The 140,054-nt window shown below is 48.1% G+C and overlaps 4 protein-coding genes and 2 non-coding genes across 11 annotated transcripts; 5 read left to right on the forward strand and 1 right to left on the reverse strand.

Annotated features, from left to right (window-relative positions):
- Positions 1–2,102: 2,102 nt before the first annotated feature.
- PITPNA (phosphatidylinositol transfer protein alpha) lies at positions 2,103–40,424 on the forward strand. Its single transcript, XM_069482175.1, has 12 exons — positions 2,103–2,354; positions 6,606–6,636; positions 11,646–11,791; positions 15,667–15,758; positions 20,575–20,582; positions 22,293–22,367; positions 24,371–24,454; positions 26,358–26,435; positions 26,588–26,698; positions 27,501–27,623; positions 36,414–36,482; positions 37,554–40,424. The coding sequence occupies exons 1-11, from the start codon at positions 2,335–2,337 to the stop codon at positions 36,456–36,458; spliced, it is 813 nt and encodes a 270-aa protein (XP_069338276.1). The 5' UTR covers positions 2,103–2,334; the 3' UTR covers positions 36,459–36,482; positions 37,554–40,424.
- An 893-nt stretch (positions 40,425–41,317) lies between these two features.
- INPP5K (inositol polyphosphate-5-phosphatase K) lies at positions 41,318–59,987 on the forward strand. Of its 2 annotated transcripts, XM_069483498.1 has the most exons (12): positions 41,318–41,488; positions 43,381–43,488; positions 43,793–43,901; positions 47,501–47,617; positions 48,260–48,435; positions 48,963–49,074; positions 49,731–49,840; positions 56,746–56,932; positions 57,820–57,957; positions 58,219–58,302; positions 58,441–58,545; positions 58,703–59,987. In XM_069483498.1, the coding sequence occupies exons 1-12, from the start codon at positions 41,436–41,438 to the stop codon at positions 58,760–58,762; spliced, it is 1,359 nt and encodes a 452-aa protein (XP_069339599.1). In that variant the 5' UTR covers positions 41,318–41,435; the 3' UTR covers positions 58,763–59,987. The 2 variants fall into 2 exon arrangements, with proteins under 2 accessions (XP_069339599.1, XP_069339600.1); XM_069483499.1 differs by lacking the exon at positions 41,318–41,488 and having other exon boundaries at positions 43,440–43,488; positions 43,800–43,901.
- A 1,972-nt stretch (positions 59,988–61,959) lies between these two features.
- MYO1C (myosin IC) lies at positions 61,960–84,005 on the forward strand. Of its 4 annotated transcripts, none has more exons than XM_069482178.1 (32): positions 61,960–62,189; positions 69,557–69,712; positions 69,834–69,949; positions 70,496–70,694; positions 70,776–70,856; positions 72,486–72,665; positions 72,747–72,845; positions 73,398–73,511; positions 73,599–73,670; positions 74,060–74,179; positions 74,299–74,381; positions 74,607–74,712; positions 74,829–74,909; positions 75,170–75,261; positions 76,884–76,978; positions 77,062–77,108; positions 77,231–77,311; positions 79,428–79,533; positions 79,631–79,748; positions 80,520–80,633; positions 80,706–80,782; positions 81,139–81,207; positions 81,304–81,388; positions 81,494–81,653; positions 81,923–82,006; positions 82,520–82,613; positions 82,696–82,751; positions 82,880–83,015; positions 83,100–83,170; positions 83,259–83,356; positions 83,457–83,556; positions 83,916–84,005. In XM_069482178.1, the coding sequence occupies exons 1-32, from the start codon at positions 62,115–62,117 to the stop codon at positions 83,940–83,942; spliced, it is 3,192 nt and encodes a 1,063-aa protein (XP_069338279.1). In that variant the 5' UTR covers positions 61,960–62,114; the 3' UTR covers positions 83,943–84,005. The 4 variants fall into 4 exon arrangements, with proteins under 4 accessions (XP_069338279.1, XP_069338281.1, XP_069338280.1 ...); XM_069482180.1 differs by lacking the exon at positions 61,960–62,189 and adding an exon at positions 63,023–63,107; XM_069482179.1 differs by lacking the exon at positions 61,960–62,189 and adding an exon at positions 68,167–68,245.
- A 7,185-nt stretch (positions 84,006–91,190) lies between these two features.
- On the forward strand, positions 91,191–121,839 carry CRK (CRK proto-oncogene, adaptor protein). Of its 2 annotated transcripts, none has more exons than XM_069483500.1 (3): positions 91,191–91,553; positions 104,902–105,437; positions 119,272–121,839. In XM_069483500.1, exons 1-3 carry the CDS (start codon positions 91,313–91,315, stop codon positions 119,407–119,409), a joined length of 915 nt encoding a protein of 304 aa, XP_069339601.1. In that variant the 5' UTR covers positions 91,191–91,312; the 3' UTR covers positions 119,410–121,839. The 2 variants fall into 2 exon arrangements, with proteins under 2 accessions (XP_069339601.1, XP_069339602.1); XM_069483501.1 differs by having other exon boundaries at positions 104,902–105,267; positions 119,272–119,336.
- On the forward strand, positions 114,651–114,755 carry LOC138392792 (small nucleolar RNA U13). Its single transcript, XR_011235063.1, has one exon. It is a non-coding gene; the product is annotated as a small nucleolar RNA U13 (small nucleolar RNA).
- A 1,240-nt stretch (positions 121,840–123,079) lies between the features above and the next one.
- On the reverse strand, positions 123,080–123,142 carry LOC138392744 (U7 small nuclear RNA). The gene has a single exon (XR_011235022.1). It is a non-coding gene; the product is annotated as a U7 small nuclear RNA (small nuclear RNA).
- Between the last annotated feature and the right edge of the window lie 16,912 nt (positions 123,143–140,054).

Raw genomic sequence — 140,054 nt, forward strand, 5'->3', positions numbered from 1 at the left:
ACAATCCACCCACCTCGGCCTCCCAGAGTGCTAGGATTACAGGCGTGAGCCACCACTCCCGGCCCCTCAACTCTTATCAGCTAAGGAGCTAGCTTAGCAGTAATTCCTCCCTAGTCATCCTGGTCTCAGTCTAAATGCTGCCTCCTTGAAGAGTCTTCCCTGACCACCTGACTAAGGCCACCCCCCAAGGCCAAAGTCACCTATTCTTCATAACATTTATTAATACTGGAAGTGATTTCTGTATTCGTTTATATTCTACTTCCTTCCCATTCAGCAAGGGAAGGACCTCATGATTTTTTGGTCACCCCTGTATCCTAAGTGCCTAGAAAAAGCTGTAAGATGGCACCAGGTGGTCAATGAATATTTATTGAGTAAGTGAATAAATGGAGTTTTCCCAACTAGATTTCAAGCTCCCAAAGGGCAGGGTTTGCTTGCTTCCTGGGGAGAGCCAGCATGTGGCATTTGTTAAATTATTATTCATTGATATTAGGCTAGCCCCTCAGGAGACCAGGGTCTGGGCCACTTATTTAATCTTGGACTTTGGGTCATAATGTCTCCTTTCTCGGCCATCTCTCCAGGGCCTTGGGCTTGGATTTCTGGGGTGCTCTGTGGTTCCATTCTAGGATTTGATGAATGAGTACAATACTCAGGGTGGTCCTGGGGCATCAGTCACAGCTTGATAGCAATATGGCCCCCTGTCTTGGACCTCCCTTCTTGGGCAGCCTGCTCACCCTCTCACCTAGATGCCCTTTGAGCACCCTGGACTCAATGAGTCCAACACTGGAGTCATGATCTGCCCCCATACCTGCCTTTCCTGGGTTCTCAGTGAGGGCAGTACTGTCCATCCAGGCTCCCAGGCCAGAAACCTGGGTGGTTTTCTCTCCTCCTCCCTCATTCTCATCCTCTCAGACAATGAGTCCACAGGTCTTGCAGAGGTCACCTTCTGAGTTGTTCCTGAGTCCTCCCCCCACACACTTCCTTTTCTTCCCTCCAACCTCTGTCTTAGTCCACCTTCACCTGGGCTTCTGCAGCATCCCTCTCCTAAGTGGCCTCCCTGCCTCCACATCCTCTCCTCCACCCAGCCACCAGAGTGAGCCTTCACACAGGACTCCTGCTCACATCACTGCTCAGAGCCTTAAATGCCTTCCCATGGCCCTTACAATAAACTCCAAACACCTTATGATCACCCACCAGGCACCCAACTCCCCTCCCAGCTCCTCAGCCCCCAAACTTTATGCTCCAGTCACTTCTGTCAGTTCCCCAAATGCATGGCGATCTCTCTCATGCCTCCAGCCTTTGCAGGCACTCTGCCTGCTGTGCTCTTCTCCCCAGCCCTCCACTGCAGATCTCAGCTGAGGATCTCTTCCTCCAGGATGCCTTCCCTGACTACACCCCTCACAGCCCTCTGGTGTACCTCACCAAGGCCATGTTTCACCTCTCACAGCCCTATTCGTTCTAATTGTCTGGCTCTGTCTCCCCCAGCTACCCACTTACCCACCCCTATTGACCCTGAGTTCCCTAAAGGGCCAGAGAGTGTCTGCCGTGTTCACCCTCTCAACAAAAATACAGGCTTTGGGACACAGCAGACACTTAGCACATATTTACTGGACGAATGACATTACACTAAGACTGCTGGGTTAAAATCCGAGCTCCATCACATACCAGCTGTGGACTTGCACAAGTCCTTCTCCTCCTCCTCCCCTGTAAAATGGGAAGAGCAACAGTACCTTTCTGGTAGAGTTGTTGTGCGGGGTCAAGCACTGAGAGGAGCACGTGCACATAAATGTGGCTCTTATTAATATCTTTTGACACAACCTTTTTCTGGATCTCAACGCACCCCACCGGGGAGGCCCCAGCATACAGGTGCATTCCGCTTGGGCTGCAGAAGAGCGTTTACACCTAGGACCCTGCCAGGCACCTCAGTGTCTTCGCCTACTGCCCGGATCTTGCGCATGCTGCGGGCCCACCTTGGACGCCGAGGCCGGCGCCGCGGCCCATTTAAGGACGGGACGGGGCGGGCCCGGGAAGGCTCCGCCTCCGCGTGAGGTCAGCGCGCACCGCTGCGTGTGACGCTCTGGTTGCCGCAGAGACGCCCCGCCCCCGCGCGGCGCTGCGGAACCGGAGCTCCGGGCGGCGTCGGCAGCGGCGCGGGAGGCGGCGAGGCCGGGGCGGCAGGAGCCGGCGCGGCGACCGCAGCGAGAGCGGCGGGGACGGAGCAGACCACGACGAAGACGCACAGGCAGCCGGGCCGGGCCGGGCCACGGGGAGAGCGGCCGCCGGGAAGCGGGCGGGAGGCCGGGCGGGCAGCGGGCAGCCACCGAGCCGCGAAGCGACATGGTGCTGCTCAAGGAGTAGTGAGTGTCCGGCCGGCTGTGCGGAAGGGAGGAGGAAGGGAGGGTTGGGGATGACGACCAGGGAGGCTGATGGCCCGGCGGAGGGGACGGAGAGCGCCGGATGGGCGACCCGGCAGGGGCCGAGGGGACAGTGAGGGCCGGACAGGGCCTGAGGTGGAGCCATGGGGGATAGAGAGGGCCAGACAGCACCTGAGGTGGGGCCCAAGGGGCAGTGAGGGCCGAACAGGCTTGAGGGGAGGCGAGGGGACAATGAGGGCAAGACAGGGCCTGATGTGGGGTCAAGGGGACAGTGAGAGCCAGACAGGGCATGAGGAGGGGCAGAGGGGACAGAGAGCACGAGATGGGGGGTGGTCCTACAGTGGGAGCTGAGGGACGAAGGGGCCAGCCAGAACTGCAGGCCGGGCTCAGAGGACCGGCGGGAGACGGAGGAGTTGTCTTGGGGGCTGAGGACCATCCGACAAGGGCAGGCAGGGCGGGCCGGTGGTGGGGAGGGGTTCGCGGGCTGAACAGGACTAAGAAGGAGGGAAGATCGCATAAGACAGCTCCAGAACGCAGTTGAGATGATAGGGAGGAGTGCTGAGGGGAACCTGGAGCACGAGGAGTGGAAGCCTTAGGCATCAGGAGAAGGGTTGTACTAAGTGAATGCAAGAAAAGGATTTCAGAGTCAGGGTGACAGGGGGTCTGAAAACATAAAGCAGAGGAGGCTGAGATACAGGGGACTGGAGTGACAAGGTGCCCAAGCAGTAGGTACAGAAGAGGCGGCATTTGGAAAAAAGCTTGGGACTTGGGAACACTCGGGTGAGGAGTCCAGAAGATATTCGGCAGGGTCTGAAGTGATATGAGGGACTAAGAAGTTACCAGGGTAGAGGACAGTCCAGAAAGAGAGTATGTTTATGAATGAATATACCCCTTATTGGAGGTGGGGGGCACCAAGGCAGGGCCAGCTTGTCTCAGGAGATCCTCAGTCTTGGTGCAGAGAGATGGGGAAATTGCTTTGAGGAACTAAGGTGTCCATAAAGCCATTAATTGAGGAAAGACAGTGAAGAGTAGTTCTTTTTTTTTTTTTTTTTTTTTTGAGACAGAGTCTCACTCTGTTGCCCGGGCTAGAGTGCCGTGGCATCAGCCTAGCTCACAGCAACCTCAAACTCCTGGGCTCAAGCGATCCTCCTGCCTCAGCCTCCCGAGTAGCTGGGACTACAGGCACGCGCCACCATGCCCCGCAAATTTTTTTTATATACTTTTAGTTGTCCAGCTAATTTCTTTCTGTTTTTAGTTGACACGGGGTCTCGCTCTTGCTCAGGCTAGTCTCGAACTCCTGAGCTCAAACCATCCTCCTGCCTTGGCCTCCCAGAGTGCTAGGATTACAGGCGTGAGCCACCTCGCCCTGCCCGTAGGGGAGTTCTTGAGTAGTGACTAGGAAACTGGGAAACTGGTGACTTCTGGTAGGAGTTACAGGAAGATGGATTTGCTCCCGTCATCCAGGGGATTGGGTGGAGACGTTTTAATTGCTAAATCTTTCAAGTATAAGATGGCCCATTGCTGAAGCTCCTGGTTCCAAGTAAATATCACAGGACTTTTTTCCCCCCTGAGAGGAGAGACTGGGTGTGTATGCACAGAATGTGCACCCAAACTACTTCCCCGGAGGGAGGGCAAGTGGCAGCATTGAGCCAGAAGCCCTGGAAGTCCTGAAGTGGGACATGTCCAGGCAGAGAGTGACTTGTGAACTCTTTTGGTAGCCAGGCAGGTGTACAGAGGGCTCTTTCCATTTTGTCAGTGAAGACACTTTGTCCATCCCCACCAGGCTTGCTCCTTGGAGGTGTCCAGGACACTTAGGGCATAGTGTGGAGTTTGGATAACAAAGGGAGCAGAGACCCAGGTGTCATCCCAGCTTGGCACCTCATCTGAAGAGCATTATTTTGAGGCCCCACATCTCTACTTCTTGACATCCAGTCTGATGTTAATGCAGCCAGAACTCAGAGCTTTATGTGGTGAGGAGGAAGACCCTTAGGATGCCAACAGGAGAACGTGGTGCACTTTGGATTTTAATCTTGAATGTTCAGACTAACAGGCTTTTTCCATTCTTCTGATCTTTTTTCCTATTCCCAGATGAATCTTAGACTCCGTAGAAATCTGTAGTTTTGAAAAGAAGGTCAGGCAGGGAAAGGAAGGGACCTTCAGATGAGATCTGAGTGAGTTTTGAAGAGAGGAACTCCTTTCCCATGCTTTGTTCTCCTCGCCTTGAAGCCTGCCAGGGTGCTGGGAATGCAGAGCCTGCCTGGCACCTGCATTTCCTTCCTGCTCGACTAGTGCCCTGTGTGTACATCCCTGGGCAGGGATTGGGGGGGCATTTGAGCCACTTGGCTGTGGCTGCAGCGCTGCAGCTCTGGGAAGAGTGCGAGTGAAGGTCATGTTGTAGTGAGCGCTGCTCCAGTCTCAGCCCAGCAGTGCTTCTGTGGCCCTGTCCTTTGGAATTGTACCCTATTGCTGTTGAAGTGGTTTTGTTCCTAAGGAGCGAGGGAGCAACGTCTGGGTGTGCAGCTGTAATGTAAGCAGCCTCAGAGCATGCTAGCAGGAGTTGGCCAATGCCAGTCTTTTCTGGGAGGAGACTCGGGGCCCACCCAGGGTTTGAAGGTTGTCCCTGTTGATTTTTCTGATACTTCCTCTAGCAGGATTCTCCTTGATTTTGGTTTCTGCAAATTCTTGGATGTGATTTTTGCTGCTGTTCTTAAAGATAAAAGGCTTATTGTTTTCTAGGAAGTTTCTTCTGAGGGTGCAGAAATTCTGGCCTCCAAGTTGAGAGTATTTTTCTGCACCGTTGCTTTTCTCTAATGGGAGGAGAGCATTAGTGGCAGCATCAAATAAACTGGAGGATTTACATTATTTGAGTCCTTCTAGAGGAGGGGAGTTGTGAGCAGACAGTAAAGGCTTGGAGCCCATTTTGTTTTTCCTGCAACTTTTCTGCTTGGTGCCTTGCCTTTAGTGTGATGTTTTCCTTAGGCCCCTCTGTGTGCTTCTTGCTGCCTGGGGGACCTTTGTGAAACTAGAAAATAGTGAGCTATTTACCAGTTTGGAGCAAGGAGCCCGAATGACGAACCCACTGCAGAAGAAGGAGGGCATAGCAGCTTACGCTTCACTAAGCATGCAAGACACAGAAGGGCCTGGAGGACTCCAGCAAGGGTCTGGGGACTGAGACTCTAAGCTTGGGAACTGGCTTGACTTGTATGAGTACAACCAAGGGTTTTTGTCTCAGCTCTCTGAACTCACAGCTTTGAACTTGGGGTTGGCTGTTGGTCTGCATTACAAATGCATGCTACCCCAGATAAGTGCTGCTAGCCCTAGCACCTCTGGGGTTCAGACCCTTGTGGGGATTTTTCTGGCCATGGCTTCTTCCTCAGGTTACTGGTGGTACCTATAGCAATTGAGATGGAGAAGAAAATGATGAGTTGGGGTGCCTTTGGAGAGTTTCTGGAGGTCAGGACACAAGTTGGGTGTCCTCTTTTGGTGGCTTCATAGTAGTAGCTTGTATTGTAATATCCTTCCCTAGAATAGAAGTGGTTGGTTTGTACTCTTAGGGTGATGAAGCCTCCAAGGGGCTTGGCCCCTTCCTAGCCTTTCACCTAGAGGGCTGTTTTGGGGAGGCTGGGTCCACAGAGATGTAAATCCCCAAGGCCTGATTCTCTGGGTCTGAATCCTCATCATGGTAGGCCCTCCTGTGTTAACCTCTCTGTTTTACGGGACTCATTGGCAAGTCTTGTTGGAGAAGATATCGGTGAGGGAGGAGGAAATGTGACTCCAAATGTGAGTCAGAGGCTTGGGAAGTAGCCAGTGAGGGGACAGGTTTGGACTGAATCGCAAGGTTCTAAATGGGATGCCAGAAGGGTACAGAGGGTCCTAGCCTCAAAGCACTCAGAGGGCCTTCTCTGCTGGGTTTTTTTCAGTGAGTATAGTGTCATATACAACAGAACATTGAATACTGTTCTAACTGATGCTTTAAGATAGTGGTCCCAACCTTTTTGGCACCAGGGACCATTTTCATGGAAGACAATTTTTCCACAGACCAGGGAGAGGGGGGATGGTTTCAGGATGATTCAAGTACATTACATTTATTGTGTACTTTATTTCTATTATTGTTACATTGTGATATATAATGAAATAATTATACAACTCACCATAGGTTGGGGACCCCTGCTTTAAGAACCTCAGGCAGGTTGCAAAACCTGAAGTTGATACTATCTTTTCCCTTTCTTGTAGTCGAGTCATCCTGCCTGTGTCTGTAGATGAGGTAAGTCCTTTTTCTTTCTTTTCCATAGTTGTATATAAGAGCTTATGACCATTGGCTAAGTTGGGCTCTGAGTAGCCATACTCTTCATATATTATAGTTTTCATATGTGCTGTAACGTAGAGATAACCAGTGCTCACTGTGAATTTTCGTGTAACCACTTTCAGCTGAAGGAAGGCAACTGTGTGCAAACTGCCCCAAGCTGTGGGCATGCTGCACAACTTCGAATGGAGACTAGACCAGCCGGAGACTGTGCCTGTTTGGAGGCATGTTATTGATAGAATTAAGTGTGTACATTTCTGGGACCTCTGTGACTCGGCTGGGAAGTGTGCATGGCTCTCTCTGCTCGTGCAACAAATCAGCAGGGCAGGAAATCTCTGAGGCCCTCCCTAGCCACACTAGGTGACTGCTAGAAAGACCAAGACACAGAACCCTCCTTTTACGGAGGGCAGGGAATAACAAATGGGCTTGGCTTGCCCTCGGTCCTTTTATGGTTCCTGGGTCTGATGTCCCTGCGTATGGGCATCTGGCACATAGGCTGTGCTGACTCAGAGTTGGTCTCTTGGACAACAGAAAACTGTCATGGAGCCTCCCTTGTCTTACCCTTTCTATGAACTTCCTCCACTTTCTTCTCCTGTTCTTTGCTTCCTTCTGAATCCACAGCCTCTCCCCACCCAGCTCCCAGTTAAACTCAAGTTTGGGTGAAGTTTGTTAGCCAGTGTAGTATCCCCAGTCACTGGGCTTCATCTCTCTCTCCTGCAATGTCAGTATGAAGCTCTTGTGATAACTTCCACTCTGTTCCAGATATGAACTGGACCTTTGAAAAATGAAATCAGGCCAACAGAGCCTGCAGCACTCTTTAGTTGAGACAAATATCCAAGCTTGTTGGCCCTCAAGAGGGGTGGGGAGACATTGGCCCACTAGAGGATTGCCTCTGGTGGTGGGCTGCATGTCTGATAAGAGTGGAGAACTGAGAGATGGGGCCAGAGGTGGGCGTTGACCATGATCTGGAGGTTCTGGGAAGGAGAGATAAGTAAAAGAGACTGGGAACCTGGGAAAAAGAGGGGATGGCTGGATAGATGTGATCCATGGAGGCACTGGAAGTGTACCTACAGCCTGGGAACCAGGTACCTGGACTCACAGGTATTGGCTTGGAGGGGTCTGTTGACCCACCGCTTTTGGGGGCCTTGCTATCTTTATTAAAAATAGCAAGTGATTTTCCAAACCAGAAGGCCAAGCAGGAAGGCCCAGCATGTCGCTTGCCCTTAAACTTAGCTCCTGGGGGTCCATGACCTCTTCTCTGCTGTACAGGATGATTTCCCACCCTAGTCAGGAAGATGTCCCCCAGGAACTCAGATTTCCTACCACTCCTCATTATGGTGTTTAGTGCTCTTGAAATGGATTTTTTAATAGGGAGTTTCTTTTCTTTTTTTCTTTTTTTTTTTGAGACAGAGTCTCACTCTGTTCCCCGGGCTAGAGTGCCGTGGCGTCAGCCTAGCTCACAGCAACCTCAAACTCCTGGGCTCAAGCGATCCTTCTGCCTCAGCCTCCCGAGTAGCTGGGACTACAGGCATGTGCCACCATGCCCAGCTAATTTTTTCTATGTATTCTTAGTTGTCCAGCTAATTTCTTTTTTTAGTAGAGATAGGGTCTCACTCTTGTTCAAGCTGGTCTTGAACTCCTGACCTTGAGCGATCCTCCCGCCTCAGCCTCCCAGAGTGCTAGGATTACAGGCGTGAGCCACCGCGCCCGGCCTATAGGGAGTTTCTTGATGGAACAAAGGGTGGGATTGTCTCTGAGAGGTGCTGCAGGCCAAGGAGGGCCAGAACTGTCCTGGAACACCTCTGGGCGGCTCTGCAGTAAGGCTGGAGGGGCCAGAACACTGGTTGCTTATGGTGGGGCCAAGAAGGGAAGGAAAGGGGAACTCCCGCCTTGAGAGTGTCCACAATCAGTAGCTTTTAGCTTGAGATTTTTTTTGCAGCATTGAGGAAGTGGTGGGGTGGGGTAAAGCCTAAAGTCTAAGCAGAAGCCTGGGAAGTGAGCACTGGTTAGGACTCATGTGTCTGCCTGATGCTGGTCAGGTAATTCTCAGCAAGAAACTACTGGCAAAAAAGCAACACGTGGCCTAGGTAGAGTTGAAGCGGAAGCTGCTCTTTTGAAAGCTTGAAGCTTAGTTGCAGAAGATCAGAAAAATCTTGAATGGGGAGGCTAAAGAAGAAACAAGTAACCATCAACTCTCTCCGAGTCTTTGTCAGTAACCCCATCCTGACTCGTGGTTTCCATGGGAATAGCCCAGCATCGTGCTGGTGGATTCACTTCCTAAATCGAGGCCATGAGTTGAGGCCCTTGGAGTTTTCTGATTTGGGGGAAATGAGAAGAAAGATAAAAGAGAAGATCATGTCTTTGTAATCATTGTGATGGCTTGAATCAATATTTTGGGGACAGAATTAGCTTTTGGCTGGCCAGAGCCTTTGGCCTAACACTGCACAGGGTTTCTAGTCATTCTGCAGCAGAGCCAGAAAGCGCTGGCTGTTTGACATGGGTGTGTCCACCACTGGTGCCTGGCTCAGGTCGGCCCACCCGCTACTGTGGGCAGGGCTGTTTTACTTCTTGTTTCCAGAGATTCGTGGCACCATTCCCTGCAGGCCCCCCCCCCACCCCCACTGCCACCCCCACCCCACCATGGTACCTGGCCTGACAGGGCCATGTGGGTGGGACCAACAACTGTACTGTTTTGATGACATGTTTCATATCAGTGTTTCAGGCCTACCCACTGCATCTACCTGAGCTCCCACTCCCAGATTGCCAAAGTGGTGGAGTCTTTGTTTTTCTTAGCTGAATGGCTTAGTTCTTTGGGATAAGAGAACCAATCTCAAGGGCAAGGAGCATTGCCCTAGGCCCCAGTAGGCTGGAATCCCAGTCTTCTTGGGATTCTTTATCTGATTTAGTGGTCTGACCCCCCCCCCCCCAGCTCTACCCCATCTGAGCCTGACTGCTTTCCCAGGGTGCAGAGTACGCCAAAGGGGACGCCCCACCATGAAAAGTGTCCCTCACTTGTAGCTTGTGCAGGCCAGTCTTACTTACCCCTTTGGATTAACAAAACTGCCTTCAGTTGTCTCATTGGGATTAAAGGATCAGAATATCAAGAGAGATTAAAGGGGAAGATGCCAGCCAACAGGCTGATCCTCTTAGAACCTGCCCTCTGATTCCTGCAGCTGAAGAGAAAGTGAATGAAGGCGATTAGTCTCTGCCTGGGGGACCCCCACCCCACCCCCAGCTAAGCAGCACCACCTAAGCAGCTGGAAACCTGGTCCCCTCTACCAGGCCCTCTCTCCAGCCTGCCCTTCAGGATTGCTGAGTCAGTGGTTAGACATTCTTACGACTCTTCTCTGAAACAGTTACTGCTCTTTCTTAGGAATCCTTCGCTCAGCCAAACCTAACGGGCTTCGTTGGGGCTTTCATGTGTGCCTCGACTAGGTGGTAGAAACACACAGGGACAGTTTGGGGTTCCGGGGGACATTGAGGCAGCACTGATGTTGCTCAGGATTAGCAAGGTCAAGGTGACTGGCTCTCACCAGATGTTCTTGTTTTATGGGATTAACTGAGCCCTGATTATTTGCTGGGCCTTTTCTTGGCACTTTGTATGGGAGTTTTGCTGTGGAAGTTAGGGCTTTTTCAGCTTTGTGTGAATAGTGAATTGACCTGGTCCTCTGCTTCACCTTCCAGACTTTGCCCAGGAATTTCCCTGTGGTGCCTAGGAAGCTGCCTGGTAGAACAGGCTTCCAAGTTTGAGGTGAAGCCGCGCCTGAAGCTGCCTCTGCTCCTTGCGCTTGCAGGCAGTGATTTAAGTGGCAGCTGCCCAGAGAGTCAGCCTCTCTGTGTTAATCTCAAAGAGAGAAGAACGCTTTTCGTTCACCCTTGGAGTACCAGGAGTTTGGGGAAGGGGTAGAGAGAGTGAGGAAAACTTTTCTCTCCCTCCCACTCCCCCGGCGTGTTGGGTAATCAAGTCCCTTTTTTTCTTTTTCTCATATTCCCTAAAGTGTTGTGCGTGATTGGCACGGGCAGTGATAGGGAAGTTAGATCCTTTGGTGTAGTAGACATAACTTCCTGCATTAACTGTTGCTGTTCATTCTCTTTTCACCTTATTTTTCCCTCCAGACAGCTTCCCTCAGAGAGAAGGGAGCACAAGGGCCAGGCCTGGGCACTGCCTGGGACTCCAGGTCTTTGGCGCTAACACTGAGCTGTCCTGATGGGGTCAGAGGAGGCCAATGATCTTGACTGGTGACTTGATAGGGTGACATGTGACCCAAATAAAGGAAAAACAGGCTTTTGCTATCTAGTAAGTGCCAATACAGGGTGCACCCAGCTGGCACAAACTGTTGGGTAGGAATCTGTACTATCTAATATGGGAGCAGGAGCACTGGCTGCAGCCCTACCAGGGATCCGGAAAACTTCAAGAGGTGTAGTTGCCTGAAAGACTCTTTGAGCCACTTGTGGGGTGAGGAGGGGCTCAACACTGGAGAAAAAGCAAGAAGATGAGCCAGTTTTACTGCAAAGGTTGTGGAGTTCACAGAGTCGTGGGCAACTTTCTTTGACAAGAAGTCAGTGTCTTAGGATCTGTTTAAATGAATGGCATAAAGAGATTTCTAGCAACCCACCCAGATCTTGTTTTGAGATCTTATTACCAGCCCCTACCTTGGACTCTGTAATCCGTTTTCTGGATGATGGTGGGAGGTTAAGTATATTCACCTGCCTTTTTAAACCCTGACACAGGATGTGAAAATGGGAAGGAGGAAATTAAACACATCTAATGGCCAAAGGGAAGCCATGGAGCAGCATTCTCAGTTGCTTTGGGTGGATTTGAGCAAGGCCCTACGTGAAACTCTAGAATGAGCTTCCTGGATGAGGGCACCCCAGGGTGATCTAATTGGACAGTCACTGGCAGCTGGACTATATGTAACTGTTAAGAAGATTCTGTGTTGAGGATAATGCCTGTCTCTCTGTTCCTTTAGTATCAAGTAGGGCAGCTGTATTCTGTGGCTGAGGCCAGTAAAAATGAAACGGGTGGTGGTGAAGGCGTGGAGGTCCTGGTGAACGAACCCTATGAGAAGGATGGTGAGAAAGGCCAGTACACACACAAGATCTACCACTTACAGAGGTATGTGACTGCGGCAGCAAGGCCAGATGGTGACCTGCTTTGGAGGTGATGATAATGGTTAATTGAGGGTGTTTCCAGGTTATTAGCTGGTTGCTCAAGTTGCTTCTCCTGTGAGAGTGGATGTAGGTGGTCCTTTGTTCATTTAAAGATTGGTTTTTTTAAAAAAAATAAAAATAATTCTTGCTCTACAAGACTCCCAGTCCTCAGAAGTGATAGTGTTTAGTTTCTTGTGGGCCCTTCCATTGTCTATGACTATAGAAGTGTGTGCGTGTACATGTGTGTGTGTATAAAAATAGGTGTTTGTTTCCTTTATTTATTTATTTTTGAGGCAGGGTCTCACTCTGTTGCCTAGGCTAGGGTGTAGTGGCATCTTCATAGCCCACTGCAACCTCAAACTCCTGGGCTCAAGCAATCCTCCTGCCTCAGCCTCCTGAGTAGCTGGGACTACAGGCATGTGCCACCACAGCCAGCTTATTTTTCTATTTTTTGTAGAGACAGGGTCTCACTATGTTGCTCAGGCTGATCTCAAACTCCTGGCCTCAAGCTGTCGTCCTGCCTTGGCTTCCCAAAGTGCTGGGATTACAGGTGTGAGCCACCACACCTGCCTGCCTTTTATATAGCTGGGATTCTATTATACATACTGTTCTTTTTTCTTTCTTACTTATCATGTCATGGCTACCTTTCACTGTCAGCATAATCTGCCTCGGTCTTTAAAGTACACGTAGTATTCATAGTATTGTGTTATATAGATGTGCTACAAGTTGTTAACTAGTCCTCTCTTGATGTGTATTTATAGTCATCTCCAGATGTCTACTACTGCAGTAAAACTTCTGCATAAATCTTTTGATATATTTGTAAATCTGTAGTAAATGTTCCTAAAAGTAGAATTGCTGGGTCAGGTAGTATTTTAAATTCTGATACTGTGAAATCAGCTGCCAGAGAAATTTCGGTACCTCTCTTTGGATCAAAGGCATAAATATTTTCAAATGAAGTTTGAACTGATTTGTATACCAAAATCCATAGCAAACCACACAAATTTGCTGAATCCCTAACCGAAACAGTAACGTTTCAGTAAACTATGAGCAGACCCAAAGGATGTTGAAAGCCATAGTAAACATATACCAGCTTGACTAGAAGTTAAACCAAACTAGTTTTAGAAACTATCCATGACTAGAAAAAGGAAACCTGATTCTTTTTTTTAAATTGTGATAAAGTATACATAACATAAAATTCACTATTTTAGCCATTTTTAAGTATACAATTTAGTGGCATTAAGTACATCCGCAGTGCTATGCAAACTTAAACCTAAATCTTGATTTCTAATCACTAAACTGAATTGATACCGATTTAATTTTCATTTGGTAAAATCCCTGATTTACTGAAGTCTCTCTCTGGTGATATCAAAGTGCCAACCCAGAGGGGTCCAGGATTTTGCAGTGCCGGAGCCAGGAGGAGAGCAATGCTGCAAAGGGGGGCAAAGCTCACCGTGATGCCACTTCCCTGTCAGTGTACTTTTCCCTCTGTGCCTCCTCTTGCTCTTCTTCTGATATGTGTTTTTTTTTTTTATTTTTAAAAAATACTTTTTAGAGATAGTGTCTCACTCTCTCACCCACGCTGGAGTGCAGTAGCATGATCATAGCTCACAGCAGCCTTGAACTCCTGGGCTCAAAGGATCCTCCCACCTCAGCCTCCTGAGTAGCTGGGACTACAGGTGTGAGCTACCGCACCCAGCTTTGGTATTTGTATTTTTTAAAGAAAATTTTGAAAAGAGATGATGAAGTTGATATTTTAGGTAGAAGGGGCCAATTGGTTCCTCAAAACTCAGTTGGCCCAACCAAAATGGCAGAGAGGAGGTCTGCGCATATAGAGGGTGGGACCTGTCTTACCTTCTTCCTGCAGAAAAGAGTGTAAACTTTGAGCTGCTACCACTACTCTCTGTAACACCAAAATACCCAACTGCAAAAAAAAAAAAAAATATCCAACAGCGATTGCCACCACCACCTGTCTTTATGAGGACAAAAGAAGCCTTACTGTGTCAGCCATCTAGTTGCCCAAATCAGAAATGTGAGCTCACCACCACACACTTCCTTGACCCTCATGTCAAATCAAGTTCTGTTAACTCCATCTCCTTAGTATCTCTAACGTGTCCGTTTCCTGCCTGGACTACTGCGGCCGCACCTAACTGGTCTTCCTACCTTCTCGTTCTCTGCACAGCTTGGAGTGTTCTGTCTGGAAGGTCTGTTGCTCCCCAGCTTTAAAACTATAGATGGCTTCCCTTTGCCCTTGGGATAAAGTCCATATTCTCTGACATACTTTACAGGATCTTTTAGGACCCAGCTTCTGCCCGTCTTCTTGTATTCCCTGCCCCATAACTTACACCAGCTACTCTGAACTTCTCCCTTGTTCTAGCTTTTCCCACCCCACTCCCATCCTTTTTTCTAGCTTAGTCCCACTCTTTACTCCATATGTTCATTCCATCCCAACTTTCCCCAAGGTGGCTGCCTGGTGCACTGTGCATCCCCCACCATGTTCTCACAGTGCTCTGCCCTCCAGGGCCCCGTGACCACCCCATCATGGCACATATTTACAGTGTTGGACAACACTGGTTAGCTAGACTACCCACTAGATTATAAACCACTTGAGGGTAGGAGTGACATCTGTTTGGATTCTATATGTGTCCCCATGCCTGGCACATAGAAATACTTGCCTGAATGAGTGTGACTGTGAGTGAATGAATCTCAGGATTGCTCTGAGTGCTCTGAGTTAGTGCTCTACTGTAGTTAGTGCTTTTTTCTTAGGCTTGAAGCACTAAAACTGATGAGATTGCCAGAATCTGCTAAAGACTGTATAGATAATAAGTTAAAAACCAAGGAAGAGCTGAGCACAGTAGCTCACATCTATAATCCCAGCACTTTGGGAGGCTGAAGCAGGAGGATCACTTGAAGCCAGGAGTTCGAGACCAGCCTGGGCAACATAGTCAGACCTCGTCTCTAAAAAAAAAAAAAAAAAAAAACTGAGCTCATACTGTACTTATTGTTCTGTAACCTAAGATAAGAAGATTTTTTTTTGAGAGACAGTCTTGCTCTGTTGCCCAGGCTAGAGTGCCACGGTGTAAGCCTAGCTCACAGCAACCTCAAACTCCTGGGCTCAAGAGATCCTCCTGCCTCAGCCTCCTGAGTAGCTGGGACTACAGATGTGGGCCACTATGCCTGTCTAATTTTTTCTATTTTTAGTAGAGACAGGGTCTTGCTCCTGCTTAGGCTAGTCTCAAACTCCTAACGTCAGGTGATCCTCCCAAATCGGCCACCCCGAGTGCTAAGATGGCCAAGATAAGTAGAATTGAGTAGAGGAAAATATTTAGTCCTGGGAGGCAGATGGCCCTGAGGCCCTCTTGGCCTCTCAGGACTGACAAAAACAGATTAGATCATTTTAGCTCTATATTCCAAGTTAGTCAGCCAATCACCCTGGGCCATAAACCTAGACTGGTACATGATCAGAGGTATCTCCTTTGTATATTATCCTTGCACTGTGTAGTGTAATGCCCCGAGCCCAGAGAGCTGTGGAAAAATGTGTAGTGCTAATGTAATGGCTGCTAAGCCACGGCAGGTAGCCCATGGTCTCATATGCTGTCCGGTTCCCGGTGGGTGGGGGGGCACATTGTGGGTGGAGGTTAATTGCCAGTGGAGCTGGGGTGTCTGGCTTAGACAGGTGGCTTCTCACACACAGTAGTAACCTGCTTGTCTCATGGAAACTTGCTTGTCAACTCCCCACTGAAGAAGCTGGATCTTTGACCCGAAGAATGTGATGTAAAAACCTTTTGTCTTCTTCCCTCTCTCTTCCATTTCTTTTTATAACCCCTTTTTTTTCCACTATAGCAAAGTACCCACGTTTGTTCGAATGCTGGCCCCTGAGGGAGCCCTGAATATACATGAAAAAGCATGGAATGCCTACCCTTATTGCAGAACTGGTGAGTGCAGACTCGGCTTTCTGGAGTTTGGACCCCTACGTAGATGAAGGTGTGGTCAAGTAGGCCCAGGGGTGGGGGTGCTTTGGGGCTTTGTGTCCCACATTCCTTTTCCAGATTAAGCAGTAAAAGGATGAGGTTAAATTAAGGGCTCCCTTGGCTGGTGGCGAGAAGTGTTGTCCAGCACAACTTGTCAGTCAGCGGGGTGGGAACCACCAAGCAGTCACAGCATGAGGTAGCACAGAGCCAGCCCTTTTATTTAGGGGTAGTGTGGTAATTTTGATTATTTTCACTGATTACAAAAGTAATGTTCTCTGTATAAATTTTAGAAAATAAATAAAAACAGAAGAAAATAATCACCCATTATTCTAACATTTTAGTTTATTTTTTCTAGTCCTTTTTTAATGCACACACATGCACAATCTCCAGACACATTTTCTAGACAAAATTTTAGAACAGATGATTACTGATTTTTTATTATTATTATTTTTTTTTTTGAGACAGAGTCTCACTCTGTTACCTGGGCTAGAGTGCTATGGCGCCTGCCTAGCTCACAGCAACCTCAAACTCCTGGGCTCAAGTGATCCTACTGCCTCAGCCTCCCGAGTAGCTGGGACTACAGGCATGCGCCACCATGTCCAGCTAATTTTGTCTATATATATATATTTCTTAGCTGTCCAAATCATTTCTTTCTATTTTTAGTAAAGACGGAGTCTTGCTCTTGCTCAGTCTGGTCTCAAACTCCTGACCTCGAGTGATCCTCGTGCCTCGGCCTCCCAGAGTGCTAGGATTACAGGCATGAGCCACCGCGCCCGGCCGATTACTGATTTTTAAATTGCTCATTTTTCTTCAGTAAACGGAGAACATTTTCCCTGTCATTAGGTAGCGTACTACTTTTTAAAATTAATTATGGCTGCATAGTATTCCATCCTATGAATTTTCTGTGAGCTTTTAAAACCATTCTCTTATTGTTAGATACTGACATTTCCCATTTTAATGTGACATATTTGAAAACACTTGAAAAGCAGCATTGAGGTCCAGGGCTCTTGAGAGAGGCAGTCATAGGAAAGGGCCGGTGGAGTGACCTCCCTGCCTTGGGCAAGGACCAGGCCTAGACAGCAAGAAAAGGTAGCAAAGGAAACACCGATGTTGTTGGGGAAAAATTAAAATAAGCCCAATTGTTGATGACAAAGGATTTAGAGCCAGCCAGCTACCTGCCAGGTATGTCAGGTACACGTCGAGTGTTCGTGGCAGAATCTTTGGTGGGGTTAGCGGGGTGTCACTGCTAAGAGCTTTTGCTGAACTAGCAAGTTCTATAGTTGAGGTTAGGGGTGGAACTATTTTCTTAATCTTGGCCAGTCTCTTGTCCAGAGTTTCTGGAAAGGAAAGGAAAGATTTGAGCCTTCACAGAGAACTTTTTATTCTAGTCTAGACCTTCTGGGATTAGAGTATTTCAGACTCTCAGGTTTCTAAGATTCCTAGGTTTTGACAGCCATCTGGGGGTAGACTTCTTTGAGGGCAAACACTGGTACTGATTCCTAACCCTGGGGGGGGGTCCCTGGTGGTCCCCTGGAACTTGTCTGTGAGGTAGGTGACCTTTAACCCAGCCAACCTCCATTTGTTGGCACAATCCTGGCTGGAGTCCTCCTTCCAGCCTGTGCTTATCTGTACTGCTTTGTTTATTGGGACTTGGCACTCCCTAGATTGTATCTGATGAGGATACAATCCTTTTGTGACCCATGTAATCCTTATCCTGTGGACTTTGGGAACGACTAAAATCCAGAACACAGGGTCATTGCTCTTTCCAGTCCTCAGGGGCCCTACACAGGTTCAAGAACCTTCTGTCAGGAGATACACGTTTATTGGTGGGACCTGAGATGTGTAACACTTAAGCATTTTATTGCTGTAACTGAAAATGCAAACTTCACTACTCCCTAAGCATTAGGCAGGAAGCTGTTAAATTCTTGGAAATGAGGCATGACATACATTCTTAAAAGACAGTGTGCAGCGTGGCTGGGTGTGTCTGGTCTAGGGCCAAAGGTGAATTTTCTTGATGTCTAAGAGAGTTGCAGTGAGCATGCGCTGTCAAAACCTTAGCCAAGTTGGCATAAAGGAAGCAGACAGATAGGATGGATGTCTCCATGCCTTGGGCAGGGTTGGGGGTACACAGCTTGTGCCAACTGAGAGATGCCACTGTCCTCTGTGTAATTCTGGGGAGAGTGTGCTGCAGCTGATGTGTGGGCATTTCTCTACACATTAAATGTTAGTGCACATATTGATCCCTGACCAAAAGAAAAAAAAAAATGAAAAATACAATTTCTAAATACTTCATGAAGAAGAGCGACAAGGAGTGGGGGAAGGAAGGTTGCTTTCCTCAGTGGGTGCTGACCTCGTAGTCAGAATCTCCCGTCATACAGAATGAATATATAGAATCTTAGATCTGTTCAGTTAGCCATTTGCTGTTTTAAAATTAGAAATGTGAACAAGGAATGCTACTTTCCAGTTCCCTGTGGGGCTGGTGGGAGAGAAAGTATTAGTTCAGATATCTTAGCTTGGCCTAAGTAGGTCAAAGTTTGAGGTGAACTGGATAAAGAAGTGTGGAGCAAAATGCCCCGCCTTGTGGAAGGCTCCACCCTTTCTCTGAGTGGGATAAAAACAGATTTGGAATACCCTACTCATTATTGGCTCTTTCTGTTCTCTCAGTTTTTTCCTCTCTCTGTCTCTTTTTCCCTTGAAGCTAAAGGGTTGGGGCATGAGGACGGGGTAGGTTAGGGGTTGGTCTGTGACTGAAACTGGGAAGAGGAAAATCAGTGTTTGGGTTTCTCCATCCACCTCTCTCTGGAACGTTAACCTTCTGCTGCTGGATACAGTATCGCTAACCCACACTTTTATTTGGAAGCCGTATTTTCCAACTGCAGAGGGTTTCCTGCGGCTCTTCCCATGTCCCCAGGGTTGGAGTTTGAAGAAAAGGGAATGCTGTGAGTGCAGAGGTGCTGGAGGGGCAGAGAGGGCTAGAGAAGGTTTGGGGACAATTGTTTGATCGCCTAAGTTGGCATTAAAGGTCAGAGAAGGTCACCACCCTCATGGGTTCAGAAACCCAATGGGTCAGAACTGAGTGGATCTCTTTCTCACAAAGACTAGTGTATTAAAACCCCAAAAGATAATCTATGAAGTTATACAGAAATATAAAATTACTAATGAAACCAGATATACCTGTTTGCTGATGAGGGCATTCTTGTGCGTTCTTCTGCATGGAAAACCAAATTACAATCAGAATATCAACATGCAGTAGAAAATGTCCTTTTGGTTAAGTGACCAGATTCTTGTGTCCATTGATCAGCACATTCTGTCCTGACAGGCCAGACTAGAAGGAGAGAGTTTCTTAGAGAACATGGATTCAGAACAAGGCGGTTAGCTGGAGAAGCTTAGTGGCCAGTGTCATCAACCCAGACCAGCCTGATACTGCTTTCTCCACTCTAGGGATGGAGCTGCTAGATGTGCCCATACGCAGGCCAGGGCTCCCGCTTCCAGGACAGCACTGGAGAACTTCGGCCAAAGTCCTCGGACTTCCCATCATTTCCTTTTTTTTTTTTTTGAGACAGTCTTACTGTGTTGCCCAGGCTAGGGTGCCGCGGCGTCAGCCTAGCTCACAGCAACCTCAAACTCCTGGGCTCAAGTGATCCTCCTGCCTCAGCCTCCCAAGTAGCTGGGACTATAGGCATGTGCCACCATGCCTGGCTAATTTTTTCTATATATTTTTAGTTGTCCAGCTAATTTCATTTCTTTTCTTTTCTTTTCTTTTCTTCTTTCTTTCTTTCTTTTTTTTAGTAGAGATAGGGTTTTGCTCTTGCTCAGGCTAGTCTCGAACTCCTGAGCTCAAATGATCCGCCCGCCTTGGCCTCCCAGAGTACTAGGATTACAGGCGTGAGCCAACATGCCCGGCCCCATCATTTCCTTTTTTAACATGTTATCTTCAACCTGATAACAGGACAGTTTTTTCAATATAGGCCTTTTAGTTATCATCTTAATCTGGTGCTTTTTTCCAAGTATCTTTCATTGGGTTTGGGGAAATTACTGATAGTCTTTTGGGTTATTTCTGTACATAGTAGATTCTTATTCCTTATATTTCAGCTTTTCCTCATTTCAGTCTCAAAGGTAACCATAGTTTCAGTTTTGAGTTACGGAGTTTGTTAGCCCCATACACTCTGCAAACATGGCGGTGTGGCATCCATGAGAAACTGAGGTAGCTCCTAAATTGAGAGGGTACAGTATGAACCAGGCTGTTGTCAGGAGGAGAGCTAGTCCAATCCTCAGTGACATGAGAGCTGCAGTCATTTTCTCTGATAAATAATTGAGCTGTGCTTTCCAAGGGGTTCCCGTTACAATGAGCAGGCGTGCAGAGTGTGGGAGGTTTGGTTACAGTGAGAGGAAGGATGCAGAGGCAGATAGACAGTGCCTGGCTTAAAGTGCTCTGCTCTGTGCCCTGGGGGGTGGGGGTGGGACACCCTGGTGATGCTCTGGTGACAGAGTGATGGGTGGCAGTGCCTTAGCTGATGAGAGCCTCTCCCCTTCGTTGCTGCACTGGAGAGAATCCCATAGTGGCATTGCTTTAATTAAGTTGCATATTCTGTCTTTTGGGATGTTTATATGAGTGAAACTGGAGGGTTGGTGCACTGAGCTATTTCTGACTCACTGGGGCTTGGAAGCCACGGGGAGTGGAGACCTCTGCCATGCATGGTCCCTGGGGCTGGGGGGCAGATATTTCTTCATCTTCATTAATCTTTTTCTCTCTTCTTTCCATGTCCTTGCCTTGGAGCAGTTATTACAGTAAGTATTCTCAGGGGGGTTGGAAGTGTAGATGATTTATAAGAAAGGGGGAAATAAAAGTGTAACTGCACTGGTGGTCCTGGGTATTCTCCTCCTTCCCTTGGGTGATGTTTGGAGTTGTTCAGGCTAAACCCTTTCGGTCCTAATGAGGAGCTTATTAACTGGCATGACGATCTCCTCCTTTAAGCTGCGCTGGCATGTGGCTTTATCAGGTGCATCCTATGGGTCTGACATGTTCAGGATGGCTCAAGGCTTTCCCTCCCCTCCCCGGGTCATGCCTTCTCAGGGTTGTAAAGAAATTTCAGGTCAGCTGACCTGATTGACATCCCTTCCCTGTCTGGGCATCTGTTGACCACAGTGAGCACTGACCCTTAGCAAGATTGTGAGCTAAACAGGGTTTCTCTTCCATCGCCATCCTTCTGTCCATGCCCATCCAGCATACTCATCCTAGTGCCTTGTCCCTGATAGTAAATGTAGGCAGTTTCTGGGAAACTAATTCCTACTGAGAAGCTAATGAGTTAATGTGTTTCTCCTTGGGTAGTTCCTTTTTTTTTTTTTTTTGAGGCAGAGTCTTGCTCTGTGGCCCCAGGTAGAGTGTAATGGCGTCACCACAGCTCACAGCAACCTCAAACTCCTGGGCTCAGGCAATTCTCCTGCCTCAGCCTCCTGAGTAACTGGGACTACAGGCTCGTGCCATCACACCCAGCTAATTTTTCTATTTTTAGTAGAGACAGGGTCTTGCTCTTGCTCAGGCCAGTCTTGAACTCCTGAGCTCAAGCAATCCTCCCACCTCGGCCTCCCACAGTGCTAGGATTACAGGTGTGAGCCACCATGCCTGGCCAGTAGTTCCAATTTTTAAGAAGCAGGAAGGGAGGGAGACAATAATTAGCATTAAGGGTTGAGTTGCTGAGAAGAGAACTTCAGGCCTCAGCAAAAGGCTGTGGTGGCTATTTTTGGTGGGTTACGAAGTCTGCCTGTGCTCTTTCCACACTACCAATTAACCATTAGCATGCTACGCATAAAAGTATAGTAGAGTGGTTAAATGCATGGATCTTGAAGTTAGACCTGTTTTTGAGACCCAGCTCTGACATGATCTCTGTGGCTTTGGACAAGTCATCTAACCTCTTTGGGTTTTTTTTTTTTTTTTTTTTTGAGACAGAGTCTCACTCTGGTGCCTGGGCTAGAGAGTGCTGTAGCGTCAGCCTAGCTCACAGCAACCTCAAACTCCTGGGCTCAAATGATCCTTCTGCCTCTGCCTCCCAAGTAGCTGGGACTACAGGCATGTACCACCATGCCTGGCTAATTTTTCTATATATATTTTTAGCTGTCCATATAATTTTTTTCTATTTTTAGTAGAGACGGGGTCTCCCGCTCTTGCTCAGGCTGGTCTCAAACTCCTGAGCTCAAACAATCCACCCACCTCGGCCTCCCAGAGTGCTAGGATTACAGGCGTGAGCCACCGCGCTTGGCCTTCCTAACCTCTTTGAACTTCGGTTTCCTCACCTGTAAAATGAGGGTGATTCTATAGACCTCACAGGCGGGGATGCGGATTAGATGGGATAATGCATGCCTTGCATATTGTGGGCTCCCAGTCAAGTTAGCTGTGATTTAAGGCAGAGGCTGGAGTCTCCTGACTGCCTATGATCCAGTAATGGGAGAGGCTAACCGTGAGGCTCATGACTTTAAGGTGTTTTTTTCTCCCTCTTTCAGAATGAATACATGAAAGAAGACTTTCTGATTAAAATTGAAACCTGGCACAAACCTGATCTTGGCACCCAAGAGAATGTGAGTAGTACTTCCCAAGAACCCCAAGGACTTCCAGGCCCCAGGGCAGGGTTTTAATGCTGTGCCCTGTAGCGTCTCCATCCTTGCCATGGCATCCTCTCTGTGGTCCCCTTTGCCTGGCCAGAAAAGCAGTGGCCTCTGCTTAGACCTGTCCTGTCAGCATAGGATCGCTCTGCCTCTGATTTACAGAATGTGATCTCCAGGACACTCCTCGTAGTGCTTGAATTGGTCTAAAATGCAGTTCTTGGCAGAGGAGCTGTATTTGTTTCTTTCTTTTTTTCTCCTTAGAAATAGGGTCTCACTCTGTTGACCAGGCTGGAGGACAGTGGACTGATCACAGCTCACTGCAACTTTGAAGTCCTGGTCTCAAGTGATCGTCCTGCCTCAGCCTGCCAAGTAGTTAGGACTACAGGCATGTGCCACCACACTCCGCTAGCTTTTTTTTTTTTTTTTTTAATATATTGTAGAGACAGGGTCTCTGCTGTGTTGCCCAAGCTAGTCTTAAACTCCAAGTGCTATGATTACAGGGATTAGCCACTTCACCTGGCCCCAATTTTATTTTTAAAAAAGGTGTGTATATTCTTCTTCCTTGGTTTTTTATTTTTTGAGAGACAGGAACTGTATGAGGTATTTTAAAAACATCAAAATTACAGTTTCGGTAGAGCACAGTTTACAACAGCTCCCCAAATTTAGAATATACCTGTTCTTTATCCCAGCAATTTCATGTCCAGCAATTTATTAGATAGATATTTTCACACATGTGTGAAATAACTTACATAGGAGGAGATTTATTGTACCATTCTTTGCACAGCCAAGATTAAAAACAACATAAGGGCTGGGCCAGCGGTGGCTCACATTTGTAATCCCAGCACTTTGGAAAGCCGAGGCACGAGGATCACTTGAGGCTAGGAGTTTAAGAACAGCCTGGACAACATGGCAAGACCCCATCTCTACAAAAAAATTTAAAAATTAGCCAGGTATGGTGCTATATACCTGTAACCCTAGCTACATGGGAGGCTGAGGTGGGAGGATCACTTCAGCCCAGAAGTTCGAGGCTGCAGTGAGCTGATTATGCCACTGAACTCCAGCCTGGGCAACAGAGCAAGACCCTGTCTCTCAAAAATAAAACAAAACATAAAAACAACATCAGAGCCTATCAGTAGGACACCATTAAATAAATTGTGGCACAGGCAAATAGTGGTATATTCGCAGCCATTAAAAAAGAACCAATGGGGAAGAATCTTGATGATACTTTGGTGAAAAAAGCAAGATATCAAACAGTATATGTATGTGCTACCATTTGTATTTTTTTTTTTTTTAATCTAAGCATATGGGTGTTTGAATGTGTATAGAATCTGGCAGCAGTGGCTGTTACTAGAGTGGGGACTGAGGAACAAGCAAGAGGAAGAGTTACTCTTTATTGTATCTTTTTGTACATTTTGAATTTGTATCATAATTTTGTATTATGTGCATGTACAACCTGTTCAGAATAAGCAGCATATAGCTAAGCAGGCAGCATCTCCAGAAGTGTTTACAGTCTTTACAAAGGGCAACGTGTGGAAACAATGTAAGTGCTATACATAGCCCTGGGGGTTTTGACCTGTAGAAATGGTACTTAGCCTGAAAAACCAGAGCATTTGTTCTCAAATTTATGTCTACTTAAGATCCAGCTGGGTACAGGGGCACGTGCCTATAGTCCCAGCTATTCAGGTGGCTGAGGCAGGAGGATTGCTTGAGCCAAGAAGTTCGAGGCTATAATGCACTATAGTCATACCTGTGAGTAGACACCGCACTCCAGCTTGGGCAATATAGCGAGATCCTGTCTCTTAAAAAAAAGAAAAAGCCATTCTCTCATTCCTTTGGGTAATTTTGCATATAATTCTTTACCAGTAGGAATCTCATACGTATGACTATAGAAATAGCCATTCCTAGGTGTCCATTCTGGGTAAAGGGTGCTTTGTAGCTTACAAAAAACTGCACAGTGGTCTCCCTTCTTCCTGCAGGTGCATAAACTGGATCCCGAGGCATGGAAACATGTGGAAGCCATATATATAGACATTGCAGATCGAAGCCAAGTACTTAGCAAGGTAGGAACTATTTTAAGATGTGGGTGGCCTTCGAGATGCAAAAATGACTTCTACGTATTAGAGAAACCTAGGAACCATACCCAGTTTGGCTCAAAAGGAAGTTCTCTCTGGTGTGCACTGTTTGTTTTATTTTAAAGTTAGTATTAGGAGTTCCCTTGTCTTGAGGTGGGAATACTACCACAAAAATAGTGGGCTAAATTTGTGTCTCTTCTTTGGCCTCTGGAAATTATTACTGGACAATGTAGGTGCTGTAGGTGGTGGGGTAGTTTGAAAGGATGCTTAGCCTCAAAAATCAGAGACTAGTTCCCAAATTTATTTTTCCAACCCAGTATTTAAAAAAACATTTATTGCCTGCCTGTTGTGTTTGGAATACTCTCTGAGGTTCTCTGGGTCCCAGGTGAGAATATATGAAAAGACAGGTCCTTCAAGAAGTTGGTGGTAGCTTTTTAGAGTAACAAACATTGCAGCAGGTGCCTGGAAAAGGACAGTCCACAGCTAGACCAGAAGCTTGGTGAGAACAGGGACCAGATCTGACTTGCTTGCTCACTGTTAATGCTCCCAGGAATTATCTGTTCAAGGAATAAGAGGATTAAATTCCCCCTCATTCATGACTGTTCTTGTTGGACAGAGGCCTTGTTGGGATTAGGAGATAGGAATTTAACTCTCTGCCCATTGATAGGGAATAAATGTTTGCTCCTTGTATCCCGTGAGTGTGATACCTCTGTCCTTTGGTCAGTCTGTACACTTAAGATATTAATATTTTTATTTGTGTATTTCCAAAAAGATAAGAAAACCATCTTGGGCTTCCTTGCCTAATATCCCTACCCCCAATGTCAAAAGGTTAGTGGATTTTTCAAAAAAACTTTTTACTGAAGTATAACACATACAGCAAAATGAATATATCATAAGTGTGCAGCTTGATGAATTTTCTCAAACTGAACATACCCAATTATTTCTCAAACAAAAAGTTTGCTTTTTAAGTATTTTGTCAGCTCTGGTTGTTACATTTGAGTGGAGGGAAGCAATGGTGGGGGAGGCTTATTTTTCTAAAGCACACGGAAATAATCTCCTTAGCTTTAGGAAATACTTGAAAGAGAGAGAGGGTGTGTGTGTGAGAGAGAGAGAAAGAGATGTATTATCTTCGTTATTTTTGTTAAGTAGATGCTATAATGAGTTTGCTTTTCCTGAGCCTACATTAGTTAATGTAGGCCAGCTGAAAATTAAACTTTTGTTGTGGTTGATTAACACAGAATTGACTGCATTATAAATCAGTGAAGTGAGACTGACCAGTAGTGGACAGGTTCTATACACTGAACATTTCTAATAATGATTTCATTGAAACAAGCCACAGGGAGATTATACTAGAAGATATCAGGAATGACAGCCAGTTATTCTCAGCTCTGATAGTATTTTATAATCACCTGCAGAGATTTAAAAAAAAAAAATCCAGGCTGCCTTCACCTCAAGATATTCTTATTCACTGAGTTTTAGGTGGTGTGGCCCAGAAATTTTGAAAGAATCTTCCCTGGTGATTTCGATGCTCACCCCAGGTTCAAAATCTCTGTCTTTTTTTTTTATATATATATATTTATTTTTTACTTGCCACCATTATGAACATATAAAATCTCTGTCTTAAACACTGGAAATATGTGTCTGCTCAGACAGTCTGGTGATACTTCACACTGGTAAAACTGAAAGCAAACCCTGGCAGAGAAAATCACACAGAACTCTCCTCTGAGGCAAATGTAAACAGCTCTACATCTTGTTTATAACATTTTCCCATATTTGCTCTATGCCTGCAGCATCAAGAACTAGTATGAAGTGTATGCTAATGAAAAATCTGTTTTCCCTTCTCTTTCCCCCCACCCTTCTCCTCCAACCCCAATTCCACAACATCTCTCAGGATTACAAGTCAGAGGAAGACCCAGCAAAATTTAAATCTATCAAAACAGGCCGAGGACCCTTGGGCCCCAATTGGAAGGTGCAGTTCACAGCCTCACCGCCAGGGGGCCGGGCACGGTGTGGGTGGGCCTTACCCGGTGGAGGAGGGGAATGGCTGGGGCTGGGCTGAGGGACGGCCTGAGGTCTGCCCTCTTAGTTACCTGCCTGCCTGTGGGTCTGTTTCTAATGCAGCAAGAACTTCTAAATCAGAAAGACTGCCCATATATGTGTGCATACAAACTCGTTACTGTCAAGTTTAAGTGGTGGGGCCTGCAGAACAAAGTGGAAAACTTTATACATAAGGTAAGTAACCAGGGTGACGCCTTCCCAGTGACCTGTGTGTGTGTGTGTGTTGGTGGGGCGGTGTTTTGCCCAACAAGGGAAGCTCATACAACCCACCTGACCTGTATCGTAGGGTTGCCAATGTTAGAATACTTCACAATTTGGTTTCCCAGACCCCTACCTCCCCTTGCACTTAACTGTCTTACAGTTTAATGCTGTCCATCCAGGGACACCACATGTGGCAGGGAAGGAAACCGAGGCAAAAGAAGGAAACAGGAAGGGACTTGCTATGATTGAACTACAAATAAAACACTCAGTCTTTCTTTTCTTGAAGCCAAAAGGCAAGAGGTACTGTGAGCCAAATTTCCTAGTATCCTGAATTACTCCACTGGGCAGACCTAAGGAGTTTTATAGCCTTTTAATTCTCTGATGTGTTAGAAACCTCACTCTTTGGCCACATTTCACAGCTACTGGCCAGTTTTAAGCTGGCATCGGGCACCAGAAACAAGGATGAAATTTGGCAGTTGTTTTGGGGCCTTGGCTTGCATAGGAGCTCCTGGGCTACCTGTCCTGTAGTATTTTGGGCAAAGGGCCTGCCTGTGAGGTAGGCACCCATCCTCTCTTGGCAGCTCCCTCCTACTTGAAGCCATACATGTGAAGGCAAAGGTCACTGACCAATGTCTGATCCAGAGAAGCCAGCCAGGCATCAGTACTCCCCACTTCCCCAGTAAAGTGTGGGTGTTAGCACAGAGATCCCGGGGGGGACAGCTGTAGCAGTGGCCTTCACCTTCTGGGTGCTAACTTGGTTCCCTCCTTTTTATAGCAAGAGAAGCGTCTGTTTACAAACTTTCACAGGCAGCTGTTCTGCTGGCTTGATAAGTGGGTTGACCTGACCATGGACGACATTCGAAGGATGGAAGAAGAGACGAAGAGACAGCTGGATGAGGTAAGTGGGATCCACAGGAGGCTCCGGGGCTCTCATGTGAATATTAAAGAGACTGTCGTGCTGGGGCACTTCCCTGAGACCACTGTCCTATAGTTCTAGGCACATGGCCGTGTCTGCTATGGATAGGGTATAATACTAGGCAATACGGGAACTCTAAGGAAGAAAATAGCCTGTGCTCTTGAATTTTTCATTCTGTAGAAGTCTTGGTATATTCAGAGACAAAGACAGCAGTATGTGCCAAATGCCAAGTGAGTAATGCAGCCGCTGCAGTGAGTCTTGAGAGCCAGGTGGGGGAGACTGTGCTGGGCCGCAGAGTTGGAGGTGACCCTGGGAGGAGGCAGGCTGGGCTGATCTGTGAATACCGTGCACATCACCCACAGAGGATAGCAGCAGCACACGTAGGAGCTGACTGCTCTATATGGTGGTTTTGAGCTATTTTTAGAGCTTGGAATTTTTTTTTTTTTTTGGCCTTGGCATGGATCCCAGAAGGAAGGCTATCTGCTCTGTGGGCACCTGAAGACCCAGCACTCCTCCTGCCTCAGTTGGGGGTGCTTCCCTGAGAGGACTACTGGGAGGAGATTGTCAGTAAATAACATTCCTGCATTCACTGTGTGCTAGGCACCATTCTAAGGGCTTTTACATATGCAATTTCAATGCAATCTTCATAGCATCCTGGGAAGAGGCCTTGTGAGCCCCACCCTCAGATGAGGAAGAGGAGGCTCTGACAGCTCATGGCTGCTGTGCCTAGGTGATAGAGGGTAAGGGCCCAGGGCTCTACGGCCCTGTAGCTCTTACTCACCTCTACTCCTCCCTCTAAATGCCGTTTGGGGCCCTCCTGCCCTCTTGGGGCTAAAAATAAAGTAAGGCAGGAAGCTCTGTTTCAGAAGAGCAGCCATTTCTCCCTCCTTGCCCCGGGTGGGGTTTGGCGTGGAGCCCGAGTGTCCACAGAGGCACTGCTTTGCAGTGACCTTGCCCAGCTCTCCTGCAGGGCTGGGGTGAGAGCGGGCTTGCGTGCCTGCTGTGCTCTGTGCTGCACAGATGCTCCCTGCAGGGAACTGTTTTTACCATCCAGGATGACACTCTTCCTGGGCAAACTCACCGGGAAGTGCTGTACTGAGTTAGTTCCTGTTGAAGGCAGATGTTTGGGTTGTTCGTTCAGCTACATTTGGCAGTGAAGTGGCAGGATTTGGGGCATGATCCCTGATTCTTCTGCTCAGGATCCCTAGGAAGCCGTAGACCTCAATGTCCAGGGCTCTGCTGATTCTGACTGTGTAAGAGAGAGGCCTGAGTCTTTTGGTCACCCTAGTCCTGACAAAAAGAAAGGAAAAAAGTTACCAAATGGAGGAACACGGAGAAGCCTGGGGCTTCACCCACCCACTGCCTGACAAAGGCCGTCATAAAGTACATTGGGGTTCATGGAAGTATTTGCTGACCACATTTTGCTCTTTGGGTAGAATTCAAATTCTTAGAGCTGGAAGAACTCTCCAGAGGATCTACTGGATCTGCTTTCCTCATATCCAAAATTTGAGAGCCCTCAGAGTTAGGGATTCTTTTTTACTCTCCCCCCCCCCACCCCCCACCGCCTTTTTAATATTTCTCCATCCCATGGAGGAACATGCTGAAAGCTTAGATGATCACTGTCCTCCGGGATAACTGCAAATGCAAGAAACTTTGGAATTAGAATTTGAAAACTAATTTGCAGTGGAAGAGAAAGCAAAACCAAATCCATGTCATTCTGGCACATGTTTTGACCTCTTTAGCAACTGTATAGGACTTTTGTATGCTAACTATTATACCCTTGGCTCACTTATCTTTTTTTTTCCTCTGTCTAAAAATATATTTGTTTTATCAAAGTTTTATTTTTGTAGTTTTTTTTTTTTTGTTTTGTTTTTTTTTTTGTTGAGACAGAGTCTCACTTTGTTGCCCAGGCTAGAGTGAGTGCCGTGGCGTCAGCTTAGCTCACAGCAACCTCAAACTCCTGGGCTTAAGCGATCCTACTGCCTCAGCCTCCCGAGTAGCTGGGACTACAGGCATGCGCCACTATGCCCGGCTAATTTTTTCTATATAGATTTTTAGGTGTCCATATAATGTCTTTCTATTTTTAGTAGAGACGGGGTCTCGCTCAGGCTGGTCTCGAACTTCTGACCTTGAGCAATCCACCCGCCTCGGCCTCCCAGAGTGCTAGGATTACAGGCGTGAGCCACCGCGCCCGGCCTATTTTTGTAGTTTTAAAACTCGGCATCCCCAGCTGATGAGAAAAAAGCTGCCCCCTTCAGTCCCACCCACTGAGAAGCAGCCCCTTGAGGTTCTTTGCGGGGATGAGTCTTCACATAGATGGTCTGGTCTGGCTGGTGTGTGGTCTGTGTTGCACAATACTGTGATTGGTGTTGCTCCATTCTCAGTCATTTTGCTCCCACTTGTTGGGTACTTTAAATCAAAAGGTCTGTTCAGTCCTGGAAAAAATGTCTTTGTATTATTTATCTGATAATTTTCTCCCCACTGTTTTCTTTGTTCTTTCTAGAATTTTTATTAGTCAGAAGTTGGACCCCATCAATTGACCCTCTAATTTTCTTACATTTTCTTTCTTTTAGTCTGCTTTCTGGGAGATTTTTTCCAATGTTAACTTCTCTCTCTTCTGTTCATCTTTTTTAAGCATTTCTTCTTCTGTGTTCTTTATTAATACATCTATATCCTTTTTCTACATGCATTATCTTCCTTTTCTGAAGCTGCAGTTTTCGTTTTTTGAGGTTTCTCTCTGCTCCCTGAATAATCTGTTTCCTCTGGGCTCCTTTGTCCCATTTGTGTTGGACTCTGTGTTTCATGTTACGTGCTTTCCTCCAGTGAGTAGGTGGTGTCATTGCAGGACAGTCAGGTAGTTACAGTGGGGAACCCCTGCTTCAGGACTCTTAGTCTTTGCGGAGGGGCTGCTCATTTTGCCTAGAGGGGACTCCCCAGTCTCTTGCTTGGGGGGATAGGCAGCCAGCATTCTGGGGGCCAAACTGGGGAAGGGTCCTGGTGGGATCACCATGCCATTGGTTAGCTTTGACTTAATCCCCTCATTCTGCAGCGTGCCTGCCTTGCTTCTAGCAGAGGCTGGGGTCCTGAGTTCAGGCTTCCCTCAGCAACTTCAGAGAATGAACTTTCTGCCTTTTGCCCTGGCAGGAAATGGGGTGGTCGCTTGACCTCCAGAGCAGGAGGAGGGAATGCTGGGGCCCAAATGTTTGCTATTTGGACTTTGAAACAAGTCACCAGTTTTCAACCCTAGCTGGCACTGCCACCTTCAGAGGTCCCGGTGCTTCTAGTTCTTGAGCCCTTGGAGAACCTGCAGCACAAATTGGTCTGCTCCTTCTTGGCTTCCTATCCGCACAGGTACTTAGGTTTCAGCTTCTGCTGCTCTGCAAACGAGTTACTAACTCTTCTGCCCTTTTTCCATCTTCCAGGATGTTGTTACCATCTTTTAGCTGCTGTTTTCTTCATGGTTTTCTATCTTTTCTATTCCTGTCATTGTAGTGTATTTTAAGGAGGAATAGTGATAAATTCATGTATTCAGTCTGCCATGATTAACTGCAAGTTTGCAATAAGAATTATGACTGCTATTCTTTAAACCAATGCATAGTAGTCCAGTGCCAGCAGATTTTTTTGTGAGTTATAAGGGGTCACTAGCAGGCCATAGTGACCACTGCTGTAACTCTAGTCCCTGTGAGGGGTAGACCCACTGTTCTTGGATGAGGCTCAAAGATTTGAGAAACAAGGGATCAAGAGATTAGTTCTTTGCCCTAAAAAGAAAAATGTCAGAAAATATGTGCCTGTAGGAGAGCAGTTTCTTTCTCTCTGTCGTCCCCCCTCTTCCCTTTTTTCTCCTTCTCCCATGTGCTTGCTCTTTTATGAGGCTCATAATCTCAAAATTGGAAGGAAGTACCTTAAAGGTCATTTGGTCCAATTGTACCTTCAGTGCTCGAGTCCTCTAAACAGCTCCCCTACCAGCCTATGCTTGATTACCACCTGTGATGGGGAGTTCACTATCTCCTGAATATGTGGTAATAAAAATATCTTTATTATTAATAGAAGCTAACATTTATTGAGGTCTTACTGTATGCCTGTCATAATATGTGGTAAGAGTTTCACCGTATTATGTCATCAATTCTCACGGCAACCTATAACATAGGTGTTAGTGTTATAGATACAGAAACTGAGGCTCAGAGAAATTAAGGGTACTTTGTAGTTTACTGAACAAATACCTCGTGGGCTTTGGCCATTAACTCTGTAGATAATGAGAATGGGAAAAGAGAGTTCATTTTAAAAATTATAAGAAAATTTGGCTGGGCACAGTGGCTCACACCTATAATCCTAGCACTCTGGGAGGCTGAGATGAAAGGATCACTTGAGGCCAGGAGTTTGAAACCAGCCTGAGCAAGACAAAAATAGAAAAAATTAGCCAGGTGTTTTGTCGCACTCCTGTAGTCCCAGCTACTCAGGAGGCTGAGGCAGGAGGATCACTTGAGCCCAGGAGTTTGAGGGTGCAGTGAGTATGATGAGGCCACTGCACTCCAGCTTGGATGATAGAGCAAGACTGTCTCAAAAAAAAAAAAAAAAAAAAAATTTTTTTTTTTTTTTTTAAAAGAAAACTTGTTTTCCTATTTACTGGAGTCTGGAACATTTGTTGAAAAACAGCAAAGATTCTGTGTGTCAGAGTACATGATTAAAATTCTGCAGAATTTTTTTTTTTCCCCCCTTTCTTTGGAGACAGGGTCTTGCTCTATTGCCCAGGCTAGAGTTCAGTGGCATCATCACAGCTCACTGCACCATCAAATTTCTGGACTCAAGTAATCCTCCTGCTTCATCCTCCCCAGTAGCTGGGACTATAGACTCATAACACCACGCCTGGCTAAATTTTTTTTTTTTTTAAGGGATGGGGTCTTGCTATGTTGCTCAGGGTGGCATTCTGCATTATTTTCTTGCGCAGGCTTCCCTTGTGGGTCTTCCTTTCTAAGTCCTTCTTGGCTCCATGATTTCCCTGGTCCCTCCACAGCCTATCCGTTCTGGACTTGGCCATTTGTGATGGAGCTGAGAAATTATGTGACACCCTTGCTTAGCTGGCCCACCTTAGGGGCTGTCTCTGAGCCTCTTCACAGCTGGTTTCCCTGTCCATATGCTTGGATGTGAATGTGCCTGACTTTCTCATAACCTCTTTTTTTTGAGACAGGGTCTTGCTCTGCTGCCCAGGCTGGAATGCAGTGGCATCATCATAGCTCCTTGTAACTAAACTCTTGGGCTCAAACGATCCTCCTGCCTCATAGTCCCAAAGTGCTCGGATTACAGGCATGAGCCATCATGCCCAGCCATTTTTGTACATTTTCTAAGTCTGTCTACACACTTTTACTTAGTTATGATCAACATATACGGGCTGGTTATCTAACTTTTTTCTCTGAACATTATAGCAAAGTATTTCTCGCTAAAACACTTTCTTTACATACATGTTTATGACTGCAACATGTGTTGCTCTGCACTCTATCATTACCTCTGCTGGATTCTCCTTAATCTTTGTCTTTTTTTTTTTTTTCTTTTTGAGACAGAGTCTCACTCTGTTGCCCTGAGTAGAGTGCCGTGGTGTCAGTCTAGCTCACAGCAACCTCAAACTCCTGGGCTCAAGCGATCCTCCTGCCTCAGCCTCCCGAGTAGCTGGGACTACAGGCGTGCACCATGACACCGGGCTGATTTTTCTATTATTAGTAGAGATGGGATCTTGCTCTTGGTCAGGCTGGTCTCAAACTCCTGACCTCAAGTGATCCTCCCACCTCGGCCTCCCAGAGTGCCAGAATTACAGGCGTGAGTCATTGTGCCTGGCCAGATTTTCCTTAATCTTATTTCTATGTTCTCACTGTGATAAAAATCTTTGTGCACTCAGGTTTTTGTTTTGGGGGTTTTGTTTTGTTTTTTTGGTAATTAGGATTATTTTCTTAGGATAAATCCCCACAAATGGAATTAAAGAATTTAAGGCTCTTGGTTTTGTTATTATTATTTTTTTTGGCCTCCATTTCCTGGTCATGAGAAGCTCTTGTTGTTATTTATTGCCAAATTTCTTTCCCAAAGGGCTGTACCTATTTATAATGAGAGTGGTTTTCTAAAAAGATTCTAAAAATAATCCCACATACTTCATACCTGTGTTCCGTCAGGAATGCTAATTGGTTTGTGACTACTTTTCAGTGCTTTAAACTGATTTTTTTACCAGCTTTATTTTTTTATTGAACTTCATATTTTTATATAATTGTAAGATTCACATGCAGTTATAAGAAATGATGTAGAAAGATCCATATACCCTTTACCCAGTTTCCACCAATGATAACATCTTGCAAAACTACAGTACAATATCATAATCAGGATATTAACATTAGTACTTTTACTATTTTTTTATCAAAGGGGTATTTCATACTTAATAGTTAAAAATTATTTTAAAATATATAGAAAAATATTTAAAAATAGAAGTCCCAATAGATTAATAGATGAATAGATAAAAAGTCCCTTTGTTCCAACCCCTGGCCTCCTTCCCTAGAGGAAACTACTGTTTTAAACAAATAAACAAAAACCACAGTTGGAGTTTGTTTTCCTATTTTCATATACACATATTTTCTTCAACTATGTGTGTGTGTATATACATATAGCCTACACTGGCTGGATCTGAGGAACACCAAAAACATCAGATAAATCCCTCATGTCATAGAGGCCCCAGGAAATAGGAAATAAAGCATTCTTAGAGCATTTCCTTATGAAATAATCAATTTTTATTTCAGGGGTAGTCTCTGTGGGGGGACCGTGTCTCTGACAGTAGTGGAAGCTATCGTGTTTCCTGGGAGGAAGTTGCATCTTAGTTCAAGCAGTGGGAAAACAGGACCTGGCTTTGCATTAGTAAATTAAAGTAAGGCACTGAGCCCTGGAGAGCACATAAGGATCCAGTTGAGGCCCAGGGAGCTTTGCTCCACGACATTAAATTCTCTGATTATTGAAAGTTTATGTAAATGGTCATTAGTGAGCAGACATTTAGCGAGCAAGTTTTTGTCCTTTCTTAAAATTCTATTTTGAAAAATCTTCAAACTTACAGAAAATTGGCAAGAAGATTACAAAGAACTTCTTTTGTGCAGAGACTCCATTCCTGTAGAGCAAAGGATACCAACCCAGGATCACATGCTGCATCTAGTCATCACAGCTCTCTAGTCTCTTTCAACCTGGTGCACTTCCTCAGTTTTTTCTGGACTTCCATGACCTTGACGTTTTTGAAGGTATAGGATAATCATTTTGTAGCATGACTTTTTCTTTTTTTTTTTGGAGATAGAGTCTCACTCTGTTGCCCAGGCTAGAGTGCAGTGGTGTCATCATAGCTCACTGCAACCTCAAACTCCTGGGCTCAAGCAATCCTCCTGCCTCAGCCTCCCAGGTAGCTGGGACTACAGGCATGCGCCACCATGCCTGGCTAATTTTTCTATTTTTTGTAGAGACGGGGTCTTGCTATGTTGCTCAGGCTGGTCTCAAACTCCTGGCCTCAAGCAATCCTCCCACCGTGGCCTCCCAGAGTGCTAGGATTACATTCCTGAGCCACTGCTCCTGGCCTAGAAAATCTTTCAATTTGGGTTTGTCTCATGTTTCTGTACAATTAGACCAAGTTTATATATTTTAGGCCGGAATGTCACAGATTTGGTGTTCTTTTCATTGTGCCATACCTTTCTGTCTAGTTACTGATGAGGTTACTGTTATGCACTTGACCACAAGGTGTTCCAGGCTTCTCTTGTCTTTTTCCTTAACCCAGCCCTGTAATTGCCCATTATCTCCAAAGAGCCCTGGTTCTGTGTGGTGGAGAGTAGCGTTTAGAAACCACGATCTGGGTGCCAGATGTGCTCGTGACGATTGGTGTACTACTGCTCTCAGGCCTTGTCATAGGGTAGAGCTAGGGAACATGTATATCTATGGTTATTTCTTTATCCGTCTTATATATTATGTTTGTACAAATGCTTCTAATTGCAACCTTACACCCACAGGGTTGTTTTTTACAAATATGGCAGTGCTCTATCCTCAGCAGATTCTATCATGTTAAAAAAAATCTCGAATTTTTGACTAAATGTACCATGACCCCCCTGCACTTTCCATCCCTGCAGCCCTGTGCCCAACTCTGACACCACATTGTGCTCACCTTTAAGCAGAGCTCAGGAAGGGAATCACTGTTCTCTCTGCCTGGACTGCTCCTCCCCCAGAGCGCCAGAGGATTTGCTCCCTCTCTGCTCAAACCTCGCATAGAGGCTTCCACAACCACCTTATGAAACAGCACTTCTTCAGAGTCATTCTCTAGCCCAGCAGCCCTGAGTTCCACTTGACATATATTCATGTGTCTGTTCTCCCATCCTGTCCCAGAATATAAGCTCCCTGAAGAGACACTTGGTCTGTTTTGGTTCACTGCTAAATATCCCCAGCCCTGTAGAAATTCCTAGCACAAAAGTGATGCTTCATAACTATTTGTTGAATGAGTGAGTGAATGAAACAGAGAGGTGCTTAAGAACAAACCTCAACGCTGTAACTCGGGACAGAAACAGAAATCATGGATGGTGACACCAGTGGCATAGAGCTACGTATTAATGGTATGGCTTTGGCTGTATGTATGCAGAATTCCATCCTTCTGATTCTTTGCTTTGTGCACAAAAAACGCTCCACCCTCTCTATTGGCAGGACTGAGAAGGTGGGATGTATTTGTGATACAGTTCCATCAGCAGCAGGAGCCTTTAATTTTTCTTGCTTTTTCTGTTCCAGATGAGACAGAAGGACCCAGTGAAAGGAATGACAGCAGATGACTAAAGCCACCCCTACCCCCTCTGCACTGTATGTACCAAATTTCTCAGTGTGCATGTCATAGAAGCTAAAATCAGTTTGGGTTCTCAAGGCCTCAGCAGTTCACAATGGAGTCAGAAAACCTACTTTATTGCTTGTCCTTCCCTCTAGTAATGATGATGACTCCCCTGCTAAACAGCTCTCAGGCTTCCACTGAAGGGGATTATGGCTACTAGGACATTTCAGGGACATGTTTTGCAAAGAACTGCCCAGATAGAGACACGGACAGGGTGGTAAGAAGTGGAGGTGGGGGCGGTGGACGTGGAAGTGGAGCTCATCTGCTGCTAATCACTCTTCCCCTGTCACAACGTGACCATCATCATGCTGACGCACAACCTGCACCTCCCATGCCAGAGCCAGTTCCTAACTCCTAAAATGCTGGCATTCCCTGCCCTTCCCTTAAAAAACTTGCTGGCCAGACAGCTTTTCTTAGCATCCTTTCTTGTGTCTGGTGCTTCATTTTCTTCCTCTTTGTAACCCCAATCTCATAATAAGTAGCTGTTCTCATCAGCGGTGGCATCTTTCAGATGTTGGGAGAATGTTTCTGTCCAGATCATAGGGCCAGAAGGGGGTGTCCCTTGTTTCATGTTGTTACTCTTCCCCAAGCCCCTTCCTTCTCTTAGCTCCCAGCGATGGTTCCTCAGTGCCCTGCACTCATGTTACTGTAACAGCTCAAAGTAGTCTCAGTCATGGAATGGCAAACCTGCCCTGCTCCCAGTTAGGCTCTGAGAGAACATCAGTTTATCAAATAAAAACAGCTCATCCTCTAGCATTAAGAGCTAATGAAGCCCAGGGTCTCACCAGCAGTGACACAAACCTCTGCTCTCTCTCCCTGCCCCATGTCCCTTAAGGCAGCTTCTGGGAGATGGAGGGGTCGGATTAAGTGGACTGTTGCCATGCCAACTCCTCGGTCACCACTCAGGCTTCGTGCCCTCTCTCCTCCCACTCCCCTCCCCACTGACTGGCATCCTTCCTCCTTTTGAAATTCCCCCATTCAAGATGATTTACAGCGTGTTTCTATTTTCCCCTGTTGCCTCCTTAATAATTGCATTTCTCTTCTAGTTTTGCAAGACAGTGGTCAACAGGAAGGCCCAGCAGCTCCACCCTCCCGAGTGACAGGCCATCTTCGGACGCAGCCTTTCTGTGCCCATTCTTCAGGCAACTTTCGATCCCTTACTGTAGCTAATTCTAGATGCCCTTTAATATTGTAAACAAATAGACCGTCTGGTATTACAAAGCCCGTGTGTGCGGGAGCCCGCTCCTCTGAGATATGCGTAGGTTGCTGTATTTACAGCTCCTCCCTCTCTCTCCACTGTGTTCCGACCCATTTCTCTGTGTGCCCCACCTTTATTTCCAAGTGACATTTTTAGTCTTTCAAAATAGCTGCCTTTTGTGATGTGGTGATTTAAATGATTTACGTTCATTTGTTTTCAACCTTGGGATAAACTGAGGTATTTTGCTTCCTGGGCAGATCTTTGCAATTTTGAGTGCTCACCTGGGGAGAGGAGATGAGTTAGAAATACAGAGTTTCCCCCCCCACAGTTCCACAGAATAGCAATGTGGCTTTGTAACTCTGACTTCTGCTCCCAGTGTCCCATTGTTAGAGTGCTCTAAGCATCATGGAGGTACCCAAGGCCTAGCCAGTCTCTGTTTAAGAAAATTTAACAAATACAAATAACCCCTGCCCCAGTCATTGCATCTCTGGTCACTATTCTTAGAAACACCTGTGGATTCTCAGCCCTCCTGTTGCCCACTCTGTCTGACTCTCTCTGCAGAGCCTACAGAACACCCCAATCGACTCTCCACCTACAGGAAATTGTCCAGTGTGGCCCTCAGAAGTGAGTCTACCCCATAGATACAGATCAGTCTGACCCCTGAGGAGCTCTGTATGTCCATGCTCCTCTTCCCTTTTGGGTTGGTGCTGCCACTCAGCAATAATCCTCTTCTCTCTGTGCTTTCTTAGATCCCTGTCCTCTGTCTTTGAGGCTGGTTAGGACGTAAGAGTCCTGATCTTTTCATGCTGCACAAAATGAGCATGCAAAAAGCTTTCTTCCAGCAGAACATGTTCCCTCTTGTCTCCAGTTGCTGGAAAGGAATTTGGGGATCAAGAACTCAGCTCATCCTGTCCCCATGCTGAGTTCTATCCTGGACAATCAAAAACAAGTGGTGATCGTAGTACAGAACTCTACCAAAGCAAGCTGGTTAAGGAGTCCAGGCTGCAGGGGAATAAAAAATAAAAGCTGCTGAGTGCTTCATAGTTTCCTACAACTTGGCAGAACCCGAGTACGAGTACGCCTTCCTAGTGGGAGGATCTGAGATAGCTGTGGTGTCACCTGACATTCCTCCAACCTTGTGAAGTATGTTGGCTTGATCCAAGCCCATGCTAGCCTGGGTGCATCTGCTAATGAGAGAGACCAGATCTCTTTTGGGGGAAGCAAGAAGTGGAATGAGATAATTTATCCTTGTTTTTGTCAGTGTGTTTGCCTTACTCATTTCTAAGTGCAATAAGGGAGTGTCTCTCGCAGGATTGCACCTGTGACATCCTATTGGATGCTGCCCTGTGGCCCTCCTGGGGCAGCGGAGGACAGATTCAGACCCCTCAGCATGGTTAGCTCTGACCTTCATCCAGGTCGCTTTGGGAACAGGGAGATGTCCTGCCACAGACAATTTCCTCTGTATTAGTCTCCTCACCTTGAGGGGTCTTTGGTAATCTGGGGCATTTCTGCTGATTATTAGCATCTCAACTACTGGTAGCATTTATTTGACTGGGAAAGTTGGAGAAGAGGCATTCCTACTGGAGAAAAATGTAAATGTTTTCCTACAAGCTCTGTATTAGCTATTAATTATATTTGTGCTTAAAGATTTCCCTTCTTCATTCATCAATTAGGTGAAGTCCAGATGTGGGTTATCTTGGGAGAAACAAACTGTGATATTCTAAACAGTTGTTTATGTGGTTTGAGGGTCAGCAGATGTTAGTATCCTTCCTTCAGCTCTTCTTTGAGATCCACACATATCACTTGAGCTCTAGTGGGGGTTCCTCCACCTCCATCTGTTGCCCCAGTTTGAAAGAGCTGAGGCTCTTACCCACATAAACATAAAGGAGGGATGTCCCTGGTCTGTTCCATCCCCATGGATGGTGTTGCTGCTGGGCAACAGTGTTGGCTTCTTTTAAGTAACCCCTTCCTTCCTTACCCACCCCCAAACTGACTGGCACTCAAGGGACTTATGATAAAGGCTCAGCTCCAGGGGTAGTACCTGAGCATGTGCCACGCCCCTTCAGACCAGCTGCTTCCATTAGATTTCCAGGGTCATAGTCCCAAGTGGAAGCAGCAGTGCCTCTGTAGGAGGGGTGCTGGGCTCTGGCCTTCTCATGAAGAGAGGTCAGGGACAGGGTCAGTATCGTGGGCACATGTATATCTTCCCAAGTTCTCCTTTTACAATCCCTACTGGGACTCCCTGACTTATTTTGGTTGGTTCCTAGTGCTACTTCTTTTACAAACTACACTTTGTAGAATTGATTAGATTACCTTGTTTATTTAATGTGAGTTTGTGCCTTTTTGTCTCAATCTTCCAATACAGGTATATTGGGAAAAAAGCAGTCTAATAAAATCCTAGACAGAGCTTTCTGGAGTCCAGCTTATTGATGTCTTTATGTTCATTTCCCAACTTAGAAAACCTCAAACTTGTACTGATATCCCCCATTTTACCAGGGCAGGATTGGGAAAAGATACAAAGTTTTCTCTGAAAAGTTTTGCAGGGGATTTCTGGAAATTAAAACATTCCCTTGTCAATTTACTTATGCAAACATTCCATATTAATGTAATTTGGCCATTTTCTACTGGCAGTATTTCCTTTGGCATTTGTCTCCCCTTCTCTACACATCTTCCTCTTTATCCACCCAACCAAGCCAAACATTTGTTTAAAGTAGGAGTTCTTAACCTGGCTTCCGGGTCTGTGAACCTCATGAAGCTTGTTTGCAAAACTGTGTGCAATTTTCTAGGGGAAGTCATGGCTCTCAAAGGAATCCCGTGCATTTCTCCCCACCCCACCCCCCAAAAGATTAAGAACTAATGACTTGAAGGAAATCACAGTGAATCTTTGGCAAAGTAAGTAATCATTAAGTGTTTGGTCTTGAATATAAACCAAATAGAAGTAGTGACTTATTTTTCGTTCATTGGTGGCCAACTGTCTAAGAGTCCAGGAACCCCCAAACGTCCCATATGTAACAGGCGATCCAATGAGTTTCAAAAGCGAAAGGCACCTGAAAGCGGGAGTAGAGAACTATGAATGGAGGCGTTCCAGGGCCCACGTGAGAGCGCGCCGTGGGAACCGGGGAAATTACCTGCAGTTGGCGGGTGGGGGAGAGACCGGGTCACAGGCAGGACAGTGGCTAGATTGCGTGTCCCTATCCCCCGAGCCCCGTCTGCCCTCTAGTCTCGGCGATGGGCAGCTGGAGTGAAGACGGCACACAGCCCAGGGCCCTTGGCCGGGTCGCAAGTTGGGCAGACGCCGCAGCAGGCGCAGCTGCGACTTCCGGCGAGGGACGGCCCCGCCCGCGGGCTGGCGCGGGGCGCACTGGGAGCCGGGCGGCCGCACGCACACGCCGGCCCGGGCAGTGTTGCGTCGAGCTCCGATGACAGGACAGACACGCCCCTTTTACGACCCCGCATCCCCTAAGCCCCTCTTGTCTCAGCCTCTCGCCGTGGCGCGCTCCTCGCAGAGACCCGCCTCTTCCCCCGAGCCGCACCACCCGGAGGCCTCGGCACGCTCGAGGCCCGCCTCTTACGGAAGCCGAGGCGGACGGTCGAAAGCCGGAAGAAAAACAATCGGGCGCGAGAGAGGTGTCTGAGACCTGGTGACTGAGACTTGCCGCCCGGAGGCTGCTCCGGCCGGGACCAGCTGGGGCGGCGAGACGCGAGCCTGCCCGACCACCGCGTGGGGACGATGGCGGCCGTGAACTTGCGGAAGCCGACTGGGCTGAAAGGCAGGAAGCTCAGGTGAGGAAGACCCCGCGGCAGGCCAGCCTGCTCCAGGCGGATCGCTGCCTCCGAACCAGTCGGGGTGCGGGCCTGGGGGCGGAAGCAGACTGGGAGAGGAGGGCCAGGCTGACAGCACTGCCGCTGGTGCACAGGCTCTCCCAAATTCTCCCAGGCCTTTGTCTAGTGCCCTATCTTGGGCCCGAGCCTCACGCCCCTCTCAACTTAGGCTGCCAAGCTTGTTCCCACTGGGGCACCCCAAGCAGGTGTCTTAATTGCTTTCTGAAGGAGACAGCCGTGTTGGGCTGTTTGAAGTTAAAGACATAACAGGGCATTCACCTCTCAGCTCTAGAATAGAAACCTTGTTCCTACTTTTGATTCAGCACATGCATCATGAAGTCTGCCTGATCCCGTTGTGACCTCCGGAAATCCGAAATCAGATTTAGATAAGATCCTTTAGTGAAGTGACATAGCCTGGTCTCTTGCCTGCTCTTTCACGAGGAACAAGGCTAATCGCTAGCTTGGTGTAAGTCACAATGCATGGATTTGCTGCTAATCGTTGGACCTGAGAGTGGGGACAAGAAATCCCGACTTTTGCTCTCCAACCACGTAGAGCAGGTTCTTGGGAAAACAAGAAGCCTTTGAGTAAAAGGTCTGCGTTCCTTAATCCTCTCTTGGACAGCAGGGGGAGTTCGTAAACAAATGAAGCATGGAATCTGAGCCCCAGTGCCTGGGAAGGTGGTTTTTGTATTGTTTTGTTTATATTCATATGGAGGGGCAGGAAGTTGCTTTAAGCTGGCCAAGAATTTCTTCAAGTGCTTTTGAGAACATCAACCTCTAAGAACAGGGTCTGTTGGAGAAGAGATGTTTGAGGGCAAACTACCCCTTTCTCCCACTCCCCTGTACCCTCTGCTGTTCTAAATCTTCAGCTGCTGCAGGGCTCATAGTGTACCTGGGACTCACATGAGGCTTGCTGGCTGCTCTTCATCTCTGCAGAGTCTGCAGCTCCTGCCTGCTCTGTACTCAGCAGTCTGGGGCTTCCTTGCAGTGTTGCTGTAGCTATTCAGTTAAAGAGCTCTGCAAGTCTCTCCTTCCTCTGAGCCTCTCATGGGAACGGTGTCATTGAGGGCCCTTGATCTAGTTCCTTTGCTTCCCTAGGACTTGTATGAAGCTGAGGTGGAAAATGTTATCCAACTGATGAATTTTTTCCCAAGACAGGGTAGACTCTTGAGAGAGACATTGAGAAACCTGTTACTTAGAAGCGTCTCCTTAGGCTCCCTGAGGTACTTGCAGAATTGCTTGTGCTCCAGGGATGTGCTAGGAGGGAGTGGGTGGGGAAGGGCATGTGGTGTTGTTATCTCTGTTATTTTTTAAATTGCCCTATCTTTTTGGTGACGAGGCCTCTCACAAGGTAAAATCTGACCCCCCCCCCCATCACAGGATCTTCCTGTTGGTCCTAGGAACCCCTGAGTTGGCAGGTGAGGGTGGGAAGTTGCTGACTGAGCCACAGATGATCACCAAGGTGTGGATGGCTGGACAGACTGTGGGGAGTAATAAATTCCTGGCCATCCAGTCTCTCCATCCCTTCCCTTGTCTGACCTCAAAGCCTTTGGACTCCATTTGGCAGCTCTGCTAATGTCAGCAGCACCAGCGCTTCCAGGTATGGGCAGCGATGGGCCTGCATGAAGGAGCCAGTCCAGGGTGGGGATTTCCTGCTTCAGGGAACAAAGGTGAAGACGAAGGGCTTGCAGTTCAGTGTCCCTATTCCCACCATCACATGCAGAAATTTTCATTTCCCATCACGACTGCAGGGCATTGTGGTACAGCCATTAGCAGGCCTAGACCCCTGTCCGTTATCTGGACAAGGTCTGATCCTCCTTCCTCCATAATTTCCCTTTGCATCCCTTCCACAGCATACATGTCGTGACATGGAACGTGGCCTCGGCAGCACCCCCTTTAGATCTCAATGACCTGCTTCAGCTGAACAACCAGGACTTGAATCTGGACATATATGTCATTGGGTAGGTGTCTGCAGGGCCCCTTCACCCATCCCTGACCAGTCCCAAGTTGTCCCCGTGGGGGAACTGCTGAAACCTTTCCCCCCTTGCTCTGGAGTCCGGAGGCTAGGCGCTTTCCGCCTGCAGTGGAGCCAGTCCCATGTCTCTTGCCCTGGGTCAGCCATGGCAAGGGATTGGAGCTCAGCAGATATCACGGAAGATATATCACGGTGATTGGAACCCAGGTCTGTGAGGACAGTACTAAATGTCCATGGCTCAGGAAGTATCCTCCAGGCCAGGGGACAAGCCTCTGACCTGGGATGGTCAGTTTGCAGGAAATGAACTCTGGAATCATAAACCGCCTTTCTGATGCTGCCTTTGAAGACCCATGGAGCAGTTTCTTCATGGATGTGCTTTCCCCTCTGAACCTCGTCAAGGTAACTTACGAGTTCATGGGCAATTGAGAACTGTGTCTTACCTCCGTTAACCTCCTGTCATTTGGGCTAACGTGTTCCTCTTACTCCCGTTCAGCCTTTCATGTTGTTCCCCATTTATTGAAAGGCTTAAACCTCACTTGCACCTGGCTCCCTGAGGCTCCTCCCTTCCCCGTGCCTTTTCTAGGTAGCTAGAGCTGAGCTGGATCTCCAGGGGTTAGGCTAACACCTAGAGATTTTTCAGCTTGGGAGCATTCCTAGGGGAGGTGCCCGCAGGGCTTGTCAACACCTCAGTTCCTGCCCCTGCCCCAGCTGCCAGTCTCTACACACATGCCCAGCCTAAAGGGTAATAATCATTGTTTCCATTTATCAAATGCTTACTTAGTGTTAAGCATTACAAATAGCTCTCTGTACATATTATTTTAGAATCTTAGCAACTCTCTTGAAATAGTGGTATTTTACAGATAAAAACCAAGACTCAGAAGTCACACAGGCTATCTGGGACTTCAGCTGAAGTCTTTCAAACTTCATAACCCATGTTCCTAACTACTGTACTTTATTGCTAACCTGGTGAGCTCTGAGACTGACCATGGCTAGCCTGGCGGTATCAGAGGGTATCCTCGGATCACAGTGGACACGCACCTTAAATGAATTCCAGCGGCCCAGAGGGTAGGAGAGGGGAGATAGGTAGGGCAGAGAGAGGCTCACAGTCTGAGGGACCAGTGTACTTGGGGAATCTTTAGACCGTAGGAGAATCCACAGGAAGGCTCTGGGTTGCTGGATCTTCACTTTATATCTGCCCTGCACATCTGAGGGATGAAACACACTGCCATGCAAAAGCACTTAGTACACAGCTGTTGGAAATACCAGAATTTACTGTTTCCTAGCCTGGGAGACTATTGTTCTTCAGAATTAATTGTTACCCTAGTTTGCCTGCAGGTCCTGGGGCAAGAGCTGTGTGTCCTTCAGAGGGGAGCAGAATGGGGAGGGGGGAAATACAAGGTTTAGTCTTCTGCTAAGGCTAGAAAATGCCAGTCCCTGAGTCCTTGGTTCCCTCTAACTCAGACCCAGAGGCCTCTTCCTACAGACCTGGAGCCAGATCCTCACAGAGGGCAGACCCACTTCTTTCTCACCACCCACTCCCTTCCCAAGACTGTGGGCCTCCTTGCACCTCGGCTGCCTGGCAAGGGATTGGTAGGATGGAATCGAGCCAAGGAAATTAGCTCAGCTTGTGGCAGGAGCACAACCTATTCTACACATGTAGCCTCCTGAGGTTGGAGGGCCAGCCTGAGGGCCTGGCACCCAAAACGGATGCCCCTCCTTCCCCCAGCTGAGGGTCACCTGGTTACAGCCATCGGTTGAGAAGCATGATGCTGACCCCCTTTGACTGCTCCAGGGCTCCCAGCCACGTCCTGCTAGTTCTTTCTTTAGCTCCTCCTACTTCATTTCCTCCAGCTGGAACTTCCCCTGGAAATCTATTGCTTTTCCCCACAGCCCCACCCTTTCTCCCAGTCTCTCAGTCCTTCCCCCATGCCATCCTCCCCTCCCCCCACTTCCATTGCTGCTTCATCACAAAGTGAACGGGTGGCTTTGTGGTGGAGCCCAGTGGCCTCAACCCACTCTGTGAGGTAGGATTAAGCTTGGAACTATTCTTGAGTCTTTATCAGCTCCCTGCCTCTGGTGGTGACCCTGGGAACCAGTCCCTCATAGTCCTGCCCTCCCCCCACTTCTGTTATATATGCTTGTGGATGAGAGAGGGAAGACTGGGGGTGGAGGCTGGGGTTGAGGACACGTTTGTAACAATCTCTGGCCAACCTCAGGTTCTCATGCCTCCCTTGCTCGGTCTTGGGTTTGGGGTTCCCCCTGCTTTGACTTCTCCACTGTGCTAGTCCTCCTGGCCTGTGGTATCAAGTTTCATAATTCCTGGAAGGCCCCAGTATACGCTCCCCACCCGGGGATTTCCTCCTTGGCCTCTACAACTCGTGCTCCGGAAACAGCTCCTCGGGTGCTGTGTACAGACGGCCTGAACCAGAGAGGGAGGGCCGCTGGCTATGGCCCGTTCCCACCCCACCTTTTGCAGCTGCAGATAGTAGCGATTTTGTCAGTTCTGGCGCTTTGGTGTTGTTATACATGTAGTCCTGCTGGTTCCTTAGCCTCCCTGAATCTCAGTCCCCCATCTGCAGAACAGGGACAGTGATTCCTTACAGGGTTGGCGTGAGGAGTAAGTTAGATATGAAGCCCTTCAGTAGATGTTAGCTGTTCTCCCCAACCTGTGAGCATGTGTCCTCCATACTCATTGCACACGGTCTATAGTTATAGGGAATATTTTCTTAATTTTTTTCCGCTGAGTTATAACATGTACAGAAAATGTACATGAATTAAAACATGTGCAGAAATTAAGTGTACAGTTTGATGGATCTTTACATATGTATATATACATGCACCCATGTTACCATCAGCCAAATCAAGAGACAGAATATTTCCAGCACTTTAGGAGCCTCTCTCTTGTTCCCTCCCTGCATTTACTTTTAAGAATCCTTAAACAGTCTAGCATGGTCATTCACACCTATAATACTAGCACTCTGGGAGGCAGAGGTAGGAGGATTGCTTGAGATCAAGAGTTCAAGACCAGCCTGAGCAAGAGCGAGACCCTGTTGCTACAAAAAAATAGAAAAATTAGCCAGGCGTGGTGGCATGCACCTATAGTCCCAGCTACTCAGGAGGCTGAAGCAGAATGGCTTGAGCCCAGGATTTTGAGGTCGCTGTGAGCTATGGAGATGCCACTGCACTCTAGCGCAGGTGACAGAGCAAGACCCTGTCTTTAAAAAAAAGAAAGAATCCTTAAACAGCTGGGTGCAGTAGCACACACCTGTAGTCCTAGGTACTCAGGAGGGTCACTTGAGTCCAGGAGTTTGAGGCTGTAGTATACTATGATCACACCTATGAGTAGCCATTGCACTCCAGCCTAAGCAACATAGTGAGACCCTGCCTCAAAAAAAAAAAAAAAAAAATCCTTTAACCAAAAAATAATAGCTGTCAGGTAATCCTCACAGAATCTGTGAGATAGTATTATTCCTGCCTGGTGAATGAAAAAATACACTGAGAGACTTGCCCAATATTATCAAATACTGAGATTCAGAGCCAGGATTTGAACCCACATCTGGCTAACTTCAAAGCCGGTATCCTTAGCCACAATCCTGTGTAGCCACATTCCTCTCTGAGGCCCTGGCCAGCATGGGTTGCAGCCTGAGAGTATCCAAAGGATCTCAGGATGGCATCAGTGAGGAGCACCCAGGCATGCGTGGGGCTGGGACTGAAGAGTTAGTGCCCTCCTGATGGCAGGGTGCCCTGGCAGGCTCACCCTCTCTCCCCTCCAGCCCCAGGCCTAGGAGCAGAAACTGAAACTCAGTTCCCAGGATGCAGCATTTGGCAGCTGAGGGGAAGAAAGGAAAGGGGTGGAACTCTTGAGACTCAAACTTGGATACCACAGACCGGTGCAGGGCATTGTGTGTATCTCAGGGCACTCTAGAGCACAGGGCCTGAAAGGGATGCACTTGACCTGTACTGTTTAACCAGTGACCTTTGCCCTCACTCTCCTGCAGGTCTCCCATGTCCGCATGCAGGGGATCCTCTTACTGGTCTTTGCCAGCTATCAGCATTTGCCCTATATCCAGATTCTCTTCACAAACTCTACCCCCACGGGTCTCTTCGGGTACTGGGTAAGGACTGCACGTTGTCTAAGTCATGAGCTGGGAACTTTAGAGCTAGGCACAGGAAAAGGGTGTGGAATAAGTCTTGGTACTCTGTCCAGCCCAGTGTCCTGCATGCTCATTCTCCTGTCTCAGGGGGCTTGTTATCCCTGAGACCCCAGGCTGGGTGAGCTGGGCTCATGCATGGAGAGATGACCCTGGGAAGTTTGGTATCCCTGGGAGACCCTGGGGGAGGTGAGACTATCTCCCCACAGGCCTAGAATGTGAAAAGAGGGGTGTGTCCCTTGGCCGGGCGCGGTGGCTCACGCTTGTAATCCTAGCACTCTGGGAGGCCGAGGCGGGTGGATCCCTCGAGGTCAGGAGTTCGAGACCAGCCTGAGCAAGAGCGAGACCCCCATCTCTACTAAAAAAAAAAATAGAAAGAAATTATCTGGCCAACTAAAAAATATATATAGAAAAAATTAGCCGGGCACTGGGAGGCTGAGGCAGTAGGATCGCTTGAGCCCAGGAGTTTGAGGTTGCTGTGAGTTAGGCTGACGCCACGGCACTCACTCTAGCCCGGGCAACAGAGTGAGACTCTGTCTCAAAAAAAAAGAGGGGTGTGTCCAGCCCAGAATAGCTTCCCACTTTTCTGTCTTCCTTTCCTACCAGGGGAACAAAGGAGGAGTCTACATCTGCCTGAAAGTTTATGGCTACTATGTCAGCATTATCAACTGCCACCTGCCTCCCCACATAGCCAACAATGACCAGCGGCTGGAGCACTTTGACCGGATCCTGGAGATGCAGAATTTTGAGGGACAGGATATCCCGAACATCCTGGACCATGAGTGAGCCTGGAGCTGCAAACTGTTATCCCTGCCCTCTCCCCTATGCCAGCCCAGGCTAGCGTCCTTCACCCAGCCACTGCTCCATCTCCCGCCCTCTCCAGCCCCGTCCCTGATGCCCCATCTGCTGTCCCCCCAGTAGTGCCTTGCTGGGCTGTCCTTCCTGCAGCCCCTCTGCCTCACCTAGAATCCCTCAACATCCCAGGTTAAGAATCTTGTGGTTCCTGAGGTCACCAGAGGGCGGTGGCCAGTTGAGGGAGAGGAAGGGAGGGCTAGAACTGCTCTGTATTTGCCATGTGCCTCTCTGGGCTGGTCTCTTGGCTCGAATGGTGCTTTAGGAGCCATGAGAACAGTTCCATTGGAACCATGCATGCCCTTGTCCTCACCTGATCCTCTCCTGACATCTGGCTTTTTACCTGCCCCCTCGAGCTTTCCAGCAGCACTTGGATTGAGCAGACCTGAGCCACCTGTCGCTCTCCCTTCTCTGAATTCATCACAGACCCTCAGGCTGCCCTCCTTTCTTTCTGAAGCCTTATTCTCTGGTTTGGAGACATGAACTTTCGGATCGAGGACTTTGGGTTGCACTTTGTTCGAGAATCCATAAAAAAGCAGTGCTACAGTCACCTGTGGGAGAAGGATCAGGTATCAAGTGAAAGGAGGGCACCAAGGGGTGATCTGAGCCCACAGTGGTGAAATGTGTGGGGCTTGCTCAGGTTCCCACGCAACTGCTCTGCGTTTCCCGGTGGTGCAGGTTGGGGGGCTGTCGAGCAGGGCTTTGCACCTGGGGTTGGGGCAAGCACTCCTGTCAGTGCCTGATCTTCACGTGGAGGAGCTAGGGGACGGCCACTGGGTGTGCTTTAGAAGAGGGAGCCAGAGGGCTTTAGTCTGCCATGCCGTGTACCATGCATCAGCCCACTTGTGTCCCTGTCATCTTCCCTGTCCCCAGCCTTGCTTGCCTCCTGGAGGACAAGATATCACTCCTTTGGAGAACTCTGGCTACCCCAGGTTCCCCTCTGACATATGTCTGCTAGTGACCCCCCCACCCCCGAGATGGCATTCAAGGCCTGTTCCTCATAGTCCAAGGACTGGGAAATGGCGGGCAGCTGCCTTCCTTGGGCCAAGTGCTTCCAAAAGGATTTAGCTGCTCTCCTGGGGGTGAGGGTGGGCTGCTGAGGCACGACCAATGGGGCAGTGAGGAAGTGGCAGGGCATTGCTTGACTTTTGCCCCACTTAGGATGGCATTTGTGGGCCACTGGGTTGGGATTGTTGGGAGATGGAGACTGTGCCTTTATCTACAGCTCAGCATTGCCAAGAAACACGACCCGCTGCTCCGGGAGTTCCAAGAGGGCCCCCTGCTCTTCCCGCCCACCTACAAGTTCGATAGGAACTCCAGTGACTATGACACCAGGTGAGGAGGAAATGGGGGCCCAGGAAGTCTAGGAAGTGAGATTATGCCAGTGCTAGTGACAGTGTTAGGGAGGCAGGAATAGATCTAGCCATCACCTCTCAGGAGTGGCAACTCCTACCTCCCTCATGAGGCACTGACTATGGGAGCTGTCCCAGATTGTCCTCAGAGAGAATGGGAGGGACAGCCGGTACTGGCAAGGACAGGGGAGGTGGGGAGGCAGACAGGGCCAGAGGAGAGGGTGGAGGCAGTTGACTCCTGGCTTAGGAGGGACTGCACTTCAGCGTTCTGGAAACCTTGCCCCCACTTCCCAGGACCTTCTGGTCCTCAGATGGAGGGCAAAAAGCTTGGCTCAGCCAGTTACTGGTATTAAGTATCCTGCCCAGCCTGTGAGTGGGTCATGTACTGGGTGAGAAGATGAAGTAGTAGTCACTGGAGAATTTCACGGGGAACAATACAGACAGTGCATCTGGTAGGCAGAGGCACAGTTCTGCCTCTCATCAACTCTATGACATTAGACAAGGTGTTTAAGCTCCATTTTATCATCTATAAAATGTGGATGATAACAATTGACACCTCATGAGGTTGAAGATTGAATGAGACCTCACTTATGCTTAGCCGTGCCTGGCAGCCAGTCAGCATGGGAGATAACTGCTATGGTTATTTTTTTATTTGTGTCTTCAGGTAGCAGTTTTACTAAAAACCTTTCTATGCTCGGTGTGGTGGCTCACAGCTATAATCCTAGCACTTTGGGAAGCCGAGGCAGGAGGATCGCTTGAGGCCGGGAGTTCAAGACCAGCCTGGGAAACAAAGCGAGACCCTATCTCTGAAAAAATGTTTTAAAAATTAGCTAGGCATGGTGTTGTGTGCCTGTAGTCCGTACTACTTGGGAGACTGAGGCAGGAGGATCGCTTGAGCCCAGGAGTTGGAGGCTGCAGTGAGCTATGATCACACCACTGCACTCTAGCCTGGGCGACAGAATGAAACTCTGTCTCTAAAAATTAAAAAAAAAGGTAAAAATTAAAAAAAGAGAACAATGTAAGAAGCTGAGAGGGGCAAAATAACCACTAAAACTTAAGGCTTAGGGGCTTAAGCAGAGGAGCAAAAGTACCACTGGCAACAGGTCCCTGACCCAATTTAGGGCAAAGACCTAATCTCTTTGGAGAAAAGAAGAACCCCTTACATGTTTGTTTCACTTGAAGCAGCTCCTTCATTCCTCCTAGCAGGGCTGTCTTGTAAGGCGGGAAGTGCCTACAGGGCAGCCCAGGCCTTTGGGATTTGGGGAGTGAATAAGTGTCTCCACAGACAGGCCAGGGCAAGAGGCAGAACTGCAGACTTGGCTCTGGAATTGGTATGGCAGAGCCAAAATGTCCTCAGCCAAGGAAAGGGGGAGAGGGTGAGCCATTTCAGGAGTGTGGAGCAAGACAGAGTAAGGTCATGGCCAGGGCAGTCCACAGAAGAAGAGGCAGTGAGCACTGGGGACAGAACCCAGGCTGGGCAACAGAGCAGGCAGGAAAGAGGGTAAGAGGGCAGGCTGTGGCAGGCTGGGTGGCTGGGTCGCTGGGTCCACAGCTGCAGGGAGACTGCCAGTCCCTGCAACCATCTGCTGGAAATGAGAGTCATGGTGGAAGCTGTAAGGCCTCAGTGGGACAGGCTGGGGCCTTGGGGGCTGGGACTTCTACCCATTGACTTTTAAAAAACATCTTTAAATTAAAAACTGGCCAGCAGGAAAAGCTCCTGATAGGCCATGTGGCCAGGTGTCCCTTTCCGCCAGGTTATGGTAGGGAGACCTGCAAGAGATTGAAAGTCGTTGCAAAAGCTGGGTCTGGGCTGGAGTGAACAGACTGGCAGGGTAGAGAGGCTTCCCCAGGCGGCTCAGGTAGTGAGTGGCGGAGCTGGGGCTCTCTCTGAAATTTTAACTCAAATTTGTGCAAAGTCAACCGTAAATGAAAACTTTGTATCCCTTCTTTTGTTTTACATTTACTTGTAGAGCCAAGGGAAATGGAATTGGAAGATGATTGCATAAGTAATGATGCCATCAGTCTCTCTGGCTGTAGATTGAAGTTTTTCTCTTGCTTAATGTTCTAGCAGTGTTTGTTGGCAACTTCTCAATAATATTTTGTTTAACCTGTCAGTAATTAGATTAATTTAACATGAAGTTGCATTTGATAAAATGGTTCTTTATTCAAGTATTTGGTTTTATACATTTGTTAATGGGGGTGGTATTCCTTTGTACAAGACCTTTAAACTTATCTTCAAGAAATTTAGAGTCTTTGTGTAGCTGCTAACCTCATGGAATTGTTTATTTTTCCATACTTCTTAGTTAACAAATGGCAGTCAAGCTATACACAGACACATATACGTACACATATGTAATATATCTCTTTAGCTTGACTTGCTATTATTTTTCATTATTTAAATCTGAAATGAGTCTCTGGACTCTGTAGCCAACAGTCCGTGCCTCAGCCTAGTGCCTCAGAACTCACAGCCAGCCTTGCCAGCAGCAAATGGGAAGGCAGGCTCAGAGTGGCAGACACTACTAAGGAAGAGTAGTGTAATAGCTCATTGTGATTGACAATATTGAGCCCTTACCTTGTGCCAGGCATTGTGCAAAGCGCTTTGCCTGTATCACCTTACTTAATTCTTACCATACCCTCATTAGGTAGACACTGTTATTATTGACTTTTTACAGATAAGGAAACTGAGTCTCAAGGAATATCTAAGTAAGGTAGTAACAGACTTAGTAATCAAGCAAGGATTTGAACTCGTCTGTATGTCTTTAGACCCATAAGTCTTCCTCTCCTTGCCTGGAGCCCAGGAAATGAGGGAATGTCTGGGCAGGAACAGAGGACATTACAGGGGACATCATAACTGAAATATTGCTGATTGGAGCCAGGGTCCAGAGGTACCTGGGAGTTCCTGGGGTGGGCAGGGCCTGAGCCCACCTGGGGAACAGAGACGTTCCTGTGTAATCAAACTGTTATTTATCCTTGAAAACCCAGTTGCGATTTCAGCTCTCCTAGGAAGCCTTCCCTGACCCTTCCCCATCTCACTGAGAGTTCCTCTCCTGCCCTGTGTTGCCACCAAGCCTGCACATACCATGCTTTCAATATTGCTTTTAAGACACAGTGTGCCTTTCTTGCTGTACTCTGAATGCCCAGAGAGCAGAGACGGGATCTGATCTAGGACCATCCCTAGTATGTAGCAGTACCTGGAATCTGTTTGAATTGGGAGCCAGAGAGGACAAAAGGGTAAGACATGGTATTTAGGGAGCGGCCGGTCCAGCAGAGGGACTCACGCATGGCAAAGAGATCCAAATAATCATTATCAAGCCCAGGAGTTAGCCAGTAGAAGGTTTCCAGAACTTTCTGCAGAATGCTGGAGTGAATGGTAAGGAGACAAGCAGCTGAAGCCAGGGGACATCAATCAGACTTCTTGTCAAGAGAGCATCTTGGAGGCAGCAGAATTTGGCAGAAGAGAGAAAGACAGGCATTGTGATCAGTCTTCAGCACCGATGAACGGCGCCTGGAGGGGAGTCTGGCCCAGCAGAGACCCTGGCAGGTCCTAGCTTTGCAAAGCGACTGTGGCTGATGTGTGTGCCAGGCATGGTGTGCAGCTTTGGCCAGCCACTGCAGTGTCCCTGAGCCAAGATGTAATGAGAAACAAGGTCAGATTCATTGCAAAGGAGGGTGAAAGGGCTGAGGGCAGGGCAGGAAATCCTGTTAAAATCAGGGTTTGCACTAGGGTTTTGTTACAATTGCCATTATGAACCTGGACAACCTCTAGGCAGGCAATGAGCAGAGGACATTATGACCAAATCTATTCAAGACTGGTGTCCCAGAGCCCTAAAGCACCTGATGAGTTAACCATGGCCCAGAGTTCAATGAGACACTTAAAACAAAAGCCAGCTATAAGGAACTGAAAGGAACTGTGCTTTTGGACCCAGAAATTGAGCACATCACTGCTTTGGGGTCAGTAAATTGGCTCAGTTTTTAAGTCAAAAGAATCTTGCAAAGATACTTGATTGTAATTTTTCTAAAGTAAAAACATGCAAATTCATCACCAGAAACAATTCTCATACTCAGTCTTAATCATTCAGCCAAAAAGCATGGGCAAGGCCGCAGCCTGGTAGTGTGCACTGGAAGACAGTTCCTATCACCGTGAGTAAATTACGGCAGGGCTCTTTGGAGGAGACGGAGCTCAGTGGAAGGAACACGGACTTCGTAGTCAGGAGACTGGGCAAGCATCTGGCTTCCACCTGGACGGGTAGCCTCTGAACTTCAGTGTCCTGCCGTAAAAGGAGAAAAATGTGACCTGTAACTGAGGATTGTTGGAAAGATTAGGACAGTCCGTGAGACCCCATCACAGTGCCTAGTGCACAGAGGGACCCAATTTTTGCTATTGCTGTTATTAGCAATAGAGAACTGGGAGACTATATGGAATATTTAATTTGTACACATTTATTTCGCTTATTTGTATCTTGGCTTTTGTCTGTCAGACAAGCTCCTCAAGAACCTTGTCCATCCTATTTATCATATCCCCAGTTGCCTGGCATATAGTAAGGGCTAAGTCAATATTGCTTGAAAGAATGAATAATCCAGGTGCCGGGTGACAAGCCTGGCCAGGGCTTGGGACAGGAGACAGAGGGGCAGGCTGAGAGGTCCTGAGGAGGAAGGAGAGACAGGCTGTGGTCAGGCCACAGGGAAGATCCTGGCGTGACAGCAAGTGTGTGTTCCTAACCATTGTAGGGAAGTTGGGGTGGCAGAATGCTTTGAAAGAGAGAAGGTACATTATGTAGTTTATGACTAGGTTCTAAGCATTGCCAGGCAACTAACATCCAAGGTAGATTCAAGGATTCACTGTCCTAGCACTCTGGGAGGCTGAGGCGGGCGGATCCTTTGAGCTCAGGAGTTCGAGAGCAGCCTGAGCAAGAGCGAGACCCTGTCTCTACTAAAAATAGAAAGAAATTATCTGGCCAACTAAAAATATATATGGAAAAAATTAGCCGGGCATGGTGGCACATGCCTGTAGTCCCAGCTACTCGGGAGACTGAGGCAGAAGGATTGCTTCAGCCCAGGAGTCTGAGGTTGCTGTGAGCTAGGCTGATGCCACAGCACTCTAGCCCAGGCAACAGAGTGAGACTCTGTCTCAAAAAAAAAAAGATTCACTGTCTGGAATCTCTGGGGTGGGAATACCGCATTCCGATGTCCTCTGAATGCTCCTCAGAAGAGTGAAAGGTTGGCAACAACCCAAGTTGCCAACAAGCAGACCATGGTTTGGCCAGAGTTACTGCTTCTTGACCACTCCCTTGACGCGCTTTAATTTCCTTAATCCTCACAGTCACTCTTTGAAGTAAGTACTGTTATCACCCCATCTTAGAGTTGAAGAAACTGAGTCTTAGCAAGGTAAAGTCCGTTGGCCTAAGGGCATGTAGCTCTTAATGAACAGGACAGAACCTTCCCCCAACTGGTCTCTGATTCTAGAGTCTAAGTTCACCACCATGACGTCATTCTCCTCAATTGCGGGAATACTTACCGTATTGCTGTTGATGTGCCAACAGTATATTAGAAGTGTTTATTTAAAACAGTAGTTGAATAAAGCAGGAGACAAAAATCGTGTTTCCAACTGATTACAAGTATATGGAGCTGTATACATTAAGATTAGATAGGCTTTTATTTTTCTTTATAGAGACAGGGTCTCGCTGTGTTGCCCAGGCAAGTGATTGAGCTTGGGCTTTTTAGTTAGTGTGGTCAGTTATTGAGTACCTCTGTGCCAGGACCTGTGCTAATGCTAAGGACACCAAGAACCAGTCCTTTCACACGCTACCTGATGTGCTGACTGAGAAACAGAAAATTACACCATGTAATTGTATAAGTACTGGTATAAAATGCTTTGGAAAGGTGAAGTCAGAGATGGCTTCATGACAAAGGCAACATTGGAATTTGGGCCTCTCCCCGGTGAAGAAGTGTGGTCCAGGCAGGAAAAACTGCAAGAGCAAAGGTCGAAAGGCTTGAGAGAGTCACCAGGGCAGGCTGGGTATCTCCATTTTACAGATGAGGAAGCCGAGGCCTAAGAGGGCTTGGCCTGGTAGTTAAGAGCACAGCTCTGGTCATACCGCCTGGCCTTGAATCCTGCGTCCACCACTTAGTAGCTGTGTGACTTTGTGAAGGTGACTTCCCTCCTGAGACTCAATTTCCCCACCCATAAAGAGTAAATGACCGCAGGCATATAGATGGTTAGCCGAGAAGCCAAATTCAAGCTCAGGTCTGTCTAACTCCAAAGTCCAAACCTCAGCTTCTTTGATCTGCTGCTTTTGTTCAAGAAAGAAGAAAACCTGGGCATAGTGGCTCACGCCTGTAATCCTAGCACTCTGGGAGGCTTAGGCGGGAGGATTGCTTGAGCTCGGGAGTTCAAGACCAGCCTGAGCAAGAGCAAGACCCCGTCTCTCTAAAAATAGAAAGAAATTAACTGGACAACTAAAAATATATAGAAAAAATTAGCCGGGCATGGTGGCTCATGCCTGTAGTCCCAGCTACTCGGGAGGCTGAGGCAGGAGGATCGCTTGAGCCCAGGAGTTTGAGGTTGCTGTGAGCTAGGCTGATGCCACGACACTCTAGCCCGGGCAACAGAGCCAGACTCTGTCTCAAAAAAAAAAAAAAAGAAAGAAAGAAAGAAGAAAAGCTTTAAAATGGAATGTTTGTGAGTCACAGTTTGATTCATAAAAGTGTGAACTAGGCAGAGGGTCCTTGGCTGAGTCTGACAGGCCAGCACCCTCCTGCCTGCTGCCACATTCCCTCCAGCCCCGTAGACACTGGAGTTAGGGGCTCCGGCAGGCTCGTGGGGACACCTTCCTGGTCTCATGCTGACCCTTAATTCTATCCCCATTCTTCCTCTTCCCTCACCCCCAGTGAGAAACGACGCAAGCCTGCCTGGACCGACCGCATCCTGTGGAGGCTGAAGCGGCAGTCCCAGGCCGGCCCGCATCCCCCCAGACTGCCAGCCCCCTGCTTCTCGCTGTCTCTGAGGAGCTACGTCAGCCACATGACATACAGCATCAGTGACCATAAGCCTGTCACCAGCACCTTTGACTTGGAGGTGAGTTTCCAGGCTGCCTGCCACTTGGCAGAGGAACAGCTATACTGAGCCACATCCCCCAGCCCTGGAGGCCTGGATTCTAATGTCAGCCAATCCCCCAGGGAAGACCTGTAGAAGGCCATGATTGCCTTTCCTCCCAGGTCAGGTATCCCCACTCTTCTTAGGGGCTGTTGATGGCCCTGTCTGTCAAAAATGTGTTCAAACCCTTCATGAATAGGTTTCCATTTCCTCTGGGTACTCTCCCTCGGGGCTAATGAGTTCCATTACGCTTATTGCCTACTGTGTGAAGTAGGACTTCCTTTTTTTTTGTCCTAAACCTATCTGGATCAGGTTGCAAAGGGAGCTCCCTGCATCCTCCTGTCTTGCCATCTCATGACCAAGGCGGTGCTGACCTCCTTCAGGCTGCTGGCTGGCCCCTCATTCTTCGCATTTTCACACTGGTTTCTGTGTCCTTACACTGTTGTGTCTTTCCACACTCTCACAGCTGTTTTCACCAGAGCACCCCCCTCCACACACAAAGCTGGATTCAGGGCTTTGGGTCAGACACCTGGAGGCCTGAGAGCAGCTGCCTGGCTTTTCTGAAACCTCTCAGCAGCTCCCCCACTGTCCTTCCTCCCCACACCGCCCAGCACTTGGCTGCCTGTGTTACCTACCTGGCTCTCAGCCCCCATGTCCCTGACAGGACCAGCCACCACCCTGACAGGCCTTTGGCCCTTTCTCTTTCCTGCTGGCCAGCCAAGGTCAGCTGGAGCAGCCTAGTGCAGTTGTATGCCCACCCCTCTGGGGGACCCCTACCCCCGCTGTCAGCAGGGCACTGTGAGGAACAGCTGCCTCCAAGGAGGGAATGATGCTATGGGAATTCAATCCCCTTCCCCCCTCGTGTCTAGCTGAAGCCATTGGTATCTGCCCCACTGATCACCCTGATGCCCGAGAGCCTGTGGACCATGGAGAACAACATGGTGGTCAGCTACTGCTCAGACCCCGACTTCTCCAGCAGCCCCTGGGACTGGATTGGACTGTACAAGGTGATGTGGCAGGCAAGGCGGCGAGTCTACCAGCAACAGCTCCCTGGTTTATGCTTCCTGAGGGCCCATGGGAGCTGGGCAGGCACTGAAGAACTCACCTTTGTCCACCCCAGGGTCCTCGCCTACCTGGAGGCTGGCGATAAAGGGAGGGGGGAGGCATACAGTACGATGGCCAGCTGCAACAGACCATCCTCTCCTTGAGGACTTGCCACAGGTCCCATGTCCTCCCAACCACTGATTGCTCAATCCCCTTTCCCACAGGTGGGGATGCGGCACGTTAATGACTATGTGTCCTATGTCTGGGTAGGGGACAACCAGATCTCCTTCAGTGACAACCTGAACCAGGTACATCTCCAGCAGGTGGGCTAGCCTGAAAACTCTGTCTTCTGGAAGGGTCAGAGTGCTGGAAAAACTTGTCACTGAGAGCTGGGTGGAGCCCAAGGCCCTGGAGCTGACCCCGTTCCTGTCCACCCTCCTCTCCAGGTATACATGGACATCAGCACCATCCCTAAGACTGCAGATCAGTGTCTCCTCTGTTATTTCAGCAACAATCTGAATTCCATCGTGGGCATAAGCAAACCCTTCCAAGTAAGGAATGCTGGTGGGAGAAGGGGAAGGGTGTCAGAGAGGACTTGAGCCCATCATCGGTTCCCCGTGGAGCCGCATCAGGTGGGGAGTGGGAGTGACGGGAAGCAGGGTGGAAGGCCTGCTCTTCCCCCTTCTGCCACCTGTTTTATCCTTGCAGATCCCACCTCGCTTCTTTTTGAGGGAGGACCCACTGGGTGAAGCTCAACCACAGTTCTGAGCCGGCATGGGAGTGAATCCAGGGCGGAGGCCAGAGCTGGCAGCCAGCTCTCCCTCACCACTGCCAGGAGTGCTGGGGGCCCAGCCCAGCCCAGCCCCCCGAGGAGACATAGCAAGTGTCCTCCACATACCCACCACCTTCGAGCTCTAGCCAGCCTCCTTCGCTCTCTCCAGTACAGATCTCTAGAACTGGCCGCTTAAATACAGGCTTTTGTTGCTGAGATGTGAGTAAAACAAGGTAGTTTGTCAACAGTGAAGACTTGGGGACAATTCACCAGATGTGGGAAGGACTCTCCAGCCTGCATCTCATTGCTTGATTTCCCCCCTACACACTTCTAGTCATGCCAGGCACATGCCCCATCTGGCACAGGCCTGCATTCTTGTCATGCCATCCTGGGTCTCAGGCTGCCTGGGAGGGAGGGATGCTCACATTTGTACAGGCTCTATAGACTGGTTAGCGCAAGCAGCGTTGGGTTCCAGGAGTCTTGGCATCTCATAGCCTGTCCCCATGAGAGATGGACAGAGTCTGGGATCCCTGCTTTCAGCAGAAACAGTGTGACTAAGCGGGTAGGACGGAGGGGCCCCTCTAGCCAGGCTGTTATGTAGTAGTGTGAACAGGGTCCTTCTGCTGACACAACCTTCGCCACTAGCCACTGCGTGGAGTCCAACCAAGGAAGTTCCAGGGCCTGAACAGAGAGAATTGGAAAGGACCCAGGTTAGCTTCTGCCCTCTTAAGAAGGGTTGACAGGTGGTACAGGAGCTTCAGCCACAGACTTTTCTAGGGTGGTCCTTGCCAGATCAAGCTCTTCTGCTCCACCCTTGTCAGGACTTTGGCCAGAAACTGCTCCCCTCTCTGGCCCACCCTGGGACCTAGAAATGAGGGCAGGCAGAAGGGAGAGCTGGATCAAGAGATTTTGGAGGATCTGGCCCTGGGGTTCTTCTGAGAGCATTCTCCAGGTGCTGTGTGGACATGGCTTGTCCCCACTCCCAGCACTTGCCTCCTGCCAGTGGTGACTCAATGGCCCTTCTCAGGAGAAGCCACCTCAGGGAGCCTGCTCAGTGATGGTCCTGCCATCCTATGACCTGGGATTGAGGATCAGTCCAGTTGCTCTGCGTTCCATACTGCACCCAGGGAGCCATGTGTATCAAGAACTGTCCCCTGGCTTCTGGCGAGGCATGGCTATCTATGTTCTGTGTCTGTTACACTGGGATTAATAAGAAACATGGCTTTTCTTGTCACTTGTCACTTGTGTGTGACTCTTTGATGATGGGGGGCACATGGCAATGGGCCCAGAACTCCTTGTTCAACTTCAGGGACAAGGGCCCTGTAGATCGAAACTGGACTTTCTGTGTCTGAGATCAGCAGATGTGGCCAGAGTGGGACTAGGATGAGGTTCTGGGGTGGTGACCCTGTGGGTCCCCGACCCAGGTGGAGCATGTCATGTGTGTTGTTGGATGCTTAGTTTACTCCAGGTCGAATGGGTTTCTTGGAACTGACAACCCATGGCAAAGGTGCTCTCAGTGGTTCATCCTTCCTCACTCGCCACTCTTTCACACCCTAGTCTTTAGCCTGTTCCTGGGGTAAGCTGTCCAAAACATCACCATCTTTTCTCTCTGCCCCACTTCTCCCCTGATCCTTCCTGCTGAATCTCTCCCCAGGGTACCCTATCCTTGCCCCCAATGCATACACCTGGGGCGCTCTGAACCTCTCACTTGCCCACCTGCTCTTTCGCCCATGCACAACTATCATGAGTGCTGCCACACGGCACCCTTCATTTGGCAGATGGGAGAACCAAAGTTCAGAGAAGTGTGACCCCTTCAGAGTTACACAGGCAGCTGTAGTATCATGCAAGACCAGAAATACAGGAATGAGGTCTAGATCCACCCACATAAGAGTCTCAGTTGTCCGTAAGATGCAAATGATGTACCTATTCATTCACAAGATTATTGTGAGAGAACAATTGAAAAAAACACGATGCCCACCTCTCCACTCTGATTAATGTAGCCACAGGGCTCCATTTCAGGGGTGCCCTGTTTTTCCTCCACGTGCTTACCTCTCTCCTTCCTCACACACCCCTGCCCCTGCCTCCTGTTGCAGGCCCCTTCCTCGCCCGGGAGGGGTGAGCCCAGCGGTGATTGAGAGGCGGAAAGGGGAAGGGGGAGTGCTCTCAGTCCTCTTGGCCCCAGTCAGGATATGGCTGCTCTGGGCCCACCCCGACCCGCTGGGTGGAAACAGGAAATATGTGAGACTTGGTGTGCGCTGGGTCTCTGCGCCTGGCTCCATGACTGATAAGGGCCATTGTGTGGCCAAAGGGGATGAGCCTGCCCTGGATAGATGTGCTTCCCGGAGGAAGGAAGGAAGCTTTGCTGGCCTTTCCGGGGCGGAGGAAGCCGTGGACAGGGAAGGGAAGGGTGCCTGGGAGGAGGTCCCTGCCCCTAGGACTGTCACTACCAGCACAGGCCCCCTGGACTCCAGCCCCTCCCATGCCAGCCTCTACCTCTGGAAAGGTCTGTTTCCCCATCCTCACTTCCTATGAGGAATGGCTGGAGACCAGAAGGCTCAGTCTCAGGCCAGGAAAGTGTCAGCTGTGATTTAGCAACAATATAGAAAACAGGAACATTAAGGGTGGGGGAGCACATGGGAATACAGTTGAATGTAAGGAGCAAACAGGGCTAGAGGTTGCCCATACCCAAGGAGCCCAGGAACTAACTCCCCAAGTGTTCGAGGCTCTGGAGGAGGGTAGGACAGGGGCCTCCTGCCTCTCCTGACAACTCCCTCTGCCTGGCATGACCAGCCCTCAGCAGCCCTGGCCTTTAAAACTCAAGGGGCTCACCTGCCGCTGTGGGAGGCAGCCAAGTTCAGGGGATGTGCAGGAGAGGCAGTGCCGATCCAGGAATCCTCTTGGATTAGAGGAGGATGTGCCTTCTGGTTTGGGGAGTGGTCACTATGCTCTCTAGCTGATACCAGAGAGTGGGCGACAGGAGAGGCCCAGCCATAAAGGGTAAGGGGAAAGGCTTCCTACCCTTTGACCTGGAGCCCAGGGTCCCCCATGAGTGGCTGCATCAGCTCCTTGGTTACCTGGGACAACAGGCATTTCCTCCATCCCTCAGCTCCTCCTCTTCCTGCCCCAACCCTCCGGGCCAAGAGGCCTCCCAATCAGACCTGGATTGCTCCAGCTGTGTCCTGAGGAGCTGGACCAGCCACATCCCCTGGGGCTGGAGTTGAAGCAGAACCAAGTGGCCATCCCATCGATAGACCATAGATTCCTGGCTCCGGAGCGGCCAGAGCCAGCGGGCAGGCAGACAGCTTTGCACACAGGCCCCAGTGCTCAGCACACTGGCTCTCTGCAGGAATGGCGCTACAAGTGGAGCTGATACCCACGGGGGAGATCATCCGCGTGGTTCATCCCCACAGGCCCTGCAAGCTTGTAAGCCGGGATGCTCTGGGCTGGGAGGAAGGGTGGCAGTGTCTCCCTGGGGCTTGGTGGCCCCCTCTAAGCAAATCTCTCTGGAAAGAGGTGAGCAGTGAGGAGGGGTTCTGATCCTTGGGAACAGGAACAGACTAGACACGAAGGGCAAGTGGAAGGAAGGAGCAAGGGTTTAAGGGCCACTAGAAGCAGGATTTTTCAAAGCTGGGGTCTGGATTGGAATGTTTTCTCCAACTCCCTGAACCTCAGTGGGCTGGGCTATGAACTGGGCACAAGCCGGCGACAGGGCTGCTCTGAGGACAAAGAACTAGTGCATGTCAATCTCCAGGCGCATAGTACGGGCTCAGTTAATATCCCTACCCCTTTCCTGTCTGGTCCGCGGAACTGGGACTGCCCCACGACTCAGAGCAGTAGCGTGGGTGTGGGAGGTGGGTGAAGGGAAGCGGTAGTTAGAAATGGGGAAGAACTGCCCTGCCTGGCAGGCCGGGGGAAGGTCTGTTTTGCTCTGGAGATGCAGAAGGGCCCTAGGATGAGAAGGGAGAACTCCATCAGGCGCACCCACCCACCAGCACTGCAGTGAATAGGCCGGGTCTTCGGGAGAGTGTGCGCGCGCGCGCGCGTGTGTATTTGTGTGTGGCTGTGGCGCGCCTAGTCCCGGGAACTGGTTGGGGACTGTGCCGCACCAAGTCTGGGCGGACGCGGGCCAAGGCGGGAGCCTGGGCCAAGGCCGGCTGGGGCGGGGCGGGGCCGGGGGTGCGCGCGCGCGTGCCCGGGTCTGGGCCCTGCCCGGGATGACGACAGGCGGCAGCCCGGCCCCTAGCGGGCCCTGGGCGGGGAGAGTGTGTCCCGGCCGCGGACTCCCGAGCCCGCCACGCCGCCCAGCCCGGCCCCCGCCCACGCTCCCGAAGAGCCGAGCCGGTGGGTACACGGGACACAGGCGCGGGGCGGGCAGCGGCCGCGTGGCCCTGGGAGGCCTCCGCTGGCCGGCGGGTTGGGGGAAAGAGCCGGCGGCAGGGCGCCAAGCCGGGCCCGGAGCTACCGTGAGGGAGGCGGGGGTCGCCGGCCAGGGACCGCTGGGGCCGAGGATCACCCAGCCCGGCCCGTAAGCGGTCCGAGGAGCGGGAGGTGCAGAGACTCAGCCTGGTGGGGACTTAGATTACTTGCGGGTAACGTGACGGCGGTGAAGAGCGGCTTGGGTGGCGGGATCCAGGCACCCTGCGCGCCCTTTGGGCCCCTCCCGCTGCCCAGTTCTGCCTCTGGGTTCCGGAGAAGCCGTCCGAGCGCCGCCTCTTCCCGTTCTCCGCCCCTGGGGCCCAGCCACCCAGTGGCCCCTGTGTGCCTCGGCGCGTGTGAGTGCGACGGGTGAGGGGCTCCGAGATGAATGGGAGAATGAATGGCTGGCCCAAGGCCTTGTTCACTCCGGCACGCTCCGGCGGGCTTATACTCCCCGGCTCTGAGATTCATTCATTCATCCAGGAGGCATCCACAGGGGGTTACTGAGCCCCTACTGTGTGCCTAGCTGGTTGTATGCCTGGCGTGGGAACAGTCTCCTGGGAAAGACCAACAACGAAACAGGCGATTAGTACTGAGTGGGATAAGGAGAGGCTGCGTGTTCAGGAGAATGAGGAAGGGGTTCTGGAGGAGGTGATCCCTCAACAGAGTCTCCAAGGATCAGTAAGAATCCGTGAGGTGGGGAGGAAGAGTGCACTGGGCCAAGGAAGCTGCGGGTGCAAAAGGCACAGAAGCTTAGGGAACCACGTGGGGTGGCTGGTGGCAGGGTGCAAGAGGCTCCTCCTGGCTGTATGGTAGGGGAGGGATGGGGACAGGAGAGGGCCACCTGTGCAGTGGCACTGGAATGCAGGAGCAGTGGGGTAAACTGAGGACAGTGGAGGCTGCAGGAGCCTATTTGCAGGGTCCTGACAAGAAGCAGTGAGTGCGAATCACAGGCCTGGCATATGGAGGGTGCCCTATTAACCTTCACTCTATTAGCCTGACATGTTATTTATTTATTTATTTTGAGACATTGTCTCACTCTGTTGCCCTGAGTAGAGTGCTTGTGTTGTTAGCCTAGCTCACAGCAACCTCAGACTCCTGGGCTCAAGCAATCCTCCTGCCTCAGCCTCCCGAATAGCTGGCACTATAGGCATGCACCCTGATGCCTGGCTGATTTTTCTATTTTTAGTAGAGTCGAGTTCTCACTCTTGCTCAGGCTGGTCTCCCAGAGTGCTAGGATTACAGGCATGAGCCACCATGATGGCCAACCTGAGATGTTAATTCATTTGATTTGCAAAGGCTGTGGGAAATGGATTGGTAGCAGGAAGGTGAGGAGGCCAGTCAGGAGGTTGCTGTCTTGGTCCAGGAAAGGAGCAGTGACAGAAGAGCAGAGGTGAGGTTCAGCAAGTCCTGATGGCTTAGAGTGACAAGTGGAGGGAGGAGAGCAGGACTTTTTTTTTTTTTTTGAGACAGAGTCTCACTCTGTTGCCCAGGCTAGAGTGAGTGCCGTGGCGTCAGCCTAGCTCACAGCAACCTCAAACTCCTGAGCTCAAGTGATCCTCCTGTCTCAGCCTCCCGAGTAGCTGGGACTACAGGCATGCACCACCATGCCCGGCTAATTTTTTCTATATATATTTTTAGCTGTCCATATCATTTCTTTCTATTTTTAGTAGAGATGGGGTCTCGCTCTTGCTCAGGCTGGTCTCGAACTCCTGAGCTCAAACGATCCGCCCACCTCGGCCTCCCAGAGTGCTAGGATTACAGGCGTGAGCCACCGCGCCCGGCCAAGAGCAGGACTTTTAATGCTAGGCTGTGATGACCAGCTGCAAACATCACCCTCCTCTCTACATAAAGTACACTGAACGAGGAGAATAGGTTAGGGGGCCAGGGGCTCTGTTTACTTTTGCTAGAACCCCAGGCAGAGGTGTCTGGCAGGCCAAAGGCCCACGGTTCTAGAGCCAGAATGTACATCCCTTGATTGGGGCACTGTGAACAATCAGGGTAGAGACCCTCAGTCCCCACCTTCCCCTCCTCATTTCCCTTCATAACAATTCCCTGAAGCCTGTAACAGTCCTTGGTGGGGCAGCTAGCTGTCATTGAGACAGGCTGTGGTTGCCTTTCTGTTACCCCAAGAGGCTATGATCCCACGCTGGGAGAACATTTGAGGCTTCCCACTGCCCCCAGAGGTCAGGCTTGGAGGCACCTGGCCTACACTAGCTGAAGGGCACTGGATGACCCAGGTCTGCTGGGCTGCTCCATCCCCAGTGGTTCCAGTAAACACCTCCCCAGGTGGAAGGAGACCCAGAGGCAGCCTTGGGAAATAAGTACCGGATCACTCAGGGGCCATGGCTGTACCCTAACCTTCAGCCAGCCCTTAGGCCCAGGGCCATGCTGGAGGCGCCAGAAGCCATGGCCCACTCCTTATCTGCTACCCCTAAGGCCAACACATCTACAGAATCACACAACAAGGAGGGGGCTTGTACTGGATCACTGAGGATCACTGGATCACTGATCACAGCCTGCCAGAGTAGCCCTGTTAACCACACAGAGAGGCTAGGAGGTCAGGCTAGCCCTGCAGAAGTAGTGAGTAGTAGGCTTGCTGGGTTCCAGTCCCACTTCTCCTTTCACTGGTCCTGAGACCTTGAACAAGTCACTTCAACTGCCCAGCTTCAGTTTCCCCTTCTAAAATGGATTAATAACACAGACCTCGTGGCTTGGCTGGGGGCATTGAAGGGAGTAACGTAAGAAAGCGCTGAGAACGCTGGACGCGCCGGGCGCTGCAGCCTTAGTCCTCACACTCTCTGTTCCCTGCCCTCGGGCTCGCGCTTCCGTGCAGTGAGGCGGGGCAGGCCTGGGGGTGCTGGGGGCTGTGGCCGGCCCTCAGGCCCGCCGGCGGCGGACACGCCCCTTCCTTCCGCCGCCGGGCGGTGGCTGCGGGGGCGCCAGCGAGCATCCCGGGAATGCGGCGGCGCGGCTCGGGATGGGGGGAAGCCGGCCGGACCCCTCCGCACGCGGATTCCCCTCATTCCAGCCGCTTGACGCGGCGGCGGGCGGGGCGGCGGCGGCGGGGCGGGCACTGCGGCCGCGAAGCCCGGCCCTCCAGCCCCTCCCCGCCGCCCCGACTGGCTGGAGCCGGAGCCCGGTGCCCCCACCGCAGGGGGTGGGGAGAAAGCCGAGCTCCTGGTAGGGGCTCTTGGGACCCTCCGCCCCCAGTCTTCTAAGGCTCTCCTCTTTCCTGGGCGGGCTGGGCTGGGTCCCCTCCCGGGTCCCTCCGGGGTTTTAAACCTGGGGGCACCGCAAAGGATGCCCCCCCGCCGTGAGCCCGCTCCTGCCCGCGGCGTTTGACACACCCTCTCTCCGCTCCCGCCAGTCTCTCAGCTGCGCGCTGCCATACCCAGTCCCCTCGCCCCCTCCAGAGGACCCCATCTCCCAGCTGGCGCCCCCCCCCCGCGGGGTCCCCCGGGCCGCGGCTCCGGCCAGGCTGTTGTACTTGAAGTAATGAGCCTTCCCCGCGAGGATGCAAGCCCGCACCTGCCGCGGCCTCACCCCTCCCCGGGGAGCCCTTGTCCGAGGCGCTGGGGCTTTGGGTCCCAGCTCTGCCTTTTGCCCGCTGGGACAAGTCAGTATCCACCTTCCTGTGCCTCCTGTTCCTTATCTGTTTAGTGGGGGACAGGTAAAGTGCCTTAGAGCTCTATGTAACTGGCAGACACGCCTGCCTGAGGGGCTTTCCCTACTAGATGAGACGTGGGACCCGCCTGACCCTGGGCCAGGCTCTTAGTAGGTCTGCCTGGGAGCACGTGTGGAATGAGTGTCTGGCGGAGAGAAGGGAGGGGGAGAAAGGGAGAGGGACAGGTGTTTACAGAGGGCCTGGGAGGTGCCTCAGCGCGTTATCTTAGGCTACCCAGCCCACACTTTTACGCAAGTATCAGCCACATTTTAAGGATGAAGAACAGGCTCTGAAAAGTTAAGTGACTTGCTCAGTCATGCTGCTAGTAAGAAAAAGCCAAGCCTTTTGCAAGCAAGCACTAGACATCACCATCCCCACCAGCAGTGGGATCCGAGCTAGAGTTCGCCCCCAGGCCAAAGGAGGCTGGTGCGTCCAGGGAGCCCAGCGAGGGTGGGGCTGCTGGAGGCTGGTTTGGGGAGAGGGAGGGCGTCCTGGGCAAAGGGTGTGGAGGGATCCAGAGGGATAAGAGAGGGGAGCGCCCTCCAGAGGAAACAGAGAGGGGAGGAGGCCCTGGGGCACAGAGGCTCGAGTGGGGTGTCGGAGATGGGAAAGAAGGGTGTTGGCCCCATATGCCGTAGGTCGTATGCAAATTTCCAGATGGGAAACTGAGACCTTCAGGTGCGCTCGGCAAGGGCACCATGTGGCCGTCCCTGTTCCTGGGGCGCGCGCTCCGTGCTGACAAAGAAACCTAAAGAGATTTTTGGGGGACTTAAAGTGTCGGGGCCCGTCCCCCAGAGTGTGTATGGGGGTGGACAGTGTCTTGCACCGAGGCTCCGCCCGCCCGCCCTGGCGCGCCGGCCGTATTTGGACATTTCGTTCTATTTTTAACTTTCCCGGGACTCGAGGTTGGGGGGCGGGGAGGGAAATCCTTCTTCCTCTGGGATCCACCGGCCTCAGCCCCTGTCCCGCGCCTGGCCTGGCCGAGTAGTGTAGACACCAGCCCGGAAGTGGGTTCCGGGTCGGTATAGACGCGGCGGCCGCGCGGGTTCCGGGCTCCACCCTGGAACCAACGACGTCCCTCCAGGAAAACCTGACTCAGGCCGAGCCCAGCCCGGCGGGGAGCCCCGCCCCCGCCCACCCCCGGCCCAAGGGCCCCCTTAAGCCCCTTCCCCACCCCCACCAGCTGGAGAGGGACCCAGAGTCCTGGCCCCGAGGGAGGCGGGGGAGGTCAGGGAGTCCCGCGCTTCGGAGGCCTGCGGAGGGGGCGGTGCGGGGGGCGGGTCGGCCCCTCCCTCGCTGACGCCGCCGCAGCCGCCACCGCCGAGCCCCGGACCGAGAGCGCGGGCAGCGGAGCGGGGCGCCAGGCCGGTCCGGCAGGATGCGCTACCGGGCGTCGGTGAGCCAGGGTGGCGGGCAGGGCTGGGGTCCTGGGTGTCCCTCCCTGCCTCGCGGCGTCGCCTTGGCCCTGCCAGGAAGCGGGCGCGGCCCAGGAATTTCGGGTGGAAAAACGTCCCGGAAAGTTGCAGGGGGAGGAGGCCGAGGAGGGGAGGGCCGCGGGGACGCGCGGACCCTGGGCTGGGCGATTAGTTCCTGGGGACTGCTGAAAACACCAAGACCCCTCACCCGAGGACACGGGGGCGGGGACTGCGGCCTGATTTGGCAGCAGCTTTGGGGCGGGGTTGGGGGGGGCGGTGAGGGACCAGCCCGGAGGGGTGCCCCAGGCCAGAGATTCGGGACCATCTGTGGTCAGAGGATACCTCGTGGCCTCTATGGGATCCACACCCCGCCACTACCACCACCACTTTGTTCCTCTCTGACCCTCGACACTTTTAGTGTCAATTTTCTAGAGCCCCCAGACCCTTTTTGAAGAGGGAATCTCAGCTCTGATTGCGGGGCTGAGCCTACAGGACCGGGAGGCAGCTGGGCTTTCTGTGGTAAAACCCCCACCCCTTGAGGCTTCTCAGGACTCTCAGGGGCGATGGTGTCCGGGGAGCCCAGCAGCTGGAGGGGAGGGAGTGGCCCCAACTGCGGGGGAGAGGGCCACCCCCTTCTGGAGTGGGTGTTGAGCCCAGCTGGGGTGGGAGGCCCTCTGGGGGAATCCCTTTTCTGTAGTCTGGGGGTGGCCTCTTCCTTGGTGCTAAACACCCTAAATAAACCTGGAGATTTGGGGCGGTGGCGGTGGGAGAGCTGGCCCCACCCTGCCTGCAGAATTCACCCCGAGACATTTGTCCTCCAAAGCACCTGTCACACGTGGCCCAGAGCTAAGAGGCCTGAGATCACCTGGTCTAGCAACTCCTCCTCCTTGAGGAGGAAGCAACCCAGAGAGAGGAGGGGATTTGTCCAAGATCAACAGAGCATTCTTTCTGCTACTCCAAGGTGTTCCTTCTGCTGACCCCCCCCCTTCTCCACACAAAACCAGTGCCTCCCTGGATTCTGCGGCTGTGTCCGCATGTCCTCTGGGTCCTGTAGGCTCCAGAATCTTGTGTCCAGGTCCCATGTGCCTCATGCGGTCTCTATTCTGTGTACCTGTGTCCTCAGTGTCCATGTGCCGGCGTACCGAGACCCAGGCTCTCTGTACCCAGCATGTTCTGTGTCTCGTGTCCCGGCCCCGTGCCACATGTCAGTCCTGCAGGCATAGGGGAGGAAGAATAGTGGCCTTACCTTACCCTGCTGGCTCTGACCCTCTTCCGTGGCCCGTTTTCTGCAGGCTCTGGGCAGTGACGGGGTGCGGGTGACCATGGAGAGTGCACTGACCGCCCGTGACCGGGTGGGGGTACAGGATTTCGTGCTGCTGGAGAACTTCACCAGTGAGGCAGCCTTCATCGAGAACCTGCGGCGGCGGTTCCGGGAGAACCTCATTTACGTGAGGACTAAGTGGCGAGAGGGCCAGGCGTGCTGGGGGTCACAGACATGGGGCCGAGGGGTATGCTGAGGTACCAGGGGCCTCTGGGACAAACTTTTGACCCTCCTCCCCTAACCCCCAGACCTACATTGGCCCAGTCCTGGTCTCTGTCAACCCCTACCGCGACCTACAGATTTACAGCCAGCAGCATATGGAGCGTTACCGTGGCGTCAGCTTCTACAAAGTGCCACCCCACCTGTGAGTGGCCCCCAGCCCCTCCAAGAGTGACTCCCCCATCTCTGTCTGAGATGGCCCCACCTGACCCTCACTCTAACATGACCCCTGACCTCCCACTTGGGTGAGTCCGTGTTCACATCTGTGAGGAGTCCCACAATCTCTCAGCTCCATGTGGGTGGGAGCCCCAGTTCCTCTTCCCCTCACACCCATGACTTATTGCCCAACTGTACCTGGGCATGGCCCCCCAACCCCTGACCCCGACCTACAAAGACCTCCCAACCCTACCTGTGAGTGATCCCAGCCTCCACCTAAGTGACCTCCAAGACCCCCACCTGTCAGTGACCCTGTCAGTTCTCCATCTGAGTGTGGCCCCTCCTGAATGGTGAAGGATCTCCCTTGATCCACACCTACCAGGGACCCCCCATCCCTACCCTCCAGGGTGAGCCCCCACAAGGGAACTCCAACCACCTATGGAAGTGCCCCCCCCCCAGTCCCACCTGTGGGACTCTGCCACCTGCAGCCAATGGGCCCTCCCCCCCCCAACTCCCTGCTGAGCCTCTGCCTCAGGTTCGCAGTGGCCGACACCGTGTACCGCGCACTGCGCACGGAGCGCCGGGACCAGGCCGTGATGATCTCCGGGGAGAGCGGGGCGGGCAAGACGGAGGCCACCAAGCGGCTGCTGCAGTTCTATGCAGAGACCTGCCCAGCCCCCGAGCGGGGGGGTGCTGTGCGGGACCGGCTGCTGCAGAGCAACCCGGTGCTGGAGGTGAGGGGACAGCAGCATCTGAGGGGACAGAGGGGCCGGGAGGGAATGCCAGGCATCCCTCATACCGCCATCCACTCCTAGGCCTTTGGAAACGCCAAAACCCTCCGGAACGATAACTCCAGCAGGTTTGGGAAGTACATGGATGTGCAGTTTGACTTCAAGGTACCTGTGGGTGTGGCGGGGGGGGGGGGGGACGCGCGCTCCCATTCAGCAGGCTCAGTGTGTGTTGAGCACCTGCTATGTGCCAGGCACTGTTCTAGGCACTGGTGGTACGGCAGTGAAGCAGACAGAAATCCTGCCTCCCGAGGTGACAGACAATAAACTGAAAAATAATAATTCAGGCCATGGCAGAAAATAAAGTAAAGTAAAGGCTGGGGGGCAATTGCAATTTTAAATAAGGCAGATAGGGTAGGCGTCACTGAGAAGGTGGCATTTCAGTAAAGGCTTATGGCAGACAGAGAAGCAAGCCAAAGCCATGCACATACCCCGGGGGAGACAGTCCAGGCAGCAGGGGTAGCCAGTGCAAGGGCCCTGAGGTGGGGTGCCACTTGATGCGTTCAAGGACAGCAAACAGTGGCCAGAGAAAAGAGCAAGGGGGGCCGGGTGCTGGGATTACAGGCATGAGCCACTGAGCCCGGCCTCTTATAAGTTTTTTATTATTTTTGTAAGGTCAGTAGTAACGTCCCTACTTTCATTTCTTTTTTTTCCTTAGCACTCTGGGAGGCCAAGGCGGGAGGATCGCTTGAGCTCAGGAGTCCGAGACCAGCCTGAGCAAGAGCGAGACCCTGTCTCTACTAAAAATAGAAAGAAATTAGCTAGACAACTAAAAATATATAGAAAAATTAGCCAGACATGGTGGCACATGCCTATAGTCCCAGCTACTCAGGAGGCTGAGGCAGAAGGATTGCTTGAGCCCAGGAGTTTGAGGTTGCTGTGAGCTAAGCTGATGCCACGGCACTCTAGCCCGAGTGACTCTGTCTCAAAAAAAAAAAAAAAAAAAAAAAAAGGAAACTGAACTTCCCTCCTAAAAAAAATTTTTAAAAAAAGGAAGAAAAGAGTAAGGGTCTGGGGAAGGTGAGGCCAGATGGTACAGGTGCTTTTGGGTCTTTGCAAGAACTTTTTTTTTTTTTTTAACTCTGAGTAGAAGGGGAGTCACTGGAGGGTTTTGAACAGAAGTGTGTTGTGATCTGACTCTCCTCTTAAAAAGATCACTCTTGCTGCTCTGTTGGCAATAGATGGCAGGGGAGCCAGGCCAAGCCAGGAAACCGGTTAAGGGGCTGATGTAATAATGCAGGTGACAGGTGACGGGCTCAGAGCGGTGTGGTGGCAGTGATTGGATTCTGGATGTTTTGGAAGTTAAGGCAGCAGGATTGGGTGTCTGATTGGATGTAGGGGACAGGACGGAAGAAAAGGAGGCTTCCAGGAGGACTGCCACCTTCTTGGCCTGAAGGATTAGAAGGATGTAGTCACATTGACCAAGGTGGGAAGACACTAACAGAGCTCATTTGAGGAGGGGGAAGATGAGGAGTTCAGTTTCAGGCCTGTTGAGTTTGAGATGTCTGTCAGGCCCCCACATGGAGATGCCAAGTAGATGGAGTTGAATCTCCCCATTTCTTAGATTAAGAAACTGAGGCCAGAGGGGGTATCATGCCTGAGCCCACATAGCTAGTAGAAGGGCTGGAATTAGAGCCAAGTTCTGGCCGACTCCCGAGCCCAGGAGCGCAGAGGAGAGAAAGGGGAAGATGGGCTCTATTCCCCAGCCCGTGAGCAATCCCTGTGCCCTGCCCACAGGGCGCCCCCGTGGGTGGCCACATCCTCAGTTACCTCCTGGAGAAGTCTCGAGTGGTGCACCAGAATCACGGGGAGCGGAACTTCCACGTCTTCTACCAGCTTCTGGAGGGGGGAGAGGAGGAGATGCTGCGCAGGCTGGGCTTGGAACGGAACCCCCAGAGCTACCTGTACCTGGTGAAGGTGAGTGGCTGGCAGGTAGGGCAGGTGCCACCGAGGGGGCCCGGTGCCAGGGCTGGCAACCCAGCTGTGCCCTTCCTCCAGGGCCAGTGTGCCAAAGTCTCCTCCATCAATGACAAGAGTGACTGGAAGGTTGTCAGGAAGGCTCTGACGGTCATCGACTTCACTGAGGACGAAGTGGAGGTGAGGCCTCTTCTGGGGACCCTCCCTTTTCTCCTGTCACACCCCAAAGGTCTCATTTTACTTTTATTTATTTTTTTAATTTTATTATTATTATTATTTGAGACAGAGTCTCACTCTGTTGCCCGGGCTAGAGTGCTGTGGCATCATCACAGCTCACAGCAACTTCAAACTCCTGGGCTCAAGCGATCCTCCTGCCTCAGCCTCTCAAGTAGCTGGGACTACGGCATGCGCCACCATGCCCCGCTAATTTTTTCTATATATTTTTAGTTGTCTAGCTAATTTCTTTCTATTTGTAGTAGAGACGGGGTCTCGCTCCTGCTCAGGCTGGTCTCGGACTCCTGAGCTCAAGCGATCCCCCTGCATTGGCCTCCCAGAGTGCTAGGATTACAGGCATGAGCCACCACCCACACCCGGGCTTCCTTTTACTTTTAAAACCCATTTCCACTTCTGGCCCCCTCCTCCTCTCAAACACTTCACTTGCTCCCTGCTCATCTCACCATCCAGCTCTTGGGGCTCTGGGTCCCCCTTACCTGTCCCCACCTGCTCCCCTAGGACCTGCTGAGCATAGTGGCCAGCGTCCTACATTTGGGCAACATCCACTTTGCTGCCGATGAGGAGAGCAATGCCCAGGTCACCACTGAGAACCAGCTCAAGTACCTGACCAGGGTGAGTGGGGTGGGCGGAGGACAAGGGGCAGGGTGGCAGGGGCAAGGGGGTTGCACCCTCACCACACCCATGCCCCACCCTTGGCAGCTCCTCGGAGTGGAAGGCTCAACGTTGCGGGAAGCCCTGACACACAGGAAGATCATTGCCAAGGGCGAAGAGGTGAGCCCGAGCCTTTGCCTCCCCAGCTGGTGGGGCACCACGTGTTCCAAGGCAGCCCTCCTGCTCCCATCATTCCCCCTTCCCTGGGGGGCTCAGAGAGGCACAGCAAGCTGGCCAGGGTCACACAGGAAGAATGACAGAGTCAGGCTGGAACCAGACTCTCACTTCGAGAATGAGGCCTCTTGTCCCTATGCCACCTTCTCTCTGGTGTGGTTGCTCAGTGCTCCCCTGGCATCCCTCTACCAGCGCCACCTCACATCCCCCGGGCTCACTGGAGCTGGGAGGGCAGAGTGGTCACAGTCTCCTGCCCTTCTGCCTGAGCCAGAAGGGGACGTGCGATGCATAACTGTCTGTGGCATTCATCTCCTTGTCGCATCCTACGCTGACAGCTCCTGAGCCCACTGAACCTGGAACAGGCTGCGTATGCACGAGACGCTCTTGCAAAGGCCGTATACAGTCGCACTTTTACCTGGCTGGTCGGGAAGATCAATAGGTCACTGGCCTCCAAGGTGAGGCTCGGTCCATGCTGTTCCCAAAGCTAGCAGGAACGGCGGTCCAGGGAGGCCGGGGGCTGGAGCAGGGGGTGGTGAACAGTGGGACCCACGCTCTCGGTTATGGCTGGCCCTAGGACGCTGAGAGCCCCAGCTGGCGGAGCACCACTGTTCTTGGGCTCCTGGACATTTATGGCTTTGAAGTGTTTCAGCATAACAGGTCAGTGCCACCTTTATCCCCTGCCTGTCTCTCCTCCTGTCCCCGCTGTCCTGGTCCCTCTCTTCTGTCCCCCAGCCTCAATCATTCCTGCCCAATGACTCCCCCAGCCAGCCTGGGTCCTGCTCTGTGTTCTTACCTTATCTGCTCAGGGGCCTCGTCGTGTCTTTTCCCTCTCCTGCTCTGTGTCCCCTTGAGCTACCGTGGGCTTTTCTCTTTCCTGCACAGCTTTGAGCAATTCTGCATCAATTACTGCAACGAGAAGCTGCAGCAACTCTTCATCGAGCTGACGCTCAAGTCGGAGCAGGAGGAATACGAGGCAGAGGGCATCGCGGTGCGTGCAAGCCTGCGGGTGCCCCCTACGTACCACAGGGAGCCCAGGCATTGGGGACCTCCAGGAGAAGGTACTAAGACCCCACGATGATGCCTCCCCTCCCTTTTCCCCCTCAGTGGGAGCCTGTTCAGTATTTCAACAATAAGATCATCTGTGACCTGGTGGAGGAGAAGTTCAAGGGCATCATCTCCATTTTGGTGAGTCCTCGGCTCCTCCAAGACCTCGGGCTGGGGGCTGGCTGGGAGGATGTCCCCCCATCCATCCCCTTTCTCTCCAGGCTGGTCCACAGAGGGCCAGAGTTTGGGGATGAGCAGGGACAGGGCAGGGCTGTGTGTGGAGGGTGGGGTGAGGAGCTGGCCCAGGCTGGAAGCTGTCTGTGGGAGCCTTCCTGCACGGTGCCCCAATCTTCTCTGCTCTTGGCCCCCCCATACATCCCTCCCCCGTGCCACACCCCCAGGATGAGGAGTGTCTTCGCCCTGGGGAGGCCACAGATCTGACCTTCCTGGAAAAGCTGGAGGACACAATCAAGTACCATCCGCACTTCCTGACGTGAGTGGGCTGCAGGGCTGCTCGGGGTGGGGACGCACGTGGGGCAGAGCCTGTGGAGGGCGGGGGCCATCCACAATCACAAAACACCAGCCACAAGGAGGTGACCAGGGGAGGTGCTAAGGTAAGTGCGGCTCTTGTGCATCCAGAAAGTAAGAAGCCAGTAGCATGGCTTCCTTCTCATGCTTTTTTGAAAATGAAACTTGCTAAGATTTTTTAGCTCCCTTATTTGGAATTTTGTTTTTACTTAAGGAATCTCCTAATGTAAGGAGAGGTAGAAACAAGCACCTCTGTCCAAGTGGTTCTGCATATTTTATGCACATCATCGCTTAACCTGCAGTGACTCTTTCCGCAGGTGTTCTTGGTGTTCTTTCCATTTTACTGAGACTCAAAGAGGCGAAGGCATTTGCCCAAAGTTATCTCACATCTAGGTGGCAGGGCTGGCGCTCAGTCCCAGGGCTGCCAAATGCCAAAGCCTGAGGGCCTGAGCCCTGCTTATTAGTATGATAAAAACTTGTTTCTCTCACGCCTGTAATCCTAGCACTCTGGGAGGCCGAGGTGGGCGGATCGTTTGAGCTCAGGAGTTCGAGACCAGCCTGAGCAAGAGCGAGACCCCACCTCTACTAAAAATAATAGAAAGAAATTATATGGACAGCTAAAAATATATATAGAAAAAATTAGCCGGGCATGGTGGCGCATGCCTGTAGTCCCAGCTACTCGGGAGGCTGAGACAGGAGGATCGCTTGAGCTCAGGAGTTTGAGGTTGCTGTGAGCTAGGCTGACACCATGGCACTCACTCTAGCCTGGGCAACAGAGTGAGACTCTGTCTCAAAAAAAAAAAAAAAAAAAACTTGTTTCTGATTGCAAAAATGACATTGCTCATTAGATAAAAGTTGGAATGCGTGCAAAAGCCACTTGTAATCCTGTCACCCAGAGGTCATCCCTGTTAACAATGTCAGGCATTTCCTTCCTGCCTTTTTCTATACATTTTTTTTTCACAGTCGAGAACTTATTGTGTATAAGGCTCAGGATAGTGTTGTATCATCAAACAGAAAGTTTTCCTGAAAACACTTCCTCCGATGGCTCTAACCCTCGGGTACTCCAGGGTTCTCACCAAGCCTTCGGGGGCCCCCAGGTTTCTGCTGCAATTAACAAGGCTGCCACAGACATCTCTATGCCTTAAATCTTTGTCTGTATCTCTGGTTAGTTGCTTGGGATAGTTCTTAAAAGTAGTAAATGAGCTAAAGGGTTTAACGTACTTAAGACTTAAGTGTTCTCTTAGGGTGGATTCCGTTCTGAAAATGGAGTGGGCAGCTCACCATTTTCTGAGCAGTCCTACAGCGGCCAGAGGCAATGACAGTAGCCCTCTGCCCTTCCAGCCTTGGCAGTCCAGAGGCCGAGGTCCTAGTACTGGCACTCTGTGACCCTGGGCGAGGCCATTAACCTCCTTGAGCCTCAGTGCCCTCCTCTGTGCAGGGGGCTGCTGGCCCCACCTTGCATGCCCCATGGCAGGCGGGTTGCAGGACGGCCCTCCGGAGCAGGAACCAGCTCAGGAGGCCCCTGCAGCAGGCAGAGGGCACAGCTCAGGTCAGCAGTCTGTAGCTTCCTCTCCCCATCACCCCCAGGCACAAGCTGGCTGACCAACCAACCAGGAAATCTCTGGGCCGAGGGGAGTTTCGCCTCCTGCACTATGCTGGAGAGGTGACCTACAGCGTGACAGGTGAGGATCCTGGGACGGGGTCCCACAGGGCCAAGGAGGGGGAGCCCTCCCTCACCTCACATCTGCTCTCCCCCCGCCCCCAGGGTTTCTGGATAAAAACAATGACCTTCTCTTCCGGAACCTGAAGGAAGTGAGGAGGACACGGGGGTCGGGGGGGCTCAGGATGGGGGCTGGGGGAGTGCACAGCTCTGCACAGGAACCTGCCCCGCCTGCCCCCGGGCTCCCACCCTGACCCCTGCTCTGCCCGCACAGACCATGTGCAGCTCCCAGAATCCCATCATGAGCCAGTGCTTCGACCGGAGCGAGCTCAGTGACAAGAAGCGGCCGGAGACGGTACAGAGGACGTGGGACCCAGGGGGACGCGTGTGGGTCCGAGCATGAACGAGTGCCTGCGTGATCCCGGGAGCTGGCAGTGTGTGTTTGAGTGTGTGTGTTTGTAGGTGCCTGTGTGCACAGCTGTGTGTGTCTGCAGGGGGCTGTGTGGGCCCGTGTGCGTGTGCCTGTGTCTCTAAGGGCATCCATGTGTACACACCTGTCTGCGTGGGTGCTTTCGCGTGTCCACCCACTCAGCAGACATTTGTAGCAGACATTGCTAAGCACTGAGGATACGAAAATGAGTAGGTGCACTCACAGAAATGTGTGCAGAGTGCTTTGGAAACTTAGAAGAGGGAGCAGCAAACTGCCTGAGGGAGTGGAAGGAGTGAGGGGGTCAGGGAAGGCTCCCTGGAGGACGAAACATTTGGGATAACTTGGGAATGAGTTATGTGCTTGTCAGATGGACCTGTGGGAGGGCGCTGTGGGCAGCAGGAGAGCCCAACACAGACGCACGGAGAGCCCAGAAAAGGCCAGGAGGTCTGCAGGAGAGCAACACCATTGAGCAGAGGGGCTGGGAAGGGCAGGTGTGCCCAGCGGTGCCAGATGCAGGGAGAGCTCCCGTGAGGTCTGGCTGTTGGGCTTGGAAGAGGAGGGTCAGGGCAGCCCCAGGAAGAGCAAGGTCAGTAGGTCAGCAGGGACATGGATGCCAGACTGGTGCAGGCTGACACATGTTCACCAGGGAGGGCACGAAGGCGTGTTGCCCAGGCTCTGGCTCCCTGGGACCCTGCCCTCCTCACCCTCTCCCTGAGCACCCTCATCCTCCTGGCCTCAGTGTCTCCCTGCTGAGGACGCTTGCATGCCCACTCCTGCCCAGGCCTTGACAGCAAGCCACAGATTTGAGTATCTAGTAATCTCCCCCCAGGGGCCCCCAGGCACCCCAGACTCACTGGTCTGTAACCAGTGGGCCCTTGGTTGCCCAGCAACACCCCCTCCCAGGCTTTCTCCTTCTGTGTCACTAACTCAAGACAGGGATCACCCACTACAATCCCCCAGGTCAGAAACCTGGGCATCATCCGTGGTTCTTCACTCTCCCCTGTCTCCCTCATCCAACTGCTGGATCTTGCCTGTGGCTATTGCCTGAGTACTTCTCAGCTCCTTCCCTGCAAGCCCTGCTCCGGCTCGGCCTTGTTATCTCTCCTCTGAGCTAGCCGGCCTCCTCCCTGGCCTCCTCCCTGGTCTCCCGGATTCCCACCTGCCCCTGCTGGCCCATCCTCCACACATCTGCTGTGGAGATATTCCAAAGTGCACGTCTGTTTCTGTCACTCTCTTACTACAGATTCTTCATTGGCTCCCTAGTTCCCTCAGGCTAAAACCCAGTCTCCCCCGTGTGACCCTCCCATGATACTGCCTTTGCCTGTCTCTCTAACCTCACTTTTTTACTCTCTGCCTTGATTCTTACATGGCTCAGAGCTCCCTGTGTACATCAAGCCTTCGCTCAGCCTCTCCTACCTGGAATGCCTTTCTCTCCTCTCTTCCTTCTGGCCATTTCTTGCTTATCCTTTAAATCTCACCAAAGGTCATTTCCAGAAGGCCTTTCCTAATGCTCCCTGCCCCACAGACTGGATTAGTTGTCCCTTCTTGGTGCTCCCAGAACCCCCAGGCGTACACCCCTATTATTAATGGGACCACAGGGATTGCAAATTTTTGCCAAGGAGACAAAATCTTTGCCCACGGGCCCGAGATCCTTGAAGGCCCTGCAAAGCAATGTACAGAGATAATGGTTGAATGCGTAGCGTAGGACGCACTGCTTAGGAATGTATCCCTGAAGTTCTAGAAAGAAAAAGAGTGGTTGCTAAAGGGAGATGTAGGATTGAGGTTGCCGAGAGACCTCAGCAGGATTTTTAGGCCTGAGTGAGGTTCCTAAGCTGAGGTCTCTAGCCCAGCCCAGGATGCAGGGCGGAGTCTGGCCCCTCCTCTGTTGTGAGGGTGGGGTGTGGGAGGAAGTAAGGGCCCAGCAGAGGCCAGGGGCTGCTGACGGGTCAACAGCTGGGGTGGGGGTGGGGGGGTGCCGGTGCAGGGGTCAGTGGCTTCAGCCCTGCTCCGGCCAACCTAACATTCCCCCTTGGCTTGCCAGGTGGCCACCCAGTTCAAGATGAGCCTTCTGCAGCTGGTGGAGATCCTGAAGTCTAAGGAGCCCGCCTACATCCGCTGCATCAAGCCTAATGACTCCAAACAGCCCGGTAGCCCCTCCCGCCCCATGGGGCTTGGGGGCTGGGCCTCCCCTGCAGAGCCAGCTGTCAGCTAAGCCTGCTGACCACCCCGTTACCCCTCCCCCAGGCCGCTTTGATGAGGTGCTGATCCGCCACCAGGTGAAGTATCTGGGGCTGATGGAGAACCTGCGGGTGCGCAGAGCCGGCTTTGCCTATCGCCGCAAATACGAAGCTTTCCTGCAGAGGTGGGGCGCCCGGCACCCCTCCAGGGGAGGAGAGTGGGAGGGTAGGGGCCTCCTAAGTCCCACGGGGGAGGACAAGGATTCTCCACCCCATTTTAATTTTTCAAATTTATTTTTATTTATTTATTTTTAATTTTTATTTTTTTGAGACTGGTTCTCAGTTGTGTTGCTGGTCCAGAAACTCCTGGGGAGCGATCCTCCCCCCACAGCCTCCCAAGTAGCTGGGATTGCAGTCAGGTGCCACCAAACTCAGCTCTTAGTCCTATTTTATTTTATTTTATTTATTTATCTTGGGACAGAGTCTCACTCTGTTGCCAGGGCTAGAGTGCAGTGGCATCAGCCTAGCTCACAGCAACCTCAAACTCCTGGGCTCAAGGGATCCTCCTGCCTCAGCCTCCCAAGTAGCTGGGACTATAGGCATGCGCCACCATACCTGGCTAATTTTTTCTATTTTTAGTTGCCCAGCTAATTTTTTCTATTCTTAGTAGAGATGGGGTCTCGCTCTTGCTCAGGCCGGTCTTGAACTCCTGAGTTCAAAGAATCCTCCAGCCTCAGCCTCCCAGAGTGCTAGGATTACAGGCGTGAGCCACTGTGCCTGGCCAGTATCATCTTTAAAATGGGGTCAGTGACAGAGCAACCTCAGGGCTTTCTGTGAGCTGTGAGCAAGTCAATGGGGACCACCCAGCAGGTGCCCAGGAAAAGCTGATCTGGGCCCCCAGAGAAGGGTGCTGGCTGAGGTGGGGGCTGGGTACATTCTTGCTTCTCCTGTCCCAGGTACAAGTCGCTGTGCCCAGAGACATGGCCCACATGGTCAGGTCGGCCCCAAGATGGGGTGGCTGTGCTAATCAGACACCTGGGCTACAAGCCAGAAGAGTACAAGATGGGCAGGTGAGTGGTGCCCATGCCTGCTATCTGGGGAAACGGGGGTGGCAACCCAGGGCTGATCACTGCTGCCCTCAGGACCAAGATCTTCATCCGCTTCCCCAAGACCCTGTTTGCCACGGAGGATGCCCTGGAGGTCCGGCGGCAGAGCCTGGGTGAGAGAGACCCACCCTTCCTGTCCCACTGGGGGTCCACTCAGGAAAGCAGGAAGAAGGCGCTGCTTTGGGGCTCCTCCAGGAAGTCCACTGGCCCATGTTCAGCTCCCCTCCTCCTTGCCAGCTCTAGCCTGAGCCCCACCCCCGCCATCCTGCCTGCCTGCTGGAGGCAAACTCTGGGCACATTCCCACATTCATTTGCTCTCTTTCATTCACTCTCCTTTGACTCATTCACCCTCTCACTGGATGGCTTGTTCAGCCACTCCCTCATTCCTGTCACTCACTGAGCTCGGCCAGTGCCAGGCTCCCTGCTGGCTCCCTGAGCTCTGGCCAGTGACTTTCTTTCCCAACCACAGCCACGAAGATCCAGGCCGCCTGGAGGGGCTTTCACTGGCGGCAGAAATTCCTCGGGGTGAAGCGATCAGGTGCGGGGCCCACGGGTCTTCAGGTGGGGTGGGGTCAGAGACTAGGGTGGGCCATGTGACGAGGAGATAGAGCTCAGCCATCTGTGGTCCCCACAGCCATCTGCATCCAGTCATGGTGGCGGGGAACGCTGGGCCGGAGGAGGGCAGCCAAAAGGAAGTGGGCGGCACAGACCATCCGGCGGTGAGCGCTCAGGCTCCGTGAGGGGGCTGCAGAGCAGGGGGGCTGGGGGGGGGGGTTCATTGCCAGGCTTCTCACCCCCAACCCTGTCCTGCCTCCCACCCCCAGGCTCATCCGTGGCTTCATCCTGCGCCATGCCCCCCATTGCCCTGAGAATGCCTTCTTCCTGGACCATGTGCGCACCTCTTTTTTGCTTAACCTGCGCCAGCAGCTGCCCCGGAATATCCTGGACACGTCCTGGCCCACGCCCCCACCTGCCCTGCGTGAGGTCTGTGGGCCCTCCCTGCTGAGTTAGGGACCAGCAAGGCACTCGGCAGAGGGGTCTGAGTATCATGTGGCCGGAAGGGCAGTGCAGGGGTGTGTCGCGGGTACTGGAGCTGGGCCGCCGCGGAGAATGCGTTCTCCTGAGAGAAACAACTCAGGAATGGAAGTGTTGTCCAGGTGTTAACCAGAGGCCTAGGGGTGGGTGCGTATTTGATGTCTTCAGAGGGAAGGGGCCAGGCTGCCTAGGTGCTCTGACCTCGCTCCTCCCCTCAGGCCTCGGAGCTCCTGCGGGAGCTGTGCGTGAAGAACATGGTGTGGAAGTACTGCCGCAGCATCAGCCCCGAGTGGAAGCAGCAGGTACGGAGAGCAGGAGACCGGTGGGGTGGGGTCTGGGCGGTGGGGTGGGGTCTAGGCAGTGGGGTGGGGGAGCACAGGCGTGGCACAAAGGGTGCTGCCTGGGGAGTATGTTACCCTGTTTACCGTGCGACTTCAATTGGATGCCAGCCTCTCTTGGGCCTAGTATAGGAAGTGGAAGCTGGAGTAGATTTTGGGTGGCAAATAGGGTTCATCTTGCGATTGATTGGTAGAGACTACCCCAAACCCCGTGTTGAAAAGGCTGCATCTTCACCCCGATCGATTGGTGATGTCCACCACAGTTAGAGAGACTGGCACTGCTGGTTGATGTGCCTTGTATTTGCCAGCTCAGTGTTGGATGGTGCTGAAGGACCTCCCAGCTCAGATAATCGGTGGCAGCTTTGAGTACTGGCTCTCCTGTTGCTGGGACCAGAGAGCCGGTGAGGGCGGCTGTCTCAGCTCCTGTGATGGTGCCCACCCCTCACGACATTCTCCCCACTCCCCTTGTCTCCTCAGCTGCAGCAAAAGGCGGTGGCCAGTGAGATCTTCAAGGGCAAGAAGGATAATTACCCCCAGAGTGTCCCCAGGCTCTTCATCAGCACGCGGCTCGGTGAGCCCCTGACTTCCCAGCACGCCAACCTTCCCTGTGGTGCTGCTCCCTCCTCTGACTCCCCCGCCCATTTGGGTCGCAGGTGCAGACGAGATCAACCCCAGAGTGCTGCAGGCCCTGGGCTCTGAGCCCATCCAGGTGAGACCCCACCTGCAGCTCTCACTCCAGCGGAGTTCTGCTGCCCCGGGGCTGGAAGCGGGTGAGGGCACAGGCAGAGGATGAGGAGGTCACCCCTGGAGCCCCTTCAGCCTGCGCTCTGTCCCCAGTATGCCGTGCCTGTGGTGAAATACGACCGCAAGGGCTACAAGCCTCGCTCCCGGCAGCTGCTGCTCACGCCCAACGCCGTGGTCATTGTGGAGGACGCCAAAGTCAAGCAGAGGATTGACTACGCCAACCTGACTGGTCAGCCGGAGTCCAGGGCTGCATGGGGAGCATGGTGGGCCCTGCTCTGACTCTTGATCTTTGACCTCTGCCCTCGCCCCTCAGGAATCTCTGTCAGCAGCCTGAGTGACAGCCTATTTGTGCTCCACGTGCAGCGTGAGGACAATAAGCAGAAGGTGCCCCTTGGGGCCTGGGAGGTGGGTGGGGGTCCTCTAGCTCTGGGCAGGGCCTGACCCATCCTCTTCCTGTCTGGGTCCCCCCCAGGGGGATGTGGTGCTGCAGAGTGACCACGTGATTGAGACACTGACCAAGATGGCCCTCAGCGCCGACTGTGTAAACAACATCAACATCAACCAGGGCAGGTGAGGCAGGTGGGCCAGTGGGCCATGTGGGGACAGGGCGGGGACCCACCTTGGGGATCGGTCTCTGTGAAGAAGTCCTCATGCACTCCTTTCCCTCCAGCATCACGTTTGCAGGGGGGCCCGGCAGGGATGGCATCATCGACTTCACACCCGGCTCGGAGCTGCTCATCACCAAGGCCAAGAACGGGCACCTGGCTGTGGTGAGTGGGGCCAGGCTGGAGCCTGGGCACCCCATCCGTGGGTCTTAATCCAGAGGGCACCATACCACCCTCTTCCTCCCAATGCCCACCTGTGAGGGGTCGTTTGAGCCCCACAGTGCAGAGGGTCACAAAGATGGCAGCAAGGGGACGATCCAGAGTGATTGGGAGTGTGCCAGGTGGGTGGAGAGGCCCACTCTGGCAGGGCAGCAAACATTCCTATTGGAGCAGGATCAGTCTCCAGGATGGGGGCCACAAGGCCCCGGCCTGCTACTGCCTGTATCCAACCCAGAGTGCAGGTACCCGGAGCACCTCTGTCTGCTTCCCCCTCACCACGTGGGCTTCTCTCTCTGCCCTCACAGGTGGCCCCACGGCTGAATTCTCGGTGATGAAGGCGCCACTGGACCCCGTCCCAACTCCCAATGCTTTGCTTATCTCCTCCCCCCCTTCCCAATTACCAAAGACTCAAGCTTCCAGACAGGGACCCAGGGACACCTCAAAGCCCACCTGTAAACTCCTGCCTCCTGCCCACCCCTCTCTTGAGGAGTAGCAGGGGCCAGGGAGCTACCCCAGGAGTGGGCCAGGCCGGGCCACAGCAATAGGAAAGCTGGGGCCAGAGCAAACCATGCCGGCCCAGCTGCCAATGCCAAATATTTGAGAGAAGGGAACTTTTGCCGAGGTTTTTTCTGAGATTTTTTGATGCTTTATAGGAAACTATTTTTTAGAAAAGCCATTTTCCCACCCCAAGACACACTGGATGTGTTTTCCGTGACTCCAACAGGGCAAGGAATGTAGAGGAGAGGTTGGGTGGGCTGGGCTCTGGTGCGCTCTTCCCTGGCCAGGCCACCCTCTCCTCATTCCCTTAGTACCTTGTCTTTCTGTCTGTCTGTCTGCTGCCTGCCCACCCACCTGCACCTTTTGCAGCCCACTCTGGCCTCCACATGGGGGCTGAGACCACCCTTGCCTGCCCCCTTCTTCCTGCCTTAAGAATGCCCTTTTCGTATCATCATCCCAGTCTGAGGGCAAGCTGGAGTGGAGAAGGGGGTCTTAGGCCATAGAACTTGGAAGACCCTGAGAGATCACCTAGTGCAGCCTCCTGATGTTATAGCGCAGAAGACAGACGCCCAACGAGGGGACTTGCCCAGGTTCATACAGAAGGCAGCGGTAAAACCGGGACTGCAGCCCTGTCCTCAGCGTGCTTCACTGCCACTCCCAGGGACAGGGAGCCCCATAAAAACACAGGTCATATCTTACGTGTGCATCTGGCTCCCTGACCAGCAATCACCCACGGGGGCCACCAGGTGGGAGGAGCACTTCTGCCTGAGTCCATGCCTTAGGATGACAAACACCCTGCCCTCACACTTTGGCCCCATTCAAGGATGTGGAGCCTTTACCGGCCCCTGACCCCTCCCTGGCCTGGGAGCCTGGGGAAGGGGCTGGCCTTGGGAGGCGCTGCAAGAGCACCACCTCTTTCTGCTGCTTCCCCCACCTCTGCCCCTAGAGGGCCTGAGAGCTGCCCACCTGCCTCTGTGCCCTCCAGGGGTCTCAGCTCACTGCTGACACTTCTGCAATCCAGAGAAACACTAAATAAAGCAATATGTGTTTGCCAACATGGTCTCCTTGTGGATATTAGGAAAGGAAGAAGGCCTCTAGAAGACAACCAGGGGCCTTGTATTGCATCTTTGTCTCGTCCCCAGAAGGAAGGAGGCAGGGCTCTTACCCAGGGTTCCCCAGTAGCTGCACTGCAGACTCACTCTCACTGATGGCCTGTGCAGGCTGGGAAAAAAGAAGCGTCACACGGACCTAGGCCACATGGTCCTCAGCTGGGTAAGCTGAGCTGGCGGACAGAAACACATCCCAGTGCAAGTAGTTCAGGCACCAGGGCACACACTGCTGAGAGACCGGCTCAGGCGGGAGGGCTTGTAAGCATTTCATAGAGAAGATGAAGGTGAGTCTCAAAGGATTGTCCCCTAGCCCAAATTCTGTTGCAAGTGACAAACTCAGTCCAAACTGGCTTGGGGCATTTATTAGCACTGGCAACTTAATAGTCCCAGGGTAAGGCTGCTTCCAGGTGCTCAGACAACAGTGTCAGGAATGTGTCTGGAACCATCCGTTGGGTTAGCCTTCCACTATGGTGGCTGCTTTCTTAACCACATTCTCACCTTGTGGTGAGGCGGCCACCAGCCACTCCGGGCTTTCATTGAGTTTAGCCATGGAGACAGAAAGAGAGAGTGCCTCCTTCCCAATAATTTGAAAGTCTGAGTCTAAGTCCAAAGATTATCTGTGGACCCATTTGAATGAGGTTCTCTGCCCTGACCCAATCGTTGGGGGAAAAGGGTGTGGCCCGATCGGGGAGGCCTAGGCCACATGCCTGCCCCTGCAGACAGAAGCTACGTGAACCACACCGGAAACCGCAAGGACCGAAAGTGAGAGTAGACGACTCCCCAAAAGCAAACCAGAGTGTTGCCTCCAGAAGCAGGGAAATGACTGCTGCAACCACAGAGCTCGGCACACAGTTATGAGTTTTCCCAAGAGGGAGGTGCATTGTGGAAGGAAGGAATGGTGCATGCGGGGCTTAGAGGCAAGGAAAGGTTTACTGTGGGGTCAGGCTACCTGCCTGAGGAGTTTAGATTTGTCACCCAGGGCAGAAGTTCTCAAAAAATGAGACACCAAGCAATGTATGACTACCTGGGGCTTGACGCTATCCTGTGAGAACACCTAGATTTTGATACCTCCTCCTAAGATTAGTTTACAGAAGGATGAAAACACCCGCAATAATCAATAATCTGTCCACACTATCAGTGTAACAGTGGCTCCAAGAACTTGCTTGATAAGATAAGCATTGAGTTAGGTGCAATTAGCAGCTTTATAACTGTAACAACACTCCTCTCCCTAGCACATTGGAACATGTGAGAGTGATGTCACAGACACAACCCAGATGTCAGCTGAGCACACTGTCCTTCTGAGAGGTAACCAAGAATGGTTTCCGCCCTGAGCTCACATCCTGATGAAGTCCAGTGCCCTCCAGGACATATCTGCCAGGCGTAGGAAGATAATTTTGGCTCTGGACAAGAGCTTCCACCAGACTCTCCATTCATTTATTCCTTCAGGCAACCTATATTTACTGAATTGAATGCCTACTATGTGCCCAGACCTCTGCTAGGCATTTGGGACATAGCAGGAACATTTATGGAGTTTACATTCCCGAGGAGAAGAAAAGACAACACATAGATAAACAAAATATATGAGAAGGAGATAAGTGCTAGGAAACTAAATAAAGCAGAGAAGAGGAGAGGGAATGTTGGTGTGTGGTTTGCAGTTTCAAATGGGCTGGTCAGGGAAGGCCTCACTGAGGAGGCAACATTGGGACAGAGACCTGAAGGAGGAGGAGAGGTGACCACAGAACCTGTGGTACAGGCGGAGGGTGCAGGAAGCCTGAAGGCCTTGAGGAACGTGGGGGCTTATTAGAAGACAAGTAGGAAGGTCAGTGGGGCTGGAGATGAGTGAGCAGGTGGAGAAGAGAAGATGGTGCACTTGCCTTTTATCTCCTTCAGATGTTTTCGAATTTTCTTGGCTCCATGAGGACAGAGACAAGGAAATTGGCACTTTCTCCCTGATTCTGCCCCCCCCCCAAAGGCATTTGTGTGAGCAGCTTTCCTAAAAGATGAGGGCAATGAGGAAATGAGGGGGGTCTACACTGCAGCAAAGCAAATAACCCATTCTCAGTCCTGCAGCCATGTCACCACTGGGAACATCTCGCTGGCCTTTCTGAAAGGTCCAGACTCTTGCCAGCTTTCCCAGCCCTCTCTCCACCCCAAGACCCTCCCTGCAGTCCTCTCACGTTCCTCCACCCCCAGCTTTCCCCTGGCATCTGCTTCCAGACCCGACCTTTGCACACTTTAAGACTGGTCCTTGTCTCTGCAAAACGAAGGACTACCCATCCGGGGCTGGGGCGTCCCATTTGCATAGTCCAGAAACTCCATCAGAGACCCGGACAGTTCCCTGTCTCCGTAAGAGGATGAGAACAGGGCAGAAGTGCATCTTCCCACTGAGACAAATTGTGCCCGCACACACTCACCACCTTTTCTTTCTCTTTCTCTCTCACACACACTTTGGAAGGTGACGCTGTCAGTTTTCTCTTTAAATAGCAATTTTTGTCATTTTGATACAAATGCTTTTCTTTCTGCTTACTTTTTTGTTTAAAGGAAAAGTGGGAATAAGTAACCCTATTCCAGAACATTCCATTTACATAGCACCCTGAAGATATGCAGTACATAGCTGCATGATGCCGCTCTGGTCCCGTTAGGGGACACGGAACAGGCAGGCAAGCGGGTTATTGACCTCCGGCGGCGTCTCCTCGGTTGCTAAAATAAGGACGCCTTTCTTTGGTCAGGAGAGCGGGGAGTAGGGAGCGGTATTTTCCTCTTGGACAGGGCAGCCTTCCGTTCTTGTCCCCTTTCGAATCCGCTTCTCCTTCAGGTGCCTCCCTTCTCCGTGCTCTCCCTGCCACCCCGATCCCAGACACTCCGGGAGCTTCCCTGGGACTGGAGGTCGGTCGCTTTGTAGGACAGGTCTCAGGCTTACCCGGGGGCAAAAGTCACCGTTGTAGCAGCAAAGCCGACGTGGGAAGGGCAGGGGAGGAGGCGCAGGAAAGAAAGGAGGGAGGGGCGAGGTGGGGCTGCCGGCTCCTCGGCCCGGGGCCTCCTGGGGTGGCCTTGGTGGCCTCCGGGTTTGGGGATTCCCGGTGCTCTGAGGAGGGACACACTAGAGCGGCTGCCTGCGGCTGGGGCCCCCCTTCCTGCCAATCTCCTTGCTTATTTTCCAGCTCAGCCATGATTTCTTCTTCTTTCTTTCTCTTCTTCTTTTATTTTTGATTGCAAAGAGACGGGGGAGGGGCGTCGCCATCGCCGCCGCCGCCGCCGCCGCCTCGGAGCGCCGGGGGCGGGGGACGGGGCGGGGGACCCGGCGGGGGACGGGGCGGGGGGGGAGGGGCCGCCGCGCGCGGGGCTGGTTCGGCGTCGCCCCTCCGAAGTCTGCTTTGACAAGAAATAAAAATTGAAACATTAAAAAAAAGAGAGAGAGAGACTCGGTCTCACTGCGTTGCCCAGGCTGGTGTTGAATTCCTGGGCTTAAGCGATCCTCCCGTCTGAGGCTCCGAGTAGCTGGATCACAGGCGCGAGCCACCACGCCTGGCTCCTTATTCTTCTTTTTAAAATATTTTTTCCTGTCATTTCCACGTGCCCTAGGGAGAAGGGCGGGACGTTCGGCTTTGGAACCTCACAGGCAGTCTCTGGGTGAGGTCCTGTCTCAAAGCCCTGCCATCCTGGGACATGAAGAGCAGGCAGTCCTCTTTCCCAAAGAGCCGGAATTCACACTGGGATGGCTTCTGCTGCTGGCTCTTGGTGACAGGCAGTGACTAAGCCACGGTCACGATGAGTCACTCACAGCAGGGAAGGTGCCCTTGTCCCAGCCCCCCTTCCCAGAGCAGCCCAAGGATGTGTGAGGTGGGTCCAAAAGAGCTGTGCTATTCATTAGACCATAATCCAGGGCTGGATGGTTTTTTTTAAAAATGCAGATTTCTGCCATCTCTCCTCCCAATTCGTATTCCAGAAATGTGAGGATATAGCTGAGTGACCATAACTCTCTGCTTCCTGGATTTAACTGCCAGCTCCTCATTCAGCAGCTGAATATCTCTGGACAAGTTATTTAAACTCTCTGAGCTTTAGTGTTCTCATCTGCAAAATGGGCATAGTTGTAATATACTGGCTCATGAGGTTGTTGAGAGGATTCCATGAGATTATCCATATAAAGGCAGTCAGCACCATGCCTGGCGAGTCGCAATCCCTGAATAAATATTAGTCATTATATTCTTTTTTTTTTTCTGAGACAGAGTCTCACTCTGTGGCCCGGGCTAGAGTGCCATGGCATCAGCTTTGCTCACAGCAACCTCAAACTCCTGGGCTCAAGCAATCCTCCTGCCTCACCCTCCCAAGTAGCTGGGACTACAGGCGCTGACCACCATGCCCGGCTAATTTTTTGTTTCTACTTTTAGTTGATTGGCTAATTTTTTCCATTTTGAGTAGAGATGGGGTCTTGCTCTTGCTCAGGCTGGTCTTGAACCTGACCTCAAGTGATCCTGCTGTCTCGGCCTCCCAGAGTGCTAGAATTACAGGGCGTGAGCCACTGTGCCTGGCCTTTATTATGCTCTTGTCTGGCTGCCCCTAGCATGTGGAGTACCCCCTAGGCTAGATGCTTGGACTTTGAGTAACTCTATTATGGGACATAGACCTGTAATTGAAAACTTACAGTATAATGGGAAGAGCTACAATAGGAATAATATGGACACAGTGCTGTTGATGCAGAGAGGTGATGGGATGGTCAGGAAAGGGAAGACATTTGAGTTTGGGATCTCCAAGGGAGAAAAGGAGCATTCTCAGAAGAAGAAATACAGGATGAGACTGTGGAGCCAGGTGCAGTGGCTTGTGCTTATAGATCCAGCTACTCTTGGGAGACTGAGGTAGGAGGATCCCTTGAGCCCAGGAGCGAGAGTCAAGCCTGGAAAAGTTTTTTTTATTATTACAAAAAAAAAAAAAAAGGATGAGACTGTGGCCCAGTTTTCTGCTGTGAGCTAAACTGGGAGTTCTAACACCTGAAAACTGTTAAAAGTTTTATACATCATTGCAACAGACTCAGATTTACATTTTAGAAAACTCACACTGGCAGCTGTTTGCAATGTAATTAGGGGCAGCCAGACTAGAGCACCAGCGAGCAGACTGTTCACAGGAATAGTCAAGAGATGATCACGAAGTGAGAGTAGGAGATACCCATGGCCACAATTTAGGGTTTAGCATATGACCTGAGAGCCTCAGTAGAGAGAAGAGAACTCCATACTTCTACCTGGCTTGGCACACTCTGTTCCCTTTGCCTTGAATGCCCTTCCCCACATGCCGTTCAATAGTCAACACAAGCCCTCTCAGGTTCCTCTACAGACTGGATCAGGGGGCTCTACTGTGTGTCCTTGTCCATTTCCCGTCACAGTACTTGTCATTCCTTTGTCATTGACTGTTTCCTGGTTCCTCCCACTGGTCTGTGACTGCAGTGAGAGCAGGGCCCAGCCTTGCTCATCTTTGCCCTCACAAGGCAAGTGAGGTGTCAGTAACCGTTTGCTGAATGAATCAATGAAAACAAGAACTTTAGCCGGCCTGTGGAGAAGGGGGAGGAAGGAGCAGAAAAAGAATGGTATCTCAGGGAACCTTGCTGAGAACTCAGGCCCTGGGGCCACATCTATCTTTTCCATTCCAATTCTATCTGGGAGTCCGTTGCCTAGAAGTTCTGGGCCTTCCAAGAACTTGAAGCCTGGTGGAGAGAAGTACCCAACGGCCAGGGGCGCAAACGCAAATCTCTGCGGACTGCGGGCTGAGGCCCTGCCCCTCGGCCCTGCCCCTCGGCCCTAAGCTCCGCCTCCCCATCCTCTGCAGTCCCAGTCGGGGCCAGGCGGCGACGCCCATGAGACCGCATGCGCAGTGCGCGCACAAGGGCTATTTTGCCCTTCTCCCAATGGCGGGCTGTGGTCCCCTTCCCGGCAGCCTCCCTCGGGCAGGGAGTGCGTCATTTCCGGTGGGGAAGGCCCGCGGCCGCCGCCGCCATTTCGGGCACTGCTGTGAGGCTGAGACCGGAGCCGGTCCGCTGGGCGGCGGGCGCCGGGGCTGGAGGGGCGCGCGCGGCGGCGGCGGCCCAGCGTGTAGGCGCAGAGGCGGCCATGGCGGGCAACTTCGATTCGGAGGAGCGGAGTAGCTGGTACTGGGGGCGGTTGAGCCGGCAGGAGGCGGTGGCGCTGTTGCAGGGCCAGCGGCACGGGGTGTTCCTGGTGCGGGACTCGAGCACCAGCCCCGGGGACTATGTGCTCAGCGTCTCCGAGAACTCGCGCGTCTCCCACTACATCATCAACAGCAGCGGCCCGCGCCCGCCGGTGCCCCCGTCGCCCGCCCAGCCTCCGCCCGGTGAGGGACTGACGGGACGGGAGGCCCTGGGCGGGGTGAGGGCCGCGGAACTCCCAGCCTGGCCGGCTGCTCCTCGCGAGCTGACCACCACGAGGGATGTGGGCAGAAGGCTGGAGTGACCATGGCCGGGGGGCAGCCCGCTGCTCGGGCTTGTTCCCACCGATGAGCAGGAGTGTGTGGGGGAGGAGGAGCCGCTGACCGAGGCCTCTGGGTGTGCCTTGGGAGGACAGCCCAGGGGAAGGGGAACTGCTTCGGCCCCAGGGTGGGGCCAGCGCCCGGCCCAGGCACTAGGGTAGGGCAGGGCAGGGCAAGGCAACGTGGGGACAAAGAGCTGAGGGAGATGATGGCACTGCGGGGGCATCACTTGGCAGCGGTGCCCAGAATGAATCCGATAATCCTACAAGTGGCTTTTAGGCTTGAAACATTTCCTGCGGTGTTGGAGAGCCCGGTTTGGCCTTCGGTAGGAAGTCACCACATACTGGCCGGGAGGGATGGAGACACCCTCAGGAAACTGGTCAGCCTTTTCCTTTCTTGGGCATTTTTCCAAAATACTTTTACCATCCTCTCCCCGTCTGGAGAACGAAGGTGGTGAACAAAGTGCCTTGGTGATAAAGAAAGCCTTCTATGATCAGCCCAGAATAAGTTGCCTGGCTGTGTCCAGCAGTTCTTAGCGTCCAGAAGACTGCCCTCCACATACAGGGGTCCTAATTTTCAAAGTATTTAGTGAAGGAAAGATTTTTTTTTCCAGAAAACAAACCAGAAATAAACCAATGGAAACAATCTCTTCCCTGAAAGTGACTAGAACTTCATTTTCCTTGGATTTAAACGTTGTCGATCTGTACCTCAGGGCTTCTCCTTGTTCTTTAAGTTGAGGCTGTGGCCTGAATCTTCCTGGATATGGGGAACAGACCAGCTGGGCAGATCCTCCAAGAATGTAAATTATCTGCACTGGGTGTTCTTTGCCAAGGATCAATGAGGTGTGACTGTCTCACCCATGCTCTTGGAGTTGTTTTGGGAATCTTAAGGAAATATACGTACTTAGTACTTGAGGTTTGTGAGGTACAGAGTAATTCTGAGGTTCTCTGTATCTGCGTAACAGCATCAAGAGTCCGAAGTGCCTTCTCACTGTTCCCAAGTTGAAGCAGTTTCCTCCTGACCACCTGAGACTAGATCCAGGTCAGTCTAATGAATTAGGAGGCTCCGGAGGCAGCCTTTGCAGACCTGACCTTTTAGGATAGCACTAATTCAGATTTACTCACTCTGGCCAGAAATGGGGAGATTGTTGTTAACACATACCAGTTTTTTAAAAATGAGTATAAGGTCTTTAAGTTCACAAATTATTCTAGGTCCTTCCCAGTCTGCTCAGTTTAATCGTATTATCATATGAGATGGGAATATTGATGTACATGTATTTGCCCTGAACCACATATGTTCTACTTTGATGCCACCTGCATGGAATCTATGGTTTTGCATTACATTCAGTAACACAATGGCAAGCTGTCATTGAAATTCAGTTTTCAGCCTTTTGTGTATGTGTTTCGTTGGTTGCAAAATTTAGAAATGATAGTAGGCAGGTTGGTTAGCTTGATATTTTTCCACACCTTAGGATTATGATTTTATATCTCAAAACTTACCTTGATAGTGAGCTCCACCTTTTCAAAACAGGTAAGAGTTCAGATCCTTGGCCCAGGAGAGAAGGTGAAGATTACCAAAGTTTGTGGATGGGGTGTGGAAAGTTCATGGGCATTGTGGTAATGCTGCCAGGTACCCAATTTCCCACATGCCATGTGCCCCATTTTTCTGCACAGGACAATCTATTTCAGTTGCTGTCTTTATAAAGATTACATAATCTTTGTTATCCCCCTGCCCATCAAGCCCTTTTTGTTTTGAAGCCACCCAGAGGAATTTTTTTTAATTTTAGAGAGGTGTATACAATATTAATAGCTAACATTTATTGACTGGTTTATTCTATGCCAGGTACTTTACTGAGTACTTTGTATCTTATCTCATTTACTGTCTATAACACTAGTGAGGTAAGTACTATGATCTCATTCATTAAAATATTTCCATTTTATAGAGGAGGAAAGTAAGAATCACAGATTCAGTCATTTGCCTAAGGTCACACAGCTAATGACTGAGCCAGAATTTGAACCTTGACGTTCTGACCTGAGAGCTGACCCTTTTACTCCATATTCTTTTCTGATAATACACATCTGCTATCTAAAGCCACTGATGAAGAGGCTTTTAAAAACGTTATTTGGCACATGGAATGTGGAAGATGAGCTTTTTGCTTAGGATTACATAGTGTGTTTTTTTCAGTTTTTAATTTTATTTATTTTTTTGAGACAGTTGCCCTCGGTAGAGTACACTGGCTTGAGCATAGCTCACTGCAACCTCAAACTCCTGGGCTCAAGGGATCCTTCTGCCTCAGCCTCCTGAGTAGCTGGGACTGCAGGCCTGCGCTACCACACCTGGCTAATTTTTCTATTTTTTGTAGAGATGGGATCTCGCTCTTGCTCAGGCTGAACTCGAACTCTTGAACTCAAGTGATCCTCCCACCTCAGCCTCCCAGAATGCTAGGATTACAGGCGTGAGCCATCGCACCTGTAGGCCAAGGATTCTCAGCCTTTTCCAGTGAACCTGTTTTTAACTTATCGTAGGTCTTCAGCTCCCATAGGCTTTCTGTGCTGCCATAGCTTGGGTGTGCCTTGGCCGTGCCACCGGATCATAGGGAAGAGCTTGGTCAGGTCTACTGGTCATATTCTGTCAGGTTGGGCTTCAAAATGGACCTCTTGGGAATGCTTGCAATAATCGGTTCATTAGTTTTTCCCTCTTGAAACAATGAGGGAGGGACTACCAGAACTTGACCAGTAGACAGTTGACAAAAGTGAGTAAGTGTGAATTAGAAGAGTAGTTACAAGCTTCAGCTCTGGAGCTTGTGTTTGGATCTTACTTACCTGTCACTTAATACTTGTGTAACTTTGGGCAAATTGTTTAACTTCTCTCTGCTTCAGTTTACTCATCCATCTGGAAAGAAGGAAAATAGTAATACTGACTTCATTGTTGTAAGGATTAAATGAGTTTAAATATATCAAATACTTGGGATCTTGCTATGTTGCCCAACTTGGATTAGAACTCCTGGGCTCAAGCAATCCTTCTCAGCCTCCTAAGTAGCTGGGATTATTGGCAGCTGCTGTCTGTAATCCCAGATAGCACTGCACCCATATATATGTTAATCTTAAGAACAGAACTGTGAGATGGGGAGGGGGGTTGAAGCAAAATGGAAAACTATTCTCAGCTTTGGAAGGTTCACAGGCATGCATGGTGGGGTTCGTAAGAACTGGTGAAACAGCTTGTTTCAGGGAATAAGTGCAGGAGTGGAGAGGGATGGGGTGCATCAGTAAGCGTGAAAGGACCTCGGGTCCAGTACATGGAAATAGGATGGTGCCTGCTGTTACCTGCTCAACCCAAAGCTTTCCAACTATTGCCTCATTTTGGAGGTGGGTGGCAGAAGCTAGGCTGTTAATTGAGATGCCTTTTAAAGGTAGTGCAGGGCCAAGCCACTGCACTGTCTCCACTGTGGAGATAGTGTGGGACTACTGATTACCCATTGCCACCTCTTTTTTTTTTTTTTTTTTTTAGTAGAGACGGGGTCTCGCTCTTGCTCAGGCTGGTCTCGAACTCCTGATCTTGAGCTATCCACCCGCCTCGGCCTCCCAGAGTGCTAGGATTACAGGCGTGAGCCACCTCGCCCGGCCCATTGCCACCTTTTTGCACCTTCAGCTTCTGTATTGCATTTGTTTACCTCACCTTGGCAGTTCACAAACCTGGTTCTCATGTCTTACTTTTCAATGTCAGAGTATCCCCTTCATTCAGTGGTTCTAGAGAAGTTCTTCAGTGAGTTACTTAAAGGTTTTACACCAAAAAAATAATTCCATAGTAAAAGGAAGTAGGTTTATTTATTGCAGGACTTCTCCAAGTGTTTACTGTGCTCATGTGAATTATGACTTTCCAAGAGAAGGTACTGGGTTTTTTAAACCTTTTTGTCCTCAGAACGATTAAGAAGCATCTTGAAATTCCGTAGAATCTTCTCTGTGAAATAGTGCAGTGGACTCTGGATTTGGGGATGAATTGAAAATTTCTGAAGGAATTCAGGGGGTGGGGGTGGTTTAAGCTGAATTTACCTGTGGTTTTTTTTTTTTTTTTTTTTTTAAGATTCCTATGGAAGGTACTAAATTAGCTTTTTATGGAACATCTATAATGTAGCCACTTTTAGGAACTTCATTAGACAGATATTTGGCCCCATTTTACAGACTCAGGGGCTGAGGCACAGAGAAGTTAGATAATACCTCATATAGCTAGTAAATGAGAGCCAGAATTCATCTAGCCCAGTCAGTCTAAATCTGGAAGGTACCATCCTGTATCTACCATTTTTAGAAAGCTCTATTTGCTTAGGAGACCATACATCTTGATACCTCTTTAGGATACCTTCTCAGATGAAGTCCACAGCCTTTTTAGCCCTTTATATTGGACAAGTGGGTATTTTTCTAAGCAACCTCTGTAAATGTCATAGGCAGAGGAGAAGGAAGAGAGGGTGGGAATTAGGAAAGATGAAGGGAACAAGAGGAAGTACTGGGAGATCAACGAGAGGCTGGGACGGAGCTGCACAGTACTTGTGCCAGAAGTGACCTGACCTATTTTAGCCCACAGATATTCTTCATGAGACCTTTAGGGATTGATACAAAAACTGATAACCTGAGGGGTGAAATACTCAAAAGTAAAGGGTTGAGCAGGTACAGACAAACCAAAAGAGTATCCACTGCTGGCATTGATTTTGATTTCTGAATGTGTCAATTCATAACCACACATTCAGATCTGGCACAGGGTTGATGTAGAACAAGTCAGTGAGGTTTTCCAAGTCCCCGATAGCTGTGAGAATTCTGTCTTTGGTTCTATTCTCTATACTGACTATCTCCTTCCTTTCCCGCCCTTCTATTTCCTGCCTTTAGCTGTTTGTGGTTGGAAGGAGACGAAGGAGGGGAAAAGGGCTGGAACACATAGCTGTGGTGAGGTTTGGGCTTATCTGGGACTTATGTATGTTCTGTTCTCCTCCTTTTCCTTCTGGAGTTTGGATCAATGAAGCTTGATTGCCCCATGTGTCTTAACTGCCCCACCAGTACACAAGGCAGGCATTTCTCTGTGGCACTATTACAGCGTCAGTAGACGAGAAAAATAATTTATAAGTAAAGCATATCAAAGGCATTCCATGGTATTGTGCCTGTATTTCTGTGTTGGGATTGCCAAGCAAAAAAAGTCATGGTGTGCCCAGTTCACACCATGCGGTATTTGAACAAGAAATGAATTAAACCTGCTTCCTACGTTTGTGCCAGATGAGCTGCCAATTTTTCTTGCAGTGATCTTTCAAAGGGACTTGGCTTAGTAGTCCTATTTGTTCTCCTAACAAATAACAAATTTGTTCTCTCCCCAAAAAACACATTTCACTTGGCCAGTACAGTTATAGAGGAACCATAACAATGGATGGCAGGGAGTGGTTGCCTTCCTTAGAGTGAATAGAGTACCTTGGGAATGTTCAGAGATGGTCAGAGTTGCTCTTCCATTGTGATTTTGTTGTATCTTGGGATACAGTTTGTTGCTACTGTTTTTTGCAGGAACATACCTCCAGTTAAAAGTGAAAGTGGTGGTGATGGGGGTGTCTTCCCAAGACATGGTATCTTGCTCCTTGCTCACCAACAACACTGTGCATGCCTTTGTATCTCCCGCTGTGCTGTGAGCTTCTCAAAGCTTGGGGACAGATTTTCATTTAGCTTCTTTCTCTTACTTCAGAGTTATGTTCATTAAGAATAATATCTCAGCTGGGCGCGGTGGCTCACGCCTGTAATCCTAGCACTCTGGGAGGTCGAAGCGGCTGGATTGCTCAAGGTCAGGAGTTCGAGACCAGCCTGAGCAAGAGCGGGACTCCGTCTCTACTAAAAATAGAAAGAAATTATCTGGCCAACTAAAATATATATAGAAAAAAAATTAGCTGGGCATGGTGGCGCATGCCTGTAGTCCCAGCTACTCGGGAGGCTGAGGCAGTAGGATCGCTTAAGCCCAGGAGTTTGAGGTTGCTGTGAGCTAGGCTGACGCCATGGCACTCACTCTAGCCTGGGCAACAAAGCAAGACTCTGTCTCAAAAAAAAAAAATAATAATAATAATATCTCTTGGCCATGCATGGTGGCTCACGCCTGTAATCCCAGCACCAGGGAGGCCAAGGCGGGAGGATCACTTGAGGTCAGCAGTTTGAGACCAGCCTAAGGAAGAGTGAGACCCCATCTCTACTAAAAATAGAAAAAATTAGCCGGGTGTGGTGGTGTTCACCTCCCAGCTACTCAGGAGACTGAGGCAGGAGGATGACTTGAGCTCAGGAATTTGAGGTTGCTGTGAGCTAGGCTGATCCCACAGTATTCTAGCCTGGGTGACAGAGTGAGACTCTGTCTCAAAAAAAGGAAAAATATCTCTTAGAGAAGCTGAGGTTGGAAGATTGCTTGAGGCCAGGAGTTTGAAGTTTGAGACCAGCCTGGGCAACATAGCAAGATGCCATCTCTACAAAAAATAAAAATTAGCCAGGTGTGGTGTGCACACCTGTAGTACCACCTACTCTGGCATCTGAGGGAGGAGGATAGCTTGAGCCCAGGAGTTTGAGGTTATAGGGAGCTATGTTCATGCCAGTACACTCCAGGCCTGGGTGACAGAGTGAACCCCTGTCTCCAAAAAAACCCCCAAAAAACAAAAAAATAATATCTAACAATGAGCACTTAAACTGCCAACCACTGTCCCAAAAGGGCAACTAGTAAAAACCATTTTGGCCACTGTACCTTCCCATGTAACTGGATAAATTTTAGCAAGGCAGCTTTTCCCCTTAGGTGTAATCCAGGACCATTTTCTAAGCTGGTGTTCTGCTTGTCCCTACCACTCTGCCATGGAGCTTTCTTGACCAGGCAGTGCTAAACAGGTCTCCACGCTCACACTGACCCTGACCTTAACGTAGTTGATCCTCATACCTAAAAGATCATCCTGAATTAGCCTGGTGATGATAGGCGAGGTGGCCATGTAGTTCTTTGCCTACCAGACTTAAATAGGAATAATTCTCTATCAGTGATCTACCTCAGTGAACAGAAGCTCCAGAATATAGTACCGCCATGCTCTGGTATGGTCATAACCAAAGTCGTCTCTCCAGTCCTGCACTTTTAACTATTGGTATCATGTTCTGCTGGTGCCTGAGGAATATTTGCCATTCAGACAGTCCTGGGTCTGGGCATCTCTTTTAGTGTTTTAAATTGGAGAGACAGCCAGCATTCCTGAATTGGTTATTAAGTTGTTTTAGCTTAAGCCATGCATTCTACAGGTGGACTTTCTGGAATATAAGAAATGTACAACTGTCTTTTAAATTGTGTCTTGGTCTCATCATTCATGTGGGTGAAAAGAAAACAGAAGGTACTCAGCAGTACTCATTCTGCATTGAAGACTTATGGTTAACTTCCAAAGTTAAAATTTTATCTTTTTACTTCTCCCCAGTAGTAGACTCAATTTTATTTTATTTCCTTTTTTGGAGACATGGTCTTGGTCTGTTGCCTGGGCTAGAGGGCAGTGGCGTCATTGTATCTTACTGCAACCTCAAACTCCTGGGCTCAAGCAGTCTTCCTACCTCAGCCTCCCAAGTAGCCAGGACTACAGGTCTTCACCACCACACCTAGCTGCTACTTCTATTTTTTGTAGAGAATGGGTCTCACTCCATTGCCCAGGCTGGTCTTCAACTCCTGGCCTCAAGTGATCCACTCACTTTGGTCTCCCAAAGTGCAGGGATTACAGGTGTGAGCCATTGTGTCTGGCGTAGACTGAATTTCTAACAGTGAACAAAATAATTAGGTTTCTACTCAGGTGCAGTATTGCGTGCCTATAGTCCCAGCTACATGTGAGGCTGAGGCAGGAGGATCACTTGAGGCTGTGATTTCAAAGCCACAGTATGCTGTGATTGTGCCTGTGAATAACCAGTGGACTCTAGCATGGGCAACATAGCAAGATCCCATTTATTTATTTATTTATTTATTTATTTTTCTTTTTTTTGAGACAGTCTCTCTCTGTTGCCCAGGCTAGAGTGCCGTGGTCTCAGCCTAGCTCACAGCAACCTCAAACTCCTGGGCTCAAGCAATCCTTCTGCCTCAGCCTCCCAAGTAGCTGGGACTACAGGCATGAGCCACCATGCCTGGCTAATATTTTCTATATATTTTTAGTTGTCTAGCTAATTTCTTTCTATTTTTAGTAGAGACAGGGTCTCGCTCTTGCTCAGGCTGGTCTCGAACTCCAGAGCTCAAATGATCCACCCGCCTCGGCCTCTCAGAGTGCTAGGATTACAGGAGTGAGCCATTGTGCCCAGCCTAAGATCCCATTTCTAAAAGAAAAAATAAAAATAGAAAAAAATTAGGTCTCTTTTATTAATATGTGATAGTTGTACATGTTTTTGAGGTATGTGTGATATTTTGATACGTGCATATGAAGAGTGGCAAATTATTTTAGACATTTGGAGTACCACAGTGTTCATGATAGTAATCACCATGGCTTTTAGATGGGGCAGTGCCATCTTGTTGATAAGAATAGAGTTAGCAATGGAGATAGGCCATTTTCCCTTAACAAAGGACTTGAGCAAGTAATTTTCAACATACTTGTTTCAAAGAAGTACAAATAGTCAATAAACATGAAAAACATCAAATAAAAGTAATATTTATTTTTTTCCTTTCATTTATTTATTTATTTGTGTGAGACAGAGTCTGACTCTGTTGCCCTGAGTAGAGTGCCCTGCCATCAGCCTAGCTCACAGCAACCTCAAACTCCTGGGCTCAAGCAATTCTCCTGCCTCAGCCTCCTGAGTAGCTGGGACTACAGGCATGCTCCCTGATGCCCAGTTAATTTTTCTATTTTTAGTAGAGATAGGGTCTCGTTCTTGCTCTGGCTGGTCTCAAACTCCTGAGCTCAAGCGATCCTCCCAACTCATCATCCCAGAGTGCTAGGATTACATGTGTGAGCCACTGCGCCCGGCCTAAAAGTAATATATATTTTTAAATTTTTTTTGAGACAGAGTCTGGCTCTGTTGCCTGGGCTAGACTGCCATGGCGTCAGCCTAGCTCACAGCAACAGCAACCTCAAACTCCTAGGCTCAAGCAATCCTTCTGCCTCAGCCTCCCGAGTAGCTGGGACTACAGACATACGCCACCATGCCTGGCTCATTTTATATATATATATATATATATATATATTTTTTTTTTTTTTTTTTTTTTTTTTCAGTTGTCCAGCTAATTTCTTCCTATTTTTAGTAGAGACAGGGTCTCGCTGTTGCTCAGTCTGGTCTTGCACTCCTGACCTTGAGCAGTCCTCCTGCCTCAGCCTTCCAGAGTGCTAGGGTTACAGGCATGAGCCACCTTGCCCGCCTAAAAGTAATATTTAAAAAGATAACATTTTTCCTCATTAAATTGGCAATGATTTTTAAAATACCATTTTGGCAAGGAGATGAGGGGAATGGGAACCCATCAACTACTGGTGAGAGTATAAAATTGCACAAGCTTTTTGGAGCACAATTTGGCAACAAAAACCTTAATGTTCCTCATCCTTTGATCCCGTGATTGCATTTCAAGGAGTTTATCCTAAGGAAGTAATTTTTAAAAAATCATCAATGGATAAAAATGCTCATAACAGCATTGTTTGCATTAGTGAAAATTTAGGAACATTTTACTATCCGGTGACTATACTCCATAGCCTAATGGCTAAAATCATGTTCTGCAGCTGGGTGGGCACAGTGGTACATACCTGTAGCACTACTTGGAAGGCCGAGGTGAGAGAATCGCTTGAAGCCAGGAGTTCAGGGCTGTAGTGCCCTGTGATTGCACCTGTGAATAGCCGCTGCACTCTAGCCTGGGCAACACAGTGAGACCGTATCTCAAAAAAAAAAATTAAAAAATAAGACATGTTCTTGAAGTATAATAGGAAAAGAAAGCAAGATATAAAACTATGTATAGTAACCCAGTTATAATAGACATATATGCTGGGTACGGTGGCTCACACCTGTAATCCCAGCAGTTTGGGAGGCCTGGGTGGAAGGATTGCTTGATTGAGCCCAGGAATTTGAGGCTAGCCTGTGCAATGGAGCGAGACCTTATCTCTACAAAAATAAAATAGCTGGATGTGGTAGCGCATACCTGTAGTCCCAGCAACTTGGGAGGCTAAGGCAGGAAGATCATTTGAGCCCAGGAGTTTGAGGTTGCATTAACAGTGATCACACCACTGTAGCCTGGGTGACAGACCCTGTCTCAAAAAAAAACAAAACAAAACGTATATGTATTATATACACATGTATAAAAATATGTATATATTTTAGGTCATTAAATATGAAATGTCCAATTTCAAATCAAAAGTTTATTGTATCTCACACAAGAAGCAGTACAATTAAAGTATGCACCTAAACCATCCACACAGTTTTGCCATCTTAATGGTATCTTGTTTATGCCGGCAGCAAAGAATCCTGGAGACCGAGTGGCAATGAAATTGCCAAAGGCATTTTTCCATAGTTTGTTGAGAATTAAATATTTTTCCTTGCAAGAAGTGGTAGTCAGCTGGTGCAAGGTCAGGTGAATCCAGTGGATGACAAGGAGTGTCCAAGTCCAGCCTCTGTAGTTCGAGTAGCATTGTTTGGGTGAGATGTGGTCCAGCTGCTTAATCACAAGCATCATCATTTCATCCAGTTGGTCACAGTGCAAATCCACTATAATCGATTGACCAGGTTTCACAAAGCTGTGGTGGATAAAACCAGCACTGGCCCACCAAACGGACACCATTAGCTTTTTTGGATGAATATTTGGTTTTGGACTATTTCGGTACTTCATCTTTATCCAACCATTGTGCTGAATGATTGTGATTAGCAAAAAGAATCCATGTTTCATCACACCTAACAATACAGTGTAGAAATGGTTTGCCTTTATGTCATGACAGCAAAAGCAATCTTTGAGACGATGTCTCTTGAAGCTCATTAAATTCATGTGGCACCCATCTCTCTAGCTTCTTTACCTTGCCGATTTGGGATTTTTATTTTTGTTTTTTATTTTTTGAGACAGTCTCGCTCTGTTGTCTGGGCTACAGTGCCATGGCATCAGATTAACTCACAGCAACCTCAAACTCCTGGGCTCAAGTGATCCTTCTGCCTCAGCCTCCCGAGTAGCTTGGACTACAGGTGTGTACCATCACACCTGGCTAATTTTGTTTCTATTTTTAGTTGCCCAGCTAAGTTTTTCTATTTTTAGTAGAGACGGAGTCTCCCTCTTGTTCGGGCTGGTCTCGAACTCCTGAGCTTAAGTGATCCTCCTGCCTTGGCCTCCCAGAGTGCTAGGATTACAGGTATGAGCCACTGTGCCTGGCCTTACCTTGCCGATTTGTCTGAAATGGTCCAATATTGTTGGAATAGTGACGTCAATCCTTGCTGCTAATTCATGCTTAGGTTGAGATTAATTAATTCACTTCCACTACAGCTTTCAGCTCATCATTATCCACCTTGGTCTCGGGTCACCCAGATGGCTCATTTTCAAGATTAAAATCACCAGAATGGAACTTCTCCAACCATTGCCGTACTGTGCATTCATTGGCCACATCCTTGCCAAACACTTCATTGATGTTTTGAGCTGTCCACGCTGCATTGGTTCCACAACGGAACTCATATTCGAAAATAGCACGAATTTTTGACTTAATCCATACGTTCACAAAAATCTCTCTAAAAAAAGATTTGAAAAATAATCACAAGCCAAGCCTTGCATTTGAAAGAATGAGGATGTACCTTCACAATAAAAATAAAACAAGAAGTGTCAGGGATATCAACTGTCAAACTTAGTATTTAAGGAAATCGGACATTTCATACTTGATAACCATATATTTTTTTTTATATATATGTATATATATTTTTATATGTGTGTGTGTATATATATATCTCAGGTAGGTGATAACCCAAAATGCTAAGAGTGGTCCTGTGGCAGGGTTAAGGCTGATTTAAAAAAAAAACAAAAACCCGCAAAACCCAAATTTTCTATAGAATTTTTATTATTTGCCAGGAAGCCAAAAGGTAAAAAAATTCAATGAAGATGATTTGATATTTTGGATGCTTAGCAGAGTGCAAGTTAAAGGTTTGTATTCCTCATTAGAAACTTTGTTTCTTGTTTGAACTGATACATGTTCATTTGTTATCCTTGAATTCTAGAATCTTGGGATAGGGAGTATATTCTGAAGTATGCCCTGTGTCTAGAGCTATTATACACACATACACACATATTTATGTCTTTTGAATTTTAAGTGTTCCTAATAAGTCCTTCGTCTTGGATCTTCAGTGTGTTATCACAGTTTGAATATTTTAACATTTCTTTATTTCCCCAATGATCCTTGTTTTTCTTTTTTTATAATGTGTTTCCTTCATAGGGAACAATCTGGTTTCCATGTTTTATTTAAGTAAAGACATTAGAAATTGAGTTTTAAGCAGTTAGCTTCTTATTTTCTCTTTCTTGGCTCCTTGGTTCTTTTTGCCTAATTAAGCTCTTTTAGTTGTCCAAGATGAAATTGAGATCAGCAATCTTAGATCAAAAAGATAGTTTTCAAATGTTTTTCTTCTTTGGAATTATACCTTGTAGATATGAAGAGAACAGATGTATGAGCTCAGTATAATCTCTCCTCACCTCTTCCTGGAACAGCTATTGGGATCTTTGGAAAAAGAGAGCTTGCTACATTACCTAAGGTTGAAAAGAAGATTGCAACAAAACCTTGAACTTCATGCTATTCTGTAAATGGGGTAGCAACAGACATATTGGGAGAATGAACAAAAAGTCCCCATGTTGCACTGTCTTTGTAGTGGGAGAGCCCACTGTCCTGGCCCTCTGTTCCTCCTCTGGAGTCAGTGGTGATGGACATCTTTCTTCCTAGGGGATATTTCATCTTCAAAGTGTGATGTTTACATACTGTGAAGAGAGGAGTTATTTTCTTCTAAGATAGTTTCTTTTCTTTTTTTTTTTTTTTGGCGTATTAAATATTGACTAAATGTGTGTGGAAAGTGCTTACAATCTGCATTTCAGCTGGGCATGGTGGCATGCACCTTTAGTCCCAGCTACTTAGGAGGCTGAGGTGGGAGGATTGCTTGAGTCCAGGAGTTCAAGTCCAGCCTGGGCAACATAGTAAGACATGGCTCTAAAAAATAAAATAAGAATAAAATCTGCATTTCATCTGTAGTATAGTACATCTTTAAATAATACCTTGCTCTGTTTTTTCCAGCGGTGAGCCCCTCCAGACTCCGAATAGGAGATCAAGAGTTTGATTCATTGCCTGCTTTACTGGAATTCTACAAAATACACTATTTGGACACTACAACGTTGATAGAACCAGTTTCCAGATCCAGGCAGGGTAGTGGAGTGATTCTCAGGCAGGAGGAGGCAGAGTATGTGCGAGCCCTCTTTGACTTTAATGGGAATGATGAAGAAGATCTTCCCTTTAAGAAAGGAGACATCCTGAGAATCCGGGATAAGCCTGAAGAGCAGTGGTGGAATGCAGAGGACAGCGAAGGCAAGAGGGGGATGATTCCAGTCCCTTACGTCGAGAAGTATAGACCTGCCTCCGCCTCAGTATCGGCTCTGATTGGAGGTAACCAGGAGGGTTCCCACCCACAGCCACTGGGTGGGCCGGAGCCTGGGCCCTATGCCCAACCCAGCGTCAACACTCCGCTCCCTAACCTCCAGAATGGGCCCATTTATGCCAGGGTTATCCAGAAGCGAGTCCCTAATGCCTACGACAAGACAGCCTTGGCTTTGGAGGTACATAATGTGCAAAATGTAGAAAGAAGAGATCTGCTACAGGGTCTCCCTTTCAGACCTCTTAGAGCTTTGTAGGAATGCTGAATACGAGCACCAGCATTGTGATGTTGTTGTAGATGTCAAACCATTAAGTATTGATTTTGGCATTTAATGTTGGGTTTTCTCTTTTTTATAGAAACCTATTTTGGAATGAGTAAGCTTAAAACTGTATAACTGAATGTTCTGATTGATCTACTAAACATACTTTGACTACTTTAATAACACCACCTGAATTCACAGGAATTAACCTAAAATATTTTTTCTCATCTCCATCCTAATCTGTTTCTTGCTTTCTGTTTCTCATTGTCTAAAGAAAGTAGGTTCACACAGATTTGAGTATAATAAGTGGTCTCTATGAAAACATTTAAATGAAGTTTTTTCCCACAAAAACAAGTTTTTACTTTAGGGTACACGAGGTTCCTTACCATTAATAGTGTTCATCAAAGAAGAATTAGAAGGAAACGGTGAGGCATAGCATAGTACAAGTGTGAAGGGAATCATACCTAAAAGTATTAATTCTACAGAGCAGCAGATTTACTTGGTCTTTGTTGTTTTAATGCATTTTACAGGTGAGAAACCAGTTCTTCCTGAGGAGTTGATTTTTGCCTTTTACTGGTGAAATATCCTTGGTAGCCTGTCTCCTTCTTGCCAACCCTTACATTGTGTTAATTCCTTTATTCCTCTCTTTAGCACTCACAGCTTTGTCTCTTACCCTTTCTTTTTCCTCCCTCCCTCCCTTTCTCCCTTCCTTTCTAAGTTACGCAGAGCTAGTGGTTTGGAATAAAAACCAGTACAGAAGTGGTATGCATTCCCATCTTCCAGAGCCTACTGATACGGTGGCTTGAATGTAAGCAGGTAGCTAACTTTCATAAGCACAGGCTGAAGTTACGTGAGCACAGATTAGCAGAGAAGGAGTAAAAGCGTGTTTTCATAAGCTGAAATCTTCTCTAAGTTTTCTTTTTTTGGAGTCATGTTCATACACTGAGGAGTAGGAGCTGCCCTCTAAGTGGGAGTGTTAGCCTACCGAATAAGCTAGGATTTGTTTGAACCTATCTCCTATATTACTGGATTTGAAATTTTCCTTTAAGTTCTGATCTAGTGGATGCAAAGAAGGGTTAGTTGAGTTTTCTAGGTTTGACTGAAAAAAATGGGTGTTTTTAAAGTTTGTATTTTTTGAGATCGTGTTATAACTTAAAAGTATCATGTCTAGCTGGGTGCAGTGGCACATGATTATAGTCCCTGCCCCTCAGGAGGCTGAGACAGGATCATTTGAGCCTAGGAGTTCCAGGCCAGACTGGGCAACATAGCAGGACCCCATCCTTAACAAAAACAGTATCATGTCTCTGCTTTGATGAGAAATGACATGTGCATTATTTAGGCCACATCACTTCTTTTTCCCACTTAGAGTTTGGAGGGTAAGGAAAATAAATTTCTAGCCTCATGTTTTCATTTAAGTTCAGATGATGTTGACATCCAACACAGTGCTGTGCACATGATGGATGTGACTCTTGACATTTATTGCAGACCTTGATAGCACTGCGCTGAAGTCTGAAAACAGCATTCGTGGAACAAGCCAGCTAATACCCAAGAGAGAATAGTTATCACATTAATGTTGCTTCCATTTGCGTTTCCTTTCTCAAAGAGAATTATTTTTAATGATACCTGCCTTCATTAGAGACTTTAATGCTCAAAAATGGTTGAGCTGCTCTCCCTGCTGTGAAATATAAATCTTGTGAATTAAAGATTTGAGTAAGGGCTGGGCACGGTGGCTCACACCTGTAATCCTAGCACTCTGGGAGGCCAATGTGGGTGGATCGTTTGAGCTCCGGAGTTTGAGACCAGCCTGAGCAAGAGCGAGACCCCGTCTCTACAAAAAAAAAAAAAAAAAAAAAATAGAAAGAAATTAGCTGTACAACTAAAAATATAGAAAAAATTAGCCGGGCATGGTGGCACATGCCTATAGTCCCAGCTACTCGGGAGGCTGAGGCAGAAGGATTGCTTGAGCCCAGGAGTTTGAGGTTGCTGTGAGCTAGGCTGATGCCACGGCACTCTAGCCTGGGCAACAGAGTGAGACTCTGTCTCAAAAAAAAAAAAAAGATTTGAGTAAACCTGCCGGCCCACTGTACAGATACTTCCAGCTCTAGGCAGCCAGGCATGTTTCTAATCCTAGCTACTGGTAAAGCTGAAGCAGGAGAATGGCTTGAGCCCAGGAGATCAGCCTGGGCAACATAGGGAGACACCATCTCAATTAAACAAATATTTAAAAAATAAAAACTTCCAGGCTGCCAGCTCCCACAAGTTGTGTGAGCTAATTCCTTACTTTCTGTTTCAGAAATCAGACCACATATTCTGGAGTTAAAATTGAGGGAAGGGGAGAGATGGGCTAGATCCTGGGCCCTAGTCTGCCCGTGCCTGAACAGGAAAGCACAAGTTTGATGGGGTGAGGGATATCCTGTTCTCCTTAAGGGAATTATTTTGGGACCCTTCTCCTGAACAGACAGACTAGCATGTATTAATATATAGATCCGATTTGAGCTTGGCACCTTGACTGTGGTAACAATGCCATATTCTCAATAAATTCCTCTCTTTTTCATGTCCTTGTATGGTGCTTATTGCCCATGCTTTAGGCATTAATGCCCCACTTTGGTACATTACTAGCAACCCTAGCCCCAGAGCTACAAAGGGAATTCCAGATTTCTGACAAGTTATAAGTGCTCCCCCATGTTCTAATCAATATTACGATGGTTATTAAACTACTAAGGGTAGTAGACTAAGAGGCTCAGCAATCAAGATTTACATTTGAAAAGGGCTTGGATTGTGAAATGAGGGCGTGGAGAATACACACCACTACTTACCCAGTGGTAGAGGCTGGACTAGGAAACAATCAGTGGGCTCAGTCTGCTGAATGTCTTTTGTAAAAATATATTTTGAAAATCGCTTCAGTACCTGACATTAGGTTATTACTTGTTTATCAGTATTTTGTTTGGCCTTTTTTCCTCCACCTCTGGTAACTATTCCTCTTATAAAAGTTTATTAATGTCACTTTTAATAAAAAAAAGATTTGAATTGAAAACTAGCTTATGACTTCAGTAAGTTTTCTTTTGGTTTGGATACTGGTCTTGAGCTGCATATGTTTATTGCTAAAAATGGCCTCCTTTAAGTTGGAATGAATACCGCAAGTAGTAGCCTTAGAACATCATTTTTTATGCACTTGAAAAAAAATGTTGTTTAACATCAGAATTCTAGAGCTGGAAAGAACCTTAAGATATCCTCATTCAATATTTGGAAAAAATTGATGTTTAGGCAGGTTGAATGGGTCATTTAAGCTAGTTGGAAATAGCGATGTGAGAAACCCACATCTACCTTAGCGCCTTTCTGCCAAACCCAAATTCAGTCTGTGGTTCCTTCTCGTTTGTATCGGTGCTGCTCTCCTCCTCAGTGCAGGTTTTGCGTGGTTTCAGTGACAGCATATCCTCCATTGTGCTGTCTTTGCAGGGAGGCACAGTTCTTTCCTGTCTCTGGTTTTTCATAGGAACTGATGCCTACTCCCTATTGTGATGAGTCTGGGAGGTAAGAGTAGGAGACTCTGGCTTTCTCACTTTAGCATTTTGGTAAGAAAAACATGCATTGAGATACACTGATCAATCAATTGACCAGTATTTGTGTATATATCTCATATAAATGAAGAGTGATCTGGCCCACTAAAAATCCAGATCTGTAAACCAGCTAGGTACATTTTAGTGTAGTTTCAAATCATTTAATTTCATAATTGGGCAGGTCCAGAAGAAATATATAAGATGAGCTATCTTCAGACTGCCTCTCAGTGCCCTAAGAGTTCGCAGGAGGTGCCTAGAGAGAGGAGGAAGCTAAGAATGCAAGGCTCTGGGTTTCCCCCTCTTGCTTTAAACAAAGCAACTCTGTTTTTAATTGTATTATATATTGGGGTCTCTGTTAGATTTTCTTTGAAAAGGGTTTGTGTGCTTTAAAAAAAAAAAGGATATAAATAAACTATTCTAAGATCTACCTCCCCTCATCTTACGGATGGATGTTTCCTGTGTAGTGTATTTGCCATGACCAGAGTCCAGCGCTAGATTATAAGTTATTAGATATTTCCTCTTTCCCCAAAGTAGGGATATTCCTCTGCCCAATATAGTTCTGTGGGTCAGTCAGTCAGACATATTCTGGGGGACTGTAACAGTGAACAAGACAAAGACACCCTCTGTTCCGTCCTGGAGCTCCTGATAAAGACAGACATTAAAGAAATGCAGATATACTGTGTTTTGAAGGAGAAATGCTAGAAGTAACACTGGAACAGTGAAGCGGCATCTTTCAATTTTTGATCTTAGATTCCAATTTTTTGTTTTGTGTCTTCTTGGGAACTAGGATTGTGATATATCTTACCTTGTAAATGCAGGTGTTAAAAGTTTATTTTATGCCTCTGTAGACTTGTCCAAAACAATCACCTTTTCTTTTCTTCTTTTTTTTTTTTTTTGGTTCAGACAGGGTCTTGGCTTGCTCTGTTGCCCAGGCTGGAGTGCAGGGGCATCACTGCAGCTTCCAACTCCTGGGCTCCAGTGATCCTCCTCCCTCAGCCTCCCAAGCAGCTGGGACTACAGGTGCACAACACCATGCCTGGCTAATTTTTTGTAGAGACAGGGTCTCGCTGTTTCCCAGGCTCGTCTTGAGCTCCTGGCCTCAAGTGATCCTCCCACCTTGGCCTCCCAAAGTGCTAGGATTATAGCCATGAGCCACTGCTCCCTTTTTCTTTAAATGTACCAATTGTGTAATTTGCATTCTCTGATTCATTCTGCCATTTTCCTATGATAGATGATAAGACTCGAGAGTAACCAGGGAGCATCTCAGGTATTCTCAGGCTTGGACCTAGATAGGGAAGGTGTAAAGTGCTTTAGGTCCTCAGTGACACGCAGCGGTGACTACATCAATTCTTTATTTCCCCATGTAGAACTCCAGGAAACCTAAATTGTTAAGGCCTTTTGATCTGTGTGTGGAAAATTGGAAAAAACACCCCTCTGATGTATCCTTCTGTTAGAGAGAAAAAGAGATGAGAATATGAGCAGTGGCAAATCCTTGATGTATCCAGTTTGTCTTTTTCTGGAACTGTAGCTATAGATTTCTGTAGTGTTCACTGAGACAGATGTCTGCTTTCCCTCTCCCTTCCATCCTCTTTGGGCATCTCCTTCATTTCCAATCATAGAATCTCAATGGTAAGGAACTTTGGAAGTACCAGATCCAGCTCTTAGACATTGAAGGCAGGCCCTCTGGTATCTTCACAGATGATTTTTTAACATCCGTTTGAATGTCTCTACTTTTGGAGAACTATCAGCCACAACAGTGTCATTCAGAGGTTCTAAACTTTCTTGGTTCACAGCGCCTTTAGTGTCTCAGTATTATTTCACAGTGCCCCAGGCCAAAATAAATATGTAATGGTTCCCTTTATTAAGTAGCTAGGTCTAAACAACTTAAGTGTTTACATCCTAATAACCTAGTAGCCGTTTTAAAAGCTAATAAACATAATTAAAAGAAAATATTTTTATTTTGTTATTAAATGACCACAATTACTTAACTAATGAGATGTGTACATCTCTCAGACACTGCACAGTTTCTCAGACCTTGGGATCATATTGAACATTGCCACTCTCATTTCCTGTTTAACATTTATTTTTATGAGGCACTTGCTTCTTCAGTATAACAATTTCTAGTACCCAGCTTTGCAAAGATATATCTTTGAAAGGAATGTATTGTAATCTAATGTTGAAATTGGGAACTGCTTTGAGTTAGTAGTTCACGTGGCAAAGTATTGCTATGTTTCCCTCAAACATTTAAATTACTTCATGGCACCATGTGAATTTACTATAGTGCCTCCTGATACTACTGTTTGGGAACCTTAAGGCAAACTTATTGTATAAATGTTGAGCCAAAATGTACGTACTATGTACATTTTAGCCATGTACGGTACTATGTTTGGTACCTCCTCACTTTTCATGAAAAGAATGGGGAGTTTAGTATCAGGCATTATTAGTTGTTGAGCTAGAGAAGATCATTTCTGACTTGGACTATAACTAGGCTAAAGCCTATCTCCCAGGGTCTTGTGGGATGCTTAAATCTGAAAGACCTGCAGCTTGCACCAACACAACTCATTTCAGTCCATCTCTGAGGGAGGTAAATCATTAAGGCTGAATTGTCCTCATTTCTTTCGATTGATTTGAAATACTGTGGATGGACCCTAAATATTACCTATTCTTAGATCAGGGTCTGCAAACTTTCTGAAGGCCTTTGACAGCCTTAAGATCTCTATAACAACCATTCAACTCTGCCATTGTAGCAGGAAGGCAATCATAGACAAAACAACAAATGAGCTTGCTTTGTTCCAAAAAATATTTATAAAAACAGCAAGCTGGCTTTGGCTCACAGGTCCTAGTTTGCTGACCCCTGCCTTAGATTGCTGTAGTTTCCTTAACTTTATTTTCCCTCCAGCTAAATCTTGAAATATTTACTGTGTTTTTGGTATGTTTGAAAACGTTTAAAGATAAGGTCCCTGTATTGCTTTTCTGTACTTGCTTTTCTCTTTTATTTATATGAATTTGTGTGTGCTTCCCGACCTGAGCACACTGAAATTCTGCAGCAAATCTGGATCCGAGGAATGCTGGCAGACGTTGATGTCTTCTGGTCAGATAGTAGGGACAGAAATTAGAAAAGTGGTCACCTAGAGTTGCACCAGCAATGGGGGTCACACAGTTCCCTGATATTACCTGTATAGTCAACTCTAAAAATTAATGCCATTTGGATTCCATTTCTTTCTCATTATCACTGGAACTCATTGGTGAAGATCAGCTGGGTAATCTTTTGCTCCTGAACCAACTCTAGATTTGATTGTCTCTGTACTAGGATCATGACTGACCTTGAAAATTACGCAGAGCTTAGCGAATAAACCAGTGTTCATTAAGTTCCCTGGGAGCAGAGAAACTAGAGTAACCACATTTAGTCCCCTTTACAAATGACTCAATGATTTATGCTCAGACTTGCTCCTAAGAATGTGTTAAAGGATCAGGAGGCTGAGGACCAGACTGGACAATAAAACATCCTCAGTGGTGAAAGAATCATTAGGCTCTTTCCTTGGTAGTGAGGTCTACCTCATGAAAAGAAAGGTTAACTGCCTCGTAGTACTTTGTCCTTTGTAATGTCTTGTTCATTGGTAGTGCATATTAGGATTTTTCTTTCCTATTTATAACTAGATTTTTTTTTTTTTTTTTTTTTTTTTTGAGACAGTCTCATTCTGTTGCCCAGGCTAGAGTGCCATGGCATCAGCCTAGCTCACAGCAACCTCAAACTCCTGGGCTCAAGCAATCCTCCTGCCTCAGACTCCCAAGTAGCTGGGACTACAGGCGTGTGCCACCATGCCCGGATAATTTTTTCTATATATCCTTTTAGTTGTCCATATAATTTCTTTCTATTTTTAGTAGAGACAGGATCTCACTCTTGCTCAGGCTGGACTCAAACTCCTAAGCTCAAACGATCTACCCGCTTCGGCCTCCCAGAGTGCTGGAATTACAGGCGTGAGCCACTGCACCTGGCCCATAACTAGAATTTTGAAATCAGTAGTGTTAGAACTACTGGTATTACTACATTCACTGATTAGTGCCTTCCTTTATATCTTAAGATTGCAACATTTCTTGGGTAAGTATTCAGTTTTACTTTCTTTGTTTTTGAAGTAGTACACCTAGTTTCAAACCTGTATGCATCCTCCTCACCTTCCTTGGTCTGGTCTTCTGGAATTATGCTTTAGTAAGTTGGTGCCTAACAGGAGGAGAGGCACCGTTCTGGCTTTGTTTCTTTTTTTTTTTTTTTTTGTTGAGACAGAGTCTCACTTTGTTGCCCAGGCTAGAGTGAGTGCCGTGGCGTCAGCTTAGCTCACAGCAACCTCAAACTCCTGGGCTTAAGCGATCCTACTGCCTCAGCCTCCCGAGTAGCTGGGACTACAGGCATGCGCCACTATGCCCGGCTAATTTTTTCTATATAGATTTTTAGGTGTCCATATAATGTCTTTCTATTTTTAGTAGAGACGGGGTCTCGCTCAGGCTGGTCTCGAACTTCTGACCTTGAGCAATCCACCCGCCTCGGCCTCCCAGAGTGCTAGGATTACAGGCGTGAGCCACCGCGCCCGGCCAGGCTTTGTTTCTGAATTAGAAAAAGAACTGCACTTAGTGGAGCAAGGTGTTCTTAGACTGCCCTGTCCCCTCCAGCTCCATTCCTCTACCTGCCTCCCCCAGGGTTGACAGCCACCCCTTTTTCCAAACTATTGAAGAGCTAGGGCCTCATGTGGTATAACAGGAAGCCCTGGTCTCTAAGTATAGTCATGTTGCCTTTGGGACTTGTCTATTCTTGACCCCAGGAGAGTCCCCATGTGTTTTAAACATTTCAGGAGAAAAACCACATATAGTACAAAGGGTTATTTAATTTTCATAAAGTCTTCCTTGAAGTATTTGTACTTCAAGGCTATTTTGGGCACGTTAATTAGCCCAATTGACTGTTTTCAACTTTTCTCTCTTACCCATTTAAAAATCAGAATCAGGCCAGGTGCGGTGGCTCACGCCTGTAATCCTAGCACTGTGGGAGGCCGAGACAGGAGGATCGCTCAAGGTCAGGAGTTCAAGACCAGCCTAAGCAAGAGCGAGACCCCCCCCCCCCGTCTCTACTGAAAAATAGAAAGAAATTAACTGGACAACTAAAAATATATAGAAAAAATAATTATCCGTGCATGGTGGCACATGCCTGTAGTCCCAGCTACTCGGGAGGCTGAGGCAGTAGGATTGCTTGAGCCCAGGAGTTTGAGGTTGCTGTGAGCTAGGCTGATGCCATGGCACTCTAGCCCGGGCAACAGAGTGAGACTCTTGTCTCAAATAAATAAATAAATAAATAAAAATCAGAATCATTCAGTGTGAGCAAGAGCAAGACCCCGTCTCTACCAAAAATAGAAAAAATTAGCCAGGCATGTCTGTAGTCCCACCTACTTGGGGGGCTGAGACAGGAGGATCACTTGAGCCCAGGAGTTTGAGGTTGCTGTGAGCTGTGATGATGCCACTGCACTCTTACTCTACTCAGGGCAACAGAGCGAGACCCTGTCTTAAAAAAAAAAAAAAAAAAAAGAATCATTCTATCCTTTTGTAGTTCATAAGAATGATGATTGGATTTTCACACTTGTGTGTGAAATGTACCTCCCTCAAACCTTGTTAACAGCATCAGCACATTACCCATCTGACATAAAAGATAAAAATCAGAATTATTTCAGTTATGGCATCGCCTTTCTTTCATCTCCTGACATTTGGACTTCTCTGGCAAGAATCTAATCAACTGTAAAAAAAAGTTTTGTTGCACATGCTCTCTCTCACTTTTTTTTTTTTTTTTAAAGAGACAGGGTCTTGCTAGTTGTCCAGGCTGGCCTCAAACTCCTGGGCTCACACAGTTCTCCAGCTTTAGCCTACCAAGTAGCTGGGACCACAAGCACGTATTCACGCACAGCATAAAAGAAAAGGTTTTAGATTTTAGAATATGATGTGGTTCTTCTGAGTGTTTCTCTGTAGAGTAGAACCAAAAGAATCTGATGTGGTCCAACAGTCTTAATTTACACATAATTTCTTCCCCCAGTAATTTCTTGCCTTTTCTACTCATTTCTTCCTGAGAAGTTAGAAAGAAAAGGTCTGGGGGCAAATGAGCAAGTTTTGCTCTATTTCTTTCTTTCTTTCTTTTTTTTTTTTTTTTGAGACAGAGTCTCACTCTGTTGCCCGGGCTAGAGTGCTGTGGCGTCAGCCTGGCTCACAGCAACCTCAAACTCCTGGGCTCGAGCAATCCTACTCCCTCAACCTGGGACTACAGCTGTGTGCCACTGCACCCAGCTAATTTTTTTCTATTTCTAGTAGAGATGGGGTCTCGTTCTTGCTCAGGCTGGTCTCGAACTCCTGACCACAAGCAATCCTCCCACCTTGGCCTCCCAAGAGTGCTAGGATTACAGGTGTGAGCCACCATACCTGGCCTTGCTCTATTTCTTGAGAAGCTGGTGTGGTTCTGTGGTACCGGTAACAGCAAGGGGCTGGTCCACAATTCAACCTGCCTTTCACTTGCTAGAGCTCTGTGGGATGCAATTTGAAACTGTACTTTGAATGCTTAAGAATAAAGACAATATCACAATGAGAGAAAAGAGGGGTGTTTAAACCTAGATTTTGGTGTCAAGCAGAATGGTGGACTTAAGGCTATATCCTAAAGAATCATCTTCTACAAAACACCTAGAAAAGCTGAGTAAAACATAACAAGCATCCTTTTCTTGGCCGGGCGCGGTGGCTCACGCCTGTAATCCTAGCACTTTGGGAGGCCGAGGTGGGCGGATCGTTTGAGCTCAGGAGTTCAAGACCAGCCTGAGCAAGAGCGAGACCCCATCTCTACTAAAAATAGAAAGAAATTATATGGACAGCTAAAAATATATACATAGAAAAAAAAAAATTAGCCGGGCATGGTGGTGGATGCCTGTAGTCCCAACTACTCGGGAGGCTGAGACAGGAGGATCCCTTGAGCCCAGGAGTTTGAGGTTGCTGTGAGCTAGGCTGACGCCACGGCACTCACTCTAGCCTGGGCAACAGAGTGAGACTCTGTCTCAAAAATAAAAAAAACAAAAAAACAAGCATCCTTTTCTTTTCACTTTTTCATTGGGGTATGAAATCATTTAGCAAAATGTATTAATCTCAAGTATACAATTTGATGAGTACATGCATGTAGAACTGTGTGATAACCAGCCAAGGGAAAGTATAGAACATTTCCAGCATTCCAGAATGTTCGCTCATGCATCTTGTGTGTTTTTAATATCAGTAAAATAATGGATTCAGATACAGTAGATATTGAGGGGTATTAGCAGGGAAGATAGGCCTGATGTCATCAGACCAGCTCCTTGAAAGAAACTGACCCTTGAGTCCCCATCTAGAGGGGAGCCTAACCTGAGTGGCAGTTTAAAATTTTGATGTGAGCATATATATCCCCTCCAACATTTTTTTCTTTCTCAAAGTCAGAGACTTGTATTATTGTGGTTCTGGCCACCAGAATAGCACGTTATATGCCATGAGTGCTTAATAGGCAATACAAATAAATACTAAAAATACTACAAAAGTGCTGCACTTGATATAATTGACTTTAACATAGCAAGTGACTAGCAGCACAGAGACATTAATTTAGTAATGTATGCGTCTGCGCACACGTGTATATGTGTAAAGGGTGAGGGGTCAAGGGTAGTTGGGTCATAAAGAAAAATTCACTAAGGAATACTCGAATGCTACGGGACTGGTATTAAGCCTAGCTTCTTGCAACACTGCAAGATTTTTAAAAACAAGGGAATAGGCCAGGCACAGTAGTTCACTCCTGTAATCCCAGCACTTTGGGAGGCCAAGGCAAGAGGATTGCTTGAGCTCAGGGGTCAGAAAACAGCCTGGGCAACATAGCAAGATCCCTGTCTCTACAAAAAAATTAAAAATTAGCTGGACATGATCATGTGCACCTGTAGTCTTAGCTACTCGGGAGGCTGAGGCAGAGGAATTGCTTGAGCCCAGGAGTTGGAGGCTGAAAAATAAAAAAAGAAGGGAACAAGTGAGGTAAAGTCTGAGAACTAGGGTTGGGGATAAAGGAATAAATCTTACTAGCAAGTGAAACTGCACTTTGATGTCCTAGTCTTGCTGTCCTCAAAAGCTGTATGAAAATCTCTGCTTGTCGTAATTGATCTTCTTGTATGTCAGGAGCTTTGAATTGGAAAATTGCTGGGAGTAAACAGAACCCCCTGGTGCTATGGGCCTGCAGGGAATGGATCTGTTTGCAAGGATGGGCATACCATATCGTGGTTCCCTCTCCTCCCTTTCCCCAGTAGCCATATTCACATATTCACAGTATTGGCAGATTGAGCTGCTGCTTTTTCTCACCCTCTGTATCTTATCTCTAGTCTATTAGTCCCTTGTTTCTGTCCTCCTTCTGTTAGCATCCTATGACCCACACAACCACTTTAGGCCTCTGTGGTTTTCAGATAGTTCTTTAGGAAATAGCCTAATAGGCAAGTTGTTTTGTCTGTTAGTGAGATGAAGAGGAGGCTCTGGGCCTGGACTTGAATTAGCTTTGGCCAGAGTTGGCCTAGAGACACTCTTAGGGAACTCCTTTGGCCCTAAGAGCATAATTTGGAAGTTCCTGGTGTAGTAGAAAAAACATAAATGGCCAAATAGTTCTGGGCTCAAATCCCAACCCTGCCACTAGCCGTTTGACCTCAGGTATATCATGTAATTTCTCTAAACCTCTGTTTTCTCACCCATAAAATGAAAACAGTTCTGTCTTACAGGGTTATTATGAGAATTGGAAAATAATTTATATAAAATGTTCTCTACTATACTATATAATAGTTGGATAAATGGTAGTTATTAATTTAATAAAACCAAATGAACAAGGCCTGGTGCAGTGGCTCACTCCTGCAGTCCCAGCACTCTGGGAGGCTGAGGCGAGAGGATTGCTTGATCTCAGGAGTTTGAGACCAGCCTGAGCAAGAGCGAGACTCTTGTCTCTACTAAAAATAGAAAAATTAACCAAGTGTCGTGTGTGCCTGTAGCTATTCAGGAGCCTGAGGCAGAAGGATCGCTTGAGCCCAGGAGTTGGAGGTTGCAGTGAACTATTATGATGCCACTGAACTCTACCCGGAGCTACAGAGCGAGACTCTGTCTCAAAAAAAAAAAAAAAAAAAAAAGCAAAACAAAACACAACAAAAAACGAATGAACAGAGTATGCTGAGAACTCCGGTGTTGTTAATTAAAGGAGAGTCATAGATTTCTTTAGTCTAGTGACATCAATATTTTGCCACAAGGTGAATCCATACATCAGACCTCCTTTGTCTTAAGTTTCATAACAGGATAGAGGTATATCTAGATTGTTAAAGCCTTTTATGTTTGATACTGCAACAAGATTTTTTTTATAAATAGAATCAAAAATATGATAGTTGGGTTTTCTTTGGGTTTTTTTTTTTTTTTGGTCCTTTTGTTGAGTAATGATCATGTGCCAAGTGGCATTGAGGGAGAGTAAGGTCTGTCAGTAGACGGTGGAATTGAGGGGCTGGCAGCAGAGCTTGGGGAAGAAGGTGGGGGCTTTGCAGGGAGCTGGAGGGATTTAGAGTTTTGGCCTATCCCTGCCCAAGTAAGTGGTAAAAGGCTTGCCTTAGTCGGGAGGTAATAGGAACACTTAGTTTTCTGGGACCAAGTGAAGTGTGCTTGCCGTGATCGCCTTCTGCTGTATAAGCAGCAGTAGGACAGGCTGTGTGTACGAGAGTGGGCTGGGGGGTTGTCCTGCTGCCGATGCCAGGCGGAGAGAGGGCCTCTTCCCCTAGGCCAGGGTCTGTGGAGCAGGTGGGAAGTTGAGGGTAGTGGGAACAAAGAAAAGGAACACTAGCTCACTTAAGTTGGAATTGCTCATCCAGAGACACTTGAGATTTCCAAAAATTACCATTTTTTTCCTAAAAAGTATCATTTTCTAGGATCCCTTCTACTTTCTATATTCTCTGTATTTTTCTGCACTGCTAAAAACACTTCTTCTGCCTGCATTAACCACAAGTAATCAGTTTGGTGGCTGGGGCTGGGGAGGCAGCAATAGCCGTTTCTATTAACATCAGCCCTAGAGCAATCACATGGGCAGGGGATGTGTAACCAGAGGATGGAGTTTTTCGGCTTGCATTCTTAACTGGAAATAAAGTGCTCTCCTTATTCTCCTCCTGCAGGTCGGTGAGCTGGTAAAGGTTACGAAGATTAATGTGAGTGGTCAGTGGGAAGGGGAGTGTAATGGCAAACGAGGTCACTTCCCATTCACACATGTCCGTCTGCTGGATCAACAGAATCCCGATGAGGACTTCAGCTGAGTATAGCTCAACAGTTTTGCTGACAGATGGGAACAATCTTTTTTTTTTTTCCAACTGCCATCTATACAATTTTCTTACAGATGTCAAAAGCAGTCTAGTTTATATAAGCATTCTGTTACCTGTGATCTTTTTTAGACTGAACTACTCCATTCCTATTCTTATTTACCATATTCAGGGTACGAAACTGGAGGGCTTGTGTGTTAACTTCTGAATTGGCAATTTTAGGTGGTAGTGGCCATGCCTGTGTGTATCAGAAGCAATAGGTGTCTTGCCTCTTTTCTCTCAGGCAGTGCAAATCAACCTGTGGAAAACTGACAGCCAGGAGAGGAGTGTACACACTGCTTACCCTGATTTATTCAGTGGTTTTGTTTTCATTCTGAAACTATACTATCAAATGGCAATAGACTGTTCCCTTCCACCCCCATGAAGTAATCATGCACCGTGTGAATAGTACCCAGTGGGATTGCTTTTTCATTTATGGAACATGACCGTCGTATGACTCATTCTAACATTTCCAATCCTGAGAATTCTGAGAACACTACTAGAGGCATTTGTCTTCCTTCCTAGTCAATGCTTCATACTTTTTCTTGGGATTCTTTCAACCCTTGTCGTTCTTTTTCCCCAAACATACAAATAGGTTAATTTCTAAGATAAGTGTATATTTTCATTCCAGGTGAGAAGCAGTATGTGCAGAGCACTTTATTCAGTGCATAGCTTTAAGCCAGTATTGGATTCACTAAGTGGACAGCCAAACTCCCAGCTCTCTGCCTTCCCCCAAGGGATCCTAGTGGGTTACCCTGCTACAACTAAATAGACTCCTGGCTAATGGGATCCAGCAGGGCCATTTCTCCTAAGTGTCAGTATCCTAATAGGAGAATCTTGGAATTCTTAGATTTTACTTGGAGTGGGAGGACCAATCACTTACATTATTCCTTGGAAGGTTTTGGGGCCAAATTCTGCCCTCTGCATTACGTGCAACTTGTGTAAAAGTCAAGTTAGAATTACATGAGTTTGGGGGTAGGGTTAGAGCTTTGAAAAATGTTCGAACCAATCATGAATTACTTATGTATTAATTTCACAGGGGCAGAATAGTGCTTAAAGTACATTATGTTATAAACTGCCTTCATTTTTGGTTCTTTTTGTTTATGTTCGGGTTTAGTTTACAAGCCCTTTTAAGTATGGAATGATTTATATGGGGTCAGGTGCTTCAAAGAATAGACCTATGAGACCAAAAATGATCTAGGCTATTTAGACTACAACATGAAACTTTCAAAGTTAGTTCCCAGTCTATAAAGGCACTTACTGGTCTGGTGTGGTATGACCAATAGAAACACCTTATACTTTGCTTTGGACCTCATTGTAGAAAAATAATGTACCTTTCTAATTGTCCTGCATAGGTTAATATAAGTTTGCATTCTTTGAACACATACCAAGTCATGGTATCCCAGTGACTAGCACATTGCCAGAGTTGATGTGCAGATGTCTGTGTGAGCAAATGAGAGGAGTGCAGAAGCTTATTACATGGCACAGGGAAGCCAGCTGGCATGGGTTACGTACATTACCACAAGCAAACTAATGAGTTGACGCTAATTTAATATATTTTTACCTCACACTAAGGTAATGCTTGATGAAGACATTAATACTCAAGTTTCAAAATATTAGCACAGTGCTATGCACGTAGTGGGTGCTCATTATTGTTGAATGAACAGATTTGCAGTACTAGACTGAATTCCATCTGACTACTTTGTTAAATTTTCAGTTAGAGCATAGATACTGTAAAATCCAAATACACATTAAATCTTGTTTTCCTCAAAGTATGGCATCTAAAGTATTTGTAGAAAAACTTTGTCACAACTGATTTGAATGTTTGTATTTTCTTTTGCCTTTGACTATGATACTGGCTTGTGATGTCTCTTTGCACCATGTTAGTGGAACATGCAACTCTACACAAATCATAAGAATTTCTCAATGATCAGTTGTCCAGAGACATTACATGTACTGTTGGGTTGGATTTGGCTGGGTGTGGCAGTTATTGGACCTCAAGAAATCAAAGGACTTCTTATAAATATCTTCCAAAAAAAAAGCAAATGCTAGACTCCTGTTCAAGTGCATATGTACATTGTCACGAAGCAAAGTAAACTGAAATTGGCTGCTATATTTTATATAATCATTTCTGCAAAAGCCCATTTTTTTGGATACTAATATTTGACATGGTTAATTCTTATTAATTTGTTGGAATTGTTTATTGTTAATAATGCAAATAGATAATTTTTAATTATCCACAAGTAACATTTCACTATTAATGGTTTGAAATGAGTGATAAGCAAACCAATTTGAAATAAAATATGAACATGTGCCATTGTATTATAACACTATACACTTTCTTGACAGTTAAATTTTAAAAAAAATGTTTTTTTGTAGCATGTATTGTATATGTTTATAGTATATGTAGTAAATAAAAATATGGCCAAATATTTGGCTTGGTGATCTTTTAGAGAAAGTAATCTTTGAATATTTTTCACAAAAGAGCTAAATCTTAATGCCTAGGGAATAGGAAGTGTGTGCCCTCAACAGCCTATGAACAATCATGTAATAAGATAAAGAAGTAATTATATACACTCTGTGGGTGCTTATTAAAGATAAGATTAACCATTGGTGATATTTTTAAAGGTCTCCACAAGTCATCACATATTGATTTAAGGGGAGCATCAAAGAAGAGCCATCATATAAAGATCTGGAGACTGAAATGATATAGAGAGATAACATCAGACTTGTCCAGAAATGGATATATGTGGGCAAATAGTCCTTGTGAGTTTGAGGGGGGAGGCTAAGAATTTGGAGCTTTGCTGCCATTCATGTCCTGAAGAAAATGAAATGGGAAGATAAGGTAAAGGGCAAAAAAGAACTAGCTGTCAAGAAGTGGGGTTCGGCTGGGCATGGTGGCTCACGCCTGTAATCCCAGCACTCTGGGAGACCAAGGTGGGAGGATTGCTTGAGCTTAGGAGTTTGAGACCAACCTGAGCAAGAGTGAGACCCCCATCTCTACCAAAAATAGAAAAAATTAGCCAGATGTGGTGGGGCATGCCTGTAGTCCCAGCTGCTCAGGAAGCTGAAGCAAAAGGATCACTTGAGCCCAGGAGTTCGAGCTTGTCGTGAGCTTTGATGATGCCACTGCACTCTACCCAGGGCAACAGAGTGAGACTCTGTCTCAAAAAATAAAAGAGAAAAAGAAAAAATAGATAGAGCCATTTCGTGTACAGTGTGGGCCACATAGACCCTGTCTCAAAAAGGAGCAGTGCTTGTAGATCCTCCAAGGATACAGGCAGAAAGTGAGCAAAAATAAATGCATGCCCAGCTGGCTCATGGTCAGGGGGATACTTCCAGTGTTTTTGTGGTTGGCCCGATTTACTTAGGGTTTTTTGTTTTTGTTTTGTTTTTGAGCTGGGGTCTCACTCTGTCACCCAGGCTAGAGTGCAGTGGTGTGATCATAGCTCACTGCAACCTCGAACTCCTACGCTCGTGTGATCCTCCTGCCTCAGCCTTGTGAGTAGCTGGGACAACAGGCAGGTACGAGCACACCTGGCTAATTTTTTTTTTTTTTTTTTTTTTAGAGGTGGGGTCTTGTTATATTGCCCAGGCTGGTCTTTTTTTTTTTTATTAATTTTTTTTAATGGGTCTTCCTGTGAGGACCGGAAAACCTGCTAGACAAATTTCTAAAAGAGCTGTAACACTCCCTGGCTGGTCTTGAACTCCTGGCCTCAAGTGATCCTCACCCTCCTAAAGTGCTGGGATTACAGGTGTGAGCCACTGCACCCGGCCTACTTAGGTTTTAGACCTGCTTTGAATCTAACAAAGTGGGCACTCAAATGTTGACTAAGTAGTCAAAGGTAAACTGGCTTGGATCAACCTTTTGTATCATCTTGCTTCAAATGGGGAAATTTTGTACATTTTACCTTTCTGGGGGATGGAAAGATGAATAATTGTCTATTAAATAGGGAGGTAGACTTATTCAAAGCCCCGTTTTTTCCCTTTAGGGAAACTTCCTGGAGTTTCTAGCCTCATTGCAAGCTGATGGGTCAGGTGAGCTACTTCAAGGCTCTAAGTACCAGCAAGGGAACTAGAAAAGTGGAGTCCTGAGGTGAGGTCTAAGATGGGCTCCTCTTTTCCCCTTTAAGCTGGGAAGTGTCTATGGAGCGGTGAAAATGAATTTGGTGCTATGTAAGGGTACAGTAATGCTGTTTGTTGGGTACCCCTGGGCGACCCTAGGGTTTTCTGTAGTGCAGGGCGCAGGGTCCTATACTGACTTGGTGCTGCCTCGCCCTCCTAGGCCTGCAGCCTGAACACGGCTTCCCAAGTGCCCCTCATAGCCGTGGGCCTAACACAGAGCTTTGGCTGCCTTGGCTGGTGTTACCACGGTGTCTGAGGGTTGCCTACAGCGGGTTATAGCAACCGTAACCTCATTCATCATGTTTTTGTATCTGTGTTGAGAGAGTAGCACATGAACCCAAGGGTACCTCTAGTACCACAGAAAGGGGCTACTTTAAATATGACGTACTTATTCGTTATCACCAAAGGGTGGTTTGACTCCACTTTGGTTTGCTGTTTAGCTTCAGCAACTGGGAATTTTGATCAAATTACAGCAGTCCTAAGTGTGGTAGCTCCTCTGGAATAGACTCTGCCCTTGTGAGTCTTACATTCTAGGAGTAATGACAAAAACGCAGCCATAACTCGCACAGGGGTCCCTGCTGGCTTTCTGGAGGTAAGTGGCCAGGCTCACAGCATCACAAATACAGGCAGGAGTGTGGTTTGGAGCCCCTCTTTGCCTCCTCAGCTGAGTACCCTTGTATAGTAAACAGTTATACTGGCTCTCGGCAAACATTAACTTCAGTTACTGCCTTTAATGTTCCAGTTGGCTGCCAGTTTATAGACTTCCCTCTTCCCCTGTGTCCAGTTAAGCATTTTATCAGCTCTACCTCCAAAATACTCTGTTACACATTTTTTGTTTGTATGTTTGTTTTTTGAGATGCAGTCTTAGATCTCTGTCACCCAGGCTGGAGTGTAGTATTGTGGTCATAGCTCACTGCAGCCTGAAACTCCTGGGCTCAAGTGACCCTCCTGCCTCAGCCTCCCAAGTAGCTGGGATTTCAGGTGTGCACCACCATGCCCGGCTGATTTTTTTTTTTTTTTTTTTTTGGTAGGGACGGGGTTTTACTACGTTGCCCAGGCTGGTCTAGAGCTCCTGGCCTCAAGTGATCCTCCTGCCTCAGCCTCCCAAAGTGCTGGGATTACAGGAGTGAGCCATCGTGCCCAGCCTGTTAGACATTTTTATGCCTCTCCCACCAGCACCTAAGCAGCCAGCATCTCTCCTGTGGACCACTGCAGCAACCTTCCCAGCCATCCACTTTCCCTGATCTGTTCATTACAGAACAACCAGGGTGATCTTTCCACAAACTTGGTCATGGCATTCCCTTCCTTAAAACCCTTGAATGGCTTCCTTTGATGATAAGATATAATCTGCATTCCTTAATGTAGCCCACACAGGCCAATTTTGTTCTACGTGCTCCTGGCAGCCTTTCCCTTCAGCAATTCAGGTGGGGAAGCTCTTTCCCACTCCAGGATTCCTCCTCCCGTCCCCCCAACTCTTACTCTCTTGCTTCCAGCTTAAATATCACTTCCTCAGGGATGCCTTCCCCAAACCCCGAAATTCCATTTATACTTATCACATCATTTACCTAAACAATGTTCTCAATGTGATTTTTACATTTTTGTCTCAATTTTTTTTAGAGACAGAGTCTTGCTCTTTCAGGCTGGAGTGCAGTGGCACAATCATAGCTCACTGCAGCCCCAAACTCCTGAGCTCAAGGGATCCTCCCGCCTCAGCCTCCTGGGTAGTTGGGACTACAGGCTCGCATCACACAGCTCCTGGCCAGATTGTGATTATTTAATTCCATCTCTGTAAATCAACTCCAGCGGGGCAGGAGCAGCATCTGATTTTACTCATGATGACATCTCCAGAGTCCAGCGCAGAGCCTGACTCAAAGACAAGAAATATTTGTTGAGGCCGGGCGCGGTGGCTCATGCCTGTAATCCTAGCACTCTGGGAGGCCGAGGCGGGCGGATCGTTTGAGCTCAGGAGTTTGAGACCAGCCTGAGCAAGAGCGAGACCCCATCTCTACTAAAAATAGAAAGAAATTATATGGACAGCTAAAAATATATATAGAAAAAATTAGCTGGGCATGGTGGTACATTCCTGTAGTCCCAGCTACTCGGGAGGCTGAGACAGGAGGATCCCTTGAGCTCAGGAGTTTGAGGTTGCTGTGAGCTAGGCTGACGCCATGGCACTCACTCTAGCCTGGGCAACAGAGTGAGACTCTGTCTCAAAAAAAAAAAAAGAAATATTTGTTGAATATTTTCCTCAGCAGGATGTGACGCTGGGGAGACCCAGGCAGTCACTGCTCAGCTGCCTTCCCTAGCTAGCTTCCCTGGTCTTATGTATGCTCAAAGGCAAGGTTCATTTTAATATTGGTCAGAGTACAACTCGTTTACGGAGGTTCTTCTGTTGCAGAAGCATGAAATGCTTTTCAAAGACCAGTCTCAAAAGACGGGGCTTCCCAGTATTGTGATGAACCGTGGGGCCATGCCCCTCCTGAACGCGTAGAGGGGAGCTGTAGTCATACAAGCAAGGTTATCCACTGGTTCTATCTTACTTTGAGTTTCTGGCTTTAGCCATACTGTTAAGAAGGCTGAATTCCATTACCTAAAATACTAAGATTATGTCCAAATTGTTTTCTTCTAAAATGTTTTGCAATGGAAATGGCTTAATATACCCCAAACACTTCAAAGTAATTACTTCTTACCCTGTTATCATTTAGGTCTCTCGGTATTACAGACCCCAAAGGCAGCAACTCAAGAAAACAATTCAGCAGGAGCAGGGTCCTGGTGAATTCTCTCTGTGCATGCTGACTAAGGTCATGACCCATCCTGACGTCAAGGTAGGTAGGAGGTAGAGAGAACTGGCCTGAGTCTAAGGCCTAAATCCTTTCACAAGCCTTGTGACATAGCAAGAAAAAAGGAGAAAGCCAGAATCCTGTCCCCAAAAAATGTAATAAGAGAAAGTGGTTTATTTAAATTCTTTGGCCCCATCTTTTCCCCCACTAGAATCAGTGCTTCCTCTTTCACTTGTTCTTTCAAATAAAAAATTGCCCCAGTTTCTCATTTCCCTTGTTAGGCATGCCTGTGGGATTAGGTTTGTGTCTGAACCAGCTAGTTGCTTCTTGTTCCTCAGCAAGCCCTGCCATATGATCAAGGGCAGTCTGCTGTGTTGTCATGGTGACCAGCATTTACATAAGCAAGAACTGGGGGGAAAACATTTGTTGTCTGGAATGACTTGCGGTAAATTTCATCTTAATGGAAAGATAAAACACCAACATGATGCGCTAGCAACTAGAATTTGGAAAAACAGGATGAACTTTTTCTAATTCTTTTGGTGAGATTGATTAATAGGTACCACTTTGGCCATCAAAAAAACCTTCGATTTAGACAAGTTTCTGAGACTTTCTCAAAAAATGAAGAACTGTAATACCTAGGGAAAAAAGAATGATTGTCATGTTTTTTAAATTCTGTCCTTGATCACATCTCCAGTAGCAAGTTAGAATGTGAGGTTGGTTTGTGTGTCTGGTCTTCTAAAGCAAAAGTTATTAATCCAGAATCTTTTGACCCCTAAGAGATGCACAGATGGATCTCGTAAGGGATGTGGCAGATTGCTCACTCAAATCCATGTTCTTGTCTTTCTTTGCACTCTGCTTAACTACGTTTCCCAGCCTCCCTTGCCACTATGTATGACCATGTGACTGGGTTCCAGCCACGGGCTGCATGCAGAAGTGCCTGCACCACTGTCAGGCCTGGCCTATGGAAACCTCCCACAGGTGTCCCACAAGGCTCCTCCCTTCTGTCGGGCTGGAAGGGAGATGACACCCAGGGCAGAGCCTTCATCCACTTGAGCCCAAAATGACTATATGGAGAAGGCCCTCTCCAGCTTAGTGACTGGCTTAGTTATCAAGAAATAAACTGGTCAACCATCTTAGGTTTTAAGGTCGAATAGTTATAGCAATTAACCCATTCTGACTGATGCAAGGTAGTTAAATTGGACAGGTGAGGAGTTAACCAGCCAGCATGTTGTTATGACCACAACGATGTCACAGCTTTGTAGAAATCGGTAATATGCTTCAGGTACCTCAACTACCCAATGAATAATTTTGTGTGTGTATGTCCCATGTTAGCCAGGTAGAGTGGACAACGTTTTATATATCTGCTTACTATTTAAGTTGGAAAAAAGGAGGACAGGGAGTGGCTGAGAGTTGAGGAGTGTAGGGACTAGAGGCTCCCAAGATTGAACAAGGGCGCTGGGGAAACAGTGAGAGAACTGGAAGGCTAGAAGATAGGTAGTCCCAGCTACTCGTGAGGCCAAGGTGGAACGATCACATGAGCCCAGGAGTTCAAGGCCAGCCTGGGTAACATAACGAGACCCTGTCTCTAAAAAAAAAAAAAGAAAGAAAAAAATGATGTCCCATGTAATATCTAAAATTTAGGTTGGTCCGAGTGCAGTGGTGTTTACAACTAATTGATCACAACCAATTACAGATTCCTTTGTTCCTTCTCCAGTACTACTGCTTCACTTGACCAGTCTTAAAAAAATAAATAAATAAAATAAAATTTAGGCCAGGCACGGTGGCTCACGCCCGTAATCCTAGCACTCTGGGAGGCCAAGGCGGGAGGATTGCTTGAGCTCAGAATTTCAAGAGCAGCCTGAGCAAGAGTGAGACCCCATCTCTACTAAAAATAGAAAAAATTAGTCAGGCATTGTGGTGCACACCTGTAGTCCCAGCTACTTGGGAGGCTGAGGCAGGGGGATTGCTTGAGTCCAGGAGTTTGAGGTTGCTGTGAGCTAGGCTGACGCCATGGCACTGTAGCCCAGGCAACAGAGTGAGATTCTGTCTTTAAAAAAAAAATTTTTTTAAATCTAATTGGGCACCCTGTATTTTTATTTGGTAAATCTGGCAACTCTATCCCTGGCCTGCCCTTTACAGAAACCCTGCACCAGGGCTGCTGCTCTTTCTTACAGAGGAACTACATTCCTTCCAAAGCAGAGCAGCCCTCACCAGGACAGCTGGGGCCAGCAAGCTCATTCTGTAGCTCACATTCCTGTCATCTTTGCCACTGCCCCCAGTGTAAGTCCTTCCGGTCACCTCTCATCTTGTTTCTGGCATCCTCAAGCTTTTCTAGATTTTCTCTTCCCTGACCGTACATACCCCCATTTTTGGACTTTACTCCATCTTTGAACCTCCTGCCATCCTGCTGTGCCCACTACCCCCCTTTACTATCATCAAACAACCTTCCTCATTTATTAAAGATTGTGTGTCTTTCTTCACCCCACAGCCTGCTGTCATCTGTGATCCATCCATTATCTCCATGGCCTCTCTATTTCTTGGGCCTTAAAATCCTTAAATCCAACCAGTCCCCGTGGCTCACACCTGAAATCCTAGCACTTTGGGAGGCCAAGGCCGGAGGATGCTTGAGGCCAGGAGTTCAAAACCAGCCTGAGCAAGAGTGAGACCCCATCTCTACAAAAAATAGAAAATTTAGCCAGGTTTGGTGGTTCCTGCCTGTAATCCCAACTACTCAGGAGGCTGAAGCAGGAGAATCGATTGAGTCCAAGAGTTGGAGGTTGCAGTGAGCTAGATTGTGCCACTGCACTCTAGCCTGGGCAACAGAGCAAGAGTCTGTCTCAAAAAAACCCCCAAAATCCTTACATCCAATTTTAGTACTGTTACATCCCTGGAATCCTAAATGTCATACCTTCAGACCACAACCTTGTAGCCTTCCAGTTCTCTCACTGTTTTCCCAGTGCCCTCATGCAATCTTGGGGGGCCTCTAGTGTCTACACTCCTCACTATCAGCCACTCCCTGTCCTTCCTTTTTCCAAGTTAGATAGTGAGCAGATATATAAAATGTTGTCAGGTCTTACTAGATGGACATCTCTAGTTGGAAATCCTGAAGGCACCTCAGACTCAACATATTCCCAGCCGAATTCATCATCCCTTTCCCCATCTGCTCCTCATCCAGTTTCCCTATCTCGACGTTTATCACCATTTGGCGAAGCCAAAAGCAGAGCGCCATCCTTTATTCCTTCCTCTCACTCACCAATCCATATCTGGTCATTTGCCAAGTCCGAACTCTGGACCATCTGAAATTAGTTCACTTCTCTCAGTCCCCACGGCTCCACCTTCATTCCAGTGGCCGATGTCTCTCATCAGGACGACCCCAACAGCCACCTAACTGGTTTCTTGCCTCTAGGTTTGGCCCCTCCAGTCCATCCTCCACATTGCAGCCCCCATTAGCGTTCTATAATTTGTATCGTATTAGCTTATACTCTCCTTCAGCAGACATTGAAAACCCCTGCAGGGGGATACAGAGCTTTTCATATTTTCGCTCCTGCTCACCTTTGCAGCCTCATCTCTCCTCACTCTCCCTTCTGTACTCTGGGCTCCCGCCATACCGAATTTCTTGCCCTCTCTCTGCCTGACCCACCTTCTCTCCCCTCCAGGCTTTTGTACACTCTGCACCTCTATCTAGCTCACCTCATTTTCAAAGATCAGTCTTATCTGAGGCCCTAATCTGGGTTAGGTGCCTGTCCTACGTCCTTTCTTGCTAATACATACTTACTGTTGTAACATCACACTGAACTGAAATCGCCCAAGCACGTGTCTGTCACAAGACCAAGACCGTTCATTGCTGTATGTCTAACACCTGGCCCTGCTTAACACACGGCAGATATCCTGCATAAGTATTTTGAACAGAGGAATGAAAAACAGCTGGGCATGGTGACAGGCACCTATAATCCCAGCTACTCAGGAGGCTGAGGCAGGAGGATCGTTTGAGGCCAGGAGATTGAGGTTATAGTGAACTACGATCACGCCACTGCACTCCAGCCTGGGAGACAGAGCAAGACCCTGTCCCCCAAAAATAAAAGTCAAGTGGGAGTAGTGGGTAGTGATAATCCTAGGGCTTAAGAAAGTTACTATATCAGTTAATTTTTGTTGCAAAACAAACTATGTCAATCCTTAGTGGCTTAAAACAACAATCATTTATTTATCTTATAATTCCACAGGGCAGCAATTTGGGTTGGGCTCAGCGGGGCAGTTCTGGTCTTGGCTAGTCTCGCGTGTACATATGAGGCCAGCAGCTGGTTGGCTGGAGGCTGGCTGGTCTTAGATGGCCCTCAGCTGACACAGTTTATCTCTGCGTCATGTGGTCTCCCATCCTCCAGCAGAGTAGCTGATTCTCATAGCTGGTTGGCAGGGCTCGAAGAGAGCAGGCCGCATCACACAAGGTCTCTCATGGCCTAGACTTGGAACTGACACAGTGTCAATTCCACTGCGTTCTATTGATCAAAGCAAGTCCCATGGCCAGTCCAGATTCAAGGAGTGAAGAAACAGACTCCACCTCTTGCAGGGAGGTGCTGTAAAGTCATATTGCAAAGGGGTGTGGATATAGGAAAAGACTGTGGCCATTTTAGCAATCTACACAGATACCCCGTAATAAGCGAAGAGACTGACTAAATGTGTAAAGAAGCACGGATAACTGAGAACTGTCATCACTGGATGAGTCAATACCCGGATGGTCATGGTTTCCTTCATTTTATTTTGAACCTGAACATTGTGCATGTGGAAGCATGATTTTTAGTCCCTGTCAAAGTAGATGTTTGGAACTGGCCATGGGGACTATTGGAGCAGGAAGGCACATGGGAAAAGATCACTGTGAATGAAGAGACTGACAATAGGCTTCATAAGGGCTTTTATCTATAACATCACACATGATTGGCACGTGGAGAACATCTCTTGGCGGAAGGCAAGAATAATAGTGAGCCTCTATTTACTATTGTAAGGCAGGTTGCAAAGGAGAACTGAATGAGCATTTCTGCTGGCAGCGCTGCTGCTTGTGGATGCAGGAGTACTCACCCAGGGGCACACAGGGCGGGCAGGATGGAGCTGAAATCCAGCCTGCACTCTGCTCTCCAGAGGTGGGCCTGGTCCCTGGCTTTGTCTTCCTAGGGGGTCATCATTTTTATATATATATATATATATATATATATATATATTTTTTTTTTTTCATTATCCAGGATGCACTGATGCAAGAGGGTCATCATTTTTAATTCAAACAAGGGCACATTTTGCTTGGCAAGCAGCAAAGCCCCCAGGGCTGCATTTGTTTGGAAGGGGTACCTTGTTTTCTGAGTCTCACAAAAACTCCCGATGGGCTAGCAGGGCCCTGACACTCAATCTAAAGGTAACACATAACTGATTACTAGGCCCTTTGAGAAGGCACAGAATGCACAAAGCAAGAAAATAAAGCAAGCACAGAATCAGAGACACAGTTCTTTTTTATTTTTTATTTTTCATACTGAGAACTGAAGCTGAAGAAGTGTGAGAGAACAGAGAGATCAATAAAGGCTGGAGTATCAAGACATAGTTCTTATAAATGAATCAAAGTAAACAAATGAGGCACTGAGAGAAATGGGTGCAAGTCACAAAAACCAAAGATGGAATTCAGAAGCCAATTGAGAGTTAACAGAGACACCAGAACAGTGAATCATGCAAAATGTGGTTTGTTTCTATAAAAGGCAAATCTATGGAGATAGAAAATAGATTAGTGGTTGGCTCGGGCTGAGAGTAGGAATGGGGATTGATTGTAAACGGGCACAAAGTTTCAGTTTATTTATTTATTTGAGACCAAGTCTCACTCTGTCCCCCAGGCTAGAGTGCCGTGGTGTCAGCCCATCTCACAGTAACCTCAAACTCCTGGACTCAAGCAATTGATCCTCCTGCCTCAGCCTCCCAAGTAGCTGGGACTACAAGTAAGCACCACCACACCTGGCTAATTGTTTCTATTTTTAGTAGAAAACAGAGTCTCGCTCTTGCTTAGGCTGGTCTCAATCTCCAGACCTCAAGTGATCCTCCCGCCTCGGCCTCCCATAGTGCTGGGATTACAGTTGTGAGCCACTGTGCCAGGGACAAGTTTCATTTTAGTGTGCTGGAAATGCTCTACAATTAGATTGTGTTGATGGTTATACAACTCTGTAAATATATTAATACTAGAATTCATTGAAATGTGTGCTTAAAATGGCTGGATTTTAAGGTGTGTAAATTACATCTCAATGAACCTATTTTTAGAATACTGTTTGTCAGTCTTAGCATCTCTGAAAGTGAACAAAACATTACATGGCTCTAATGTGGCCACAGGAAGCTTGCAGCAAGCACCACCTCTGAGACGTTCTGGCCCCTCCAACATTGAACTTGACTCTAATCCAACTGTCAGTTTACAGGAAATATGAGGAATAAGGAACAAGTGAAATAGCATCACAAACAAGCAAAGAAACAGATCCAGAATGTGAGATATTTTACAAGGTGAATAGCCCAGAGTCTTCTCAAATATATGGCAAGAAAATTAAAAAGGACAAGAAAGCTCTGTTATGGTTAAAAAAAGACTTGAGACCTCCCAACTGATAAACTCATTTGTATACTCCGTGGAAAAAGACACTTGAGACAGTCATGGGAAATTGAACATGGACTGGATATTATATCATATTAAAAAATAAATGCTAATCTTGTTGGATGTGATGATTATATTGTGCTATATTAACAAAATCTGTTAGTGATACTGCAGTAGATGATAACGGTCTCCCAAAGATGTCCTAATCTCTGGAATCTGTGAATATGTTACCTAATATGGCAGGAGGGATTTTGCGGTTGTGGTTAAGTTTAAATAGCCTTGACATGGAGAGATTATCCTGGTGGGCCCAATGTAATCACAAGTGTCTTTTTTTTCTTCTTTAAGAGATGGGGTCTCACTATGTTGCCCCAGCTGGAGTGCACTGGCTATTCACAGGCCCTATCTCACTACTTACTGATCAGCATGGGAGTTTTGACTGGCTCCATTTCAATCCTGGGCTGCTTCACCCCTCCTTAGACAAGTTGATGGTGCCCCTGCTCCGAGGCTTAGTGCACTACAGCCCAGAACTCCTAGACTCCAGTGATCCTCCCGCTTCGGTAGCTGGGACTACAGGCACGCACCACTGTACCCAGCACAAGTGTCTTTATATGAGGGACACAGGAGGTGTCAGAGTCTTAAAAAGGAGATGAAACAATGGAGCCAGAGGTTGCAGTAAGGGACTTCGAAGATGGAGGAAGGCGCCACAAGCCAAGGAATGCAGGCTGACTCCAGAAGTTGGAAAAAAGGCAAGGAAATGGATCTCTTCTAGGGCCTCTAAAAAGAACACAGTCAGGCTGGCACCTTAATTTTAGGACTCCTTATCCCCTAAAACTATAAGATAAATTTGGGTTGTTGTAAGCCACATTTGTAGTACTTTGGTACAGCAGCAATAGGAAAATATTACAAATATCTTCATGAATCTTTTGGTTCAAATGAATTCTTTTTAGACAGATTTCCAGGAGTAGGATTACTGGGTCTTTTTTTTTTTTTTAACTGTTGTCAACCCAGAGTAATCTGGAGAGCACAAACCATCATTTGACTTTTCTTTCTTTCTTTCTTTTTTTTTTTGATGAGACAGGGTCTCGATCTGTTGCCTGGGATAGAGTGCAGTGGCATCATCATAGCTCACTGTGACCTCAAACTCCTAGGCTCAAGCAATCCTCCTGCCTCAGCCTCCCGAGTAGCTGGGACGACAGGCACACATGGCTAATTTTTGTATGTTTTGTAGAAATAGGGTCTTGCTATGTTGCCCAGGCTGGTCTCTAACTCCTGGGCTCAAGTGATCCTCCTGTCTCAGTCTCCCAAAATGCTAGGATTACGGGCATGAGTCACTGCACTTGGGCCATCAGTCAACTTTTTATTTTTTTATTTTTTATTTTTTATTTTTTTTTGAGACAGAGTCTCGCTCTGTTGCCCAGGCTAGAGTGCCGTGGCGTCAGGTCAGCCTAGCTCACAGCAACCTCAAACTCCTGGGCTCAAGCAATCCTACTGCCTCAGCCTCCTGAGTAGCTGGGACTACAGGCATGCACCACCAAGCCCGGCTAATTTTTTCTATATATATATTTTAGTTGTCTATATAATTTCTTTCTATTTTTAGTAGAGATGGGATCTCGCTCTTGCTTGGGCTGGTCTCAAACTCCGGAACTCAAACGATCCACCGCCTTGGCCTCCCAGAGTGCTATCATTCAACTTTTTAAAAGACAATTTAGGCCGGGCGCGGTGGCTCACGCCTGTAATCCTAGCACTCTGGGAGGCCGAGGTGGGCGGATCGTTTGAGCTCAGGAGTTCGAGACCAGCCTGAGCAAGAGCGAGACCCCATCTCTACTAAAAATAGAAAGAAATTATATGGACAGCTAAAAATATATATAGAAAAAATTAGCCGGGCATGGTGGCACATGCCTGTAGTCCCAGCTACTCGGGAGGCTGAGACAGGAGGATCGCTTGAGCTCAGGAGTTTGAGGTTGCTGTGAGCTAGGCTAACGCCACGGCACTCACTCTAGCCTGGGCAACAGAGTGAGACTCTGTCTCAAAAAAAAAAAAAAAAAAAAAAAAAAGACAATTTAGTAGGTTTAAAAGTACCTATGTATTCTGTAGACTGGTGGCTTAAAACAAAAGTACCTGTATATCTTACACAACAATGGGAATGTACTTAACACTTCTCAACTGTACACTTAAAAATGGTTATGATAGTAAACTTTTCTTTTTCATGGTAAGCACAAAACAAGGTTTATTGAGGAGAGAAAGATAGGATTACAGAGCATGAGCAAGATATAGGTTTACAGAGTAAGAGCAAGATACTTTCACCACAGAATGGTGAATGGGCCTCTTGTTCTAACAAAAAGCATGATAATAAACTTTATGTATATTTTACCACACTTAAAAATATGAAAAAAAAATTTAATTTAAAACATGAAGTCGGCCGGGCACGGTGGCTCACGCCTGTAATCCTAGCACTCTGGGAGGCCGAGGCGGGTGGATTGCTCAAGGTCAGGAGTTCGAGACCAGCCTGACCAACAGCGAGACCCCGTCTCTACTAAAAATAGAAAGACATTATATGGACACCTAAAAATCTATATAGAAAAAATTAGCCGGGCATAGTGGCGCATGCCTGTAGTCCCAGCTACTCGGGAGGCTGAGGCAGTAGGATCGCTTAAGCCCAGGAGTTTGAGGTTGCTGTGAGCTAAGCTGACGCCACGGCACTCACTCTAGCCTGGGCAACAAAGTGAGACTCTGTCTCAACAAAAAAAAAAAAAAAAAAAAACATGAAGTAAATTTTTTAAGAAGTATATCTCAGTCATCTTATTCTTTTTTAAAATTTGTTTTATTTCAGAATATTACAGGGGTACAAATGTTTTGGCTGCATGTATTGCTTTTGTACAGTTTGAGTCAATGTTACAAGTGTGCCCATCACCCAGATAGTGTGCATCGTACCCACTAGGTGTGAATTTACCCAACCCCTCCTCCCCCCTCCACTTGCTTTATTTCAATTGAGTTTTACTTCCATATGTGCATGTAAGTGTTGATCAATTAGTTTCAGTTTAATGGTGAGTACATGTGATGTTTTTTTTTCCATTCTTGTGATACTTCACTTAGAAGAATGGTCTCCAGTTCCATTCAGGTTGTTACAAAAGGTATTAGTTCCCCATTTTTTTAAGGCTGAGTAGTACTCCATGGTATACTTATACCACATTTTATTAATCCACTCATGTATTGATGGACATTCAGGTTGATTCCATATCTTTGCGATTGTGAATTGTGCTATAATAAACATTCTAGTGCAAGTGTCTTTTTAATGAAATGACTTTTTTTCCTTTGGGTAAATGCCCAATAGAGGGATTACTGGATCAAATGGTAGGTCTACTTTTAATTCTTTGAGGTATTTCCATATTGCTTCCCATAGAGGTTGTACTAGTTTGCAGTCCCACCAACAGTGTGAAAGTATTCCTTTCTCCTTGCATCCATGCCAGCATTTCTTGTTTTGGGACTTTTTGATAAAAGCCATTCTCACTGGAGTTAGGTGATATCTTGTTGTGGTTTTGATTTGCATTTTCCTGATGATTAAGGATATTGACTATTTTTTCAGATGTTTGTTAGCCATTAATTTTTCTTCTTTTGAAAAGCTTCTGTTCATGTCTTTTCATGTTTTTTTTTTTCTTGCTGTTTTGCTTGAGTTCTTTATAGATTCTGGTTATTAGCCCTTTATCAGATGTATAGAATGCAAATATTTTCTCCCATTCTGTAAGTTGTCTGTTAGCTCTATTAATTGTTTCTTTGGCTTTGCAGAAGCTTTTTATTTTTTATTTTTATTTGTTTATTTATTTATTTATTTTGAGACAGAGTTTCACTCTGTCATCCTGGCTAGAGTTCAGTGGCATGATCTAGCTCACTACAACCTCAAACTCCTGGGCTCAAGCCATTCTCCTGCCTCAGCCTCCAGAGTAGCTGGGCGTACAGGTGCTTGCCACCACACCTGGCTAATTTTTCTATTTTTGGTAGGGAAGGGGGTCTCGCTTTTGCTCAGGCTGGTCTCAAACTCCTGACCTCAAGTGATCCTCCTGCCTTGGCCTCCCAGAATGTTAGGCTTATAAGCATGAGTCACCCGCACCTAGCAAGCAGAAGCTTTTTGATTTGATCAGCTCCCATTTATTTATTTTTGTTGTTGCTGTGATTGCCTTTGGGCTCTTCTTCATAAATTCTTTGCCTAGGCCAATATCTGGAAGAGTTTTTTCCAACATTTTCTTCCAGAATTCTTATACTTCATGCCTTAGGTTTAAGTCTGTTATCCATCACAAACTAATTTTTGTGAGTGGTGAGAGGTGCAGGTCCTGTTTCTTTCTTTCTTTTTTTTTTTTTATTTAATTTTTTCTTTTTTTTTAATTTTCATTTTCGTTCAACTTTGCACTCATCCCTAGGGATCTACAGGTCCTGTTTCAAACTTCTACATGTGGCTATCCAATTTTCCCAGCACCATTTATTGAATAGGGATTCTTTTCCCCAGTGTATGTTTTTGTCTGCTTTGTCAAGATCAGATGGCAATGTGAGGATGGTTTTATAATCTGGGCTCTCTGTTCTCATCCATTGGTCTATGTCTCTGTTTTTGTGCCAGTACCATGCTGTTTTGGTTACTGTAGCCTTGTAATATAGCTTGAAGTTTGGTAAATTGATGCCCCCCGATTTGTTCTTTTTGCTTAAAGTTGTTTTGGTTATGCAAGGTCTTTTCTGGTTCCAGACAAAGCATAGAATTATTTTTCTAGATCTGCAAAAAATGACATTGGTATTTCAATGGGGATTGCATTCAATCTGTAAATCACTTTAGGTAGTATAAAGATTTTAACGATGTTGATTTTGCCGATTCATGAGCATGGTAACTGTAGTCTATATTTGGATATTTTTATCATCAGTGAGAATAAATGTATTTCCATTTATTTACCACTTGAATTTCCTCATATATGAATTATTATTCTCATATTTTATTTATTGGTTTTACTCCTTATTCATATAGTCAGTTTTTACTTTCAGTGCTGAAAAGCATTCTTCCACAGATCTGACAGAATTTCATTCTATTTTATATTGGTACAAATATATAAAAATCTAAGCCAGGAGCAGTGGCAAGGTGCCTGTAGTTCCAGCTACTCAGGAGGCTGAGGTGGGAGGACCGCTTGAGCCCAGAAGTTTGAGACCAGCCTGAGCAGCATAGCAAGAACCTGTCTTTACATAATAAATAAATAAAAATTAAGGAAAAGTTACTCCAGAAATCCAAATATGGTTCAATATTAGGAAATCTATTAATTAACTATACTTACTAATTAAAGAAGAAACCATAGTTTTTAAAAATAGAGCCTGAAAAAGCATCCAATAAGAGTCAACACTCATTTTTAATAATCACTCTTACCAAATTAGAAATAGAAGAATCTCCTTAACTTGATAAAAACTATTTATCAGAAAGTAACAGTAAACCTCAATGGTGATATATTAAGAACATCCCCATTAAAATCAACAATTCAACAATAATGTTAATTTTTATCTCTCTTATTCAATATTTCTCTGAATCTGCAAGTCTATGCAATAAGAAATTAGAAGTATATAAGAACTATAATATTATAAAGGGGAGATAAAATTATTAGTTCACTCTTAAAATCAAAGCCAATTAACTGAAAAACCATTAGGACTAACAAGTTCAGGAAGGCAGTTGGATGTAAGATAACTATTAAAAATCATTGATTTTCATATATATCAGCAGAAACATAAATCAATCAGAAATATAAAATAGGGGAAGATCCCATTTATAACATCAATAGGCTCCTAAATAAATGGGAACAAAATTAACTAGAAATATATAAGACCTCTATAAAACTAACTATACAAATGTATTTTAGTTCACCTTCTTATCCTCTAAAAGTAATATATAAAGACATTTATTAAAATACAGAAACAGTTGAAAAAACACCTATAATTTCTAAACTGAACTCATTTTAACCTTCTTTTTTTTTTTTTTTTTTTTTTTTTTTGAGACAGAGTCTCACTCTGTTGCCCAGGCTAGAGTGAGTGCCGTGGCGTCAGCCTAGCTCACAGCAACCTCAAACTCCTGAGCTCAAGCGATCCTCCTGTCTCAGCCTCCCGAGTAGCTGGGACTACAGGCATGCACCACCATGCCCAGCTAATTTTTTCTATATATATTTTTAGCTGTCCATATAATTTCTTCTATTTTTAGTAGAGGTGGGGTCTCGCTCTTGCTCTGGCTGGTCTCGAACTCCTGAGCTCAAACGATCCACCCACCTCAGCCTCCCAGAGTGCTAGGATTACAGGCGTGAGCCACCGCGCCCGGCCTTAACCTTCTTTTGATATATTTTTTGGATCTTTTTTCTAGGTATAATTGTATTTTTAACAATGCAATAATACTATGTAATTTTATTTCTTGACTTTTAAATATACATTGTGAGAAATTTTCATGTGAATGAATATGTTTATATATTTAGATTATAAAGGTAGTATATATACATAGTTAAAAAATATAACAAGTTTAAAAGGTATAGGCCGGGCGCGGTGGCTCACGCCTGTAATCCTAGCACTCTGGGAGGCCGAGGCGGGTGGATCGCTCAAGGTCAGGAGTTCGAGACCAGCCTAAGCAAGAGCGAGACCCCGTCTCTACTAAAAATAGAAAGAAATTATCTGGCCAACTAAAATATATATAGAAAAAAAATTAGCTGGGCATGGTGGCGCATGCCTGTAGTCCCAGCTACTCGGGAGGCTGAGGCAGTAGGATCGCTTGAGCCCAGGAGTTTGAGGTTGCTGTGAGCTAGGCTGACGCCACGGCACTCACTCTAGCCAGGGCAACAAAGCGACACTCTGTCTCAAAAAAAACAAAACAAAAATAAAGGACATGTTCTAATACTGATCAAATTAAAAAAAAAAATTAAAAAAAAGGTATAAAATAAAAATAATAAGCCTTACAAATTAAAACACAGTGATGATGACAATTCTTTAAAAAGGCACTAAACTGCAAATTCCTCCAGGCAATGACTAATCATATTTTTTTAAACATCTTGTTTCCTTCTCATAGTGCTTAGTACACTGCCATGTACCTATGGACACTCTAC

Source organism: Eulemur rufifrons, chromosome 9, assembly GCF_041146395.1.
Source record: "Eulemur rufifrons isolate Redbay chromosome 9, OSU_ERuf_1, whole genome shotgun sequence".
NCBI lineage: Eukaryota > Metazoa > Chordata > Mammalia > Primates > Lemuridae > Eulemur > Eulemur rufifrons.

Bases quoted from the DNA above. Each gene is read 5' to 3' on its own strand.
- PITPNA (XM_069482175.1), top strand. From the start codon at position 2,335: ATGGTGCTGCTCAAGGAGTA. The intron at 6,637-11,645 runs GTAAGTCCTTTT...CTGTTCCTTTAG, and splicing joins TGCCTGTGTCTGTAGATGAG to TATCAAGTAGGGCAGCTGTA. The intron at 22,368-24,370 runs GTGAGTAGTACT...TTCTTCCTGCAG, and splicing joins ATCTTGGCACCCAAGAGAAT to GTGCATAAACTGGATCCCGA.
- INPP5K (XM_069483498.1), top strand. From the start codon at position 41,436: ATGGCGGCCGTGAACTTGCGGAAGCCGACTGGGCTGAAAGGCAGGAAG. The intron at 56,933-57,819 runs GTGAGTTTCCAG...CCTCGTGTCTAG, and splicing joins CCAGCACCTTTGACTTGGAG to CTGAAGCCATTGGTATCTGC. The intron at 58,546-58,702 runs GTAAGGAATGCT...TTATCCTTGCAG, and splicing joins GCATAAGCAAACCCTTCCAA to ATCCCACCTCGCTTCTTTTT.
- MYO1C (XM_069482178.1), top strand. From the start codon at position 62,115: ATGGCGCTACAAGTGGAGCTGATACCCACGGGGGAGATCATCCGCGTG. The intron at 82,752-82,879 runs GTGAGACCCCAC...CTCTGTCCCCAG, and splicing joins TGGGCTCTGAGCCCATCCAG to TATGCCGTGCCTGTGGTGAA. The intron at 83,557-83,915 runs GTGAGTGGGGCC...CTGCCCTCACAG, and splicing joins AGAACGGGCACCTGGCTGTG to GTGGCCCCACGGCTGAATTC.
- CRK (XM_069483500.1), top strand. From the start codon at position 91,313: ATGGCGGGCAACTTCGATTCGGAGGAGCGGAGTAGCTGGTACTGGGGG. The intron at 91,554-104,901 runs GTGAGGGACTGA...TGTTTTTTCCAG, and splicing joins GCCCGCCCAGCCTCCGCCCG to CGGTGAGCCCCTCCAGACTC. The intron at 105,438-119,271 runs GTACATAATGTG...CTCCTCCTGCAG, and splicing joins AGACAGCCTTGGCTTTGGAG to GTCGGTGAGCTGGTAAAGGT.